This window comes from Anser anser (genome assembly GCF_964211835.1).
Source record: "Anser anser genome assembly, chromosome: 6".
In the NCBI taxonomy this organism is placed as follows: domain Eukaryota; kingdom Metazoa; phylum Chordata; class Aves; order Anseriformes; family Anatidae; genus Anser; species Anser anser.
In genome coordinates, this window is record NC_139726.1 from 27,161,207 (window position 1) to 27,275,035 (window position 113,829).

General features: G+C 51.4%; 1 protein-coding gene across 7 annotated transcripts; it reads left to right on the forward strand.

Moving 5' to 3' along the window:
• Positions 1–4,910: 4,910 nt before the first annotated feature.
• Positions 4,911–91,798, forward strand: NRP2 (neuropilin 2). 7 transcript variants are annotated; one of them, XR_014586384.1, is made up of 18 exons: positions 4,911–5,358; positions 16,737–16,914; positions 33,188–33,369; positions 37,573–37,803; positions 38,371–38,526; positions 40,351–40,520; positions 41,584–41,739; positions 50,110–50,254; positions 50,551–50,900; positions 52,008–52,152; positions 55,880–55,996; positions 58,560–58,712; positions 68,152–68,414; positions 70,219–70,315; positions 72,633–72,674; positions 87,586–87,654; positions 88,272–89,752; positions 89,850–91,798. XR_014586384.1 is itself a non-coding variant. In XM_083842805.1 (17 exons), exons 1-17 carry the CDS (start codon positions 5,286–5,288, stop codon positions 88,574–88,576), a joined length of 2,832 nt encoding a protein of 943 aa, XP_083698931.1. In that variant the 5' UTR covers positions 4,911–5,285; the 3' UTR covers positions 88,577–91,798. The 7 variants fall into 7 exon arrangements, 6 of the variants coding, with proteins under 6 accessions (XP_083698931.1, XP_083698933.1, XP_083698932.1 ...); XM_083842805.1 differs by having other exon boundaries at positions 88,272–91,798; XM_083842807.1 differs by having other exon boundaries at positions 88,323–91,798.
• The last annotated feature ends 22,031 nt before the right edge of the window (positions 91,799–113,829 follow it).

Consider the following 113,829-nt stretch of genomic DNA (forward strand, 5'->3'; position numbering starts at 1 on the left):
TAACCACACCCTACTGTGTCAGTGGGGTAAGAAAATCAAACCCAATGGAAAGTCCTCAATAGCAAAGCCAAGTGCTAGGGTCTGATGGAGGGGCAGAGGGCTCCATGGTCCCCTCTGCCAGTGAGGAGAAGCTGAGGGGGATTGGGCACCCCCCTTGCAAGCTGGGAGCCTGTGCCAGACTGGTGCTTCAGGAGCTTTAATGCAGACTCTTGTTTCCACAGCACATCGCCACATATAGCCCATGCTTGGACAGTATCAGATGCCTGTCTGTAAGGGAACTGCTGAGTCCGGAAAGAAAACCCACTAGCATCTGCAGAAAAGCTGTCCTTCATATGAGGAGCCCCTAGCGCTGGTGGCAGCATGGAGCAGGGAGATGTTGGAGCACAGAAGGAACCAGGTAGGTCATTTGTGGAGATGGAGACAGGAGGGATGGCTGTCTGCAGGCTTGGGGTTTCACTTCAGGGGTTTCTGCTGCTGTTACCAAAAGACTAGGCCTGTTGGTATGTTACAGTGGTCCCAGATCTGTCCTCTCCAGCCTGGGTCACGGTGTGACCCCTTCCCCTCTTCCACTTTCCCTCCCAGGTCCATTCACTGTACCAAACAACAGCATGCAATCATCTTGCGGGGCTTATTTCTGCCTAATGTACCCACCCAGTGGGATTTCAGTGAACATTAAAGCAGTAGATGGAGCCTTTAATGAAGTTAACCTGCTGAAACCAGGAGAGCGTTTGGTTGAAGTACACCTGAAAGCCCTGGATTACACAGCAGCTGCTTCAAAAGAAACCCATTCCCTCCTTTCATACCGCTGCCGTATTGAGAAATAATACAGCACCTTTATATTCAGTCTAATTTAGTCAGCCTGCCGAAATCTGAAAGCTTTTTTTTATTAACTCTGGAGATGCAGGGGCTTTCCTCCCCCCGCCGGCACCACTGCTCCCCCTCGAAGGCTGCAGGGAGCAGGCCCCCAGCAGCACACCCGAGCAGCTCCCCAGCCACGAGGGATCGCTCCCCACTAATCCAATGATGGATTTTAACTCCATTAGTTTTGCTTCCTCCATTCTCTTCCCTGTTTTCTTCCGTTTATTCATTTTCCCCCATCCCCTTGTTCTGTCTCTTTGTTTCTTTTGCCACCTCCCTTCTCTGTTCTTCTCTTCCTTTTCCTCATTTTTTGTGGCTTTTTTTTTTTTTGCTCCCCTCTTTTCATTTCCCCTTTCCAGGCTGCCTCAGCTCTCCCATTTCCCCTGCAGCGGTGCCTCTCTCTGGCTCTCCCCGTGGCTCTGCCACACACCGTGGCAGAGCATCACCGGCCCGGTGCCCACAGCAGTGCCTGTGCTTCGGGCCACACCACAGCCAGGCAGCGCGAGCACTGGGTGTCCTCTGCATGCCAGCGGTGCTCCCCGGGTGCAACATACCTGTGGGCACGAGAGGCAGCAGGAGGAAGCAGCTCCCTGCCGCCCTGCAGCTGCTGGCAGCTTGGAAAAATGTGGTGGTGGGGGGGTGAGTTAGGAGGAGGTGAGCAGTCTTGGGGCAGCTTCTGGGCTCGCCCTCTAGACAGGTTTCGACCACAGACTAGTAGCCGCGGTATCCCCATGAAAAATTAACTGGGAAACTTGCTAATTAAGCCACCTCTACACTGGAAGTTTATGGACTTGACTGCAACGTGCCAAACTGCTTTCTCCAAGTTGGGGGATTGGCCTGCTTTTTGAATATGGACCAATTCCCGAGTGAATAGTCTGGCTGAACACTAGGGCTAATGGGATGCTAAGGTAATTATTGGCTATTTGTGGCTATAAAATGAGACCTTGTAATCATGCACCTGATAGACTAATAAAAACATTTTATACGATGCACTTAGAGCTTTTTAGCTGAGGAGCTCAAAGCGTTGCACAGAGGAGGAGAGCTGCAGCCTGCCGAGCTCCTGCGAGGAGGCAGGGAGACAACCCGCGCCGTCTGCCCCCGTGCCCCACACTCCCACTTCCCGGGTATGCTGCCAAAAATGTCCGAGTCCCTGCTCTCCTGCTGACTGACAATACTTAAGGTTTTATCTAGGCTGGATATCATTTTTCCTCGCTGTCATTCCTAACCCAGTTTCTGTCCTGCCGTATTATTTTTTCTGGAAGGCTGTCAAGTTCTGCATTGGAAATAGTGTGTTTTGACATAAAACTGGGGGAGAGACCCTGTTTGTCCAGCTACTCTGGAGCCCAGAGGAGGGTACAGGAATACAAGACGCACTGGGTTTTTATTTTCTTTTAAATCAGGATTGAAAAAGGCTCTAAGGGAAAGCTGGGGGGTTTCCTGCTTTACAGACACCTCCTGATGGTCAGTTCACGGGGTGAGAAGGACTCATTTAGAAAGAGGAAGCTGTGATTGAAAATAAATGAGTCTGTATGATCAATGTTGAAAAGCAGCTGCAATTAGAGGGAAGAGAAGAGCAGAAGCATGCCAGGGAAAACCCTAGGTACGTGGGCCCTCGGGTCAGCAGCAGGGATACTAGGCAGTGTTTGAGGAGGCAAAGGCTTTCTGCTGGAGGGGAGGAGAGAGATGGGGGAAGTTTCGCTACATCACAGCTCTGACTAACGCTTGGGCTGCACAATTGCTTCCACCAAATTTAATGCAGATGGTACAATAAATATTAGAGTACCACTATATTATGTGTTGTCTCATTCTCAGTGAGGTTTTGTGGATGATTCTGACATACGGATATGGAAAAATGCGGCAGTTCCTGATGGGTTTGGTGACTTTTAAGTCCCCACGGGAGGACCAAATGGAGAGCCACAAGCAGGCAGAGCCACAAGCCCTTCGCAGAAGCGGGGCTTCACCGGCACAGAGAGCTGACGAGGTCCAGCCTTGCTTGGGGCAAGGAGCAATGCCCACAGCAGCAGCTGCCCTGGAAACAGGCAGAGGTAAGTTCAGGATGCATAGTTTCACCTTATGCTCGGTTCCTTCAAGACCGAGAGAGGATCTGTGTCTTAAATGCTCCCATCAGAAGTATTTTTTGGACTCTCTTGTAAACGAGCTGGACTAGCAGGTGTCACCAGCGTGGTTGTCATCCTGTCCTGAACACCTGCAGTGGTAAAAACTGCAGGAGCACTGCCTGGTATTTCAGTTGTGCCTTTCTTTCCCTGACAGCAGCACGTTGTGGAAAGGAGACTTAAGAACTGACACGAAACACATGGCTGGATTTGTGGAGAGCTATTGAGAAGCAGCTGAGAGAAACCTCTGTGAGCAGCAGGTAACTTCATTTCCCATCACCGTATTCTTTCCTAGAGTTATCTTCTCTTCTTCACTCAGTAGTGGATCAGAGCTGGTAACAGTTCAGGGCTGTGTTTGCACTCTTCTGTTCACCTTAACCAGGGGAAATGCCTGAATGTAATGCAAGGAAAACTGCCCCTGCGCTGTACGGTGTGTTAAATGGGGCCATCTCTGTCTAGGGCTTGGTAACCTCTTCTTTTCCATGCACATCTCAAGAGAGCAATGATTCATGCTGTGGATTTATATTGCGCTGCGGTATCTATGTTATGGTTCGCAAAGGCTATTTATACACACAAAAAAATCACACTTTGCTAGCTTGATAGTAGTCTAACTATAAGCAAGTAGTAAATAATAGTTGCATAATTGCACACCAAAATACAATAAATAAGGCAGCAGGCTCAGTTGCCACTGACTTCAACAAGTGTTGGAGCACGTTTGAGCCACAGAAGATGCAGGATAAGGTACTGAAACACACGGGAGGAGCAGGGACGCTGTGGCCCTCGGGGTAACGGCTGCAATATCAGACGTGTCTGCCAGGCCAAATCTGTTGCTGTCAATGAACTTCCACTGGCCTCAGAGGAACTGGGCGCACTCGTGGTGTGTGTGTGTGTGTGTGCTCGACAGGTTGGCATCGTGATTTCACTGACGTGAGCTGGTGATGGTACCCGCAACTGATAGACAGCAGAGTACAAAATAATTAGTCTCATCACCTTCAGTGAATACCAGTGAAATGTTCGTACTTTCCCTCTCACCCACACAACGATGTATTTTGCTTCTGCCACATGTCGGTATTTCTTCACTAATTACCAACTTTAAAGAAGCGAGGTAACGTGGTTTTAATCCCCTTGTCTACTGTAAATCTGGAAGTTACAGCCGACAAGCTAGGGACTGATTAACAAAGTAAATGGCACGGTTTTGCGCAGCTTTTCGGTTCGGGGTCCTAGGGCTCGTTTCACCGGTGTGAAGTCCCTTTCACCTTCGAAGTCCCGGGACGTCGAAGGGCCGGGGCGCGCGTTAGCCCCGCCGTGCCGGGTACTGGCTCTGTGCTGCCGCGCTGCGCGCCCCGAGGCGCCGGGCAGGCTGCCGGCCCAGGCGGGGGCCGCGCACCTGCCGGGCACGAAGGCGCACAAACTTTCCGAGCGCTCTCCGGGCTGCTGCGAGCGCTGCTCCGCGGCTCCGCGCTGGGAGAGCGCCGCGGCGGAGCCCGGCGGGGACCGCGCGAGCCGGCCGCGGGCCGAGCTCGGGGAGCGCCGCGCATCCCGCTCCGCTCCGCCGCATCCCGGAGCTGCTCCCCGGCCCCTCCGCCGCGCCGCAGCGGCGAGGCAGGGCGCTGCCGGTCCCCGAGGCGCTGAGCGGCGACAATCCTTGTCCTGACGCTCCCCCCTCCGACAGCTGCCGGCTGGCTGCGGCTCGCACCGCCCCGCTCCTCCGCCGGCCCGGCGGCTCCCGGCGGCGCGGCGCGGAGAGGGGCCCGGCGGGCGAGGCTCCCCCCGCCCGGAGCCGGCCGGGCCCCGCTCCCCGGCCCCGCGGGGGGCTCCGGGGGGCTCCGGGGGGCCCGGCGGGCGGCGCCGGGGCGGGCCGCGGGTGCGGGCGCCCCGAGGGGGCGGTGCGCGGGCGGGCCGGGGGGGGCCGGGGGGCGGCGCTGCCGCTCGGCGCTGCCAGCCACATGCCGCCCTGCCTGAAAAGGCTGCGAGGCGCCGGCGGGGAGCGAGAGGAGGCGCAGACGGCGCCCCAGCCCGCACCGACACCGACACCGCCACCAGCGCCGCCGCCGCGCCCCGGGGGATGCCGAGGCGCCGGCCCCGCGGGTCGCCCTAGGGGACAGGCGCTGCCCCGGCACCGCCCGCAGCCCGCAGCCCCGGCCGGGGGGAGCCGCCCCCGCCGAGCCCCGAGTGGGGCAGGGAGGCGAAGCCCGGCCCCGCACAGCCTCGGTGGCGTTGGTTTTCTTTTTTTGGTGGTGGTGCTTTGATTGTTTTTTTTTTCGTGTTTTTTTTTTTTTTTTCCCCGCTGTTGTTATTTATTTCTGGCGAAGGATGGATACGTTTCTTCTGGCGTGGGGATTTCTAGCGCTGTGCTTGCCCGGCTCCGGAGGCACGGCGGACACAGGTAAGGCGGGGATGCCCCCGGCCGCCCAACTTTCGGGTGCCCGTGCGCGGCCCCGGGAACCGCTCGGGGACCTGGGGGGATCCGCGCCCACGGCGTGTGGGGCCGGGCTCGGGGCGCATCGCCCGCAGCCGCCCGGCTCCCCTCGGCCCCGGGAAGTTGCGGTGCCGCTCCGTGCGGGGAGCCGCCGCATCCCGGGCACAGCACCCGGCTGCAACGCCGGGAAACTTTGGGTGAGCGGGGCGAGGCGTGTGGCGGAGCCGCGCTGGCAGCAGGGCAGGCTTGCGGAGGGGGCACCTGGCTGCCGGGCCCCTGCCCGCGGTGAGCACGGACCCGGGGCTATGGCACGACCGGCCCGGGACCTGGCGGGCTCCGATCCGGGCTGGGCTGTCAGCGGGCAGGGGGATGAAGCCTGCTCCTGGCGCTTGGGCTGCTCCGGCTGGGGGCCAGCCGAGGCAGGGCCCTCCGCTCCCCAGTCTCTGGCTTTGGGTCCAGCTACTGGGGACGGTGGAGTCCCCGCTGGAGCAGGCGCTGGAGGGGAGGGATGTGCTCACCCGGCCTCCCTCCTGGGGCTCTGTCTGCGGTCACCACCGCAGGAGCTGCCCGGCAGGACGGTGGTGCCAAGCCAGCAGCTGCCGCGCTGGGTTTCTCTGCCACTAGCCGGACCCACAGGACGTGCCCCAGCTGGCTGTGGGGCATGCAGGGTCCCTATCCATGGTGTGACCCAGGCAGTGTTAGGTGGCGAGGGTCTATCCATGCCTTCTCCCTGCCCCTCTGCTTTCCCCTTGCCCTAAGCCTCATGGCCACCACCTCCCCCTTGGAAAGGGAAGTGGGAGAGTCTGCCGCTGAGAACGTCCCTTTCTTGCAGCAGCAAGGCACAGACGTTCCCGGCACACGCTTCTTGTACATGGAGTTGCTGGTTGGCATCGCCTCCTTTCCTTATGGCTGTAAAGGAAAGAAGAAAAAAAAAATCCCATGTTTTGTTCATTTAGGAAAATAAATGAATAAGCACTCAATGGGGGTAAAGAGAAAGGGTAGAGTCCTGCGAGGCCCCTGCCGGGTGAACCAGCCTTTCCACATGGTCCCCGTTCCAGAGGCGCTGTCTGGTCCCCTGGAGTGGGTGCTGTGCTGAGGCGCTGACCTGGGGCTTGCTCCTGAGGATGCACTGGCCAGCCCCAGCTGCGATCCTTGCGGCTGCTGAGCCTGTGCATGCACGTGTGTGTCTGTGTGACCACCTCCTGCCATCCTCCTGTGGGCTCAGGAGCAGGACTTCTTGTCGGGAAGGGTTTTATGAGCCGACCGTGTCGCTGAGGCCACTCAGTCGCTGTAAGAAATGCTTATTTGAACGCGGGGTTTTCCCGGCTAAGCAGAGCATCACATGGTGTTTGAGCCAGCAAGGAAGTTGTCTCCCTGCGGCTGACACCAACAGCTTTTTGCCTAGACGCTGTTGTTGTGCTTCAAACCTGGTCAAATGACTTGATTGTGAGCCCAGTGAGCAAAGGTATGGGGTAACGGGACGCGCGCCTCCGTCGGGCTAAGCTCAGCTCCAGTAAATTAGCCAGCCTAGTAAGAAAAACATGCCCGAGGTAGATGGATTTATGTTTCAGTCTGGTGTATCTGAAAGCCTTCCCCCATTACGAAAGTCCGTCTTAAGGTTCCCCGAGGGAGGTTAAAAGAGAGGGGAGATGATTTTAATAGACAATAATATGATAATCCGCCTGGAAAAAAAACCTTGTGCAATATTTCTACAGCAAGAGATAAACAGTGCAGCTGCCAATTTGTATGTAGCCGAGCAAACCCTGAGATAACCACGGAGGGGAGTGGGTGGGAGACCCTGGAAGATAAATCTGGAGGCTGGATGGCTGTGTGTTTTTCGTCTTCCTTTAAAAAGCAATCAAGTAAGAAAGTAACAGGTTTGAGTGACCCGAGTACCGAGCTGTGCAGACGATGTTTATGCAGCTCTGAGCGAAGCTCACTCTTGAAGCCTTCCCAATAGTTTGCTTAAAAGCTGGTATTTTTAGTAATGGCTTAGGAGCTGTAGCGAGGTGGGGAGGGGGACCAAAACAAATTGCTGCCAAGCAGGCGCACAGCCGTGCACATACAAACATGCACACCCACCCACACAAGTGTAGCGTAACGCCTTTTGCCCGTTGTGCTGTTAACTCAGCTCTTACGGGGAACAAAAGCTTTTTTAGCCTAGGAATCAGACAGTTGTCAGGAACATCACTGAAACGCCTGATACAAGCTCCGTGGGGGGCTCTGACCCAGGTTAGGATGTTGGATTTTGTTTTCCTAACTTTCCTGCCACAGCAAAATCGCCGTGTGTGGTGCCTGGAGTGACAGGCAGACCCCGTGCACGTCCCAGGGGCTCTGCGGGGCACTCCCCATCTCCCTGCCATGCTCCTTCACCTCCCTGCTCACGCCGCCTTGGCATTTACCCCACGTTTGGTACCTCGGCGTGGCTCGGAGGTTAAAGTGGGAAGGCAGCCGGCTCTGCTGGGCCGGAGAAGGCAGCGCTCCCCATCCTAGCGGCGTGCTGGTCCCAGCGGCGTGCTGCTCCAGGCGGGCAGCTTGGTTTCCTAACAGAAAACTCCAGTGCCGCCGGGCTCCAGGACATGGTGGCCTTGTACCACAGATAGCCCGAGAGGAGAAAGCATCCTTCATGGGGTTTAGGAAGCTGTCAGGTTCAGATAAGGCTGGGATCCTATCCTGTGGGACCCCCAGTTGTATTAATAAGGAAAAATTAATTTTTAAGCACTGGGATGGCTGCCAAATTATATGACCTCTGACAGACCAGCTGTGCTAGGAAAATAAATCGTCTATATCTGAGACCTGTGATCCTATCTGAAATCGAAATAGAAGAAGTCGGCATCTAGCCATGGTGGTGGGGGCAGATTGCAGCAGCCTGAGGGCAGGCTGGAAGCTGCTAAACTTGCTCTCCATTGTGCAGTGAAGTCACCACCAGCGCGTCCCCGTGGGGTCTCGGGAATACAGTTGTCTAATCCGGGAAGTGTGGAAAGCCGATGTGCCTGCACACACCCAGGCTGGGGCTGACGGTGCCGGCACAGAGATGCGGGCAGAAGCGGGTGTGAACGTTTCCAGCTCTACCCTCGCTCTGTAGCAGCCCTTTGACACGTTTCTAATTATAATACACACACAGACAAAGAGGTAGCTGGGCTATTTTCGAAATCCCTGTCTACACCCTGGTGGAAACCGCAATACTAGCAACAACATAAATCAGGGCTGTGGCTAGCAGTGTTGCACACGGCTTCGCGCTACAGTAGCATGGTTTTAATCATACTCAGAATCAAAGGGTCAGCCTTCCCCTTGCCTGAGCCAAATCACAATCTCAGAAGGCTGGATCCCGAGCCAGGCTTGATGCCTGTGCAGCGAGAAGACGCGAGCACAGACATGGAGGGGAGGTTTGTCAGGACGAGGTCGGCAGGCGCAGGGCCAAGCGCTCGAAATGACAGCTCGGATCTGTGAGCTTTTCTGCGTGCCAGCAGTGCCCTTGGATGGCATGGGGGGTGCTAGGGTAACAGTGGGGGGCCAGCCCTCCAGCTGCAGCCTTGGTGGGGCTGCCCATTCCCAAACAGGGTTGGGAAAGGGGTACAAGCTGATGGGGAAGGCAGAAAGCCAGGCTGCAGTGAGTCGGCATGGAAAATAGCTGGAAGTATTACTAGCAGCGATGGATGGCTGCAGAGACTTTCTGTCTGAATGTTTCTCACCCTTTCTTCATACTTGATGAGTCAAAGAAAACGGGTCCTAGAGATGAGGTGCTGGGCTCAGGGTCTTTGAAACCAGCCCTGATTTCTGCCTGTGCGTTTGAGACAAAGGCGAGACATCTGCCCCAGCTGTTCTGCCCGGTCACCCCTGGCTGTGAAGTGCTGTTGGTGTGGGGTTTGAATGCCTGCCTCTCTGCATCTCCCTCCTAGGGAGATGGTGAAACCAAAAGGACGCTGTCCTTTCCTGCAGCTCGTGTTTTCTGAAAGGTGGAATTTTTAAGGGAATGCCTGTGGGGAGAGGGAGGGAAGAAGCTCCTGCCCCACTGTGCAAGTAGACGCAAATGCAAACAAACCCTTACTATCTCCCTCGCCCCTCCTCTCTCTCCACCAGCGTGTAAGTCTGTACCATTTCCCTCACATGCACAGCCCCGCTGGTCCCCCCCGCCTTGCTGCCTGCCACGCATGATCCTGCATCGTGCCCTTCCCCGTGCTTTCCCTTGTGCTCTCCCTCATGCACCCAGCCGCTCACCACAACTTTCTCCCTCGTGCATGTCCCCAGGCTCGCTCCCGCTTTCCTCTCTTTCTGTTTGACCGCTGAATATGTGCTCAGCAGGAAACAATGTGTTTGAGATGCTCGCCAGAATGTGTAATAACTTCGGTGCTAGTAGCAAGGCTTAGCAGTAGCTGGATTAGAGCAACTCGTCGTAAAGGCTGAAGCTGCTGCTGCTCAGCAGCGTGCACAGGGGGAGCTGCAGCGGGGCCTCTCGCCAGGTGGCTCCGGGGGAGCTGCTTCCCATCCCGTCCCGTCCCATCCCACCCCATCCCGTCCTGTCCCGTCCCATCCCATCCTGTCCCGTCACACCCGCCTGCCGCCGAGGCACTGGGTTGTGCTCTGCGGCTCTGACAGCACCCCTGGGAAGGAGGTGGTGAAGGATTCAAGAGAGGCTCTGCCAGCCACATCAGGAAGAGGCAGACATAAACCGGTGGGGAAAGCTTGGGATTTGAGTTTTTGTGAAGAACGAGCCCTGACAGATGGGCTCGAAAGGTGTGAGGGAGCTGGGAGAGCACAGGGGACTTTGAGAGATAAGATACGCTTTTTTGTTTCTTCTAGGAATTGTCATAATAACAATAGTAGTCAGTAATTCAGAGGCACTGAACACCTTCCATCAAGCCTGAAGCTCTTTTCAGAGGAATCCTAGGTGAATCTATGGCTCTTTCTTTGATGTGTGGAGTTGGAAATGTCTCTCATTTTCCTCCGTGGCCCTCAAACCACTCTAGTTTTGATAGTGTTCACACGGGTGTCTCAGCGAATTGTTTCATCCTCTTATCATTTCCCAGTGTAGCCTACAGGTAAGGTGGCAGGCTGCCATGCAAGAAGCCTCTGCTTTATTTCTGCCCCTTCTCTGAGCCTTCAAGCCTCCCCTAGTCTCCTGTTTCCCTACCTGCAGTACTGGCGAGGCTTCCTCAGACACTGCCCAATCTGCAGCATGAAGGTCTCCCAAAGCTGCCACCTACTCGTGGGAGATGGCAGTGTGTTTCCATGCGATTTCAAACCCCTGGGAGTCTAAAACAGAGGCAGGAGGAACAGGCAATGGTTCCTGAAAGTTCAATATGCAATTATCCCCTCCCTTGTGCACATACACACACGCTCACGCACCTCTTGGATGATTACCGCAGTAGCCAGGAGTTGTAATTCCAGACCCACCAATTACATTCGCGGGAAAGCCAGGAGAATTGTGTGCGCACATCTATATAAAGACTAACAACATTAAGCCGGTTGTTCTATTGGAATTGCATTAGCCTGTGATATAAGATGACAAATAACAAAGTTAGTGAAGGTGGCACCATGTAAAACCAGGATATGAAGCCTCATCAGAGATACAAATGTTTGGGGGAACAAAATCCAAAACCCCAAAATGACAACATTTGAAGGTCAAGGTTGCTTCTGACTCAAGTCACAAGTGGTACAAACTGATGCCTGCCCCTGGAAAGCAGATATCCAGAACTGCAGGGCTGGAAATCAGCTGAACTCCAGTGATTTGAAAGCAAATTACCTAGATTTGCCTGCAGGATTTGGCCCTCTAGTTTTCCACAACGGAGCTCGAGCAGGTCTCTATTTCAGGTTTCCATTTAATTCCCCTGTGGATTAACATGGCACAGAAAGTGCAGGTATGAGAAATCTCCGAATCTGTTCTCTCTCTTCCTCCCTCAAACGCTCCCTTCTTATTTAAAAATAATTTCAAACGATTTCTTTCTGCAAAGGCTCACAGCTAAAATGTTCCATTTGCTGAGCTTTCCGGAGTTCCCCTCTCATTGCTGTCCAGCACTATAAAGTGAATATATTGCATCCTTCCCCAGTTGCCTTAGGAAGTGGTCAAACGGCCGCATTCCTGAACTGATGGATTGGCGCGTTCCTTTCTTGCCTGAGCCCAGACAGTGTTTTTATGAGCCTGTCTCATGACAGGCTTGAGACGCTTTGATTCAAACAGAACCCTAGTTCAGATCACAAAAGCAGTCTTCACGTTCTGCTTTGCTGTGAGACTACGTTTAAGGGAAATTCTCGTTAAACTGGTGAAGACCCTGGGTGAAGCGTTCAGGGAACTTTCCCTGGTTGTGCGAAATCCCCAGGTGTGGGCGTGGGTGTCGCTTGGGGATGAGCTGTGCGTGTAAGTGCCTCGTGTTGTCTGGGTGTGTTTGTCCATTAATTTGTTCAGGAAGCCTTTGAAGCTTTATCTCGCAATCCAAAGCAAACATGCTCATGCTAATATGATCTATGCTACTGGGGATAAAAAAAAGAACTAATCTTATTAGCTTCCTCTGTGCTCCGTCTCTCTCCTTGGCCAATGGCGAAGCTGTACATGTAAATCCGAGAGCTCCCAGTTGTGTACCAGCCTCTTGTGGACGTCGTGCCTTAGGGTTTGAGGTTCGGCCCGCACCGCGCTGGGAGCCTGCAGCGTCAGCCCTGGGGCCGAAGCCCTGGCAATGAGGCAGGGTGGACATTAGCAGCAATGAACCCCCGCCAGCAGAGATCTGTTTCTTCCATCTGTGCCGGGGTTTGGCAAAGCACATGGATGCACGTGGACCTTGAAAAACTCAGCTTCTGGAAGAGCTGTTTGACTCGAGCAAAGTTTGCTGCGCAAGAGCCCGTGCCAAGTTCAGCAGTTTTGGGAGCACTCGGCCCTCCACGCCTGGCCCCGTATCTTGCAGCGGGGCAAATCTCCCCTGCCCAGCACTGAATCTCAGGATGTAGAAATCTTCCTTGGTGGGATGAGAGCATGGAGCTGGGTGCAGGGGCTTGCACGAGGCAGAGGAATCAGTGAGGAGGTCAGGAAGCGAGTCCTGGTGACTTGGGGCTCACGGGATCTCGCTCCCTTGGTGCCCTCGAGGCTGCTCCTTCTGAGCAGCACAGACACTGCTGCTGCTGCCTGCCTCTGGGGCAGCAGGAGCGCCTTGCGTTCTGCACACAGCCCTGAGTTATATCCCCAAAGTAAACTGAGCCCAGCGGATCAAAACGTGCGATGGTTCCCTGCCAGACGCTGCAGACTCCGAGAGGCTGTAGTATGTGTGTTTGTTGTGAAACGGGCCTCTCTGGTGATGATTATTTTTGTTACAGGCAGAGTTGGCTTTAGTTTCTGTGTTGCGGGTCCAACAATAACAGTGAGCCCTGCTCTCCTGGGGTGAGGAAAATCCAGTGGGGTTTAATCAGCAGGAAATTCAAGTAGGAGAACACGCTGCTCCCGTCCGAAGGTTTCAGCATACGCTGATGAGCTACAGAGCTGAAAACCCCGAGTGTGGGTGGAGGTTCCTGGGGCCGGGCTGCTATTTTTGGGTCCCCCTGACCGTTCGTTGCAGCCCTGGGGGAAGCTGGGGGAGGCTTTGTCCAGCAAAGGAGTGGGGGGGTCTTTGTGGGAGTCTGCTCCCATGAGCATCTCCCGGTCCTCCCTTTCTGTCCCTATGTCTTGGTGTAGGTTCCCTGTTGGGTTGCTGGGATAACCCAAGGCACTTGGTGGGCCATAATGAAAGAGGGCATCTGGGGATTGACCATCCCAATCCCTTCCCACTCCCGCACTGACAAGAAGTGTCAACCTCTGCAGCCTCCACACCGGGGAGCCTGGCTGCTGGCCGCGGCCTGGCCATGGGCGCAGCCTCCCTGGCCGTGCTGCCCCGCGGGCTGGCAGGGCCCCAGCGGTCGGCTTTCCAAGCCTGCGTTCACTGACTGAGAGGCGGGATGTCCCATGCACCTGGCAGCCTTGGCAAATACTTCAGAATTCAATTTTAATTTTATTAAGTGAATTCAGGGCTGGTGAAAGCTGCCAGAGTCCATTAGCCGCAGAGCACATCTCACTTCCAAAGCACACGGCCTGGGCAGTAGCCATGCCACTCGCCTTTTTTCTTTCTTTTTTATTTTATTTTATTTTTGCATGGATCCAATGCATCAGTTTTAAAGGACAGGTTTACATAGAACCTTGAACCTCTTCTGTGTGCAAAACAGGCCTGGTTTTGTATAGAAAGTCAGTGCTTGGCATGTCTGCCGAGACAAACCCTTTGTCTGTCAGTGGGCGCAGTGATGGATTTTTTTGTTGCAGGTGTTTGTCTGCTAGATACCAGTGAATCAATAGAAAAAAAGCCCAACAGAACAATTACAAAGATATTAAAGTCATTTTACCTCTTCAGATAAACTCTAAGAAGCCCCTGTTTCCCTGGTACGCTGTTGCCCACTGCATAGCCTGGTGCTGTGCGTGGACAAGATGGAGCTGTACGGAAGTAGCCCTCTTCATTAATGTGGAGTTTCTGGGGGGGGGGGGGGTGAATGAAAGGGCGAAGTCTGCTCCTCTCAGAGAGACACATAAGCTTTCCTGCAGGTGGAAGGCCTTCCCTGCCGCAGAAAGATGGTGACATTTTCCTGGAGGTATCTAAACACCTGAAGGATGTGGCAGGATCTCCTGGCTGCTCAGGGGGTTCACCTGCTTGTCCCATTTTACCCACGAGACCACAGATGCAGAGAGCTGGGCTCTGGTCCCTCTCACCCTGGCACCCAAGCACTGAGCTGACCTGAAATCAGGTCAAGCTTGGGGTCTTCCTTACCTTGGTCCCGCTGAGCTGTGATAGCTTCAGAGGGCAAGGGGAGAGTTTCTAACATCAGGGTAAATGAACATTACTGGTTTTCCGCTCTTGATTTCATCTGTCAGGGAGGAGCCAGAGCAAGCTGGAGCCTGGTACCCTTGTTCACATAGCAGTTCCCCTCCGACTGGCTGGATTGCAATGGCTCACGGAGTACTCATAGTACCCGGCACGAGTGAGGGGCTAGCAGCTTCTGAGCGGTGGGTGATGTTGGTGGTATCAGCCTAGCGGGTAGCATGTGTGTGAAAGCAGGAGAGACGGGGAGGGGATGACGAGGTGTGGAAGGATTGACTGTATTTTCATAGCTTCGAGACTTTGCCCTTTCCAAGAAAAATAATCTGCAGCTTGAATATTTCTCTTTGCTGGAGGGGGTGGACATGTGTGCAAACGAGGTGTGAATTTTTAGGAGAAGGTGTGAAAGTGCGTACATAAGTGAAGTGTGAATTACACGTCTATTTGTACGCTGATGTCAACAAGTCCCTGAGTTTCTTCCTTCCACGTGAATGTCTCTCTCTCCCCTCCCTCCCTCCCCCCAAACCCACAGAGACACGTGTGTGGGCAAATATGCCTTGCTGAGAAAAGAGGTTTGTGCAAAACTGTAGGTTTGTAAATGTTTGTGTGTTGAGCAAGCTCTCCTGTGGAACAAAACCAGATGTTTTTTGGTATTCTCGGCTCCTCCGTGGCAGCATTGCAATTTTTTCCCCTCATTTTTCAGGATTCTTACAGGATTATTTTAAGAAAAAGAGAAGGCTGCAGAGATGCCTTTGGGTGTGTGAGAAGAAAGTTATTTTAAAGAATGAATGTGTTAGGGGGCACCAAAAATATGGAGGAAACAGAGGCAGTGCTTTTTTGAGGCAAAGGAAGCCTGGCTCTTGGGGGGCAGCCAGACCCTAGCAGGACCTTCCTGCTGATGCTGCACTTTTTTCCAGGAAGCATCACCCATGAGGGTCCTGCCTTGCTCCTGCTCCTCGCTCTGGCAGGAGGACAGCTCGGACTCCGGTGAAGGGAGGAGGCACAGAGCCACAGGGCAGGGGCTGAGCCCACGCCAGGCTGTGCTGCTTTGCTTTGCCAGAGCTTTGTAGTGAGCATGGCTGCGGGAGGGATGGGGGCAGACCGTGGTGCCAGGAGCACTGTGGACCCCTTCGGGCCCCATTGCAAGTTGTACATGTCCAGGCTTCAGGAAAGGCCGCCTGCACCCTGCTGGTGTGGGGAGGCTACAGGGACACCCCGTGGTGGGGACAGCACTTCCCCTTTGCCCCTTCCTTTGTGGTGCCTGTTTCTGGCTTCTTCTCCGGTGCAGAGGCCCTGGAGGACGCTCAATGGTTTGTGTCCCACGTCTCACCCCGTTACTCAAGGGCAGGGAACAGGGAGCCCCTCTTGGCGCAGGATCAGGGTCAGCAGGGCAGCACTGGCCGCTCTGTGTTCCTGGCTGGCTGCTCTGCGGAGGGGCCACAGGCTCTGGCTGGTTTTTTTGCCAATTTTGCTGGGCAGGAGGAGGTAGTGGCATTGTCTGGAGGCAGCTGTGGGGCCATGATGCTGGGACAGGGCAGTGGCAAAGGAGAGGCACGCAATGGGGGCCCCATGGAGAAAGGGACTTTGTTGGGATTGGTAATGCGTTATCAATTGACCCTGTGATGCAGATTTTCCTCCCAGCAAGTAATGCAATAATAAATTTGATTTGCAGCGTTCATGAGATTAAATGTTTTTTTGAAGATGAAATCACCCTCCAGGGCCTGTTCTAACCCAAAGCTGGGAGTGCTTCCTCTGCTCACCATGTAATTGTTGCCAGCAATTTGTGGGCTAGCCCCACAAAACCACCACTGCTGATTACCGGAGTCTGCAATTCCAACTGCTCGGGTTGCCTGAAAGGTTTGGGGAGGAGGAGGAGGCCAGTCTGCCAAGATGGGGTCGTGCGGGCAGGCAGAGTTGTGGGGGGAGAGGGAAGCAAGCGCAGAAAGGCTGCTGCGCGGCTTTGTGCCAGGGCTGGGCAGGCTGGATGCCTTCCTTGCCTTTGCAGCCGGCCACGGGCTCGCTGCTCAGCCCTGCTGTGCCTCAGTTCCCTTCCCTGGGAGCAGCAAAGCTCCCTGCGCTCCTGCAGCTGTCCCGAGGGTTGCTCGTGTCCAAACTTGGTGTCTCTCGAGGCGGCTGTGGGAGACTGCCATGGAGCAGCTTGCAAAGGAGGCAAAGGAAGGGATAAAATGAGACAGCTCCAGATGATCTGATATCAATCTGTCTCTTACTTTATGGCTCTGTAATTGCCTAGGCAAGAGCATTTATTTCTCTTTTCTGGTCTGTGTGAAATGTGGTATGTAAGTGTGGCAGGAGATAGAAGGAGAAAGGAGTCAGTTTCTTGTGTAGAATAATTTCCCCTTGCCCAGAGATTGGTATTGAACTATTAGAGCACCAACCTGATGTCAGAGGCCTGGAGAGTGACCTCTATCAGCCCACTGCTAGAACTGGCCCGCAGGGACCCGCTGTACACAGCTGCTGCCCAAAACCTGTTTTAATGCCTTGTTCCCTTCCGTGTCTCTGCAGCTCAGCCATGCGGGGGCCGCCTGAACTCCAAGGACGCCGGGTACATCACCTCCCCGGGGTACCCCAATGACTACCCCTCCCACCAGAACTGCGAGTGGGTCATCTACGCCCCTGAGTCCAACCAGAAGATTATCCTCAACTTCAACCCTCACTTCGAAATCGAAAAGCATGACTGCAAGTAAGAGCCTTCCTTTTCTTCTCGAGTAAACAGTCATATCCTCCTGCTTTTGTGTGGCAGTATGGGCATGGTGCTCCCTTGCGTGTGAAAACAAGCATCAGTGCTTGCGTGTCATTGCCTTTCAGGGGCAGGTGTGCCTTTACCGGCCGGGCAGATGTAAGATGCTTCTTTGAACGCACAGGATGAGCACACACGGGACTGAACTTGTTGCATTAGCCTGAAATCACCTAAAAGCAAGAGCTAACTGGCTTTCAGCCTGAGTCTGACTTGAGTTAAAAGGCAGCTTGTTTTTTTCTGTGTTGTGGTGGCTTCTCTTTTAAACCATGCTGGGAGAGCAAAGCAATTTCCTGGTGTGTAACGAGGTGGAGGTATGGCATGGAGAGCCCTGGGGCTGGAGACCCAGGCTCGGGTCACGTGAGGCTGAGAGTTTGGGCTGAGGGTCCGAGCTGTTTGGCTGGATCTGATTCTCCACAGTGCTTGTTCTGCTGTGCTTAGTAAACTGGGGTATTGGTTTTGTTTGCTCTTCTTTTTCCCCTAAGAAGGGTCTCAGAAACTAGATGTCCAGGAAAAACAATTAGCAGCTAGTAAAGAATAATTAACAGCATCAAAGGGCACCATAAAAGGCTGAGTTAATAACACGGTCTCGGCAGGCGTATAAACCTGTGTGTTTCATCTGGAATCTGCAGCCAGCTGCAGGGATATCTGAGCTGGGAAGGAGCTCGGGGTCTCCTAAAGCAGGCCTGACACAGCGGTCTTGCCAGACACGCTGCTCCTGTTGATTAAAAGGAGGTTATATATGGAGAGGGGGACTCTGGTTGCAAAAAGGACAGAGGGACTGGGGAAGCATTTATGGGGCTGTAGGATCAGTCCTGTGGAGAACAAAGAATTCAGCATGGGTTTGATGATGTACTGAAGGTTATAAAGCATAGAGCTGGATCCTTAGCTACCATAAATCAGCATAACTCCTCTAACTGTAACGAAGGTGTGCTGATTGATGTCATTGGGGATCTGATCACCCCCTACAGATAAAGCCTGGGCTAATAAGGCTCTGAGCACCATGAACTCTCCATGAAGTCACTCTGTGCACAAGGAGTTTAGCACTTTGCAGGATCAGGCCTGCATTTAGAGAGGGGAGAAGGCAGAGAAAGGCTTAATGTGGGCATAAATGAACACAACAAGGCCTTGGCAGTGCTCGTGAGAATAATGGCTGCTATCAGATTTTATTATTGCTTGTACAGGCTGAGCTGTATAGCCTTCTCATAGCTAATGCAGTCGTCCCAAATTCATAGTAATAAAAGCTTTATAGGCCTACATTCTCAGTCCGCAGAGTATGCAGTACATATCGGGCAGGACAATTTGTGTAGAGCGGGGCTGAGCTGGGCAGGAGGGTCTCTGCTTCTCTGAGGTCTCGGGCAAGCAAAGCCAGGTCAGCCAGAGTGCCAGAAACCTCCACGGGCACCTGGCTTTTCCTCTACGTCTGTGAAGTTGTCGCTTACAGCTCTGAATACTTTGGACAACTTTTGCCACGTTTTGGTGCTTGTGAGAGAGCAGAGCCTGGTCCTGAGCTGCAGGTGCTGCATGCTGGGGGGGCTGCCCCGACTGCTGGAGCTGTTGTCCCTTTGCTGCTTCCTGCTTTGTCGTGGCAGATCATCTGTCGATACTATGCAGTCTGGCACTTTCCTTTTCTGTGTGGGTGCGCACAGGGCAGCCTTGCAGGAGGGTTTGTGTTGGAGGCTTTTGGTCCCCAGAGCTCTCCATGGGACGTGAATGGTGAGGAAAGTTTCTCAGGGGCTTGATTCAGCTGAGCAGTAGCATTGCTCTCTAGAAGCTAGGAATTAACATCAAGCCTCTCTTGAAAGTGAAGTTTGCCTGCGTCTCTGTTCCCTCAGCTGCTGTGTGTGTGCAGGTGAAACAGGGCTCATCCACAGCGCACCTGGGCTTTTGTTGACCCCCGATACGAGCTGGGAGCCCAGCAGTGAGCGGGTACCTGCCCCCCAGGGCAAGCACCGGGTTTGGTTTGAAAGAACTTGGTGGGAACCATAGCTAAATCAGTGAAAGCAATGCAAGATGAACACTGCCTAAAAGAAACAGATGGGAAGAAGACTTTCTGTTTTTATGTGACCTACCAGAGAGAGACAAATCTTAACACAGTGTAATTGCTCGGACATGAAGCAGTATTAACAGGTGACCGTCTAGTAATAAATACCATCCGAGTGTCAGAGGGTTTGTTATGAGGAAGCAAAGGTCTCGCTGCAGCTGCAAGTGGGAACCTCAGCAGGAGTGGGAGTTCAGCACAAAGGAAACATCATCTCAAGTCAGAGCCTTTCTTCTGCCATCTGAACATTAATATAACGCATGCTCACACAAGAATGACAGGCTGATGAACCTGGCTGGCACTCGGTCTCTGGGCAGACGAGGTTCCCCCTGGCCTGGTGTTGCTACCTGGCAGCTCTGAGCGGGAGCAGGGCCAGTCTGTGCTTCGTGCTCCAGCTGCCAGAGGTAAACACCATAACCACTTCCTTTGTTGCTTCTTCCTTCGACATTTATTTTTCCCTTATTAGGCTAAAGTTTCTTCCTCATCGAGCATAACATTTACATTCCAAAACCCCATCCTAAGGCCTACAAAAATATCTGCGAAAATCTCCTCAGTTTTAATGCGTCCCCTCTGGCCATCCTCCTATCGGCCTCAGGCTTCCCTTTGGGACAGGAGGCGTTTCCTCCTGTGCTCTGCACAGCGCCTGGCACCCTGGGGACCTGCAGGGAAAGGTCAGCGACTTCCCCTCGCCGGGCAGCTGGCCGGAAAGCGCCGCGGCTCTGCATCTGGCGCTGCCCGGGCGTCGGAGCCAGAGCTGCCTGCACCGAGCAGGCTGGGCCCGGGTGGGTGCCGAGGGGTGGCAGCGACAGGCGGCTCGCCGGGTGCTGATTATAGCTATTGTTTCTCCAGAGGTACATCTGGGCCTTTATTTTTCGGCCGTGTCCAGCTGCATTAAGTAACTGCACCCCCCCCCCCAGCCATCATCAAAGGAGTAATTGGGTATAATTGAAGCCCCAGAAGATGTTTCTCTATCTCTGTGCTTCATCTGTGCTCTGAGGAAGCGCCTTACTTTGGAAAACACTTCCAATAAAGAAAATTGGCTGCCTCCTGCAATTGCAGCCCTTGTGCTCCAGTCGTGGCGGGGCTCCCCTTGCAGGGGGGTGTGAGAGGGGCCTGGGACCCCAGCCGCTGCTCGCCCTGTCCTGCAGCCCCAGGGACACAGCGTGACGGCACAGTCAAAAAGGAAGCTTGATACTCCGATAAGACACTGCCAAACTATTCAGAAGTAATTGTAACAGCCTGTCCACTCACCCTTCTTCCTCTCTGCTCTGCAAGCACAGCTGTGACTCGGGCAGTGGGACCTGCACTCTCGGTATCTGCTCCCTGAACAGGGAGGTGGCATCCAGCGGGAAAGAGCATGCTACTGCTGCTGTGAAAGGTTTGGACTCTGCCTCAAGGCATGGCGTCGTGGTGGCTGGGTAGCCTTGTGCATGCCAGGGTTTATTTCTGATCCCAGGAGCGACCTGAACCATTTTTCCCAGTGTGCAATAGCGGGGCTGTGCCCCGGCTCCCCAGCTGCCCAGTCCTTTCCAGCTGCCACTTCTGTTCTGTCTGTGCTGCCTGCTTGGAAAATCCAAGTCAGAAACCTCAGCTCAGCGTGAATCACCACGTTTATAACCACCTTTTCCATTCCTGCGTCCTTCCCACTACTAGATTTCTCTCTGCACCGTTAAAAGCTCCCTCCAGAGACTGGCTGCTGGCTCTGCTGTCCCCAGCTGCACTCGCTGGCTCTGCCGGGGGACTGGGCTGGGCAGAGCCGCCCTGGGTGCCGGGACGTTTCTGCCTGCATGTGGCAGAGGCACGCTCTCCAGACCGCAGCGCGCAGGCTTACACTGCCTCTGCGAGCAGCAGACCTTTCGTCTGAGTCATAACATCTGCACCAGTGGGGTATTATTATTTAAAGCAAGCCCGACCTCCAGGCTGGCCACGCCATCAGGTTTTTCTGTCGCCCTTTCTGGCAGATACTTCCCAGCGAAGGATGCTAACTGGGGCCGCTGTTCCCTGCCTGGGCAGGATCTGGGGGACTGCAGCCGCGGTTCGCAGCCCCCTCTGGTGGCACTTGCCAAATGCTGGCGAAGGTCTCTGGAGACGGAGCTTGGGCTCCAAAAACAGGCAGGAGGCAGCAAATTGGAGGCAGCTCCGAGCTGCAAAGTCCGACTCTGCTTCCTGTCTTTGGGTCCCCGTGTCAGGCCCTGGGGGTTTCCAGAAAAAGGAACTGCGGCCACCATTAGGAGGAAATTTGTGTGGTTGTCATTTTGGCCTCATAAAAGTGTGCAATATGGTGATGCTAAGAGAGGAGAACCACGTTGAGCATCGTGGTGTGTACCGGAGACTGGGCAGACACAGCAGGAGATAGCCCTGCTCCCAGCTCATGGGGCAAAGGGGACCAGGGGGCGATGTCGGAAGGTGCCATGCACCCGGTGCCCATCTCGTGGAGTTCTCCCCCATGAGACACTGGCAGTAATGCACCAGTGCCTTGCAAAAGGTCAGACACACGGGCACAGCCAGCCAGCGGAGGCCCCCTGTGGCAGCATGCCATCGCCTGTGCTTCCAGGAACGGGGCGCTGGGACGCGACGCAGCTCTGTGTTCTTCCTGGAGAGCAGCGCAGACGCTGGCCCCAGTCCCGTGCTCGCAAGGCGGGGGAGCTGCCCCAACCCCAGTGCCACCAAGAGGAATGCAGCTGGTGGCTGCAGCATCCAGCCCCGCTCTCCTGGCCGCCTCCTTCAAACAAGCATAATATGCAAGAGGCCTTCCTTCCATCGGCCAAGGTTAAGGGTAGACAAGGCAGCAATTATGGACAGCTAATTAGTAAATGCTTTGAAAAGTTTGCATAATTAGCTCATTAGTAAACATTTTAGAAACAATGCAGTTCATGTCCAGAGTGGGGAAATGCTTAGGAAAGAGAAATTTGGCTCACTACAGACACCAGAGTTCAGGGGGATTCTTTACCAGGCTGCAGTGGGAAGCGACTGGGTCTCCTGCAAAGCTGTAACTTTGTGGAGGGAGGAAGTCAAAGATGAGATGTTAAGGAAAGCATTTGCTTGCTCATACATTTGTGGCATGGGTAGCCAGAAGCAACATTTCTAACGTACAGGAAATAATTCAGTCTGGGTAACATGACACTGCAGCTCAACTTGTCTTCAAATGAGCTTCTGCTGTTTTTTAACTCCATCCAGTATCCGCTGTATGGTTCATAATTCCTGTCAAGCCCCAGTCATTTTCCAAAACAAGACATCAAGAGTGGGCTAGCCTCAGTGACGTTTGACCAGCTCAGGGCGATTCACATCTCTGGACTCTGCTGCCCATCTGCGGAGCTGGGAGGGCTCAGCTCGCTCCGTGGCCGTGCCTGCCCATGCCCGGAGCCTCTCCCAGGGAGGTCAGGCTGTGTCCAGGCTGTGAGATGGGCGAGGGGCGAGGGCACGCTCCTGGGGTCCCCAACGTCACACCGCTCACCAGCATCTGGTGCGCAGGGGCGTCAGGTCTCGTTCTGCACCTCGTATCCTGTTGGTGTGATTACACATCGAGGGCCAGCTGGTGACGCTGGGAACAATAGTGTCAGACACCTCTCCTCTCCTTCCTGCTAGGCAAGAGGCAGCCTTTCACCTGCTGCTTCTGCGGGTGACACCTCTGGGCAGCGAGGGAAGGAGCAGGACCCCTGGGGAAGGGGCAAGCATGGGGCCGTCTGTGGTGGTGCCTCAGGGACGGAGTTCAGGATGCAGCTAAAAGCAGCGGTACGTGTGCCTTCTGTGAGCCTTCAGGGCCAGCCACGTTCCAGCTCTGAGCCCCCTGCATCTTTACTGCACAGCACAGATGCCGTAGGATGGGCTGGAACAATCCCCGTGCAGATGGCCCGATGGTAACCGCAGCACCATGATGCACCCCGTGCCCTCGGCTCTCTTTGCAGCATCCTCTGGGTTTGTAGCGGCTCATCCCAAACAGGTGGCCTCAGGAGCCTAAATGCCAGTAGGGATCTGAGCCTTCATCACTTTTTTGGCTTTGTACAGTGGGGTTAGCAGGGCACTTCTGTGTCATGGGTTTGCTGTCTGGATGCAGGAGTTAGAAGGTTTAGAGAATGTAAGGAGAGGCCAGAATGATATTTTTAAAAACATCCTTTTTGGATAAGAACCAGATGCAAAGCCTGGTAAAGGCAGCAGGAGGTTTTACCTTGATTTCCATAGGAACTGAATTAGGCTTTTAATGAGCAACTGTTTGCCTTAGCTGCACACAGCCTTTTTCATGGATATCATGCCTATTGTTAGGCTGTAGCAGAGGAGTGACAGACTCACCAGCAGTATCAGGGCTGGGAGTTGTGAGATTTGGGTCCTTCCCCTTCCCTGCTATTGATTCACTGTTCCTGCTTTCACAAATCATTTTAAATTCCTCACTCTATAAAGAAGAGATGCACACCTGGGCATCTGCAGGCACAAAAACCAGTCTAGATAGCAACAGTGCCTTACACATTCCCTGCCAAAGGCTGCCGCGTTGCAGCATCACTCAGGACCAGGTCAGAGCGCCACAAACGACAATTGGTTCCTTCCCAGCCTTCCTGGCTGGGTGTGAATTCTGCAATTAAATATGAATGCAAAATAAAAAAAGAACAGACTGCAAAGAGCAGACTGAAAACAGAAGAAATTGCTGGCTGCTTTTGGCTGGAGCTCAGCACAGAGCTTGTTTGAAAGACCTGGGAGAGGTTAGATTTAGTAGGAGACAAGTTCTCCGTTTTCTTTAAATCAAGCGGCTGCACATTACATTGAATGGCAATGTAATAATACGTTGCAAAGCACAGCCTGGTGATCCTGGAATTCCTTATAAGTTAATAGCAGTCATGGTCCACTAATCACAGCTAGGATGTTTTAAGCAACTGTCTTTGATATATCAGCTCAAACACTACGGCAAGGCCTCCTTATGCTGGCTTAGCACGTAGATCATTAGAAAGAGTGGATAACCTGTTTGTGTGTTTGTTTTTGCGTTGAATCCCAAGGGGTTCGTGGGACCTACGTACAGCATCGCTGAGCAATCCCAGTCCAGCAGGATAGTGGTGGTTTCAAGGTAGCTCCAGGACAGACGTGGAGATACTCATGTCTAACAAACTGCTATAGAGGCAGAGCCTGAAGCAGTGGGGTCAGACAGCAGAAATCCTATATGCCAAAGACTTGCTTAGCCCTGATACAAATGGCACAGAAAGCGGCAGGGTCTCACTCCCTTCAGAGGCACAGAAGACACCGAGGTCGGTGTGAGGAAGGGAGCGACCATGCTTCTTGAGGAAGGGACCCCTTTGCTGAGAGCCAGCACTCACCGTTGGTGTGGGAGAGCCCCACGCTCAGCCCATGCCTGCCGAGGCCGTGCCGCCTGCACAGTGCTTGCACGGGAAGCAATGTGTCAGAAACCCCCAGAGAGCCCGCAGAGCCGGGGGTTGTTGACGGATGTCCAGTGAGAAGGAGGACCCCCCCCGTCGCCTGCTGCCAGCAGGAGATTTTATGCATGTGTTCAGCTTCCTTCCTCTTCTGCGAGCGTTAGTGTGAGGCATTATTTATGTCGTTATTTTGCAGAGAAAAGGGAAGGTGTAACGCCTGGCTCTCACACGTTGTGCCTTTGGTAATGCTGATGTTTGGCTGATAACCGTGAGCAGGAACAAGGTCTGGGATCTCCATCAGCAGAGGGGACTGACTCACCATTGATCTCTGTTCACTGCACCTTGTTGAAGTTTTTTGACCCATTTGATTTCTTAGGTTTTCTTTTGTGAAAACCCTCTGATTTTTCTGCCGCTCAGGAGCAAAACATATCTCTGTGTCTTTAAATATGGCAGATGGGGATTTCTTCAGATGTCCAACAACTCAATTGATGGAGACCTCAGGAGACCTCTCCCCTTCCCTGTCCCCCTTCTCAGCCTGTCTTTTCATCTGCAATCTGGAGATGTAAGGGCTATAGTAATAGAGTGTCAGAGGAAGTAATTGATTCATCACACGCCGAGAGAGGAGTCTGTTGCCTTCAGTGTCAATGGAGCTGAACCGTAGCCTGGAAGGGTGAGGGCAGCTTGTAAACACTCCATGGCTGAGCTGGCAGGACAAAGCAGGCGCACCGCCGAGGCTGAGCGAGGGGATGATACAAAGGGTAGCTTCAAAGGAAATCTCCCCGAACAAAGCAGCGCCAGGCCCGTGTTTGTGGGAGAAACGGGGACACTCCCGTCAGCTTGCACCCTCATCCAGGCATTAAGTGCGCTCAGACCCTTGGCGAGGCTCAGTTCAGCTGCAAGTATTTTGGGGCTGAAGGGGGTAGGAGATGCCACGCTACCCACCCAGCATGCGAGGCGGGATCGGGCAGGATTGGTGCGCTGTTTGCCCCAGACTGCTCTCGCTCCGAGCTGGCTCCGTGAGGTTTCAGTGGAAGTGCCCGAACAGCAGCGGCTGCAGGCGGCAGGCTCTGCTTCCCAGCTTCCCAGCCCTGAGGCTGGGCTGCGAGCTGGCTGTGTCTGAGATGCCGTGGGGTCAGAAAGCAGCTCCGTGGCGGGCCGTTCGCGGGGAGACCCCTCGTCATTAAGGAGGGATGGAGGTGGCCAGCAGCGGGAAGGGGCTGGTCAGGGCTCTGTCTCTGCAACCTCGTTTATACGATCACAGCTTAATGATGTGTTTGTTTCGGTTCCGTGCTGAGAAAAGCCAGTGCAAATGAGTGATACGTGGAAAGCCGAGCTGCAAAGCTCCCATCTGATCCTGGCTATTACCAGCTCTTTCGTTCTTCACGGCGTGTTGTGTCTAAGGCCACGACTGAGACCGTGCCAGTGAGGCGCAATGGGATATCGCCCGCTACATCTCTGTGGAGGGTGTTGTCCTCGGGGTGGGGAGTGGCACAGCAGAGCATGTGGGCATCCCCTCCTCTTCCTCAGCAGCCACTAGCCAGCCCCAACCTTCATCCCCTGTGGCCAGCACAGCCCAGAGCTGGTCCCCATGTAGTGCCTGGGCTGTCAGGCACTGCTTGCTGGCATCAGGAGCTGGAGGCGGGAGCCTGCTCACCTGCTTCTCGCACTGCAAAGCGAATGTTTGCCCTCTCCCTTCTGCCTGGTCTGCTGCTGTTTGGCAGTAAATTTTCCTCTTGCGGTTGTTATCTTTTATTATTACATTTTTTTTCTTTCTGTTAGTGATCAAGTTGCCTGCGAGTGGTGACAGTAAGATGACACAGAAAGCAAAGTCTAATTTTTTCCACAGATGGATTGTAGCAGAAGGAGGAAAGTGCAAATGTAGTTTCTCAAGTGTCCTGCATTTTGGGGGTATGAAAGGGCTGTGAGTTGCTTCAGTTCCCTTGCAGCAGCAACAGAAGGCAGAACGCCATGGGAAGGGGGGCTATTCTTAACACACTTCATATATATTTTATTCGTGGTCTCACCATGATTCCCCCCCCCCCCCCCCCAAAGAAAGACTACCAAAGACATCTTGCAACGAACGACCCCTGTAGCTAAATATAGAAGGGTGAGGAATTTATAGAGATGGTTTTGGAGACAGAAATAAAATTAAACAGCCATGTGTAACTCCTGAACAACAGCCTGCAGAAAACCCCTAAAGTGCACATTAGCACATCTTGTTTTCTTATATAATGAACGGTTTTCCAGACATGCCCCAGATGAGAGCACTTCTCTACTCCAACGCGCCTTTCCGCAGCGATCTGGCAACACAGCTTGAAGAAGGCAGCCTGAGGATGAGCGGCAAAGCGTGGGGAGCCTTTGCTCCCCCACCTCGGGGGGGGCAGCAGCATGCAGCATGGTAGGAGCTGAAACTCCCTCCTGAATCAGAACTCGCCACAGGAGCAGTTTACAGATATGTTTTATTCTTTCCTTTGCAAGCTGTATTTTGGCTACCTTTTATTTTATTTTATTTTTTTTTTCCCCTGCATAACTTAACAGTTACTGCTGAGACTCTTCCTATCAGTGGTGCTTGTACGGGGGTGAAAACAGTCCAAGGAATAAAAATAGAGGCTATTTGTAGTTTCCATTTTTTGTCTTCAAGACATTTTTGAAGAAGTTTTCCAATCTGTTAGGGTTATTTTCTCTGTCTCTGTCTCTCTCTCTTTTTTTTTTTTTTGATTGGATGACTGGATTTTTCTCATTTCTCAGAAATTCTGGTTAGATTTTTGAGGAGATAAAAGAATCCAAAGCACAGTGGAATGATTACAAAACCCCACAATACTGCGGTTACACAAGACATAATTGGATGCAACAAATTCAAAACAAACTTCCGAGAAACCCTAAGCAATTATGCACCCCCCAGGCCTGCTTCTGCCTCTGCTGCCACCAGATTTTAAGTTTTAGTCTCTAAAATCCGGTGAAATCCCTTCAGATGCAGAGCAATGATAGCCTATTTGTGTCTGTTGTTGCCAGGGGTAGTTACTTATCAGGGCAAAAGCAGGGCAACCTCTGCAAGCTCTGGGCGCATCTTCTGCCTCGGCATGGGTACAAGCAAGCCCACAAGCTGCAGGCTGAGCCCAGATGAATCTCGTGCCTTCAGCCACCCAAAGGTCAGAGCAGGGGAACGATTAACCCTGTCCCAGGATGGGTGCAACGAGTGTTTCCACTGAGAGCACGGGACACACTTATTTAGTTGGCTAAAGCTGGATATGATACAAGCTTTTTAGGTCTGCAAATCCATATCAGGCTCCATGAGGACTGATTCTCTTCTCGCCCCAGGATAAATTAGGAGTGATTACCCTTAAAATGATGAGTTACACAGGTGTAAAACCAGTTCAAGTCAAAGGAGAATCCAATTCATCTGCTGTATTTATAATTAATTACTCTGATTAAGGGCTGGCAGCTAGGATCAAACTTCATTGCTCTTGTTTCATCAGACAGCAGAGGTGTTTGCATCTGCTATGAAAAAAAAATGCTATTTAAAAGTCCCCAGTAGTTTCTGCAGCAATTTAACCTTTGAAGGGTATGTCCTGCAGTTGCTCGAGGTTGTATAAACATCACAGAAAAGTTTTCTCGTCTTTCACAACGTAACCACCCATGAAATGAGGATTTGGTTTGAAGGTGGCATAAGAAAGAGCATGAAGATGGGTGGTGACACAGAAAAATTGACTAAGGCAGCTAGCATGTAATGGACATTAATTCTAGCTGGCTCTTGATTGCAAAACAAGCCCTGTGCTGCTGGTTCACCATTTCTTAACCATATATACCGCAGCTGCTATCTCATTGCTAAGAAGAAGCCTTTTCTTAGAGCATGTTTAAAAAACCTTACTCTTTTTATAAAATTTCTGAGAAACAAACCAGCCTTTCAAAGGGAACGATTGCATTTGCCAGCTGACATTGTGGCTAAGCAGGTTCCTGCCTTCCCCTAGCTATCCACGGAATATTAATGTCTGCTCAACTTCACTGGCGTTGCAGTTTCTCTTCATATCCTTAGCAGATGCATTCGAGATACTGCGACATATGGTTCAAGCAGACCAGAGGTCTCGAAGGCTCAAGTCAACACTGGGCATTCCCAAATTTGGGGCTGTTGGCATGCAGTCAGTACCTATTTGTCTCTCCGTCTATCTAGGCCAGACTCCTCTAATATAATATAATCTGTCTAATCAAGGCTGGCTTCTATTCTTGGCTGTGCTGTGAGCTTCCTCTGTGACCTTGGGCTAGCCACTGCTCCTTGCTGCCTCCCCACCTCTCAGGGTCTTGTGAGGACCCCTTCATTAATGTTTGCCAGGTGCAGTCATGAGCCCCATGGAAATGCCTATAAATAACAGCTCCAAATTAAACATTGGGGAAGTTCAGGTTAGAGCCTTGCAACTCTCTCCCACCCTGGCAAGCACTGGGAACTGGGCCTAGCTGTGTGTGAGCACTCACCTCCTCCAAATGATAGCTCTGAGAAAACTGCCAGCCAGGCCAGAGCTTGGTCTGGGAAGCCAGCCCTCCTTGGGCTTTGAAGCAAAGCTTGCACACATTTGTGTGTTGGGAGGACCGGTGCTATGCCTGTAAACATATAAATGATTTATCATCCCTATTTCTCTCCATCCTAAGCTAATGTCCCCGTAATGTCCTTGAAGCGTGTTTCAGTGAGGAAGGACTTGGCATCTCTTAGGATGTGGGGCTCAGGGGCAGTCGCTTTGTTGATTATGCGCGGAGCAGTCTGGGTCCCAGAACAGCGCTTTGTGCTGAACGGCGTTCCTCGGGAAAGGAGCACCCAGAGGAGCGGCGCAGGCTCTGGTGCTGCTCCCCAGGTGGGTCGCAGTGCTTCTGAGCTCAGCGGTACCTGGGTGGGCACCTGGGAGCTCTGTGCTGGCCTCGGGGAGCCGTGGAGCACGGCTGAACAGCCAGGGAGCACATCAGCCATTTCACAACAGAAAAGGACTAAAAAGGTGGAGGTCTCCTAATCATCGCAACTGGGGCTTGTTGGCCTTTATTGTGCCTCACAGCCTTTCTGCAGCAAAGTGACTTAGGGAAAATAGAGAGAAAGAAGAGACTGGGAAGCAGAGAGGGTTGACTGGGGGAAAAAGCAAGCAAGCATGAGTAATACACGCATTAGAAGTGCTTTATAATTAGTTTATAAAAGCTCTCTTAACATCAGCAAAGCACTTTCTACTAAAAACCTTTAATAAAAGCGCAGCAGTATTTGTAAGCATTGTATGTTTTCCGTTTAATTCTGTTAAACAGCTACAAAAAGAGCGTCTAAGCAATGCATTTTCCTCCTTTCTCAACCCCCCATTGTCTGGGAAGTTAAAAGCACTCCAGCTTTGCCTCCCTGCCTTAAAACTCCCCAGTGAAAAGTACTGTGTTGGAGGTGGTTTCAAACCAACTGGCTGCCCTTCCCACTCAAGCAGCAGCTGAAAATATCCCGCTGCCGGGGGAGCAGCCAGCTGCGGTCACCTTCTCTGCGAGAAGACTTGGTTAATCTACTGACCACAGCTGTGGGTTATGGATGCTGCACCCTACCCTCACATATTTACGGTCAGCTCGTGGGAGCAGTGCCTAGATGGGGAGAAGTGGCCATGAAATGTGACCTCGGAAATGGCAGCCTGCCCAGCAGAGGGGACAGAGGAGTCAGCTCACGAGGATGTTGGTGCACATTGACTGAAGCAAAGGATCTGGTTATATGAGTGAAATGCAAATTGCTGGGTGCTGGTCAAGGCAGTGTGGATGCCATCACTGCGTAAATGTGTCCCACCCAGCCGCGCACTAGTCTGTAATTATCTGGGAATTAAATGGTTAGAGCAAAAAGCATCCCCAGGGTGGGGTTTTCTTCCTTCCAATTTTTCTTCTTGTTTTTCACACGGGAAGAACGAAGCCTAGAAACGATGCTTATGCTTAACAGAAGCAAAGGTCTAGCCAAACTAGATTTTAACATGGCCAGTGACCCAACGTGAGGAGAATGGGGTTTATCAGCTTGTGTGATTGTGGGCCAAGGCACGACTGAAGCACGTGGTGCCAGAAGAGTCGGTGCTGGGGATTAGCTGGTATTCTCGCTGAAGTTTGCAAGTCTCGTGTTTTGGACCGGCTGTCTTTGGTGTTTCATTTTTAAAGCCTAAAGCTTAATTGCTATGTTGGAGAGAAAGGAGGTGCTCCCCCTCCTCTGGCCAGGAGTTATCTCCTGACTGTAATACTCTCCCAGCTCACGCTCTGTTTATGTGACCTGAAGAAAGAGAGTTTTGCCTTATGAGGAACAGAGGCTTGGGCCAAGTTTCTTTAGCTAGGAACAAAAACTCTTATGTGTTTATATTCATTTTATATTTGGCAAAAATGATTCCCTGACCTTCTCCTAGGGGCTTTTTTAGTTGTTTGTAACATTTGATTTATTAAGGATTAGCTCCACTAGGAGAAGGCTCAGTTAGATGCTTGGATGAAGCCAAACAGGGTTTAATTCAGAGAGAGGCAAATATTTCCTGATGGTTTACATACTAGATTCATTCTTTTAATTTTCCATTTGCGGATTGCCCAAGAGCAGATTGCAATATTCCCAAATTGTATGTATTATTGGAAGTTATTCACCCATTCAATAAGCAAATATTTCTTGGTCCAGAATTTGCTTCTGAAATTGCCAGGGCTCCTGCAGCACTGGGTGGTTTGAGAAGCCCTGTGAGGAGCCGTAGGGTGTTTGGTGTTGGCTCCAGCAGAAGCTGTGATCGTTGCAGGCAAGGAGCTGAGGCCGTGTCCAGTGTCGGCGAGTTATAACTCCACGAGGACACAAACAGATGTGTTTCCCTGGGATGCAGCTAACCTGTGCCTGTGCCATGCAAATGGCAGCTTTTCCAGTCCAGTACATTACCTGTGTTTTGCCAACATTCATGTTTTTGACAAATGTATTTTTGCCACATATTCACAATTTCACTAGTCGCCGGCAGTTCTGCAGCCCAGACGTGTGCTTCAGCTGTGGAAGGGCTGCACACACGGCGAGATCAAGTAGTTATTTAGAGAACAAAATGTCCCTGCTGTTTGTTCAGCACTACTTTAAACAAATAGACAAACAAGGAGGAAAAAAATCTACTTAGAAGAAGCACTAACACTGCCCTCTATGTTCTCCCCCCTGGGGAGAGGACGGGATCAAACCACAGATGATGGACATTACTGGGGTCACAGAGGGTGCCGCTGGATGGTGTTAGGGTAGTAAGGGGTCACGAGGTGGTGGGGAGCTGCCCGGGGTTAAGAGAGAGCAGGGGAGCAGACCATCATTTACATCCCCGCGCTTCCACCCGCCAGCTAAGCCAAACACTCTTCCTGTGCGAGTGCCTTATTTCAAGACTGCTTGGATTTCACCTCGGCCAAGCCAATTGCGTTTGTAACGAAGTTAAAGGCTGGGTGATTAGAGCTAACTCAGTGCTTGGTCCAGCGTAGACAGGATTTTATCTGCAGGCATTTTACTTTTGGCTTTCAGCCCAATTCAGTCCCAGAAAGGAGTGAAAGTGAAGCTGTCCGGGCCATCTTTCTTTGTGGAGGAGCACATTGAGTCCCTGTAAGTTTGTTTTGAGGTTGTTGCCCGCCAATGTGTGCTTTGCAGATCAGGAATGAGTCACATGAGGATCACTCTGTATCCAGCAAGCTACTTCTCCTTTCAACGCTTGATTCCTGAACGGGAGATCTTGTGACAAAGAAGAAAGGCGGATTTCTGGCAGTGAGGAAACGCTGCTTCCCTCCGCAGCCCCGTGAGAAGAGCTGCAGCGTTTTTGTTCAAACAGGTTGATACAAAGCGAATAAGCAGTAGAGGAGAGATGGGCAGTTTCTGTAAATAGCAGCGTGCTGGCCAGAGACAGGAGAAGAGGGGCGGGAGAGCGCGGCTGTTAGAAGACAGCTGAAGAACAAGATGTTCGCAGAAAAGCTGTTTGTTTCTTCGCAGCACGCAGAGCCTGATACTACCTTGCCGTTAGTCACGACCTAGATGAAAATACAAAGGGATCTGTGGGAGTTTCCCCTTCCAGCCAGACTTTGCACCAAGCTTTTGTCTCTGCAGCGGGAGGCAGTTCTTCCAAACCAGCCGACTCCTCCCTCGGAGCGGTGCCTGGCGGGCAGGAGGAGCATTGCCAGGTGGAGGTTGGCAAAGGCAGGCTGAGGTTGCAGGAGGTACGCCGGGTCAGGCAGTGGTCAATGTGGTTACCCCGCTCTTCACGCAGCAACTCTCACCCACAGACGACTTTGTTGGCACTTAATAGAAGAGGCTTACTGTCCAAGTGCTAAATAAATATGCTAGCCACACTTGTTAAGGAGCAATGTGGTGTCAGAGAGTGCACAAAATAGCTACCCGCTCACATTGATTGAACATCGACTATTTTTTAATGTCTGGTGCATGTTTGGCCAAATCCCACCTGGAGAGTGGAATAAACTGAGCTGTGCTAAGTGGCACAATGGCACTTAAAGAGAGAGATTAGGGAAGGAGAGCAGCCCAGGAGAGCTGTAGCTGAGATTCTCCCATACCAGAGACTTGTGACAGTACAGGCAAATTGTGTCCTAAATTTTGCAAGTTGTTTCTGAAGTGGATGTGGGCACAGTAAATTGATGATGTGAGGAGCAACAGGGAAAGGGACTTAAATGTAGTCAGCCAGACAAAAGGGAAAAATGTAAGTGTGCGCATATATGTGAGTGACAGGGTCCCAGGAACCTGTCTGGAAGATAGTTCTGTGAAATACGCAGATAAAGAAGTGTTTTGTTTTGTCCCCAGCATCCTGAAGCATCTCCCTGACAGATGGTTTTAATGCCTTTTCACCTGCCTCCACAGGTATGACTTCATCGAGATCCGAGACGGGGACAGCGAAGCAGCAGACCTGCTGGGCAAACACTGTGGGAACATAGCACCTCCTACCATCATCTCTTCTGGCTCCTCTCTCTATATCAAGTTCACCTCAGACTACGCGCGGCAAGGTGCCGGCTTCTCCCTGCGCTATGAGATCTACAAGACAGGTCAGTGTCCGAGTCAGTGCCTGTCTCCCAGGCCGTTTGTCACAGTCATCTTCACAAGGAGATGTTGGCCACCTTTTCAATATGATTTTTAGCATGTTCTCCACAGATGAAGGGCTTTTATTTTTTTCCTTTAATTTAAGCAAGTCTATTTCATCACAGTTCCAAGAAGGTGAAGATGTTAGTTGCACATGATAGTGCATTTTTGGATCGTAGTGTGGCATCAGAGGCAGGATGTGGTGGTTTTACCATGTTTTTCTTTGTTAAATGCTCTCTCGAATTCAAGGACTTAGAAACATATCTTTTCTTCGTGGCATGTGTAAAGCTTGTTAGGGCTAAGTGGGGATTGTCCCTCTGTTAGGAGCGTATGGAGCTCCCCCTCCTGTGGAGCTGCAATTCAGGACTGATTAATGACGCTGTGTTTTCTCTCCCTGGAAGCTGGGTTTGTAACTGGGGAGGTCTGGCGTTCAGGGGACTGCTGTCAGCCGTGCCGTAAAGGGGCTGAGACGGCGCCTTCCCAGGCGGATATGAGAGGAACTATTCATAATTCTGTTTAATACCAAACTGTTATTGAGGAAAGTAAAAGCTGCTCAAAGGCCTTTTAATAGTGTTTCTGTCTAAATATTTGTCAGGATTGTGTGTCTGGGAAGGAGGCTTGAGAACATAAAACCCGCTCTGTGTGTGCTGTGTGTGTGCGGGTAAGTGAGGTGTGCCTGATGCCGAGGGAACAAGAGCATGTTTCGCATGGAGATGCAGGTGCCCACTCTATGCCCACATTCCTGTGTTTTGTGTTGGAAGAAAACACACACAGCTTTCACGTCATCGCATCCAGCATGAAAAAAATACCCATGCCTGGTAAAGATTCACAAAAGAGCACCAGAGGGTGACTTACCCAGGCACCAGTGCCCAGGGTTCACGTGGAGGACAGAGGTTCACAGGCACCCCCCCAGCCTGGTCACAGGTGGGTGTGAATGTGGAGGCTTTGCTGCACAGGGACAGGAATGGGATTCCCCAAATTTATTGTGAAACAGTGAGGACAAGGGGTGTCTGGAGGTTCTCGTGAATTAGGAAAGTGCTGTTGGTGATAGCTGCCTGGGCTGCATAGCCAATCATTGAGCTGGTCTGGTGCGGCCAACTGAGGCCACTGCTGTTTGTTAGCAGTTAAGATGTGGACTGGTCCTGATGGAGTTTAATGGTTCAGCTGACTGTGGGGATTTGCTGAGGCCAGTTGCCAGCACAGAAGATGGCAAAGAGTGCCTGTGTTCAGGCGGGAAGACTCTCCTCAGCATCCGTTGCCGCTCCCTCCCTGTACACACACCCCCCCCCCCGAGCCCAAAGACTGCACTGCGTTGTGCTTGTCCCAGGCCAGGTCCATGCCCTGCCTCAGGGCACGGAGCAGGGTGGAGTGGTCAACCCGGCAGAGGTGGCCAGGTCAGGCAGAGCATGGCCAGCAGGAAGGGATGGGACAGCTGGCAGGAACGCTGCCTGTCCGAGTGGGAGCCAGGAAGCTGCCAAATTCATGGGAGAAGGAGATTTTGTTGCTGCTGGCAGGGAGGGAGGGAGGGGAAGCAAGAGCTGCTGTGGGAGATGGTGTTGGTTGGAGGCTGGAGATGAGCTTGTGTCCCTTGATGTAGATCCCCACAGAGCTGCCCCCACATGTTAAGTCATGCTGGCACATCCCCAGCCACCATTCCCCTGTTGCCAGCAGCCATCCCCTCCAGAGATAACCATTCTTCCAGCCACAGCCCGTGAAATGCAGCCCAGCAAGACAGGTTTCAGCACAGGGGCAGGGGTGAGCGTGTGATCGGGAGCACCGCAGCCCTCCTTGCCTGCCTGGCCCCTGGCCCCAACAGGGCTCCCAGGAGAGTGTGGCCGTGCTCGCTGCGGGGCCACTACATCCGAGCAAACCTTGCCTTTTGTTTTCAGACGCAGGCACGGGGAAGATTCAGTCTGAGCTGCCAGGGTAGCCAGCAAGGGTGTCATCAGCTTTAAAGGTCATTGGATTGTTATTGTCCAGATCAGTAAAGGCAGCGTTGCAGCAGCTTCTTTCTTCCTTACAGGTGACCTACAAAAACAACACATTTCAACTGAGCATTTATTTCCACACCTTGTCTAAATTTTCCTTATCGCCGTGTGAGAGAGGAGAGATCTGCATACAAACAGCTGCATACCAGTCTCCAAGTCCCCTGATGGGTATCAGTCAGCAGTCTGGGGGCTGACAGAGGAGCCGTCTGCCCTGGCTGGTTTAGGCTCCCTGCTGCTCGCTTTGTGAGTCAGCTTGGCAGAGCTGGCCTGAGCCCTCCATCGCTGGGCATCAAAGTCTCCTCTCAGGCTGGTCCGTGCTGCTGAAGCCAGCATGACTCCTGTTTATTATCCGCAACGTCCTTACGAAAAGCTGATCACTGTTTGCTGCTATCAGCCAAACTGTAGACAAAGATGCCAAATCTGATAAGAGCCCCACACAAGGAAACGTGTTATCGAACACAGTGACATAGTTATGTCTCTCTCCTGTCTCCAGAGGACAGTCCCTGACTCCAAACTCTGGGTTTACTCTTTGATTTTCTCCCCAGCTTGGAGCTTGCATTAGTTTCTGTTTATCTATTTGTCTTGTAGCTGTTCAGAATGAAGTACACCCTTATCCCCATTCACAGCATTATGCTGTGATTTGTGTTTGGCCTTATTTTTTGCCTCTGTGTTTTACCCCACAGGTTCACACCAGAAAAGCCGGTTGCTTCATTAGGCAGTCAATTAAGAGACCCTCCTGAGCAGCTCTCCAGCTAGGCGCTGCATAATGCGGGGCCAGGATCCTGCCATTACTGCAGGCTGCTGGCCTGACTCCTGTAGGTTAATGCTGAACTGAATAACAAGTCTCCCATTAGCCCTGGGAAGGCTCGTGCTGCCTGGAAGAGCTGGAGCAGAAGGGTTTGCAGAGGAGAAGGCGGGTGTCCCAGCTAAACCAAAGCAGAAACCTTTGTTAACGTCGGGTTGCAGCCGTGGCCGCAAGGCCCTGCAACATCTCCTTTCCCCTCCAATAGCTCCAGGCTGTAGATTTCTGTTGGCCATTGTCCTGCCTCCACAGAGCAGCAGTTTCAAAGTCACCGTGGTATGAATAAGTCACAAATTCCCCTTTCCCCAGCCACCCCGAGGCACCTTGGCTCTCTGAGAGGGGGCACCGAGCTGCGGCAGGGGCCAGTGCAGGGGTCAGTAATAAATAAGAGGCAACATTGTCTGCCCAACTCGCAATGCAAAGGTCTTCCTTAAGGATAGAAATAACTTGCATTTCTGATGCGGACGGCCGAGTCTGTGAGAAAGAGGGCTCTGTTCCCCCTCTCAGCAGAGCCCCCCGCCACGGCCCCCATTACCCCCGCATCGCCCCAGACGTATGCTGGAGCTGCCCCTCCACCCTTGCGGAGCTGCAGGGCTCAGGGCACCGCAGGCTGACCGCATGCCTCCCGAGGGTTTCCGAGGCTTCCAGCTGACAGTGGAGACATTGGCCCTCCCCAGCCCCTCCGGGTCCTTTTGCTGTCTAAATATTTGCACTTCCTGATTTTCTCAAGAGGAAACTGAGGCATAGATGTCCCTGCCAGAGGGAGAAAGGTTGCAGGAGACCAGCCCCCAGGGAGAGCTTTCTCCAGAGAGACCATGTTCCCATTACTCTTCTCTTGTCCCCTCCCAGGAGAGCCCCCTCCCTGGATGGGAGCTCCTCCATCTGGGCTTTGGGGTGGGGGACCCAGGTCTCCCAGCAGGTCACTGTTTGCAGGGGCTAGCAGGGGAAGCCCAGCCTGGCTCAGCGTGGCCTTCCAGGGCCACCCCCTGGGCATGGAGGATGCAGCAGGGGTTGGTTTGCCAGATCACAGCCCTGGCTTTGAGAGACTTTGGAGGGATCTCCCTCCTAGACCCATTTTTGGAGTAATTGGCAAGGGGATCAACAGAGGCATACGGGTTATGTTTCCAGAGCTGTCTTAGGTATTTAGACACGTACTGTCCACTCCAGTGAGTGCACAGACTTTGTTTCTCCACCCATGGAAAGCTTTGAAAATCACACTCTCCGTCCTTCCAGGCAATTCACACAGCTCTTGGGCCACAGAAAATGTCCAGAAGTGAATGCACAACCCATCAAAGATCAAAATGGGGGTTCCACAGCATGTCAAGCTGTCAGGATGACGCTGCATTGTTAAGACTGTGGTTTTTTTCCTGCCACTACAGGTTCCGAGGACTGTTCCAGGAACTTCACTGCCTCCAATGGCACTATTGAGTCTCCAGGTTTCCCTGACAAGTATCCACACAACCTGGACTGTGTCTTCACCATCATAGCCAAGCCAAAGACAGAAATCCTCCTCCACTTTCTGCTCTTTGACCTCGAGCATGATCCGCTGCAGGCAGGCGAGGGAGACTGCAAGTACGACTGGCTGGACATCTGGGATGGCATCCCTCAAGGTAAGCCTTGGGGTGCCATGCCAGCATCTTCAGCTTCTCTTAGTGTCTCACAAAGCTCCAAAACTCTGTGGTCTGTTTCTTAAGACCAAAGGTGCCTAACCTTAGACGTGGCTGCAGCATTGCCCCCCACTAGGGGCACTCCTTGGTTGGCCATGGGAATGGTGTGCTTGCAGAAAGCTGCATGCATTAATCCTGAAACTACTGCTCTGCTGTAACCACTGATCTGAAGAGTCCCATGGGACACTCCCAGGTGCCACTGGTCCTCGCTAAGAGAAGGGCAGAGAGTTCATGCGTGCTTATCTCCCTACGCTGTACCAACACTGTGAAATAGAGCAAATTGGAGCGTTTCCCAGCAATTGCAGAGCAATGTTTGCTGCAGTGGATATTTCTGCACAGCACGCCGCCTGGCACTGGGCCAGCAGATGTAAAAAATAGCACATCCCCAAAGCCTTTCTTTCATCCCAATCGGTCCTGCAAAGGCATCCCCGCTGAGAGATGCCAATCTGCTGCTGACCCAGGAAGCTGGTGGAAAGGCAGGCATTACCTTTGCTGCTCTTTCTTTTGCAGTTGGCCCCTTGATAGGCAGGTACTGTGGCACTAAGATGCCATCGGACATCCGCTCAACCACCGGCGTCCTCTCGCTCACCTTCCACACTGACCTAGCGGTGGCTAAAGATGGTTTCTCTGCTCAGTACTACTTGATCCAACAGGAAGTTCCTGAAAGTAAGTTGGGAATGTGGAAGTGTGTCTTGGGCAGTCGTGTTGCCTGTTTTACCCAAGTTCTTCCCTTGCAAGAGTGTGGCAGGCAGAAGCGTGTCCAAGGGCTCATTCCCCACTGGCAATAGTGACAGAGTTATGCTGTCTGCTGTTTCTCACAGAAATGAGATTTAAGGAAGAATCACGCTCTCAGACCTTTCCTAAACTTTTCACTTGCTCACAAAGTCTTCTCACTACTTTGGGATAGAATCCTTTGTGTATGTGCTCAGCCCAAAGGATTTAGGGTAAGACTTCAGCTCAGCGGGTTTGGCAGAATCATTAAAACATTAGGGAAAATCTCTACAGTTTTCCCAAAATTTGCAGCCCCGAAGTACAAATTGGAATTTCATGTCTAATTAAGAAATGCCTAAAGCTCCAAGTTCAAACCAAAATTTGTTTTTAATCCCTTATTAAGGGAGATTAATTGAACTGGTGTGAGGACAAAAAGTTGTGTGTTTTGAGAATGATCCTTCGTGGTAACACTTGCAGGCTAGGAAAGATTCAGTTGGTTTTCCCATCATATTTTTTCATCAGAGCTACAGTTCTCAACCTCTGTTAGCAGTGAACATGTGATACAACAGAAGCCTTCAGGACACCCTTCAGTCCCAGAGAAAGAGAGGAGGTCTCTGCCCCTAGGCTGAGTCCATGACAGAGAGCAGGGTAGAGAAGGGGTTGTGCAAGGCTGGGGGCAGCTGGGTTACAGCCTCTTGCTCCACAGCTGAGTTAAGGACGTCTCTGCTGAGACTCTGGGAGTTACAGACAAGCACGAGCTCTTCACCGTTACATATTTCCACACTCTGTTGATCTGTTCTTTAATCCCCTTTCTATTCTGTTCTTTAAAAAGTCTGGGAAATAAAACATTAATAAGACACAAAGCTTGAGAAATCAAGCACAAGAACCCTTAAAGGGTTAGGCCTGTTTTGATTCATGCTGGTGTAAACTGAAACTTTAATGATACCACTGAGATCTTAACTTGGTCCATCATTTCCACACGGGGTTGACTTGGCCACATTAAAAACAAACAGTTTGGTGGAGCCCCATTGGCTTACAGCAGCAGCGGGCTTTGTCCCACACGGTATTTCCTATCACTGTTTTCTTTGTTATTGCTTTTATAGGACAGCTGCCATAAAATATATGAGATGTGCAATAAGATTGGGCTAATTGTGACTTTCAAAAGCCTTAGAAGTGAGGAAACACAAATAAAAGCATGCCAGAGTCTTTCATGTCTGTGGCTGGTCAATGCGCATGAGCCTGACCTCCCATATAGCGCACGCACGCATCCACACACATCCAGGCTCTCACATGCACGCAAAACCATTAGACCTGCCTGCTCCAGGCCTTGACGTCCCTGTTGGCAGCACAGCAGTGAGCGCCCTCCTGTTGTGCCTGCCCACACTCCTTGCCTTGTCAGTGCTTAGTTTTCACCGTCAGCCTTCAAGAACTTCATGGCAAGGGGACTTGGGGCATCTTGATGGAGGTGGGGAGAGGGAAGGGGCAGAACATTGTGTCAAAACTGTGCAAAGGCAGACAAAATAGAGAAAAGGAGAAAGATCCGCACTGTATTAATTTTCCGAGGGCCAGGCAAACATAAAGCTGCCCTGTCTTTAATTTTGCAGTGCCATCTGTGAACATGCACAGCACACAAGATGGTACAGATCTGCTCATCTTTCCAGGCAGACAGCTTCGCTCGGGGTTAGCTGGGGAGGATAGTTCAGGGCTGCCTTCCACTTGGGAGTGAAATGCAGAGACTGTAAGCTGATCCGTGTATGTGTGTGTGTGTTCCCGCTCCAGACTTCCAGTGCAACGTGCCGCTGGGGATGGAGTCTGGCAGGATCTCCAACATGCAGATCAGTGCCTCTTCCACCTACTCAGATGGGCGATGGACACCCCAGCAGAGCCGGCTCAACAGCGATGACAATGGCTGGACCCCCAATGTAGACAGCAACAAAGAGTACCTCCAGGTTTGTGTGCTTTCCCCGCCCCTCACCTCGTCCCCCGCCAAATGGAGTGTCGTGCTGTTAAACTGACCCTTGACCACAAGGCTTGTTGAATTTTTTATTGCCTGTGTGGCTCACGGGGAGTGAACAGCAGGGGAGCTGCGGTGCCTCCATGAAACGAGATGGGCTGGCTCTCCCATTAGTCTGCACAAGGGCTGGCTCGACCCACTGTCCTTCTCCCACCCCCCCTCCTTCCTGCCCAGAACTTTGATGGACTTTCCAGTGTACTGACAGAAATTGAGAGACCTCGGCCACTTACAAGGGCCACTGACTGCCACTGGCCTGAGGACCAACGTCTCCAGGAGGCACGTGGAAAAACAGCTAAAATGATATTTATCTCATCAGCGATGTGAGGAGTGTGAGCGGGCTGAATGTCAGGCAGGGGGTTGTCAGAGCCAAGGCTTTCCCTAGGACCTGGTTAGATCCACAGTCTGTGTCCACATGAGGTTTCCGGCTGTGTCTCATTGCCGTGAGACGTTGCTTGCTGAAGGGCCCTAGGAACGGGAGGTGGTGAATGTCACCGCCTCAGGCAGACACCTCATTCTTCATTCATGGCAGTGCTACCAAGCCAGCTCTGGTGACCTTTCTTAACCCACACTGTAAAAAAAAAAAAAAAAAAAAGAAAAGCACGAAAGGGAAATCCAGGAACTGTAGCACTTGCTAATTGGGCATCATGCTTTTATTTTACATGGAAAAGTCAGCCCTTGTCCTGTTTCAACAGACATGAGCTTCCAGGTTCTGTGCAGATCCTGTTGCTTGGTCTGACTCAGGAAGAAAGCTTTGTGATGGTGCCGTATGGACAGACATCAAGACAAGTTACGCTTGTCCCATGGTCCTACCTGCAAGCATCCTGCTGAAGTCAGCCTGGGGCTTTTGTGCCTGTTGACATCAGTTCTTACATTCCCGTGTGCCTCCCCAAATGGAGGGAGCATTTGCATGTTTTCATGGGTCAGAAAAACTAGCCAGGAGCTAACTGGGCTCTCAAGTGCTCACCACTCTGTCTCTTGTCCCTTTTTCCCCTGGAAAGGTGGACCTCCACTTCCTGACTGTGCTCACAGCCATCGCCACACAGGGTGCCATCTCCAGGGAAACCCAGAACGGGTACTATGTCCGTACCTACAAGCTGGAGGTCAGCACCAATGGGGAGGACTGGATGATGTATCGCCATGGCAAAAACCACAAGGTAAAGGCCTTTTTGTCTCTTTTGTATGTGCCGTGGTGGGTCTTGCAGTCGATGGGAGGGAAGAGAATAATGATTTTACAGGACTGCAGGATTTAATCTGTGAGGGACCCTTTTACTGATGAGGGCTAAAAGACTGATGATGCTTTGAGCAGAAATAGTCCTTTCTCCTCTGCACAGCAATGAGGAAACACGATTCCTTGGAAAACCTGGCTGCTGTTGCATCTTTCGTGGTGGCGAGAGTATGTTCTTTGACTGCAAATGAAGGAGAAAATGCTTTCACAGCCTGTGTTTTGCCATACAAGATTCATTGAGCTTTTATGGCCGTAGCCCTGTCTGCATGCTGGGTTAACAATCACAAAACCACATGAAACTGTAGTTCAGGAGTTATTGAGGCCTGGAAATGAAAGGGCACAAATCCTAAGAGGGGATCACACCATCCCAGAGAACAAAATGAACAATAAATAACGAGGAGCAATTCAGGCTGCCAGAGCTCTGGGATCTGCACTAGCAGGCGCAGTCAGCAGTGGTGCATCGAGCCCTGGGAGCTGCTGTGTACTCTCACCATGCTCCTGGGAGGCTAACGGGGATGGGAGCGAGGGGGGAGAGGGTGTCTGGCCCTTCCAAGCCCTGCGTGGCCAGGCGAGCCTGCGGCAGTCTGCGCAGGAGCTTTGGTGTGTGGGGAGAGCCAGCCGTGGAGTTAGGGCAGCCATGGTGCTGGGCTGCTCCTGCTGTTTCACTCGCCTTGGTTGTGTGGTTGTCCCCTGGTTAAGGGCACCTTGGAAAAGCCTTTTCCTGCTCTCCTGTGGAGCCACCAGCGCTGCTGCTGCAGCTCAGGTCCTCCCCGCTCCTGTGCCCTGATCTCTCTGTATGAAACGGGTGGCCGGGGGCCCGCCTGCCTCCCCCCGCATGCACGTCCCAGCAGTTTCTGCTTCCTCAGCACTTCTGTTAAATTAACTGTCCCCTCCCTTTGCTGGCACAGGCGCTGCTGGCATGAACTGCAGTAGCCTGCCTTGTCCAGGATTCATCCAGACATTTCCTTCCCTTCCGGGCCATGCGATTTCCCCTTCCCCACAAGTGGTTCAAATTCACTCTGCATCCCAGAACGAGTCCCTGCCATGCTGAGGCCCCTAGCAAGGCTTCATACCTGCAATATTTGGAGCATTTCAGCTCTTCGCGTGCCAGGGAGGTGGTGTTAGTGCTATTTTCGAGGTAGGGAAACAGGCACACGGGACAGCAGAGCATCCCATAGGAGAGTCAGCCCCTGGCTCAGACTGGCTGCGCTGGCACTTGCTGCCAGATAAATTGCATCCATCGGGTCGTGACACACCAGCTCCCCTGGGACAAGCCCCAGGGCTGCGGCTCATGGCAGAGCTCCTGCCATGCTGTACGGCGGAGCCGCGCTCTCGTGCGGAGGCTCCATGGTCTCCCCGAGGCCGCTGGCTGCAGCAGGCCTTCCTGTGAGCCAGGGCCGTCTCTCCTCGCCCTGGGCAGGCCGCAGACACCAGTGAGTGTGAGGTCTCACTGCGGCCGTTGCTGCCAGCCGAGGCAGACAGGAGACTGGCAACGCGCCAGCTAGCAAGATGAGCTAAACAGTTCAGCCAGGCTGGCGTTTCCAATAGCCACGTGCAAGAAATTCACCTTTGGGAGTCTAACTGAGGTGGGAATCTGTCCTACAGAGTGATTTTGGTCACTTGTGCTAGTAGACTTCCCATCCTCGTGATCCCAGGCCCTTGGTCCTCAGCTGGGGTGGAGCAGGATGGCACACAGCTGGTTTCAGCACTGCCAGAGCAGTGTACATCGGTCCGCAGAGAGCAGGGCCCTACAGCCTGGCTGGTGCCGACCCAGAGCAGTCCCACAGCCACGTGCATTGCCACCATGCCTGGGTTTGGCCCTTGAGCCCCATCAGCTCTTTCCTGTCCTGCTTTCTGTCTTCACAGAAAGAAGAAAAAAAGGGGGGGGGGGGGGAAGGATAAAATAAAACCTCTCTTTTTTCACTCCTTTATTCCAGTCTCGCCTCTTTCCCACATTCTGGCCTCAATTTAGCAGGCACCTCCCCAGGCTGGAACACAAGTAATTGCTTTTTGGTGGTGTGCCTACCCCTCAGTCAGGGACTGCGCTCCCTCCCCGCTGAACGACCAGCCTCAGGCAGCCCAGGCACTGTGCCGTGGGGCCAGGGGAAAGCCCCTCGTTCACAGGCCTGGCCGGGGGGGGGCTCCGGCCCCCGTTAATCTCAGCCGTTCCTGCGCGAGGGAAGCTCCCGGCGTCTGCATTGAGCTTGCAGGTACCGCCCTGCGTCAGTGCGGTGCTCTGCACACTGCGGGCTGCAATGGTGGAGTGAGCCATGCCAAGGAGATTTGTCAAGTCTGCCGCAGCTTGATTTGGTGCCACAAGGAGCGGGGAGGGGAGGGGTGGGGTAGGCAGACAGGGACTCCAGTCCTCTGTACATGCATATACACACATACACACATACATACACACACATATAGATAAGTGTATATATGTATATGCAGATGCACGCACACACATAGGGGGTGTATCAAACACTGCTCTCAATTCCTGTTGCCTGTGTGGGCCAAAAGCAAAGCTTTGCTGTGCTGCGGGCAGGTCAGCTAACATTTACGTCTTCATCAGGGAACTAAAGCAAGAGAAAACCGGTGAGTGCAGGAGGGGTGGGCAGAGGACGACACAGAGGATGGGGAGCTCTGACCTCCCCTCCTTCTTCTCCCGCTTCCCCTCCCGGCTGTGTCTGGGAGGAGTGGGGCCAGGCTGTTTCCCTGCGAAACGTGATGGCTCACCTTTGAATCCGCAGCTGCTGGCACTCGTGGCGAGGGAAATGGGAAAGGCAGGATGGAGCGGCGGAAAACAAGATTAATATGCGCTCACGGCAGACGGGGCTGGCGGGACTGTTTCCTTGCCGAGCGCTGCCACGCTCTGGGCTGGGGAGGCAGCGGAGCTGCAGCCGGCAGGAGAGGCACGCCGAGCTCACACTGAGCTCACACCTTCCCTGGCCCCCCGCACCTCTGCTGGACTTCCCCGCCAGCCCAGCAGCCCACTCCCTGCAAAGCCCGGACAGCACTGCTGTCCCCCTGTCTGGGGGTGGTGCCCAGTCCTTGCCGGGACGTGGGACCAAAGGTGCGGAGCTGTCTTCCCATGTGTCCCCTGAGAGAGGAGATAGGCAGGAGAGCGGCCACCACCACGTATTGCCACCACACTTGCCCCTTACTGCCCACCAGAGCATCCCCTCGGGACAGGTCTAAGCAAATCCGACCCCAGAAAAGCCACACTGGCTCTTTCCTCCTTGCTGCATCCTGCAGTGAGCTGCATAGCCAGAAGCCCCAGTCCTCTTCGTGCCACCAACAGCGATGCTCCTGCTCTCATCTCCTTTTGGGGGTGTCTGCGCTTGCAGACGTGGCAGGGGGACGAAACCCCCTGCAAACGTGCCCAAGCTTGCAGGGGCCAGGGCTGTTGTCCCTGTGTGCAGGCAGCGGTGTCATCATGGGTCTCGCTGTGTCACCTGGGGCTCGATGGCCCCCAGAGGTTATCTTCCAGGCACTGACCCTGCAGTTTGTGCTGAGATCTTATCTGGCTCTTGAACCCTAGGAAGGAAAAGAGCACCTGGCAGGATTTGGCCTTTTGTTTCTGGCCATTTTCTTCAGGCAGATTCAACGGTGAGGACTTTATTGGAAAACAAAGTGCTCATCCGTTCTGATCCACTTCCTTCTTTGCAGGGTCTCGGGTTCCTGCTCCCATGTGGTCTGAGCTGCTCCACGTTTGTAACTGCGGAGTTCGTATTGCAGGGATCGTGTAGTGGGAGGGACGGGACAAGTGCTCTCGCTGTTTCTGTTTCTGGTGTAAAATGGGAAGAGTGCACCTGAAACTTTTGCTTTGAGAATCTAAGTCAATGGAGGAGAAATGGCAGAAAGATCCAGCTGATGCACATTTTCAATTTCTGATTCATTTTGGTAACTTTGTGCTTTTTATCAGCTAACCTTCCTGGGTAGTGTTTCAGGTGGATGCGAGGAGGCAGGTCGAGTTGCTGCAGAGCTGCAGCAATATCTCAGCTCTGCATGGAGCTGGGGACATCAAAGGTGTTCGGTGCTGGCAGAGGATGTTGAGGATGACTCTTTGGAGACCTTCATGCCTTCCCTTAGGAGCAGTCCTCTGTCTTTTTAGTTCTTAATGAGGTCTCCTGTGTTTATTCACCTGGGGAGAACGAGAAAAGCTTTCACTCCTGTGGCTTGTTTATCTGGAAAACTCAGGAAAAGCTCCCATGATCGGCCAGAAGGCCACGAGTGCTTCTGCACAGAGACATCACGGTGCAGAGTTTGCCCAGAAGCATCCCCTGGTCCCAGCCTGCTTCTGTTGCTTTCGCGGGCAGGACAAAGACATCAGGCTTTGGGAAAGGCAGCCCCGTGCGTTCACCCTTGGTGCAGTACCAGGGGAGAATTACAGCCCTGGCTCTTCCAGCACAGCTGCAGCTTTGTATTTCTGAGCCTGATATCTCCCGTGCAGGCTAGTAGAGTGCTGCTCATCGTGTCCCTGGTGGCTCCCGGATCTGAGTGGAGTCTCTCAGAGGCACCATGCTGGCAAACCCACCCCCGCACACTGTACCTTGCCCTGGCCGCTGTGCTTCACTGCCTATTGCCAAGTATCATTTTTCTTTTACCTCCTTGTTCCTGGATTTAATAAATCCCGGACTATCCACCCTCCACTTGAGCCAGAATCCTCCCACCATCAAACATGCCCCATTTTGTGCCTTCCCTATCTGAAGAAAAATAATCTTCCCTACTTTTCTCCTTCATGCTTCTCTGTCTAAATCCTGAAGCCCTAATCCTGTTAGCATGCTCTGTTCCAGGGCTCTGTCTCCACGGGAGTAACATAATCCTGCCATAAATCTAGTGGGTCCAGAGAGACACATACATACGGATGAAGGCAGAGCTGCTGCCATCCTTGGCCTTCTCCTCTGCCTCCCCAAGCCGCTTTCTTTAGCTCCACAAGAAATTGCGCAGTGGCCAAGCAGCACTACAAATGCAGTGGGGGAGAGGCTGCCTGCTGTCCCCTCCCTGATGCACTGCCTCTTTGACTTCATGGCTCTTTTTGTCTCCCACCCTGCTCCGCAGCTGGCACAGCTCCGTACCCGCTGGCACTAATGCAGCTTCAGCAGTGCCCCTGTCACCTCGGGTCAGTTGCAAAGTATCAGAAACACGACTCGTGAGTGCTGGTGGGGAGCGTGCGTGCGTGCATGGATAACCTGCCCGACCCTCCCCTTGCCTGGGCGTCTTCTGCTGCCACTTGCTTTCTGCAGCAAATTAATTAAGCTACATTGATTATCAATTTAATTGTACGTGTAGGCCTGCCGACTGGACTAGAAGGGAAGTAAACATAAAGTGTGTGGGGATGGGACTGGTGGCTTTTTGATGCGGCGGTGAAAATGAGTTCCCTTGGCTGCTTCTTGGAAGGTGCTTTTAATTTGTTAGTGGTTTTCCCATCCGTCTTCTGGCTCCGTCACCCGTCAGTGAGTGCGTGTGCATGCGCGTGCGTGCTCTCTGTTGAGTGTGTGTATACATATATCCCTAGATTGCAGCCAGATTTTTTTTTCTGCTGGTGTAAATTAGTGTGACTTCTTCAACTTCGATGGTGGTATGTTGATTTACACCATCCAAAGACTTGGCTCAAAATATGTGCTGAGTGGGAAGGAAAGCAGATAGGATGGGAAGAATAGCAATGTTCTATTTTGGTAAGGGGGAAGAAATCTTTGCTTTCTTGGCGCTCCCGATTTCACACATTTTCCTGCTAGTTCTTCCCATGCCGTGAGTGCTAATTTGAGGCAGGATGAAGAGCCTGTTCAAGTCAACGGGGCTCTCCGCAGTGCTCTTGGGCTCTGGGAGCGGCGTTTGTGATATGGTCAAACCATGGGCTGAGGACAAGGCTGTGGTCAGCAGCATGCGGAGCTGCGTGCTCATGGTGCCTTCTGCCTGGGGAAAGAGGTTTAAAGGCCAGGTGTGCAGGAGGACCCTGCTTTTCTAAGTGCTGAGCACCTGCCCTCTGGAAACTGGGCTCCTTTCTGTTGTGCTGAACTGGTTGGAAGCAGCGACTTGCTGTGACCAGCTGGGGCTTTTCAGAAACAAGGTATGTCGGGGCAGATGCTGCCAAGGCAGCTGATACCGGAGCTGGGAGTCAGGTGGCACTTCTGCCCTCGGGAAGTGGGAGTCTGCGGCCGTAAGGCCCCAGTTGGGATTTGTGTCGCTCGTGGAATGCGAGCCAGTCAGAGGAAATTACTGGGCCCCAAATCCAAAGCAGAATTGAGGTTGCTCTTCTTGGAAGCAGGTGGTTGGGACTGAGGTCACATAAGAGATGCTTTCAGCAACGCATGTGGTAGTGATAAAATTTTTGGGCTCAGTCCTGCTTCTGCTTTCTGTCAAGCTTGACTTTGCAGAAGTCAGCAACAAATTACATTGGTGTAAATTTGGATTCTGGCCCCTGATGCTCGTATGTGTGAATTGAGCTAAAAAAGAACAAAGCTGCAAATATGTTAAACCAAAAAGAGCAGCAAACCTCATCAGTGACTGTTAAACATGCTGGTCCATATGCAACCTTTGGCTCGTGGAGTCTTCAGACTGCTGCCTGCGGGAAGCAGGGGGAGGTTGCCAGGAGCAGGCTCCCTCCAGGCTGCTGCACCCGGGGGTCTGCTGGGGCCACCGACAGGAGCTGCTCTGGGACAGGGGCACCTTTGGGCTGACCTGAGGTGCCCCTCTCCGTGCTAAAATTGTGGCACAGGCTCAGACAAACATTTCCCGTCCTCCGGTGTTAGGTTCAGAGGTAAGGTGTTGTGTGTCAGCTTGTGTGTCAACACAAAGCTGGAGGCTGTGCTGTGGTGTGGAAATGTGTCCTTTCAGCCTGGGTGTGTGTGTGTTCCTACATGTGTACAAGGCACGCACACACACGCCTAAGGAGCATTTCACAGTAACCACTTCTCTTACAGCCCTCCTACTGGAAGGAAGGGTATTTGGTGTCTACTGAGCAAGGAAAGGGATGGGAAGTGGGGTCAGACAGGATAAAATAGGATATTAAAAACACATAAACCATGCTGTGTTGCTAAACAGTAGCAGCATGATGCATATTCTCCAGATTAGCATTTCTGCTCAAGTTCACATCGGCTCCAAATCCTAATTACCGGCCAGATTTGCAAGCGAAGCCCTCTGCGGGCAGCTCCCTGGCCCTGACAGGAACGCCGCCGTCCCAGGGCAGGACCGTGCTGTGCGGCGGCAGCCCCGTGCGGCCTGTGGGGCTGCGAGCACCACGTCCTTCTCTGCAGACACCCCAGCGTGCTGGATCCTCGGAGGAGAGCAGCAACATGTGCTGCCTGCAGACCTGGAACAGTGGGAGACCTATAAAATGCTTCTTAACTCCTCCTCAAGGCGAGAGGCCAGCATGCAGCCTCACCCCTTGTTCTGTCCCGACTCACAGGGATCTGCAGCTGGATTGTTTGACTCCTGCCTCTGACAGGAGATCAGTGCCAGACATTGCACTCTCTTGCTTCGCTCTGTGATAAACTTAGCGGAAGCTCCTGTGCTTAGCATGGCATATGCAGGGTAGGAGACTGCAGAAGAGCCCAGCCAACATCTCAGTGCGTCTGGTGCTCCTGGCTGAGATCAGAGGATGCTCTAGCCCTGTCCTGAAAGCCTGTGTGCTTTGAGGGAAAGAGGAATGCATGCAGCTTCAGTCTGGGAGTGTTAGTGCTTTATGCTGGGGGCAGAAAAAGGGTTGGAAATTACCCTCAGATTGGGTATCGCCTCTTTTCCCCTTTTTGTTCCCCCTCGTGGCACCACAGCCTGAAACAGAAGCACAGCTACCCAGTTCTTGTCCGGCCTATTAGAATAATGGGAGGGAGGGGTGGATCTAACATCCATCTGGTGGTTATTGATTATGGCCATCTGGTAAGACAGCAGCCTTTTCATATCATGTCAGATCATAAACTCTCCCAAAAAGCTGTCTCTGTGTGACGGGCTGCTTGTGCACTGGCGAGCAGGAGAAGGGCTGGGATGTAGCTCAGCGCCTGGGGCAGAGGCAGCACCCTCCCTGCTCCTGCGCCGCTCGCGCACAGTGCTCCCCGTGGAGCTCAGTGTGACAACATGTTGGTATGGGCGAGTCCCGCAGCCCATGTGCAGACCTGCCAGCAGCTCAGCTCGTGCTGTCTGCCCTGGGGCTTGCCCTGGCCAGGGGCTGGCCCTGCCCAGAAAGCCTCTCCCCATTTTTCCCTGCTGAGGTTGTTTCAGCTGCTGAGCTGGTTATTTGCTTTGACTGCTGAACTGGTTATTTCTTTCCTCCAGGTGAGGACATAATTGTATTCTTGTCCCCGCTCCCTTGCAGACGTTTCAGGCCAACGAGGATGCCACGGAGGTGGTTCTCAACAAGATCCACAGCCCAGTGCTCACGCGTTTTGTGCGCATCCGTCCCCAGAGCTGGCACAACGGCATTGCCCTGAGGCTGGAGCTGTACGGCTGCCGCATCACCGGTGAGGATCCCCCTTTTCCCCTCAGCCATCCTCTCCATCCTTCCAGCAGCCTGTCCCGGGGCACTCCCGACCCTCAGAGAGGCTGTCACGGCTGCTTGGGGCAGCAGCAGTGTCACTGCAAGTAGCACGGAGGCACCCGTCCCTCTGGTTGTGCTCAGGGGAACCAGGACCCAGCCCCTGGAGGTGAGGGTAAAGTGCCTGGTGCTGGCTTAGTGCCCAGAGCTTAAACCTGCAGGGAAAACCACATGTATTCCCCTCCTCTGCCCCAGCTGCTCATGCCCTCTCCTTCCCTGCAGATTCGCCCTGCTCCAACCTGCTGGGGATGCTCTCCGGCCTCATCCCTGACTCGCAGATCTCAGCCTCCTCAATCAGAGGCTACGACTGGTCTCCTAGCATGGCCCGCTTGGTGAGCAGCCGCTCAGGCTGGTTTCCACGTGTCCCACAAGCCCAGCCAGGGGAGGAGTGGCTGCAGGTGGACCTGGGTGTCCCAAAGAACATCAAGGGCGTCATTATCCAGGGGGCTCGCGGCGGGGACAGCGTGACCACCACCGAGTCCCGCTCCTTTGTGAAGAAGTTTAAGGTAGCCTACAGCATGAACGGAAAGGACTGGGACTTCATCCAGGACCCCAAAACAATGCAAGCCAAGGTAGGCACTGCTTGGAGCAGCTGCAAAATGAGATATGTTTCTGACTATCTTCAGTCTGATGGTGTCTTGGGAAATTAGCTTCCACTCCCTGCACAGTGATCGTGGAAGTTGGGGTTGTCACCATGAAACCCCACGTTGCATCTCCTGGTCCTGCTCCTAAGCTGAACTAGAGCATGTAGGTTCCACCTTGCCCCAGGGATGGCAATTCCCTTTCACTTCTTGCTGCAGACCAGGCATGGGGGTGTGCCTTCTGCTCTTTCCAGCTCCTGCAGGTCAGAGCCCACAAGATGGTGTGTCAAATTTTGTTTGCCACAAACTAATGGCATATTTTAAGGGAAAAGGTGTTACAGTTTTTTGTTGCATCTCTGGAACGGGAGGATGAATCACAATTTCTCTTTGGGAAATTTGCTATATATGAAGTCCCTTTTACCACACCAGTGTGACCCTGAAATTTCCTATATTTCTTCCAGATTATGGGCAACTCCAACAATATGTCTGCTTAGTACTGTGGGGGTGGCAGAGGGCTTGAGGAATAAATGAATTCTTTGCTACTGCCTGCTTTGTTTTTATGCAAACTCATCTGCTTCTGAAAATTTGGGTATGTTTTAATTTTTCCTGATCCTAAAAATGAGTCTTAGAAGGCCTGATGCTATCTATAGCCCTGTGTTTATTCGCTACAGACTTCAGTTCATGCACGCAAGCTGAAAAGTGGCAGTACTTAGACTGTGAGGAAAACTGAGTGTTTGCACTAGCCTAGAACATGCAGTAGCTTCTTTATTTGCCAAAGGACAAATCTGATTTTATTTATACATGAAGTTAGTGGATGTTCCACAAGCTTTCCCAATGTGGCTTGGATCAGAATCTGACCCCTGGATATAAAGCAGAGGCCAAGAGAGATTGTGCAAGTTTCTTAGAAACAGTCTCTCTGGTCCCCTTGAACCAAGGAGGATCAGCCCACTTGCTGCTCAGCTGAACTCAATGGCCTGGAGTCAGACAGCTAAACTATTTCAAACTGCGTTTGCATCCTGCCAGACCCAAACTATCAAGGCTGGTGAAGAACAGGTGGGATGCATGCATCACGTGCTTTTTCTCTCTCTCTCTCTGCAGCTTTTTGAAGGCAACATCCACTACGATATCCCTGAAGTCCGGAGGTTTGACCCCGTTCCTGCCCAGTATGTCCGAGTGCACCCGGAGAGGTGGTCCCCAGCAGGAATAGGAATGCGCCTGGAGGTGCTGGGATGCGACTGGACAGGTAGGACACCTGCTCCTCTGCCCACCGGCTGCATTGGGGCAGCATCAGGGGCTACACCAGCAAGGCATGAGAGTAAGGTTATTTCTCTCCCAGCTGTCCCACCTTGGGGCCATGCTGTGGCAGGGAGACTCCTGCAATGACCGCAGGACCTGCAGAGTGGCCTGAGCCCATCTTTTTTCCTCCATCTTAAAAGCAACTCAGGTCTGGGGCTGGCCTTGACTCCAGACATAGTGCAATGTTTGGATCCATGAGTGGCATTTGCCCTCACCTCCCTTCTACCCCTTTCAGATCTTTTATCTGGATGTTCTGCAGGCTTTCCCCCTCTCAATGTTAGTTAGATAATATTTGGGCTTTTCAACCCAAATGAATAAGACAAAGAAGTAGGAAGACAAGCAGAGAGACAGAAGGGGTTCAGTGACTACTACAGGTATCTCGAGCTGCCACAACAAGGCTTTGCCATGAAAACAACTCTAATTGAACCCCATGTGGAAATCCTATTGCAAGCAAGAATGGGGATTTAACTCTACAACATTCCTAAGAAGAAGGATATTTGTTCACTTTTGCCCACCTGTTTTTCACAAGTGAAACATCTTGCAGATGCCATTATTTTTAAAGCAGAGGTGAAAACTGTCTAACACTCACTGGGATAAATAGAGGCTGTGCTTCTGACCCTTCTGAGGCTCAGTGGTGATTGATTGCTCCATAGTTTCATCCCCAAAAGCCAAAAATGCACCCAACAGTTCATTGTTTCTGATGCTTGTCAGTGCCAGGGGCTAGTGGTCCTTTCCTTTTCTTTTTTTAAGTCTTTTAATAATCTGCTTAAATATAAATCTGGTGTCCAGATGTCAGCGATAAAGAGGTATGATTTCCATTTTATAAACACATCTGTAGAAGGCATTTTCTTATAAGAATTCCTGTTCTCAGAAGCTTAAAATACACAGAGCTTTTTTTCCAGCCTGTTGTGTAGTCTTTACTACCCTTTCCTCCTGTGCGGTTCTGTGAGATGCATAACAAACATTAACAGCAAATCACAGAACACACGTACACGCAATTAATAATGATAATTTGTCACCTTTGAAATCAATGGCAAATCTACCCCTGGACAGGGAAACCATTATAGGCAATCTAAACTTTAAATCAAGATAAAATCTTGTTTTAAACCTTACAGTATCATCTTTGGGAAGGCAAGCACCGTGGTTTCCATGCAAGCAACAGGAGCTGAGCTTCTGCACAGAAGTGCTCAGGCAACCCCCTCACTGCTGCTTCCTGCAGCTCCCAGGCATCTCCAGCTGCCAGATCTCCCTGGCCCATTGCTGACCAGCACATCAGAGCAGTGCAGCCGTGCTGCAAAGGGAGGCAGTTGCACAAGACCTCTGACCATGTCCATGTCAGTCCCTCTTGAGCACTCCCCCAGATTTAAAAAAAAAAAAAAAAAAAAAAAAAACAGAGGAATTTGGCTTCAATTTTTTGTCTTATTTTTAGTCCAAATTTTCTTTTATGGCTATGTCCATGTTCAGTTTCAATATCAGCAGCAACAGACGATGTTTTTTCCAGGCAGGGTGCTTTATGGTCATTTCCCAGTGTGGCTCTCTAATCATTTGCACGTTGTAATGTTTAAAACTCAACTGCCAAGTCATAAATATTCTTAGCTTTATTGATCTACAGGCATTCAGCTTTGTAATCAGAGCAGGGCTTGTAATCTTGTGGATTCACCATGTTATAAAGAGCATTTAGATCCCCGATGAAACCTGGGGAGCAGAGATAGCCATGGTTTTATCTGCATGCTAAATGCAGGCTGGCTGCATGCAGCAGCCCCTGACACAGCCAAGATATACAGCCTTCCTTTGCTGGGAGGACCCAGGCACGTTGCACAACTGGCTGTGAAGACTCAGGCAATTGTACTTGCTTGGAAACAAGATTAAGAGATGGATTAAAACAAGCTGATTTAAATTATTTTCAAGTGAGGGACAAAGCCAATGTGTACCCTGCCCAGCTGTTTTCGTTTCCTATCAGCAACAAGCATCTTAATTACTGAGTCAACCAGGTAACTTGGCAGCAACTGGGCTCACAAACTAGTTGGCTAGTAGCTCAAACATTGTGAAGCAATTGGCTTCTTTCAAAGACCTGCCAAATTTTTTCCTCTGAAGAGTGGAGATTGATGAATGTTCACTTGCAGCTGGCTTACTCTCCTTTGAAGTTCCAAACATCTGGTTTCAATTGTTCAGTGACTTTGCATTTTGATCATCCATTACCACCAGTTGCATAGACGCTTGCTGGGCCAGGGAAAGAGAAAGCAAGCAAGAGAGACCTCTGTTTTTCACTTTCCATTTCACACATCACGTTGTCCTCCCTGCTATTTTCATTATCTCGTGTAACCATCTTGTTGCAGCTCTGCCATGGTAACTGATTTTTCAAGATACATTTCTGCTGCTTGTCCAGGGCAATACAACACTGCTGATTTACATCCTCTCAGCATCTGTGTCCCGTATGGGACTTGGCTTTCAAGGTCCTTCCACATTGTCACATTTCAGCTATAAATCTCAATATACAAGAGCAACAACCTAAAAAATGTACCGGCTTTAAATAACATGCAGCTTTTGATATGTTGCCTTCACCTGCTTCTTCCCTACCCCCTTCTTTTTTATGACATTTTTCTGTGCCTGGCTGCTTGCAATTTGCTTCTTGGTTGTGTTTGGAGTTTTATGGGGCTGTAACAAATTTGAACTTACAAATTAAAAGACTTTGAGGTTATTTGGCATTTTACTCTGAACAAAAGACAGCCATTGGAAAAAAAAAAAAAGTGGAAAAAAAAAGTTTATGTGCAACATGTTTAATAACAGGAAAATAAAAGGGGAGAAAGGAGCCTATGGAAAATATTCAGCGTATTTAGCCATTTCCTCCTGCTTCTGGCTTTATTAAATGATATCCTGAAGGGTGCCGACAAAGAAACACAATCACACATAACTGAGCAAAGCAGCCTCTTTTTCAAAGTGGAAAGAATAAAGCCTGCTGTACTCCAGTTAACGCACCCGTAAAAGGAAAGACTGCTGGAACCTAATGTCGTTTACTGTTGATCTTAATATCCTTCTCTTTCTTGCTTAAATTTCCCCTGACACCTACTTTGAGGTTGTTTCACACGGGCCATGTTGGAGAGAGGGAAATTGGACAGAGACGCTTTAAAAGCGTAGTCAGAAGCCCGGAGTGTGAAACCAGATGCTTTCTGCAGTGAGCCAGAGCGTGCTAGGGGATTCTCTGGGTCCATTTGTGGTTACGTCATTTGTGGGTTTGAGTGACTTGTTTTATAAATTGGCACAATCGGTGGGAATGTTGTGTGTGTTTTTTTCATGTGTCATATGCCTTTATGAAAGGAAAAGATGTTCCGCCTGTGATCTCTGTTATCCAATAATGACAGCCAAAAGGATTGCCAACACCCATGTAGATTAAAAAATGTAGAAAAAAAAAGTAGCATGTATGTCTAGAGGAGAGCCTTGTCCAATGGGGACTCTAAATCAAAGGAACTCCCATATGGAAACAGCCAGTTCACACCAAGTTCAAACCATGCTAGCATTTGTAGCATGCGAAAATTTCATGGTATTCTTGTCCTATCTCTTCCTGCCATTATAAGAACACGAGAAAAAAAAAATGCTTTGTTTCCTCCTATCTGTTTTTGTTTGTTTGTTTTGTTTAGGGTCTATTCCAAACAGCATCTCTACTCCATTTTTTTCAGACGTGAAGCCCACTGCAGAGACGCTAGTGCCTACTTTGAAGAGTGAAGAGACCACCACCCCATACCCAACTGATGAGGAGGCAACTGAGTGTGGTGATAGCTGTGGAGAAGAGGAGGGTATGTATCAGAGCAGCACATCTTTATATCAATAAATGATGGGTTAAGAGCTAAGCAAACACTGTTATCTTCCCATTTGCTCCTATACATGGGGCCGATTCCTGGAAAGCTTTGAGTAATGTTATTAGCAATAGGTTGAGATCAAAAAAAAAAAACAATAAAAAACAGCCAAAATCTGATAAGTTATATCAAGGAAGGATGCAAGAGCAAGAAAGATAGCAGCTAATTCAGTCCCTAGGGTATGAGATTTGAAGAGCTGCTCTCCCAGCTTCCTTACGTGACCCGAAGCAGCTCACTTAGGGCCCTGTTTAGAGCCACCTCTATACTAGATCCCTTTGGTTGCATGTCATAAATTCAGAAAGTGATTCAGGGGAGAGGTTCAGACTGCCTATTATGCAGGGCTTCTTTTACAGAGGTCACAACTGTGCGAGTAAATCACACCACACAGAGAAGGCAGGTGTCCTGAAGACAACTTGTCCTACGAGGATCACCTTGCCTAATGCCAGCTGCTTAAAAACTAGGAGGACAGCCTGAGTTCCTTGTGCAGGCAGCAGAGAGAGGGAAGTACAAACTGTGAGCAGGAGTTTGCCCCTCCCAGTCTTAGATGGCTGTCAGATAGTTTGGTATCTGTGGCACTTGCCTGCCTCTTCTGACTGTAGAAGAGGCTGAATGTTAGTTTAGACCACATGCTATGCTTCTAGAGAGCTGATACAGCAGGGACACTAATCCTCTGTGCCTCAGATACCTTCCTGTAAAAACAGACATCATATTCTTCTGCTCCTTGCAAGGGTAGTGTGACCATCTAAGCTGGGAAACGTTCAGATTAAGGGGAGAGGGTATGGGAGAGCTGTGCAGGGTTAGATGTACAGTGCAGTGCACAGGAGATGCACACCCCTGGCCACAACAGCAGCTTGTGCCTCAGCACCGGGGCTTGGACATTTACACAAGGACTCCAAGGAAAAATCTCATGAGGAAATGTCCTTTGAGATAGCTCCTAGGACTTCTGTCAGTGCAGCTTCCAGTCCCAGAGAAAAAAAAAAAGAAAGAAAAAAAAAGGGTTTTAAAATGTATAAATTTAAAAAGACAATTAATTAATTGGCCTTTTCATACCTCCTAGCGGGATTCTCCTGTAGTTCAGTTCTGGAAACGCAAGTTGCAGAAGTAGCTCAAAGGGCCTGCTTCTCATTTCTGCCTCGATGATGAGCCTGTGCAACCCTGCTACCAGTGAGGCATTTGGGAAGCTGCCGAAAGGAAATTTAGACCAGCAATAGTCTATGCAGCAACACAGTTCCTGAACGCAATCCAGTGCAAGAGTGAGCAGAGTATGCTGTGGAGCATGGAACCAGCCTCCATGTCAGCTTCCCTCAGATTTAGCAACAATTTTCTTTCTCATACTCCATAAACAATGAGTGTGTTTCTCTGGACAATCAGATTTATGACAGCCAAACAGAAACAATGCTGCTCTCCAGGGTATGAGATTACATCGAAATAAAAGGATTCATGATCTGCATTGTTTTATTTCAAACTGGGAGCATGTAAAGAAAGCCCTGTGCCCCTTGCAGCAAAGTTCCCTAATGCCTATTGCTTGAGTCACTCACCTCCTTCTGGCTATCGCTTGCTTTGCGAGCACTGTGATTTAAAACTTCCTCTTTACCCAGGAAAAACCCCGTCTATAATTGGTCTCTGACGTGCATGTCCGCTGAGTGCTTGGGATGATCTCAGACCATCTCTCCAGCCTCCGTGCCTTATGGCTGCTTCCCCTGCTGAAGGAGCCAGCAGCTGCCTCGCTGCTACATGCAGCCCCTGGCATGTGCCCTCCTGCCCACGGACTTGTCTCTGCAGGAAGGCTCTCCAGAGCTTTTAAAGCTCTTGACACAGAGGGATTAGCTCTGCTCCTGTTTCACAGATAAAAAGTTAAATGACGCGCCCAAAGACCATGTGGTGAGTCCATAGCAGAGCTAGAAATAGAGGCTGTCTCCTTTCACTCAGAATCCAAAAGCCTGAGCTCATAGTGGCCCCACATTTCCCCTGGTAGCATTTCCACGACAAGGTAGGAAGCAGTGAGTGACAGCTCGCCACGTTGACAGACAGCTCCCGTCTGGTGCAAGTGGCTAGATCTGTCACTCAGGAGCTGGGTTTTTGGAGTACTTGAGATTCTCCTTTTGGGGCCAGAGCAGGAACTGATGAGCACAGGGGCACTCAGGAAGTACTCTTCCCTGACATTTAAGAAGGCATTTAATATTTGACCACTCTAGGGGATGAAGAGAAGGTGCTGATTAGAGTCTGGAAGCATTTGGTACTTGCTGTTATATTTGCTTAGTTTGGTGGATTAGCTGCGGGATGTGGTGTGAGCATTTTGATGATGCAGAACTTAAGGCTGATCCCTGGAGCTGACGAAATGTGAGATAGGTTAAAAGCATCAGCGTGAGTGAGATTTCATGCTTTCTTCAGTACTTACGGCTTGCTAGCTATTTTAGTTTGGGGCTGTTTTTAAATAGCAACCCTTCGTGGGTAGGTCATTTTTTTAATTCAAGTTTATTTCGCTTCTATTTCTCTTTGTAAGATTTCCATCTCCCTGCAAACTTCAATTGCAACTTTGATCTCCCTGAAGATCTATGTGGTTGGTCACACGACTTGGCAACGGGGTACACGTGGTCTTTTCAGCCTACAAGCACCTGGACTGGCAACTCTGAACCAAGTCCCGAGACTGTGCCTGGTAAGATGATTAATACCATACCAATGTAGGGAAGAGGGAGCTGATGGGCCTTTCTCCATGTGAACAGTATGGCTGATTATTGCACAGCTATTAAGAGTTGTGAAGGCTGTGCAGAGCTGAATGTTTTCTTTTGTGGAAGCTTTCAGATGCTTTGTTTTATGGGTTCATGACTTATTTATAGGACTGTGACTGCTGGCACTGAGCTGTACTAACTGTCCTCTTGAGATAGTCTTGAAGCAGACACTGGGCTTTGAATCCCCTGTGACTGTGTAGGCTAGTCCGTGCTTTGTTCCACATCCTGATCCAAATGTTCTCCATAGGACCCAAAGTTTTTTCCCCAGAATGCATTTCTGCTTTTGTTAGAGGTGCATTTCTTCCTCCCATATGTTGCTCAGATTGCATATAGACTTCAGCTATTCTGCTCTCAGGGCTTGCATAGGCTCCCCTAAGTGAAGGATGATGTAAGCCCTAAGAATGCAGAAATATGCCAGCTTCTTGCTGTTTGACTTTTGCTCTTTTTCTCTTCTGTGCTTTGAAAGCAGAAGATTTGCATGTGTGTGGCAGAACCTAATTTATGGAGGACCTCACTGAGATGTGCTGGCATGGAAAGGGGCCTGCCTCTGGCGGTGTGGTTGAGAGATCAAGTTCTTCAGCTTCTCATCTTGGAACTCGCTCTGGGACTAGTGCTCTTTCCTTACCTTCCTTGACTTTGTGGCATGGGTGGCATGAAGGACAGTTGCTGGTTTCCATATGACAGTAGCCTGTGTCACTGTACCATCTCTTCTCTGCACTTGTGTTCATTGCCTAGGCAGCCCAAGGCTCTCCCAGGGAGAGCTGGCTGACCGCACCTGCCTTGGCTCAGCCCTGCGCCCGGTGACTCCGGCGTCAGCACTCCGCGTGCCCAGGGAGCGGTGTGTGCCACGGGCTCCCCCCAGCTCTCCCCGCCCACCCCAGGAAGGTTGAGTCTCGAGATGCAAACATTCAGGCGAACCTGTTAGCCACCTGGCAGAGGCACTGGCCAGATTGGCAGTGCCGCCAGCCAGTTGGAAAGCCGTGCAGCCAACACCTGGTAGGCAGTGCTAAAGAGGAAAATATGTATTCCAGAAACATATGGGAAGAGGAGAATCTGCTACATCTCCACACACAAATCACCCCCACACAAATGCACACATCATTTTTCTCTTCAGCTCCTGAGGTGCCCAGCATTTTTCTAAGAGACACAGTAATGCCCTAAGTGCAGCCTATACGGACATCTGACAAATTCTTTGGCGTGACATAGGGTCACAGTGTCTGCTATGGAGAAAAACATTTTCATATTTCAAGTGTTTATCTCTTCAGCATTTGAGTGCTTTAGAAGATTAATATCTGGAGATCAGTGGAGCCTCAGGCAACAGGAGAGAACACTTACAGCCAGCCCCAGACTTAATAACCCTCCCCATCTCATTCGCTGTAATAATGTTTAATTAATATAAGCCTCCTGCAAGTAGGATAAAAATTACTTATTTTTATAACTCAGACTCAATTTTTCATTTCATTTCCTCTCCCCCGAGTCTCCCTACAATTAGTTGGCCGTAGTTTCTTAGAAGACTGTGTGTGTATGTGCATGCACAGCCCGGGAGAGCCTGATGCTTCCTCAGACATCTCAGCATGCAGTTCTGTTTTTTACCCTTCTTTCACCCTTTCTTCTCTTTCTTAGCTATGAATTTCAAGGCCACATCGCTGCAGCCAGGAGGACTTTATCCTGCTGAGTTCAGTGATCTGGTTGGGGGCCGTGTCCTGCAGCGGGAAGCTCCTTTGGGCGCATGCCCGGGAAGTCACGGTCCATATAGGCAGAGGAAGGGGAGGAGGTAGTGGCTCCAGGGGGCTGAAGTGATTTGCCTGTGGCCATTGAGGAAGACAGCAGCAGAGCAGGAACAAAACAATTTCTGAGCCTCCAGTCGGTCACCTCAGCTGGTGGGGAGGTATCCAGCTGCTCACGGCAACCCAGGGCCAGGCTCTGAAGCAGCACTGGCGTCCCTTGCTCTCATCCTGAGCAGCCGTGGCTGTGACGCCAGCCGCAGGCTGAGGGGTGGCTGTTGGCGCTGCCAGAGCCGTCGGCTGGGTGGGTGAGGGACGCAGCCCTGCTTCTGCCCTGCCCACACAACACAGGGCCGCAGAGGGACTTTGGTCCTGCTCGAAGAAGTTAAGAGGACAAGACACAAAGGGAAACAACTATTTGCTTTTTTCCTCCCTGCACAGCTTTTAAAAAAACCCTCGAGAAACATGAAAAAGAGGCAGCTCTAGCCCCTCGGCAGGGACAGAATCGAAGCATTGTTTGGTTCACACTCCCTCATTCTTCCCCTGGCTTTCCCTCACGCTCCCTCCAGCACTTTGTTTCTACTTACAAAATTCATCTGCAGACTCCAGGGAGCAAGGAATGAAAAGCCCTTGTTCGGGGTGGTCTTTTCTTGTGAATTCCCCACCCCAGGGTGAGCAGTTGGGTGAAGGAGAGCAGCTGTGCTTGGTTTAGAGGCAGGGCAGAAGCTAACAGGAACTCAAAGCCGCTGGAGCCCAATTTGCTTTCATTTAAAGGTGCTGGCCCTGGCTGGAGCCCGCGGCTGCTCCACAGTAGCAAGGAAATGTGCTGTGCCTTTAAGAGCCATGTGGGATGTGTTTCTGTTTCTTTTGAAAATGGCAAAACAAAAATTAAAATTAAATGGAAAAAATAATAATGAAAGGAGGAGCCCTGGCTCAGTCTGCATGAGAGAGAGGGGGAAGGAAATGACCGTGTTGAAATATCCTCTGTGAGGCACTTGATTAGAAAAATCTGCTGAGAGACAGGCCTGAATTCCTCAGATATCTCCTGATTTCATTTTATGCGCTGCTTGCAATTCCTCCTTGTCTTTGGCGCAGAGAACTTCTTGAGACTGACAAGACACCCACTGCTCTCATTCCACTATTTTTATTTCCAAGATACTCTTTCAGGCAGCTCTGCATTTCTTTTTTTAGTCCTGTGTTCCTTGGGCTCTTCGCACCATGGATTAGCTCCACGTCTTCTCGTACAGGCTCCCGTTACATGTCTGGGGACCCTGTTGGTGAACGTGGACCCAAAGTGCCCAACTCAGCAGAAACCTAGCATGGTTCCAGCTGTTACCCTGCCCTTTGCAAGCCTGAAAAATATTCTTGCTCCCTTTCCTATGCCCCCGTGAGAGATTGCCAGGATTTTTCCCTCTGCGGATTTTCAGATGCTTCCCATCTGTAAAAGGATTCCCGAGAGCTGCACCTAGCAAGCTTCAGGGAGCAACAAGTTCAGGTTTCAATGAAGGTTCTTCCCGTCTCCTGCTGCATGCAATGGCAATATGCCATTGGTGTCACGATAGAGGTCTTAAGGACCTGAAAATAAATCTGGGTTGGAAAGTTCGGCACCTTAACTCTTCACTGTTTTTGAATTTCACAAGGCTTGATCCTGAGGGCTGTACAGATCGTCAGTCACATCCTTAGCTGGCAGGTGCAGTTGCATTGCTCTCAGTGCTGCACTAATAAGCTACTACTGAAAAGCTGGATTAGGCGTGTTTTGCTTGTTTTTATCCCTCTCCTTTTCTTGCAGTCATTTTGTAAATACTTTGTGATCCTAGAAAAGCGCCGTGGCATCTGCACCTCTAGCACATGCTGCTTCACATCTGACCAGAGCCCACAGCCAAGCTGTGAACCCCGTGTTGTTCAGGCACTGGAGGCCGTGTGTGAGCGCAGAAAAAGAAGCAATTTTAACCTTGTAGCTCTCCTGACATGTAGGTCCCGGGATGGGCTGCAAAAACCCACTGAGAGCGTCTGTTGTGGGCCGTGGCCTCGCTGCCTTTGAGGGTGAGGAATGCCGCTCATTCGGGTTGCAGGCACTGCAGGGAAAGGTTTATTTGTTTCAAAGTGTTTCCAGCAGAGGAATGTTTGCAGTGCTCTGAAGTTTTGTAAGAGCTTATTTTATAAGGAAAACAAATGCTGAGCTGTTTTTAAGCTGACGGTGACCCTTTACCGTTCCTGTGTTTTTCTCATGGGATCTTTCAGGGGGAAGGTTTTATATTTTTCCTGCAATCTATGAGAACTTCTGCCTGAAGGCCTTGATCCTGCTCTGCCCAAACCAGCAGAAAGGTTCTTGTGGTGTTAATGGAGTGGGACTGGACTGGACTGGGTCTGCACTTACTCTCGTGGGGCTTACTCTCAGGGCTTGTGCCCTGGGGACACATTTTGAACTCTTGGGTTAATCTTGTCCCCTTTGAAACAGGAGGGAGTTTTACAGCATGGGGTGGTGTGAAGGTCGAGCACTTCTGTGCAGTGAGTGAGCAGCTGCATGCTGTGGGAAGGAGACCACATACCTGTCCGTGTTTCTCCCTGCTCGCCTCACGTGGGGTGCAGACTGCATCTCAGCAAAGCTTTGAAAGGCTCTTCTTCCCCTGGTTTGTGGAGTGAGGACAGCAAACCCTAAAAAGTCATTTGTGCCTTGGCTTTCCCTGCGGCGTGATGGAGCTGGGATGCCTTGGTCCCAGGTCATGGGAGGTTTGAAGAGCAGTGGCTGGGCTGTGCAAGTCCCCTGGGCTCAGACTAGGGCCAAGCTGTGGCCAGGCTTTGGTGTTCTTGTGCCCGTTCATGAGAGAAGGGGCATGGCCACCGTCTGTCCCTGAATTGAAGAAAACATTCCTCTTGAGCTTACCCATTTATTCTTTGCTCACCTTTCTGAGGCCTTAGTCACTTTTTGGACCCAAAAGCCAATGACACGTGCTGGCTATGAAACCAAACTGGAATACTCTGTGGAAAGCAGGAAGCAGTCTCTCAAATCTTAGTGTGTACATCTCTCTGGAGCTTCACAGCCATGACTTAGCAGCCAGTGAGTCACAGAGCCTGACTCCGAAAAGCATGCGTGAGCGAGCAAGCAGAAAAGCACGCGAGCAAGCTGTGCTGCATGGCGTACGCGGTGGAAGCACTCGCTCAGTGGGTTAATGCTTTTAATTGTGCATGCACAAAAGCCGGGCGCAGGTGGGTCCGCGTGCACCCTTTCATGTAGCCAGCACGCACGGTGCCTGCCGGGCTGGAGGTGGACGCCGCGTGGCGGTGAGCGGCACACTTAGCATAAATGTCAGGCTCTAATTGGCATTTGGTTCGTCAGGGACACTGTACCCTCCCTGCACTCTCCGAGGGAGGTCGTAGGACTTGCAATTGTGCCGCACTGTAGAGGACACGAGGCTTAATTAAGAGAGAGGATGTAATGGCCTATCCATTAGAAAGGCTCCGACGTGTAGGTTGAGGGCTTGGTTCTGGGCAGGTGTAGGGTTTTATGCCTTTTCCTGAACTGATTTAGAGACTGAAATGGCAAGGACTTGGCAGGCTAATTAACACATAATCAAAATTGAGGGGATTTTCCTGCAGATGCACTGATCTAGTTAATATAAATATTAGTTTTACGGAGGATTGATTTCCCGTCGTAAATGGAAGTCTGTCATTGAGGAGAGGCCTGTCACTGCAATTACAGTGGCAGCCTTTTGAGGTGAATTTGCATGATTTGCCAAAAAAATAAAAATATAATAACTACCCAATTTCAATCTGCATATTCATGTGGCTGTCATCCCCTGCTACGAGAGCACCCTGCAGCCACGGGGGGATCTGAGCTCTTCTGTTCCCCCAGGAAAGGCGAGGGCTGCTGCGGCCTACAGCTCACAGGCCTCACAAGGACGGCAGGATCAGGCCCCGCCGGGACGTTCCCCTGGTCCAGAGTGGCATTTGTGGCTGTGCAGGGAGTGGGCAGGGCTCAGAGCAAAGATGTAACACAGGGGATTTGGCAGACAGGAGGTGGCTACCGGTGGGCTGCCATGCTGTTTCTAAAACATGCCCTAAAACGAGTTCTGCAATAAAGAAGAGTGCAGTGACCTTTGGAGGGATGTAAGTGAAGGCAATTCAGCATGGGGCATCCATAGGAGCAGCAGCTGTAAGTCAGCAATATCCAGTGAGGGGGAAATGCTAGGGGAACCTGCAGTCTGGGTAATCGCTTGTGTACATCCTGCCCAACATGTTTTGCTGGAAAACCTCCAGATGTGCTGCCGAGACCGATGAGGGAAAGTGTATTTCTCGGGAGAGGGGCTGAGACGTGCAGGACCCAGCACACAGGCAGGCTGACCTTGGGGAGGGAGCGGCTGCCGTGGCTCGTGGCTGCAGCCTGACCTGAAGTGCAAGGCTTCATCCCCCGCTGCCCCTAATGGCCTCTCAGATGGCTTGCTAGCAGGAGGGCACAGGCACGCCAAGAGGAAACCGCGTTGGCCAGATGGTTTATTTGCAGGGCCCGGCTGGTGATTTATCTGGGATGCACTGCCATGCACGTACAAGTGCCTCCACCATCGGCTGGGTGGGGATGGTTGCACGTTCACGCTCCTCTGGCTCCTCTACGTCCAGATGAACCCATAAATCTTCCATGAGATTTGCGCAGTAGCCTCAGTTGCAGAAACAGCAGTAGGTTAAAATGCCTGAGCTTGTTTGTCCTGCCTTCCTCCGAGCCGGCATTTTGAACTGCCAGTGCCACTTGGGTGGGGGCCGCGATGGCCGTGTGAGATGGAGCACAGGCTGCACAGCAAAGTTCTGGGAAAGAGATTAAAATGCATTTCTGATCCTGGAAGAATTGATCAGCTAATCATTGCAAGACTCCCTTCAAGCGTTTTAGCAGGGGAAATCAGCCTTTCAGGTGCTTTCTGTGCCAAAGCCTTCCATTTACTGTATCAAACAGCAACTGCTGGAACCTCCAGGCTCCCACGTGCGGTTCCAACAATCAACTCCACAGAGCCCTTGTTCAGTCAGTCTCAGCAAATCTGTGGGGCTCTTCAGAGGGTCCAACTAGCCATTAGAGTGATCCAGCCATTTCATCTTCAAATGACACAGAAAGTCGTGTCTGCTTGTGCCCAGTTTTCTCCTCCAGAGGCTGTTATCAGGAGCAGGAGAGTGTGGTAACAAACACAAGTTCAGTTTCATCCCTGGCAGGAGAAATGTGACTCAGAGACACGCAGGCTCTCTTGCTAAAGCTCTTCTGCCAGCCGGGGTGTTGTGAGGCCAGGCCAAGGCAGCGATCACGAGGGGCTTCCAGCTGCACAGTCAACACAGTCCCCTGTGACCAGCTGAGGGCTTTGGGTGCATCCAAGGATGGCTCACGTCCCCTCACTCAAACAGGCTGCCTAGATCCTGCCACCAAAAAGGTCAGTCCTGAGCTCTGAGGATCTGGATTTGATCATTGTTGAGCCTGGCTGGTGCTTTTAGTAAGGACTTGCCTGTGAGACCCTTTCAGCTGTGAGATAATTGTGTAATCGTAGTCTGATTTGCTCTTCCACCTTGCTTGTTGCTGCTTTTTTCTTGTTGTTGCTTTTTTCTTTGAAGAGGCTTGTAGTGAATTACAGAAAGAGGATTTTAATTCAGGAGACCTTGATGACTTATTATGCCTTATCGCTGCTCAGGCATGGAGTACAGCTCGTTCTTTTTTTTTTCTTCCTCCACTTGTTTATCTCCCACATCTCCTCCTGCACCACCAGCACTCCGAGGTAAATCACAAGAACACTCCTCCATTAGAGAACGGCATGGTACTTTCTCAAGTGATTCACTCGAGCAGGAGTGGGCAAACATGCTTTCATCTTTCTTTCTGCTAATGTTTGTTGGCATAAAGTGCCAAGTGACCCAAGTGCATTTTGCAGGTGCTGGAAAACATTGCTGGAAAATGTTTCTCCTTTATGTGGCCGGTCAGAGACAGATTTGTCCTTCATGCAGCAAAATCCCTGAAAGTTCATATGGAGTGGATACGCTTTTGCGGTATTTTGGTCATACATCCCAGGAGCAGAGTGATGGCAAGTCTTTCTGCTCTCTTGCCCTACATTTATTTCAGAAAGCTGTGTAGCTCACGGTGCTTGTTCCAGCCCACCTCTCTGGCAGTGACAAGCGTGCAGCAGGCCGGTGGCTGTGCAGCCACCGACACAGGTCACTCAGGCTGGGACGTCACCCAACTGCTGCGGCACCAGTGAGGTCAGCTCCAGTTTTCTGGATGGGTTCTGTCTTTCAGTGTTCAGGAGCTGGGCTCTAAATTCAGGTCTCTCTCTGTTTTAAGTTTTGGAGGTGTTTTGGGTGCACTTCCAAACATTCTTAGTGCAGACACTGCTCTTCAGCCATTGCCGTGGGCGCTGAAGCAGCAGAGGGAGCAGGGCAAGCAAGAGGCAGGCTGCTGCTCAGAGCTTTGCCCATCAAATGCAGTGGGATAAGGTGTGGGGGAAGGAAGCGACAGACCCTTAGGCATGGCCTGCAGAAGGGGTAACCCTACACGTGCTAGCATTGAGCACCGGTTGCACCCGCCGCAGCAAGAGTAAGCGTGTTCATCTCTCTGTTGAATGAAATGCGAAGTGCAGCAACATCTGTCGTTGGCTTGTCTGCCTGACCTCGTGCTGCAGATGCTGCAGTCAGAGCAACCCAAGGGACCATGCCATGCCATTGATCATGATGGGGAGAGGTCAGGGAAGGATCAGATCAGCTACATGGTTGGCTTTCAGTCTGTACTGAGAGGCTTCAGGAGTCCAAGCTTCAAATGGGAAACTCCTGAGGGGGCTTCTCATCAGAGAGGTTTGGAAATCACTGATTCCAGACCAAACCAGCCATGCCAGGTATTTTTATCCATGGTCTTTTGCTGCTATCTGTATTCAGATCAAGCATCTCCCGAGATATCAAATGTACCAAATCTCCTCCCCAAGGACTGACAAAAAGCATGGCACAATTTTAAAAGTGACATTAAAGAAAGTGAATCTCCTGCAGTCTCTCAGCCACCTTCAAGTCTGCAGCTACCCAGATGTCACCTGTGCTTACTTCACTCACTGGGACTCTGGGCTACGCTTAAAGGCCTGTTTTGTTGCATTATGGAAAAACCAAGAGCCAGGCTTTCATTTTGTCATGGATATCCTCAAAACAAAATTGTCAGCAAGATCCTGACTGAGGAGTATTTACTGCTGGGGATGAAAAGAGGCAGGAAGGACATGTCATGAGACCCCATCCCAAGATGAGTTTTGAACACTTGTGGTTAGAAAAAACCCCACCTCAGGTGTGTTCACTGAGCAAATTCTCAGAATAAACGCAACTTCCCCTCCAATGTCATTATCTTGACTTTCGTTCTTCCGACTGTAACTACCCTTTAATTTCTCCCATGTCAGCCTTTGGCTTTCTGTGGCTGTGGGTCTCCCACCAGCCGGCAGAGGCGGGTGGGGAAGGCGTGCTTCTGGCTGCCCTGGCTGCACACACACAGCATGCCGGAGCAAGACCCCAGTCCTGCAGCGCCTTCCTGGTCACATATCAGGAGCAGGCACGTGAGCCTACCGAGCAGTGCCAAAGCCACCCAGCAGGAGGTGAGCCACTTGTTGCAAGTGACCGCATGAAATAATATAACCGTGTCTTCTTCCTTGAACAGATGGCAAGAATTACCTGCAGTTGCAGAGCAGCGGAAGGAGGGAAGGCCAGCGTGCCCGGCTCGTCAGCCCCACCATCTATCTGCCCCGGAGCGCCGTCTGCATGGTCTTCCACTACCAGGCATGGGGCAGCAATGGGGTGATGCTGCGGGTCTGGCGGGAGGCCAACCAGGAGCACAAGGCGCTGTGGGTCATCACGGAGGACCAAGGGGAGGAGTGGAGGGAAGGCCGCATCATCCTGCCGAGCTACGACATGGAGTACCGGGTAAGGTGGACATGGAGTACCGAGTAAGGTGCTCGGGGCAGGTGTGGAGCCAGACAGCATCTCCAGCATCCTTATTGTGGCGGTGCAGAGCCTCGGCCCATTCATCATTAGGGAATGTGGCTGAGTGGGGCTGTTTGCATTGTGTTTCATGGGTTACTATAGTAACTAAACGACACTGTTTGTTATTCAGAGAGTGCCCGTCTTCTGCACAGACTCGGGCCTTTGTTCAGCCTGTTGCCTTTTATATTCCTCAAATCTCCCACTTTGCAAATATTTTTCCTTCTTCTTTTTTTTCTTTTTTCTTTTATTTTGATTCCATTCTGTGCATTTCCCCCCTTTCCGATGGCAGTCAGACAGACAGAACAGAGGCAGGCATGCTGCAGAGGGAGCAAGTGCAGCAAGCAGCCCCTCTGCAGCCTTGGCGTGGGAGAAGGGAGGAGAAACGGGGGCTCACGTGTGACCCCCCTGCTCGGGTACCTCAGAGCAGCTCAGAGGGCTGGGTGCAGCACTGTGGGTCAGGATCAGGGCCCGATCCTGCAGTCGGGAGATCAGTGGGAGAGGATCACAGGCGGCACCCCATGGAGAGGCGGCATCCTGGGGTGCCTGTGGTGCAGCTGGACCCCTCCAGGCAGCGCCCGTCTGCCAGGGAGCCTGGGCTGCTGCTGTCGCTGATGAGTGAGCATCATCAGCACAGCATCAAGCTATGTCAAACATGGACAGAAGCACGGGCCTCGCGAGGGAGGCAGCACTTCCACAACCACCCCAGTGGGGAGCCTTGCTCTGGCCGGCTCCCAGCCCTGACCCAGGGAGGTGCAGCCCTCAGGCCACCCACCCCTCCAAAACGCTGCCTTCCACAGGGGTCAGTGGCCTGCGCTTGGGACCGGTGGCTCTGACAGTGTCCTATGCACAGACAGACACCTGACTTTTGGGGGAGGTCTTGTCACAGGCAGTCACAGGTCCGGGTGGGGAGAGATCTGTGACATACGTAGCCCCAGGAAATTATTTGCACCCTCAGCAGAAGGCAGGGAGATGTACAGCCAAAGATTTGCACTGGGGCTGCATGGCTAGTTTGCATGTGTTTGTCTGGCTTTTTAATAAAATACCAGTAAACACAATATGCCTACAGATAAGAATGATGGGCACTGGCTGACTACTTTGTGCATTAAACATGAATATACAGGCATTAGCTAAATAACGGCATCATTATGTAAATAATGCAAGTCTCTCCACTCAGCAGTTCTTAGAGCTAACGACTCTATTTATTTTTGTAAATATATTTTGCCTGTGATTAAGTAGGAATAAATTGACCCTTCTGTAACATTTCAATACTTCTTATGTAACGTTGATGGGAACAGCACTTTACAGTTAATGTAGCTGTGAGTTTCATGCCCTTTCCTAACTTTTTCTGATCGTGGCCCAGTTGTGGGGACTCTATTATAAACACCACAACACAAATCTGCTGCTGCTGTAAGTCAGCGCTGTGCCACTTGCATCATTTGTGCAAAAGGGGAGGAGGTGGCCTCCAGTGCTGAACATCAATTCTACGTGAGAGGCATTTAACTGAGCAAATTGCAAGCTGAGTGCTGCCAGGACAGGTAGCAATCTCCCTGCGATCCCACCCCTGCAGAGCAGCTTTCCCTGGGGACAGGAGTGGCAGAGGCAGAGGAAGGAAGCAGGACTGGCCTCAGTTCACCGCAGGTGTGCAGGGAAGGCCAGGAGCAATTTCCTGCCCCTTCCCTCGGGAGCAGGAGCCGCTCTCTGTGTCCCAGCTTGACACTGACATTTCTGTCTCGATTTCCCACAGATAGTGTTTGAGGGATTTATACGCAACGGCCACTCAGGAGAGCTCGCCCTCGATGACATCCGGCTGGGCACCGACATCCCACTGGAGAACTGCATGGGTACGTGCGGGGAGTGCGCGGGCAGCCGGGGTTGGGGAGCCTGTGCTGACAGGCAGCCACCGCTCCTCTGTGCCATTAGTTACCGGCAGTTTCTGCATCTCAGCTGGGGTTTTCCTTGCCCCTGGAAGAAATGAGGGGGAAATCAGTCCCTGGGGGACAGGGATCTCTGACTGTGTTGGTGTGACAGGCAGGAAGCACATCTCTGCTGTGCCAAGCTGAAAGAGCAGCTGAGGGTTACCAAAGACTGTTCCGTGTGATAAGGACATGCACCAAATTTAAAAGGAAAGTACTGGACAAAAGGAACCAGCTGTCAGTCAGTATTACATGCTTAGAGGAGCTGATGAGTTCAAAAGGAGTCTTCTCTAATAAGAAATAAAATAGCAGAGGGGTTTAACAGTGATGCTAACAGAATAACAAAAGACATTCTTGTCCTAGAATTCACCATTCCCCAAACCAGGCCAAAAGCCAAGTAGGTTCACTCAGTGTGAAAGACAGAGAGGACTTTGAGAGAGAGGGAGGGAGGTATTTTAGCAGTTTGGTGCTGGTGGAGCAGTTGCACTGCCCTGTTCCTCCAGCTGGCATATCCACGCACACACTCTGATGGCTCTGCTCACCATCTAGTTTGGGTGTGGACTTAGAGCCATCCCAGCTGAGGATGGGACCAGCTGTATTCGGTTGGTGGGATTCGTGCTGAAAGCTGCCCACAGGAGGGACACCCTGCTCTTCTGCGTACCCTGGGGGAGGCAGGCCTCACTATTAAACACCCACAAACTCCACTGAGGGAGGAGAGTGTCCTGGTGCCCCCTACCCTAAATGGGATGGACGCTCCCTTCCAAGGTGTGTGTCTCAGGGAAAGAGGCACAGGACGACTTGTACATGGGAAGGGCTGGTCACATAGCTTGCTGCCACGGGCAGGCAGGCGATGGTGAAGATGGTGCAGGAGCCAGCATTAATAATAGAACAGAGGAGCAGGACTGCCCCGGAGACGCTCTTGAGCACTGTAGGTCCCAGTTCCTTTGATGCTTTGAACTCTGCTGGTCTCCTATCTGCCAAAGGAGCTAATGCTCCATATGTCAAATTCCCTGTATTAAGGCTTGACAGCAGTGTTTTAATCCCTTGCCTTCTATGGCATTAAAGAGAAGCAAGACTGATGATTAACACAAAGAGCATTTCCTATCTAGCTTCTTTTGAGTGCAGCAATTCACCTAGCTCCAGTGTTATTGTATCTCGGGCCTCATGAACATAAAGCTTAATATTTCAAAACAAATGCATTAATAAATTATAAAGTTTCAAGCATTCCCTGTCCTAAAAATAACACCAAACTGCTACATTAAATTATTTCTCCCATTCTAGGAAGTTAAACGGGAATCTTAAAACCAATAAGGATAATTTGTTTCAGATCATTTCTAACAAAGAGCTTCCACTGCAAACTTTAACATAAATCATGGGTCATTTCCGACATCACCAAAATAATAATGAAGCAGTAGAGATACGTTGCTGCTCTCTCTGTCACAGCCATGAGAATAACTGACTCCAGCACAGGCTACTGTTTTTCAGATGTAACCCTGGGAAGTAATCTGATTCCTTTTTAGCGTGAAAGAACTTTAATAAGTCACAATAATTTTTTCCTTTGACAAAAGTGTCCTTCTCATTCTGAACTTGAGTGATGATTTCATAGCACTCAGCAGAGCCAGAGTCTGCTTATGTGACTCACAGGCATAATGCAGAAGTAATCTAAAAATAATCAGAGGTCTATTACTTCTGCGAGAAAGTAATCAGTAATAAGCACTGATTATTGCTTTTCAGATCCAGTAATTTGTAATAGATTACTTGTTCAAAGTATCTTGGAAAAAGAAGAAATCACTTCCTTTGTTTATTGGTACTGTGAGATGGAGAGGAACATGGCATAGGTACTCAGAAATGGCACAGTTCCCATGTGAATAATGATGCCAGAGTCGAGACAGAAACCAAACTGTTCTTGGAAATTTTAGGGGGATTCAGAGTTTCGTCATTGGGCCAGATTGTCTTCAGATGACTCAGGCGAACCAGCTGAATCCAAACGACCCTCAGCTTACCACACTTTTTTGTCTGAAGCCTGTGTCCAAGTCGAAGCTTTCTGCATCTAGTCAGTTCTTGACCAGGACAGGGTTTCTCCCCGTTGTGGTGGGGTTGGCTAACACCCCACACTTCTCCCAAGTCTGTGGGGCACAGCCACACACCAGCTTTTTTTGGATGCTGCAAATCAGTGGAGATGTGAACTGTGGCCTTGTCTGTAATATCCCCCTCTCTAATTATAAATTTTTGTTTTCCTCTGCAGAACCCATCACAGCTTTCCCAGGTGAGAACTTCTACTTTCCAGGTAAAATTGCACTTCTCTTTGTGGTTTCATTCTGCTGGCATGGGCTTTTAAATCAAAGGAAAGTTAAGTGCTTGCTTGTACAATAAGCAAATGTTCTAAGCAGTGAAATGGCAAGTGTGTGCTAAACCCCTTCTGGTGCTACAGCAGGGGGTGGCACCCTCTGGCTCTTGCTGGGTGACAGGGAGCAGGCAAACAGTCAAGTCCCACTGTCCTGGGGCTGAGCAATGCCAGGAAACCTGCCATCAGGGGTACCTGGCCTCCTGAAGAGCAGCAAAGCCTAAAATGTGAAGGCAGAGGAGTAAAGGAAAGTTACCAACTTAGTTAAACAAAAATAGTAACCAATTAAAAGTGGAATGAGGTGGCAATGACTTACGTATGTGTGGACGAAGGCTGTTCTCTAGTTCCTGGATGCTCTGGCAGTGGTGATGTTTGAGCTGCTGGTGAAGGATGGTGGGGTCGGTCTGCTTGGAAGGGGAAAGGAGTTGGGAGGTATAAGTGGGAGAGCAAATTGCTGTGAGGAGCTCTGAAGGTGACAGTCAATAAAAGGAAAACAAGGTGAAATGGTGCATTTAATAGCTTAATTCTAGCCTGAAGGATAGAAACTGGCATTTCTCTGATCCAGCCTACAGAGTAAGATAAAAGGTGGGTAATTCAGAACGCTTCACTATTTGAGCAGTGGGGATGCTGTTTGTCTTGCTCTGGGGTGGGAAAAGCTGTCTACTTTGAGGGAAAGATCAGTTTAGTCTCTTTCAGTTTAGTCTCTTTGGGTTTTTTTTCCCTGTTTTGCCTTCTGGATTTTGTTTTCCTTCCTGCCCCTTCACAAATGGATCCGGGGATGGGCTGTGATGAAGAGCAACCTTGGGGCTCCCCTTAACTCTGAAAGTTGCTTTGCCAGTTTGGTCAGCGTGCCCTTTGCTTTCAGTTGGTCATGGTGTCCTTATTCGTTCTGTCCCCTGCTCTACTGATGGTCTGCTCAATACGTCTGGGCTCTGCCCTACAAGCACCTGCATTTCCGTATGGGGGAAAGCTGCGTCGGGCAGGTGTGTGCGCTGGGAGCTGTGGCAGTAGCAGGAAAGTAGGCACCGAGACCGATGGCAAGGGAGCAGCTCCCTCCCCGGGGCCTCGTGGGGCAGGCGGCGGGGCACTGCCAGCGGGGGCACACACACGGGGCTGTGCTGGGCCTGCCTGGGATGGAGTTCACTTTCCCTGCAGCGGCCCACAGAGTGCTCTGCACTCGCAGCTACAACAGCCCTGGTATCACACCAGTGTTGTGCCTATTGCTGAGCAGCGCTGGCACAGCACCAAGACCCCCTCCAAAGCCCCAAAGCCAGCAGGCTGGGGGTGGGCAAGAGCTGGGGAGGGAACCTCACTGGGGCAGCTGACCTAAAGCAACCAAAGGGATATTCCGTACGGTGTGCTGTCACACTGAGCAATAAAAGGTGGGGAAGGGGAAAGAGAGGGGGGGACTCTCATTATGAAAACGTCTGTCCTCCCAAACAACCGCTCTGTGTATTCAGGTCCTGCTTCCCAGGACGTGGCTGAACATCTCTCGTTGATGGGAAGTAGAGAATTTCTTTTTTTCTCTCTCTGTGCTTCCGCATGGCCTTTGCTTGTTTTTTTCCCTCTTCCTTTTCTCTTTAATTAAATTATCCTTACCTCAACCCGTGAGCCTTTTTTCCTTCCAGCGTACTTTCTTCTCCCCTTCTTCTTCTGAGGAGGGGGAGTGAGAGCGTGGTTGTGGTGGAGTTTAGCTGCCCGGCAGGGTAAAAACACCACAGTCCTTTTACTCTGTGTGTTACACTCGTAATAACTAGGAATTCGGGCTTGCTCTTTGGTAGGCTGCTTATTTATCCTGCTGCTCAGGCTTGTGGTGTTACTGAAAAGCTGCTGCAATGTTCTCAGCTAGAAGCCAAAGCCTCACAACCATTCCACACTCAAACCACCTCTCCGTGTTCTCCTGGGCCTGGTCTGGGACCTGTTTTGCAGGCAGCATCCTCATCTTTTGGGGCTTGTAACGTGCATCATCTTCAGTTTGAACCTCCTTCTGCGTCCTGATGTAGAGTCTGCCCCAGAGTCCTGCTGACACGGCAGGAGTAGATGGGACAGAGGGATGGAATGACCAGGGAAAAAGAAAAATGCAGAGGGAAAGGATGAAGTATGAAAGATGAAGATTGGGGAAAGCATGATAGATACGAATGAGGTGAAGACAGAGATTCCCAACAGATGGAGAGGGAAAAAGGAGGGGAAGAAATCCCTGGGTGTAGGAAAAAAGGAGCTGAAGAGGAAAGCCTGCAAAGGAAGCATTGAGATGTTCTGTAGCCCCCACTCCTACAATTACATGTTAAGCTGAAAAAGTCAGATGCCATTAAAAATAACAAATCCTTGCTCTCATGGCTCAGGAGAAAAGCTGAAAATGCACCTTGCAGGCTCCGGGATCACAAAGCAAATAATAAGAGAATTGTGTGGGAGGAATACCTTCCAGCTAGTGGGTCGGGATCTTAGAAGACCAGTCAAGTGTGCTTAAACTGCACTCCATTTGAGAGTTGATGCATCTCACCCTGAAAGAAAAGGCATAACAAGTGGCTGGCAGCAAGGAGTTAGATAAATAGCAGGCTAAAAATGAGAGACATCTTCCAGGAAGCGTGGAGACAAACCGTGGGGAGAACGCACCTCTGGGACTGGTGATTCTCCCACACGGGGTGTCCCGGCGTCAAGGCAGGGATATCTCCCTGGAGAAATGGCAGGTAGCAGTTAAGGGGTTGGGGCCAACACCGGTTCTGTGGCACTTGCATTAGATGAGTTTAACACTTGCTTTCATCTGTGCTGTCTATACAAATCCCAGCTGTGTTGCTTGTCTGCAGTGGTTTATGTCAGTGATTTTGGAGAGGAACACGAGCTGTGACACGGCAGTGGCAGAGCAGGGCAGGCTGCTCTAGGAGGCTCTCTGGAGAGGAATTTCCCCTTGTTTCTCAGGGTGAATTTTGCTCCTTCTTGTTTTGGGTTTTAACATCTGTTGCACATCTCTGAAATCACCACCCGTAGTCCTCCGTGCCGGGAAGAGGAGGGGTGGCCCTGGCCAGGCTGGAGGTGTGAGCACAGCAGCACACCCACGTAAAACCCTCCAGACTGCAGGAATTCAGCTGGGTTTCCCCTGACCTGTGTCACAAGTCATGCCTTAATCAGAGCACCCACGAAGTGGACAGGAACAGAGAGAGGCATTGCTTTGTTAAGACAAGAGCCCCAGCGAGTGGATGAGGAAGGGCAAGTGTGTGTGTGGTGGAAGGCAAAGGGGAGTGGAAGAATTATTAAGTTACGAAGATTGATTTTTTTTTCCATCTCCCTGAGCAGAGAACTTTTCCACAGATATAAAAGAAAACTTCCAGCAAGCAGCAGAGCCAGTAAAAACAGAGCAGATAACATCAGCTCTGTGCTGAGTGGACTGGCAGCTATATTTAGTGGCTGACAGCGTAAAGAAGAACAATCGTTAATGTTGGGAATTGGCTTTGTTAAGAGCTGGAGACAAGCGAGTGTGATTCCTTAATGAGTGCAGTTGCTAAATGAACTCTCCAGACGCTGCTGTCTCCCCAGCAGGGCTGCGAGGTGCGGAAGCGGGGGCTGAGGCCAGGTCCAGCTGCCCCGGTGACTGCACCACCCCTTGGGCTTGCGCCCAGCTGCAGCACTGGGACATCAGGAGTGGGTCAGAGGGGACCAAAGGTCGTCCTGGGCTGGTGAAAGCCTCCAGAGCCCCCGGAGGATCCTTCCCACAAGTAGGATCGTCTGGGTGCACCACACTGCCTCGCACCAGTCAGGGATGTGCAGGGAAGGGTCGGGGGCACAGGCTGCGTACCACGGCACGTCTCCCCTCGTACTCCCACCCAGTGTGTACCAGGCCTGCGAGAGGTCATGGTCTGCAGATCTCTCACTGCAGGAAGGTGCTATGTAAGCGCAGGCTGTCACCAAGTGTAAACACAAGCGGCCCCTGCTCCGAGAGTGAGCCCACGGTGTTCCCCCCGCCCCGGCGCTGTCAGGCTCTGGCAAGGTGTCGCTGAGCCAGCAGGGATGGTGGTGAGACGTGCACCGACCCGGTGGGGCTGCGTCTGCAGCGGGACACAGCGGTGGGTTGGCAGTGAAACTCGGGCTGTCCCACATGCTTGTCCCGGCCCTGTCGGGGGCATCACACACAGCCAGCCCCCCCATGCAGTCGGGCAAGGATGTGGCAGGGTGTTGAGGGGCTGTGGGGACATGATGCCTTTGTGCCCCTGTGCCGGGGCAGCAGGCAGAGGGACAGGAGGAGGTGGGGGGCTGCTGCCTCCATCCATCAGCCCAGCGCCGGCACAGCCTGGCCCCCACCACGGGAGGGACAGGGGCGGCTGGGGTGAGATGGGGTAAGGGCGGCGCAGACTTCTCATGAGATCCAAATTTCTTGCTTGCAATGACAAATATGTGGGTGGTTCCCAGCCTCCTGCTTTGTAAAAGCAGGATTTGTCTTGTCCATGTGGTTTTTCTTTGTTTTAGTTAGGGGTTTTCTTTGGTGGTTTTGTTTATTGGGGGTTTTTTATTGGTGTTTTAGCTACGCATCTGGGTGCAGTTTTCGTTCTCATTTTCACCCCCTGTGCCCAGGTTTTGGGGAGATGGGGAGTGGAGGAAAGCCTTTTGACTAGCTGAGGGAGCATTATTTTGCCTGATCTCATCAGCTAGCGACAGCAGAAAAGCCATCATCATCCCGACAGTGCAGCCAGTGGCTGTGCTGGCAGGGCAGTGCAGGGGGGGCGGTCAGATGCCCTTGCTGCTTTCCAAGCCGGGTCCATCCTGCACTGTTTTGTTCTTTCCCTTTGGCATCTTCTGAGCCTGTTGAGGAAGCCTGTGCCCTGTGGCAGAGCAAGCCCAAGCCCCTCGGAAAGCTTCCCCAGGGACTCCATCCCCCATGAAGCAGCAGTAAATAAATGCGGTGCAGAGGTGCACCTCTCCCAAGGTCCTTACAGCTGGGAGGTCTGAGCCGTGCGTGCAGGAGGATTAGCACCCGGCCATTCTCCAGCCGTGGGCGTGAGCACAAACACCAGCGCTCCCCTCCCCGCGCCTGCCCGGGACATGCGTGCGGCTGCGGGCTGGCAGTGAGGCTCCACACGTCTGAGCACCAGATGTGCGCTGCCGGCCCGTCCCGGCATGACCCGGGCAGCAGCGGCGGCGTGCCCCGGCCTCCCAGCACGCTGCGGGTGCAGGAGGGGCTCACCCTGCCTGGGCTGAGCCCAGGCGCTGCTTCCCCCTGCGTCCCAGAGGCAGCTGCTTTCCCTGCCCTGGCCGGGTGGGTTTTGTTTGCCTGCGTGAATTCGGGGTCCTGGCTTGCTTGAGCTGCCAAGAACGTGAGCTTCTCATGTGGAATGTCGCAGCCCACACCGCTGCAGGAAGTCAGCATGCATCATCGTGCATCATCGTACCCATCCTTCCGTGCTTTAAAAAAGAGTAATTAAATGTGAGTCTGTGAATGGGGCACCTAGTGAGAAGTGAGAGCAGGTCTGTGTGCCGAGCACGTTCGAAAGAGATCTTCCTCCCTGTCTTTGCCATAAGAATAACAAATGTTTCTCCCTGTAATTTCTTTCCCAGTCTCCTGCAGTAACTTCCTTGGCCATCTGAGATTACACTCTTCCTCCAATTAGAAACGTGATGAGTTTTGTCACTGCTTGACAACATCTGCCATGCGGAGACAAAACCAGGCGGCTGATCTGGAGAAGGCTAAAAAAAAGAGGGAAAAAAACATTTGTTGATGCCAGAAATAACAGTAATAATAGCGTGCATATGGAATTTGCATTGTGAGCCAGGCAGGCTGATTAATTAAAAGGGAAGAAAAAGGCGCTTTGACACGCGGCTCGGCAAACACCAGGCTGCACGCCCCGCTGGAGCACGCCCCGTACCCGGAGGTGGCCCCGGGACCTGGTGTTGCTCGGCGCTGTACTCTTGCAAGCATGTGTGTTTCTGTTTGTGCGTCTGCATGCCTCCCACCTAGCAACCCTGTTCTGTGTCTCCTCCCCAGGGGCAACCCTCCTGCCAGGGACCGAGCCCACAGTGGACACGGTGTCAGTGCAGCCCATCCCAGCCTACTGGTATTACGTTATTGCCGCCGGAGGTGCTGTTGTGGTGCTGGTCTCCGTCGCGCTGGCCCTTGTGCTCCACTACCACCGGTTCCGCTATGCGGCCAAGAAGAGCGATCACTCCATCACCTACAAAACCTCCCACTATGCCAACGGGGCCCCCGTGGCCGTGGAGCCCACCCTAACCATAAAACTAGAGCAAGACCCCAGCTCACGCTGCTGAGAGCCGAACAGGAACGAGAGCGCAAACAAAACACAAAACAGACAGACAGACAGAAACTAAGACTTCAAATTTGTTGCCTCAGTTTTGCACTTTTTTCCTTACCTAGCATACGTGTGAACTCTTAGACATCTCTGTCCCTTCTCCGTCCCCCAGCCCTCCCTGAATCTTTTACAAACTTTAAACTAATGCTGCATCTTGGATCGCCAGAAGAGACACACCGCCCCTTCACTTCAGAAGTGAACGCTCCCTTTCGATTCCTTTTCGAGGACTGTTGGGGTGTCGGGTGGGGTTTTTTGTTTTGTTTTGTTTGTTTGGGGAGTATTTTTTTGTTGGTAGGCTTGTTTGGTTTGTTTTTTTCCTCCTCCCAGTAGGCAACCTGCAAGGAGACTTGATGGCGAGCCTGGAAGTGTGTGTGCGGCTCGTGCGCGCGTGTGCTCGGTCTGGGTGTGTGTAAGTGTGCATGGGAGTGCATGTGTCTGCCTGACTGACTGAATGTATATTTAGATACAGCCCCTTTTTAATTTGCTTGTTATTGCTTCTACTTGCACAGGGAATGCTTTTTTTTTTTTAAATTTTATTTTATTTTATATCCCCCCCTTCCCGCCTCCCCTTGGAAGGACTGGGACACATTTATGGTTAAAACCCTGATTTGTTTACTTGGGGAAGAGAACAATGCTTTTTTGTTGCCTTATGTAGCTTTGGCTGGGTTTCTTGTTTGATAGCGTTAATGTCTCGGGTGCAAAATAAGAAGAGAAGGCCAGGCTGGACAGTAGGAATGTCCACCTCAGATGGCTAGAAGAATCCAGAGAGGTTCATAGACGTCCGAACAGTAAGATCTCTCCATCTTATTCTTTCTGCAGCCAATGTGATAACACAGCCATTGTTGGGAAGCGGGGGATGACCCTCCTCTTCCCCCACCCACAAGTGAATCTATTTAAAGTTGCCTTATATCAGAGAAGCTCATATTGAATGTTTAGTTTGTATCTGTTAAAGCCAGCCTTAGGGTAACACATAGACTTCAGCAGGTCTAAGGTGGATGCTAAATACTGTAGTTTCTTGAGAGTTGGAGGCTTATTTATTTTGTAAGTATCCTCGCTCTGGGTGCTGATGGTTTTGCTTTTACACGGGGAAGGGGGAGAGGGCTCCTCCTTGTCTTTCTGCTAGAATCGTTGAAGGGACAAGTATAATTCGCCTTTCTGGGTTTTGGCTTTGTTTTTTTCCTCTGCCCGATTCATAGCTGCTGAATCATAAAAGCTGCCAGTTGACTTTCCAGAATGTCAATTAGTTTTGCATTTGCTAATGTTCTGCTTCTTAAAGCGTCGGTAACACCTAGCAAGCAAAGCCTGGCAGGCGCACCGGGGGGGCCGGCCATTGCCGCTGCCTCAGTGTGCCCCGACTGTTGAACTGCCCGGTGAACTGTCATGGAAATGCCTTATGTAAATTACTGAACGATGACATGCAAAAGTGGTTCAAATCGTTAACTAATCCGTTTGCAGGCAAAAAAATGTACTTCCAGTGAGCAAGGTTCTCCCTCTTGTTGGTGTTCCTTTGTGGTGAGCGATCACGTTTCCTCCCCCTCCTAAACTTGCCAGCGCTCCCCACACCTCCCCTGCCCTGATTATTGCATAAAGCGAATCCCGGCACACAGCTCCCTTACCGTCCCTGCCATCTTGAGCTTCCTGTTGGTCTGGGGAAGATGTGGAGACGCAAACACAGCTGCGTGTCTGTGGCATCGGCCCTCTTGTGGCGGAGCCCTGTCCCCAGGGGACCTCTGCCGAAGGGGCTGTCACACTCCCCTCTCACCCCACGCAGCCTGCGTGAGCCCCTCGTGCTGCTTACCAGGCGGGTTTCAGCAGGACCCCCCTCAGCTGCCTCTAACGCAGAGCAGCCCAGGGCCACTTGGGCCAGTGGGTGCTCCCCAAAGTGCGCAGGAGCCCTGCCGGGCGGCAGGGACACCATGCCTGTCCCCACGGAGCCTGGAGGGCCCCAGGGAGCACTGCTGCCCAGCTCCCCATGACGGGGTTCCCCGGGCCGGGCCCTTCCCCGTGAGTCCCATCTCCTTCGGCCAGACCGTCCCTCGCTCAGAGCAGGTCACCCCGTGGACTTTAGCAAGTGTGCCTCGGTGTGTCAGAGAGTGTGGCACCCTGTCTCTAAAACTGAAATCACCAAAGACAAAACAGGTCACTTCAAGGTTTTTACTCCCAGTTCTCCCCCTCTCCTAGAGCCGTGACATCCCCAGCGTTGCCCAGTTGCCTGTGTGTGAAAAATATCTTGTGGAAATTTGAAACTCTTTGAAGATGTATTGTGTGGAATGTAATAAAATGATGATATTTTTATACAAATATCTGGGGTTTTTCTTCCTTCTTTCTTTGCTAACGAGAATGCTGTTGGTCGAAACAAAACAGTGCTGCAGAAGTTGACATTTTCTGTCAGAGCATCGGGGCCGCTTCCTTTTGCCGAGTGATGCCCCCGTTGCTGCAGGGCACAGGCCCGTGGCTCCTGGCAGCGCAGCTGCTGCCTGCCCGCCAGCTCGCTGCACTCAGGATCGGGCCATTAACAGTGGCTTTTAGATCCATTACATTTGTAACAGTCCTTGGTGGGAGTTTTGGGCGGCTGGCCTGATGCTTAGGATCATCTGGGGATTTCGCTAGCGTTGCCTAAGTGCTAAATAGCTCGATGTGACTGTGCAGCTTCTCCCGGCCGGGGCCCCTGGGGACAGGACATCCTGGGGTGGCTGCGCTGCCGGCTCAGCCGAGCCCTGCGCTCAGCCCCCGAGCACCACAAATGATGGGTTAGCCATCACCAAAACTAATGGTGGTGATTGCAATGCGTTCCTCTTCTGTAAAACCCTTTCTGGGCCTCCGCGTGTTTGGTTGGCAGTGTCACGGTGCCCAGGTTTGGAAGGAAGAGTGCATCATCCCCTGCCTGCCCTCCACCCCCATCCGCAGCCCGTTACAGAAACCTCTGCTGCAGCATTGCTCCTTCCCATCTTGAGGAGCACCTTCTGCCCCTTCAGAGGAGGCAGCAGCATCACGTTTCACGTGAAATCTATTTTGCTGCCAGTTTGAGAGGTTATTCTTTCCCTCCTACATTTATTTTCCTTCTCTCCTACTCTTTACCCTGGCACTGAGCATAGCTGTGCAGTGAAACTTTGTGGCTTTACTTGGAATTCGGGCCATCAGCAAAAAAAAAAAATCAGCTGTGATCCCTCGCTTTGGCTGTTCAAACACAAAGCAAAGCTGAGGACCCATGCCATTGGGGTGGGGGGTGTAGAGGGACTAGGTTTGGAAGTTTTTTTTTGCTCTTAATTGTACAGCAAAGCCTGTGCACTTGTAATTTGCATTTCGTACACTTCAGTGACTGTCCAAGCAAAATTCAAAACAAATATGCACATGCGAAAAACAGGGAGGGAGAGAGTGGCTGATGGCTTCCCAACAAGGAGGAAAAAAAATCTGTTAAGTAAACAGACGAAAAGGGAGGAATCATTCAGGGTTTAATTATTCCTTCTGCGCACCACAGCCAGATTGACCGGGGAGCTGGGTGCTGCTCAGACTGCAGTACATCACGGAAAGAAAAGCAGCTAAAATTAGCATGTTTTGTTTAGAAAAATTAAATGCAACTTCATGTGGCTGGGATGCAAGCTCCTCTGCAGGCAGCTTCGGGCATGTAGGGGGTCTGGGCAGGCGTTGGCAAGGTGACACGTGGCACAGGGCTGCTTCCCCGGTCTGCAAGGGCACGGTTTGTTTTTTGTTGGGCAGGGGGCGGGTTGAAATCCCTGTGCTGGTGAAGGCAGGGGAAGGAGGTCGCAACCAGGCTGTGTGGGCTGCACTGGGATTTTCTCCCCTCTAGGAACCCTGTATTAACCCACTGCCTGTCGAGCGCAGTCCCGGCTCAGCCTGTGTTGTCTGAGGCTGGACAGCCGCTGGGCGCTGGGCCATGGCGCTTCCATCAGCAGCTCCGGCGGCCCATGGCAGCAATGCAGGCCTGACCGCCAGCCTGAGGGGTGGTGTTGGCCAGCACTGCCTGACACACAAACAGGAACAACGGGGAGGGTGACAACAGTGTCCAGACACAGGGGGGCATCTGGCTTTTGCCCAGCCGCCGGCCCCTGGGGGAGGCAGTGGCTGTGGTGAGCGTCAGGGAGGTGCCGGGGCCAGGTTAGGCCGCACCAGGACACCTGTCTTCACGCTCGTCGAGGGCAGGGTGCTATGCTTTGAAGGACAGCGCTGGGGCTGGAAATAGCAGCCTGCTGGTGTTGGCCACCATGGCAAGCACCCAGCCTGGCTTCACGTCACCAAAGTGCTTTCAGTGGGGGTCTTCATCTGCCCAGCCGTGCTTCCCCACCTTCTCTGGGCATGGGAAGCCTAAGGGCGGTGAGGGACATCTTGGTGCCCCCACAACGTAGATCTGAGGATAGGGGCCAGCATTTTTACTGCGCTGCAGAGGGCCATAGATTGAGGAGGAGAGGGTTCTTGTTTGCTTTCCTTAATGCTGAGCTCTAGCCAAAGCATGCTTTTAATTTTAAAATTGGCAGGGAGTTTTGCAAACCAAAAAACATTCTCTGTTTCTGGAGGGGTGGGTGAGGCAGATTTTCAGCTGGAGGTGGAGCGGATGGATCTGAAGAGCGGTTCCTGCCCGAGTGCCGGTGCTGCTGCAAGAAGCACGCTGCTGCCCTCCCAGCGCCGTGCTGAGAGGAGCCGTGTCACGGCAAGGCCCTGGTGGCTGCCCTGCTGGGTCAAAACAAAGTGATGTGTGTTGGAATCACACTGCTGCTGTGGGGAGAGAAGGGCTGGATTGAGCAGAGGGAGAAGAGCGAGGGTGAAGCTTAGGCTCTCTCCACCTGGACTGGTAGCAGTAGCTTCTGGCTGCATGGTGGTGGACAGGGCCCTGCCCTAGTGCAGGGACCCAGCAGGAGGCAGCACTTGGTGCCTGGCGTTAACCCAGGCAAAATTGGTCGAGAAAGAAACAGCAATTTTCTTTCTCAACGGTGGTCATTTGCCTTGGAGGAATGCATCTAAGCTCTTTAAAGTGGGACTTGGGTGTCCTTGCCAAAGCACCAACCCAAGTAGTTCCTGGTTTGGGTCAAGGGTTTCTGTCTGAGGCTGTGGGCACCACTGGTGCTGGCATCAGTAGGGACGTGCCAGGCCGTGTGATGCACCCACCTTGGCTTCGTAGAGGTGAGCTGGCACAGGCGGGTTTGGAGAGCGTGCCAGAGATGTGTGTGTGTTGGTGGGAGGCCACAGACCTCCTCCGCTGGTGTGCCTGCGGCCTGCCCTGGCGTCGTGCAGAGCACACAAGCCAGGCCCCTAGCCCACCTTGCCCCGTCCCCCCTGCCACTGCTGCTGTTTTCAAAGAGCTGTACATTAAAGCTCCCTAATCTCTGCAAATACTAATTCTCTCCTCTCTCCCCACGTGAGCTTATAGCACTGTGGTACTTAGGACGCTCTTTGTCTTTGATTAGAATCTCATCTTTCTTTTTTCAGGTCCCATAAATTAGCCTGTTAGCTGGCAGTGCTCTCAGATCCAATATATAACGGCCTTTTCTCAGCATCCGGCTGTTGCCAGCGACATCGCTAACATCATCTTTTCGGCATGAAGGGCTAGGTGCCCAGCCATCCTTCAGCATGTGCCTTTTGCTCAGGAGAAAGCTCTCCTCAAGTTTAAATACGGATCCCCTTAACTTTCTTGCCTTCCATTCTCCGGTGTATTTTTTATTTTCATTTTTATTTATTCCTCTACATTTAAAATGCAAAGTGAATTATGCCAGAAAGTTGCCCTATAAGAAGGACGCTCTCCACAGCCCAGGGAAATACTTTTCCCATTCAGCCCAGCAGTTTGCAGGGCTTTTCTAGGGACTGCTTTCGGGGGAGGCAGCTTTCATGGCCTGCTGCTTGTGACAATATTGCTGAGATTTGTCACAAAGGAGCCCAATTAATGACAAATACCAAGCTATTTGCTGTGACAGGATATCATCTCCACTAGGAACTGTGCTGCGACCACCGGCTTCAATTCCCACAGACAGCCACGCAGCCAGATCTGATTTTGTTAATGACTCAAGAAACCCCAGGATGGAAAAAGACCAGCCGAGTTATTTTTTTTGCAAGGGCAGTGCAGAGCCCTGCGTGACACAACACACAACCCAATAGCAATAACGTGGCATGCAGCAAATGGAAGAATAAGGGTCTACCAACAGCCTGAGGAGAAAGGAGAAACAGCGAGGGGGAAGATATCTTTTAAGCAGAAATTGGAGTCATATTAGCATAGGGAATTGAGAAAATTGCTAGGAGAGCAAATAGATTTGGGGCTGGGTTTTTTGTGTAAGCATTCTCTTTTTTCAAGTTTTCCCAGTGCTCCTTTCTTTCAGGCTTGAAGAATTGGTGTTCTTTCCTTGATTAACTGATACTTTGTTTTTTCTGGCCTTTCCCTCAACACTACCCTGGGAAATAAAAAAGCACCAAATTGCTAGAGTGTTCTCAGACAAAATTTAGAGGAGCTAGAATATGGAAAGGCAAAACACTTCCCACTGCTGCTCCCCTGTACGTGGGCTCCCCTGGCAGACAGCAGTCCAATTTCTGCCTCTGCTGATGTTGACAGGGCCGTGCGGGTGACGCAGTGGGATGGCAAAATGTCACGGCTTGTCCTCCGGCTGAGGACCAGCGAGGCAGACAGCTTTGTCTGTGAACTGCTTTGCAAGTTATTTTCCACATGTTCGGCTCTAAATGTTTGCAAGAGGCCCTCAGGCAGTTCTCCCAGCCCTAAGATGTTGCCATCTGGGCCTGTCAGTTCTGGAAGTGTTGAGAAATCACGTGAAATGGCTGCTAAAGTGAGGGCTTGTTGTACACCTATGTTTCTTCAACAAACTACCTGCAGCGTAGTCACTTAATTCCCTGACTCACCAGATGCAAAGCTCAACATCAGGTGGGGCAGGTGCTGTGTTTTGTCTGTTCATGTTGCCAGGTTCACTTGAAAATTCAAAGAAATCCCTTAATCCTTTGAGTGAGGAGGGCAAAGGACACTTCTGCAAGAATGGGTATTTGGGAAGCTACCAGTGCAGGGGATTATTGCTGTCAATCTCTGGTGGGGAGTCCCCAGTGAACCAAGGCTGACATGCCCTGGGTTGCTGCTGCTTGCCACAGCTTCCAGGACAGTACCAATACAAGTTAAGCTTTAGACTTGCAGCTTTAGACTTCCTGGGTAGGGAGCTGGTCAGGGATGGGTGAAATACTAGGTGGTTCAGTGAATGCAATGCATGTTTTCCCCTTCAGCACGAGATGCTGCCATGCTGAATCGGAGGTGGGGTGGCCACAAGGGTTCCAGAGAGTAAGGTGGCATTTGGGCAGCATGGCACTCAGCAGAGCTGCCCTGCTCTCAGAGCGAACCTCGAAATGTCACTGATAGGGATTGGCCCATACCGTTGCCCATGACAGCAAAAAAAATGCATTTGATGATTCAGGAGGCCTTTCCCAGCCCTAAAGCTTTGTGCAAATACATGCAAGTATTCTTTTATATGGTTTCAAATAATTTCTTCACATATGGCTTTTTAGGAACAAGTTATGTTCTTTGGGTTTAGTTGTTTTTAAGTAATCTCATAAAACTCTTCTTGCTGTTTCTGTACAAGACACAAAATAGCCCTGGTTTTCAACCACAACTATTTCAAGGATGTGACTTCTACTGCTTTCTAGCAGTCCCTGATTTTCTGCATTCCTGATCTGTTGAAGGTGCCTTCTCAGCCGAGGACCCTGAGTTACAGTCGGCTTTGAAAAATCTAAGCAGATCGAAATGAAAGGGCATTTTCTTTTAGAAAACTGAAAGGAAATGTGGTTGCTATACATAGAGATAATGCTAGGAAGACTACACAAAAAAATTGCTTTTTCTCAGATTACAGCATGTGCATTTGGTTACTAGTGCTTGATCTGTGCTGAACAATAAAAAGAAATGTCATCACTAAAAGGAATTTGATCAGAGAGATGTTAACATAAATGCCTAGATGTGGATACCCATATGCCACTCTCCCCATTTCAACCAGCTTTTGCATTAAAACATGTAATGATGATACATGGCTTCCTCAAATTATTATGAATTTATCTGAAACCCAAAGAGAAACTGGGTCATTGGAGCTCTGTGTCCAGTAAGATGTATGGAGAAAGATGAAAAGTAGAGAGTGCTAAATGGATCTAGCATTAGTGGCAAGTAATGATAGGCACTAAGATCCTATTCAAAGTTATAAGGATAATACCCTTGAGCATGTTAATAGTGAATTATAGCCATTATGTAGGCACCAATGACAATATTTTAGTGCTATTCAGGTTATCTGGTTTCTTTTACTTCATTCTCTTTTTTTTTTCATCTTAAAAGCTGGTCATTTGGCAGTTGTGAAATGTGATGTAGCAGGAAGGTCCTATTCTCTTGAGTGCACAAACATACTCATTGACTTTGGTCAATGAAGGAAAAGGAAGAGCTCTCCCTCCTTCTGTGAGGAAGAGCCTTGCAGTAGTTTAACTATTATTTTCTTCTGGCCAGCCTCATAGTCCAATGACCGGTGACGATAATGCCCCCAAAAGGCCTCTTTAAACAAACATTGCTTCCCGTTTTGTTGTTCTAGTGAACTTCCCAAGAATGGAGGATGACTTTCCGATCCCTGAGCAAGACTTTGAAGACAACGACGATACCGGTTGGTACTGAAAAGCCACGTGGGCTATTTATCTGGGGGAACTTGTGTTTCAGTATTAGATGCTACAGTTACTCACAAACCTCAGCATTAATGAGGTTTAGGAGCTAGACCATGCTTGAGAACATGCACTGAACCGGTGGCTTAATGTCTGGACAAAGACATTAGTTTTCTTTTCTTGTTTTCCTTTTTCAACAGCAAGCAACCTTGCAAAGTCAATATATTGTATTTGTGTTAGGACAAGTGGAACTGATCTTTCAAGCATTAATTGCTGCGTGTGTGGCATTTTGACTTGTAAATGGAGAAAATTAAGTCTGGGATCTGTGACAGGTTGTTGCCATAGTTTTGAACCCATTGTCACTTGAGGGGCCAGAGTTTCAGTGGGTGTAAAATGCTAGCATGCCATTAACATAGCCTGAGGTGTAAAACGGAATTAGGGAGCTTAACTTTCTTGGCATTTAGTTGCTTCATAGTAATTCTGGACCTGGGTTAGAGAGCCCTGCCAAGACATAGCTGTGGGGGAGCATATGATCTTGTGAGGCCTTCACAGCTCCAAGTGAGAAATGCTTCAAGGTGAAAAAAAAATGATCCCTGGATAATAAGTGCCCATTCCACTGCAGATTACTTTGGATCGGATAGGAACGACACACTGTTCTCTACTAACTCTCCAGGAACCCCGAAGCTGGAGAAAGAAAAAAGCTGGCTCTACACCCTGGATCCGATCCTGGTGACCATCATAGCGATGAGCTCCCTCGGCGTCCTCCTTGGGGCCATCTGTGCTGGTCTGCTGCTCTACTGCACGTGCTCGTACGCAGGGCTGTCCTCGCGGAGCTCCACCACACTGGAGAACTACAACTTTGAGCTGTACGATGGCATCAAGCACAAGGTCAAGATGAACCACCAGAAGTGCTGCTCGGAGGCCTGACGGGTGCCCTGGGGATCACCCTTGGCGTTGCGCCTGGTGAGGTGGGCTGACAGGGGGTTACTTTTTTTGCTGTTTTCTATGGGAACTGAATGCCATAATGGGAAACAAGCGGCGTGGGAGGTGCAAGGGGAAGCACTGCTCCCACCGCCAGGTCCCGTCAGCGGGTCGCACTCCACCAGGACCGAGCGGGCGTCCCAGCGAACCGGACTGTGCCGGGCGAGGGGACACCAAGACCCTTGTTTGTTGGTTCATCTTCATTTTCTGCTGATGTGAGTGGCTGAAACGTGGTGAGGGAGGCTGGTTTACCTTTCGGATGTGAGAAACTAGTTGTCAATCGTTATTTTCCACTTCCTTTCTCTGATGAGTTGCTGAGAAGGCTGAGGGCTTTCTTCAGCCGCCCTGTCTTTAGAAATGACATACACGCGCACACGGAGACCCTGTCCATTTTAGACCCTGTCCAGATACTGGTTTGGCCATAGGATTTGTGCATTTCATACAAAACCCAGGAAGCTGCAGTTTCCAGTCCTGCATGTAAAAGCCTGTTGTTACCTTTCACTTTCTTTCTCCTGGCAGGGGGGAGAGATAGGATGCTGGGTTTGGTGTCAATGGTAACAACAGCGCTTTCTAAGTCATTAAGAAATAAAATAGAAAGGAACCCTATGTGTAGAAGCACCTCTTTGAGAGAAGCTGAAGAGCCTTAAAGTGATTTGTGAATAAGAGCCATTTATTAAATCCAAATCTTGGATTGAAACAGCCGAGGCCTTCATGAGGAAGGCCTTTCTTTGAATCTCCCACCCTTCTTGATCCTGCCCTTTTTCCTTTCCTTTTTTCTTTTCCTTTTTTTTTTCTTTTATTATTTTATTTTTTTATTTTTGTTATAATGAGAAAATTGCAGCAAACAAAAGACAGTGTCTGCCAGGTTCCCTGCGCTCAGGCATTCAGAAGGGAGCTTCACTGGGGCTTGGACTCGAGGCACGGCGCCAAGGCCTCCCATCGGTGCCAGCGAGGGAAGACGAAGGGTAACAGAGGCCGGAGCTGTGCCTGCTGCCCCAGGGAGCCCCGCCATGTGCCCCCTGCTCCCCGGGGCTGCCAGGCACAAGCTGGCACCGCCAGCACCTATGGACCAAATTGCTGCCATCTTCTCATCCCCTTCAGAGTAGACCGGCACCGCTCCTGGTCAGTAGCAAAAACGTGGTTTTATTTCTGAGCTGTGTTTTGTCTTAGTTTAAACAAGTGCCTTAGAAGAAGTATTTTTCCTCCATCTGATGACCAGTGCTGTATCGAACAACAAGTGAGGTCTTCATCCTTCCCCGGCAAGATGCTGTTCTTCATGGCTCGATGCTGGGCGCAGCCCGGCCGAGGAGCCTGGTCCTTCTACTTTCAAGTGGTCTGGCTACATCGTCCACAGCTGACACCTCCCCACCCAGCTGTGCTGTGGAGAGGAGTGCTTGGAAAACAAGCTAATGGAGAAAAAGAGTTCAAATGCTGGGCCCTAAACCAATGCCTCCATTTCCAGGTTAGTACAGATGGATTGCCCGTATCAGCTTGCACATACATAAGGAAGAAACTTTTCCAGCACGCTGGATTTGTTTTTTCAGGAGCTCTTCAGAAATACCTGTAACGTCCTGGTTTTACATTTTGGCTAGCATAATATTATGGGTTGGGGATGGATTTTTTTTCTCCTTACTAACTGCGGAGCACTGTAGGTGTGATGTGCTGCAAAGCTTGGTTTACACAGTCCTTGCAAACACATCCTGCAGCAGGCCAGGTGTTCAGGAAGATGAGCAACATCTGGAGAGGAGATGAGCACGGACAGTGCCACAGATGCTCCGTGCTGCTGTGGGAATAGAAACATTTGTCTAGTGTTTCATGAAAAGCTCCATCAGACAGTAAGTTTTTAGGCGGAAAAAAAGACTTACCCACTCTAAGAAGTATGCATGTTTTACTGGTGAAGCAGATGCTAGCAGCTGTGTCAGCCAGACATCCACATTTCATACACACACACACAGACTCAGACACACACACACAGTCCTTTATTTTTTTAATTCATTCTGTGTGCCCGACAGGAACGGCAGTAAGCCTATCTCAGATTCTCCTCTCGAGTCACCTTATTTCTTCTGGCATTCTTCATGTACAAATTCCACATGGGTGTTTTCCTATACGGAAGGAATGTGGGCAGTAAGAGGAAATGTACCAGACCATTTCAAAGCTGGATTGCTGCTGCTCGATGGTTTTATCCCTTTCAAATCACAGGAAAGGGGAAGGATGAATGGAAAAGGACCATACAGTAGAAAAGTCAAATTAGGCAAACAATAGGTGAAAATATATAATTAAAAAGGTAACGTTATGGTGTCTAGTAGGCGTACAGAGAGAAGAGTTCGTATATACATATATTCAGAAATAGTGTGTTTGCACACGCACGTGGATTCTCTGTATGTATCGTGTACGTGACTTATTCCGTGGGACTGACTCGTGTTGCTGTATCTCTTGATCCGGGGCAGGAGAGCACGGCTGGTCCTGGCGCTACCTTGGCATGGGCCTGGGGAAGCTGCGCACGGGGCTGGAAGCGGCCGCCCCGCAGGTACCGCTGGCCCCTGGCAGGTGGTGCAGGGACCACGCGTGCACTTGCTGGGCAGGAGCAGGCCGATAATGCTGCAAAGCCGATACCTCACTTACCTCTGCTGGGTGCTTTACTGTTCTACTACAGAAAACTGTGTTTGATTGTAACTTCAACAGGGAAAAAAAAAAAAAGGTCATCAGTGCATTCAACTCATTGCATCCTCCTCTGCAAATATATTAGGTTTGCTGATCTCAATTCCCTTTGTGAAATTCAGAAGAATAAAAAAAGAAATCAGTGTTAATGCCTTTCCTGAAATGGGCCATTGCCTCCACACCCTTCTAATGGTGAGGACGTGTGGCCAGCAGGCGGGCTGCAACGCGGAGTGATTTCATTTTGTGGGAAGGTGCTGGGGCTGAGCATGGGAATTAAACCATTAAGAAATTATATGCAGAAATGGAACTTCTCCAAGGTTTGCAGTTCAAGGTGTTTGACCGTTCACTGGCTGAGCCAGGACTTATGGACTTAAAGAGCTTTTACTGTGATTCTTCGGTGTAAAAAAAAAAAAAAAAAAAAAAAAAAAAAGAAAAAATCAAACTGTGTTTATATGATTTGTACAAAAACCTTTTAAAATTACTATTTAATAAACATTATGGTAGAGATTATGTCTCAGTGGCTTTTTTTTGTTTATGGAAGAAGAACAACAAGAAAACGAAACCAAGAACTTTGGGCAGCCCAAAACCCCTGGGAAACCGCAGCACGGCTGGAGGTGCATGGCCCTGGGCTGCCTGTCACCCCACGGCCACACACATCCTCCCCATGACACGGCCTCTCTTCCCCGGAGCCAGGGAGGGCACAGAGGCTGTTGTTTCTGTAGGAAACACCACACTAGATGTAGTGTGGGCTGCATGCGGGGCTGGGGAGGCTCAAAGCACGGCAGCATGGGTGAGGCGCCTGCTCTGTCCCTGTCTCCTTCCTGCCAGCCTCGAGGCACCCAGGAGGCCGGGGCCTCCCAGCTTGGGCACCTGGGGGGGCTGGCGCTGGAGCCTGCGAGCCCCCAGCCCATCACGGGGCGTCAGGAGGGGTCTCCTGCAGCTGGGATCCTGGCACCGGTGGGCGCAGGGCTGCAGGGCCTGGGCTGGAGGCGTGGTGGGGCCAAACACATCTCAGAAAGGCTTTTTGTGTTTGCTTATGGGTGCCCTGGCAGACAGAAGGTGATCTGTTGAGCTCCAGCACCTCCAGAGCAAGTGAAATCTTGCAGCCATCGCCCTTCTTTCAAAGCGGTGGCTCCCAAAGTGCACGCTAAAGTGCACGCTAAAGAGTCTCCTTAAGCGACAAAGGGCAGCTGGCAGCTTCGATGGAGGTGGCGGTGTAGCTGCAGCCCTGACAGCTCTTCCTTGCCCAGAATAAAGTGCTGGTGTGTGGATCGGTACCTGGGGGAGCGGCTGTCAGGGATGTCAGTGGGATGCAGCAGCAGATAAGTGACTCAATCAGTGTCAGACCTGTCCTGCCCTAACGCCGCCTGTAAATCTCCCCGGCAAGAGACGTGCCTCCGCCAACGCGAGGAGCAGGAGAGCAGGCAGCGGGGAGCTGGGTGGCGCGCGGCTGGAGCTGAAGCAGGAGAGCGGGGCCGCAGCTGCTGCCCAGCACCAGGGGCAGGCATGGAGCCACTCTGCACCTATGACATCTCCAGGGGGTTCAGCAGGAGCTGGGATCCTGCGTGGGGCCCCGGCTCGCAGGGTGAGGAAGGGCCAGGGGACGTTTTCCACCCACCACGCTTCCAGCACAGGTGGGGGTGGCAGGAGGCCGGGGCACTTCTCATGGCACAAGAGCGATCAGCGGCACAGCAGGCCGAGGACTGTCCCACTACAGGCTCTGGTGATGCAGCCTCACCTTGAGCGCTATGTGCAGTTTTGGGCACCACAGTATAAAAAGGACATAAAGTATATAAGGACATAGTATAAAAAGGAGTGTCCAAGGGTGAAAGAAGATGGTGATAGTTCCAGAGGGAAAGACCTATGAGAAGCAGCTGAGGTCCCTTGGTGTGATCAGCCCAGAGCTGAGGAAACTGAGGGGAGGCCTCATGGCAGCCTGCAGCTCCCTCACGAGGGGAGCGGAGGGGAAAGCACTGATCTCTTCTCTCTAGTGACCTGCAATAGGACTTGAAGGAATGGCATGATGTTATGACCGGGAAGGTTCAGGTTGGATGTTTGGAAAAGGTTCTGCACCCAGAGGGTGGCGAGCACTGGAACAGGCTCCCATTTCACCGTTCTCGGCCTGCTCCAAGAGGGGTCCAGCTGCTGCCACGCGTTCTCCAGCACTGATTGCAGCCTTGTGCACACCCTCACCCCTGCTCTCCCCCTTCTTTTAGCTGTGCCTTTGCTCTCTGTTTTAGCAGAAAGTCTTTTCAAATAATGGCTTGCTGTCTGGACAGCTGGGGGCTTGGCAGTGAGGGGGAGCCATGGGGCTGCACTAATGAGTAGATTCTTAATTAATTAATTGCAGGCAGGTGCAAACAGAGCCTCCTGTCGCCTCGCTCTGCTCTGTCACTCTGAAGAGCTCCTCTGCCTCTCCAAATCTGCCGCTGGGTGTCCAAGGGCACTGAGCAGTACCAGAGGCTGGCTGGGCACTGCCCCCCCCAGGTACACAGGACCAAGGCTGGAGCTCCCCTCCCCCCCCGCTGCAGCTTCTGGCCTCTGTCCCCCGTTCCTGCCAGGCTCCCAGAATGGCACCAGGCAGCCCCCTGGGCAGGGCTCATTGCACCACGACGTGTGCCTGTGCTGCACAAGCGGCCACCTCACACGTGAGTGCAGCCAGGGCGGCGGCGAAGGGCCAGCACTGCTCCCTGGCAGCCACCACGCGAGGTCCGCTGCCAGCACCCGCCACACAGCAACGCGTTCAAGGCAGCAAGCTCGCCATGACTAAAGCAGCTTAATAGGGAAATAACTAATCCTTAATGTGTTGAGAGGGAATGACTCCTCTCGAGGCTCCCGTATCATAACTCGGCTGCACCACTCATATCCGAGATGGAAAGAGCCAAATTAAACACTTGGCCCGGGTGCCAAAAAACAGGGGAAGAAATATTGCCCCGCTGCCTTGCGCTGCTGCAGTGGGTGGAGGACAGCACAACACGCCAGCTCCACGCTCGGGCCTGTTTGCTGCAAAAGGCTTTGCGCACATTTCCTTGGTTCACAAAACCAGAGGAAATGGTTCTCCCAGATGCTGCTGGTAATTTCCTATCGGCTTCCTCCTGGCTGGTGGCGCGGGGCTGCTTTGTCACCCCCGCAAATGAGCTGCTCGCCTTGTGCTTAATGACGGCGCTGACTGACTCCTGTACAGAGGCTGTCAAGACTTTCAGTGCTGTTTCTGCCCTCCTGCTCCCTGGGGCTTATCCAGAGAGCAGCCCTGCCCTGGCTTCCAGGCCAGCTCTCTCGGCAGCCCTGGCGGCACGTTCCTGGGCAGAGCAGGACCCCTGGGCACAGCGATCCAGAGGCAGCCTGCCTGCCACAGCCCCCAGGGTGGTCACTGCACCCTCACATTTTCAAGGCGACCTGAAACGTGCTGAAGGTGCCCGGGTGCCCAGGACACTGCAGCAGTGGAAGTCCAGCTCTGCCACAGCCTCACGGCCTTCCCTGCTGGCTGAGGGGCTTTGCTGACTTGGGGTGAAAAAAGTTTCTGAGAGCCAAAGCCTCTCTACCTCAGAGAGAAATAAGGATGATTTAAGTAGTCTGCTTGTGTCTGTGGTGGAGAGTGAGTCCCCAGCTGACACATCAGAGGGAAAAGCTGTAAGCCATGGCTGCGTTTATTACAGAAGGAAGTTGGGATCTGCAAAGCCAGCCTCTTTAAGCACTCTGCGATAGCATTTTAATAAAAAGCACAACAAGTCCACAACAAATCACAGCTTTGAAGAAAAAAAGCGTCAATTCCTGTCAAGTTTTGAAGAATTGTCTGAGCTTGTAGAAAAGTGAATTCATGCTACGTTTCCCTCACACTTTGCACTGAGCAAATCCACAGCACAGCCGGGCATGTGGCAAAGCTGCAAACCGTGCCGGGGGCGGGGGGCGCAGCCGCCGATCCAGCCTCTGCAAGTCCTCTGGAAGGACTGAGGCTTAAAGAAAATGAAATTTATGGTCCGAGCATTAAAATATTAAAGGACCTTAGGAACAGCCATGAATCTGATCTGGGGGGGAAAGGCAAGTCTGTCATCAGGCAGAGACAAACGGCTCCGGGACTTGACAACTCACATAAATCTGGCAGAGGAGAAGAAATAAAGCCCAATCAGACTCAAAGAGAGAAAAAAAAAAAAAAAAGGTGATGAAAAGATTTTAGGGCCTAAAGAGTGAGAACCAGAGGGAAAGCTAAAGAAGATAAGGACTTGAAAGCAGAGAAGCCATTACAAAAATAGCAGCAGCAGTAGGGCTGGAGGTAGAGGAGGGAAATGATTAAAAATTGCCAAAAGCGCACAGGTCGCAGGGGTATTTTTGATGATCTCCCCCAGGAGAGTGCAGCATGTGTCTTAGTGCAGAGCATGCCTGAGCGAGGGGACAGATGGACAGACAGACAGACAGATGTTGGGGCGGGTGCCAGCCCATCTCTGTCTCCCCGTGGCCCCAAGCCGGTGCGGCTGGGCAGGACTAGGGCTGCACTGAGCAGAGCCCGCAGCTGGGAGCCGGGAAAGGGTGCGAGGAGTGCCGGCGCTAGAGAACACCGCCCGCGAGCCAGACCTCCAAACGCTGAACAAAAACCAACCTTCAGCTACATTTTGGAGGAAAACAAGAAGCATCTGGTTCCCTTCGCTGGTGTACATAGCGAGAGAAAAGTTGGCAGTACATTTGATTACCATAAAAGAGAGAGCTATGCAGAAAAAGCCACATTAGAGTAACGTCGCACAAAACAAAGTTAAATGTCTGCCTTGTTTTGGACGTGCTCATGGTAGAAATGTGAACAAAGGTCAGCCCCAATTAACGAGAGCTGCAAATGAATTGGCCAGGCTGGGCCTGGCACCCTGCCGCGACGTCTCACCCAGCAATTTTTATTTATCGAGTTATTTATTTCCTTGGACGAGGAGGCATCCTGCAAACATGGAGGAAGCCAGGCCTGGTGCTTCCAAGGGCCGCCTGCCCTCTCCCTGTCCCACGCCCACCTGGCTGCCCGCCGGCAGGGCAGCTCTTTTGGGGCAAGCAGAGGGTGCTTCCCTGTGGGTTTGTGGCACAAAGGGGTTTGTTGCATCCCTTTCTGACACACTGGCAGCGATTTACTGCAGAAGTAGCTAAAAACAGGGTTTGGTTTGGTTTGGTTTGGGGAGGGAGGAGCAGGAAGAGGAGCCCAGCCCTGGCTCAGTGAGGCTCCTGGAAAGGAGAAGCCGTGCTGGCAGCCCTCACATTTCTGAACTCGAGCAGGACACGGCTGCTGGCCCTGCTCCTGCAGCAACGTGCCCTGAGCGGCCGGGGGCTCAGGGGAAGGATGGAGCAGCCATAGGCAGAGGCAGCAGCACCAAGCCCTTCCTGCAGCGTGCCCTCATTGTGCCCTGGGGCACATCTGGCCCCAGCCCTGCAGGCCAGGCATGGGACATGCCAACGAGGAGCATCCTCACCTGGCCCCGAGCATGATGAGTGAGTGATGGGCCCCACTTGGGCGGTGTTTCAAAAATAACTTTGTTGTTTTCAAAGAAAGAAGTTATCGCCACCGACATTGGGATTAGAAATAGTCAGCTGGGTTCAGCGGGTGGTTCTGGAGGATGGGAAGGGCTGCGGTACCCTGTATTTCTGATACCAGCAGTGTGACAAGCAGGACACTGCTCAGTGACTTAAAAAATGAACACCTCTGCCTGAGGTTATCGGCCTCAGGATAATGACAAGGTGGTGAAGGCAGCAATGCTGCTCAAATTGAAGAGATTCAGGAGCCTGGCCGGGGAATAAGTTGCGATGATTCCCCCAGATACTCGAGCTGAAGTACAGATAACGCCGATAAACCGCACGGCATGGAGCGAGCCAAGCAGTGACAGTGCCTCATCACAGCTGCCTGGGCAATTTGGCAGGCTAGAAAAACATTTTTGCAAATTTGGCCAATTCCCATCCATGTTTTCCTGCAGCACCTGAGGGATGCCCAGAGGAACTGAGGCTGGATGAGGGCGCAGCCGCTGTGCCCAGCCAGGAAGCCGCCCAATGGCCAGGAATGCCTCTTCCAACACCCCAGTTTCTGCCAGGCTGAGGTCACCAGCTCTTTTTCCAAAATCAGTGTAACCCTGCAGTCAGACCCAACCATAATTCTGTCCCTGGAAAAAACAAACGTGTCTCTTTTAAACGAGGAGGCTGATTATAAACCACCGCCTCCTGGCTCCCCCATCCAGCCCAGACAGGGTTCATGCCATTTCAGTTGGCAACAGGGACAGCACGGCAAGCCTGAGGCTCGTCCCCCCGAGCCTCCTCCCTGTGCACGTACCATCAGGGGCTTTGGCCCACTGCAGGAGCAAAGCCTCCACAAGGGCTCCTTTATAGTGCCCCTGTGTTGCATCACTTTACGGTGGAAATTAATTTAGAAAAAAGCCTTATTAAAAAAAAAAAAAAAAAAAAAACGAAGTCACACCTCTTTCTCCTCCACCACCCTCCCCAGGCAGTGACGGGGGATAATGAACTGCTGGGACTGTCATCCAAAGAGCTCTTAATGACAGTATTCGCCATGTGTGTGTGTAGCATCGGCTGTTCTCAAAGCTCTCATTATGAATAGTTTTCAAGCTGTTTTGACTATTATCTCCTACAAAGAGAAACTCGCTGCTAGCTGTTTGTTTCCCTCGCTGAAGCTGCCCAATGTGAGCTGCGTGGAGCAGCAACACTGCTCCCCTTCCTCGCCCCCACCCACGTGGCACCAAAGAGATGGACAAACGCAAAGGGGACAGACGCACTCCCTTCCCCATCCTTCGCCCCCTTCTCACTGCCAGGCTCCTTTTTCAGGCTTGAGCTCCCCATCCCTGCAGGCGGCCCAGCCCAGCCACCGAGGTGCAGAGGCTCCTCCAGGAAGCTCAGGAGTGCCAGCCCCAGAGTGACAAGGCTCTGGGCAAATCCCTGGGGCATCCAGAGCCCACCACTATGGCAGCTCTGTTTTGGGGACTGTCCACTTTGCAGGCTGAAAGTCCCCACCACAGGCTCGGCAAGTGAAGGGGGACCCAGCCCAGGCTTCATCTGCGCTACAGAGATGCCACAGAGATGCCACAAAGATGCACTAACCCATCTGTTCTCCCATCTTTCCCTGGACCCTTTGCCATGAGATGCAGTACTTTGGAGGGGCAGCTGGAATTTTTCTGGCATTAATTTAGTTTCGGTCTGCTCACTGTTAACTTTGGGCTTGCTGTGTTCTTTGTGGCTTCTTTTCTTATAGAAAGCTTATTTTCTCTTAAAGCAGAGAGAGAAGCAGCTTGGCACCAGACACTTTAAAGATGTTTGAACATTTGCAAGAGGAACCAAACACATTTTCTGAATGCTATGAAAACCACCTTGACCACTGATGTCTCTGCAAGAGCCCTCCGCAGACACACATCTCCGACTCAAGGTCACAAAGTGCTTCCGTGGTGTCAAGCGACCAGTGCTCCAGCTCCATAACACCACCCGAGGCCATGCAGGGACGTGGGACGGCTGGCAGATGCCAGCACCCACCACCACTGACCCCGTCCCTGGCAGGGGTCCGGACGCACTGGTCCCAGCAGTGGGTGGCTGTGCGTCCCCGCGGGCACCAGCCGAGTTTACCTGCTGAAGCACGCTGAGATGTGTGCTGCTCTGCTCCATGACAAGCAGCTGAAACAAACCTGCGGGAGGCCAAGTCTGTCCGAGAGGCTTTTATTACATCAGCCCTGCCCGTCTCCACACCGGTAACAGCTACCTTGGCAGAAAATTGCAAGCTGTTCCTCTGCGTGGGGCCAAGCCCGAGACGAGTTTCCCAGCCACACTTTGGGACTGTGCTCAGATATTAAGGGGACCAGAGAGTGTCATTACTGCCAGGTGATAAAAACAGCCACTATTTGTGAAGACTGATGGCCTTTGTAAGAGCTCCCAACAGAAGCTCTGCTCTGCACAGTGGATAATAACAGCCATCGTGGGCTGACATCCCAAAGCAGCTGCATTTTCCAAGGCTACAGAAGTGACTTCAGGATTCCTGGCGCCACGTTTCTCAAGCATCATTTTTTGGCAGTTGCAAAGCCAGGATCAGTTAATATTCTTAGACGATCACAGCTTTAGGATGTCGCCTGCTTTCCCCCCACTCACAGCTCTGCTTTCTGGATTTCCTCCCTGGCCCAGCAAGGCTGAGGTCTCACCATGAGCAGCGACTGCTCTGCGTGGGAGTCCGTCCAGCAGCCAGCAAGCAGCGCTCCCTCTCTACCTTCCCCTGTGACACGCAGAGGAAGGTTTAAGCCTCCTTCTCTGACAGTAACATAACTACCAGATCACACTATGAAGTCATAAAGGCATCGCAGCATCACGCTGCAAAAGTCACCCTGCAGCAGTGACGCCTGCGCTCCCAGAGCAGGCTGCACCTTCACTGCCCTCCCAGCCCCTTTTCACCACCTCCGGACACTGCAGTGCCCCGGCCGCATGGGGACCATCCCCGGTCGTGTCACCCTCAGCCACCACACACCTCCCCAGCCCCGGGCACACCCAGCAGGGACAGAGCCCAGCCAGCTCAGGAGGTGAGGGCTGTGCACAGCACCACACAGAGCCCCACGCACCAGGTCCTGCCCACGCCAGGGACGGCTTCAGCTCACGCTCACCACAGGCACCCCGCTGCCGGCATCCAGCCCTGACACCTTTTCATCCAGCTCAAGCGCTTTCTTCTGCGCGGGTTTCCTTGGCTGAGATGAAGACTTTGTGAAGACTGCTGGTTCCTTTCTAACCTTTCAAGGTTCCTTTCGGTATGAAGTTCTCTTCACATCATCCCCAGCAGATGCAGGTAATAAAATCACAGCAGATTTATGACTTTGAGAATCTCATTATGTCTATCTATCCATCAGGAAAAGGAGCTGGTTTTGAAAGAGGCAGGAGATGGATTTTGCTGTTATTATTTATTGTTTAAAAAGAAAAAAAAAAGAGAGAGAGAAAAAAAAACTTAAATCCTTCCCAGCCCCAATTGTAGAAAAGCATTTTCTTAACTTACCAAGAGCAGCTCCTGCTCGTGCTGATGCAGGACATGGCACCTTGACTCTTCGGCGAGACAGGAGTCCCACGTCTGTGCTCCTTGGCTGAAGTGTCTCCCAGGACCAGCTTGAGCCCCAGCAATGGTGTTGCCGTGGATGGCAGTCAGTCCAGGAGGGTTGTGCTGCTGGAGATCCACTAGAGACAAGCCAGGACTGCTTGAGGAAGGACCATGCAGGCCAGTCACTGCTGCTGCCTGCCTGTGAAGGTGAATGTGCTCACATCACAGTGGGGTGGGCAGAGAGAGCCTCATGTGTTGCCTTTGTCCTTGAGGAACCCCATGGCCACTTTGGCATGCCCAGGTTTTGGCTGTGGGGCTCAGGTAGGACCTCATCCCATGTCCCTCCATGCCAGCACAGACACCATGGCACAACCCCCCCCACCCCGGGAAGTGCTTTGCCACAAGGGGCCAAAGGCTGCAAATGGAGGATTGGGTGGCAGGAAAAGACCAGGAGGGACCACGAGCCTTCAGAAGCTGTCACACACCAGGGATGAGGTGACACCCCCAGCAGCACTGGTGCCACTGTCCTGGCCAGCGGGCGCAGCCTCGCACCGAGCAGCCGCCCTCGGCTCTCTGCGGGACGGCGCAGGAGGCTCCTTGCCCTGTTCCCATGCTCTCCACTGCTGCTTTCCCAGCTCTCCTCCAGGCATATCCCATCTGCCCCTGCCCATAGGGATTTGGGATTTTGCGCCACAATGCTGGCTGCCTCGCTGCTCAGCAGCAGAAGCTTCTGGGTGGTGTCAGAGAGGGTTAAATAAGTATTTTAGAAGGATCCAGGCCGATGGAGCATGGTAACGGGTCATGTGTTTGCCATGTCCTCTGACCACATCAATAAGGGATTCATCACTACTAAAGTCCCCACTTGGGAAATACATTTTCCAAGTGTCGTTCCAGCCAAAAGAAGGCTTTGCAGACCTATTGTCAACATGATTTGGCAGCTTGCTTGCAAATGCTTGAAGACAAGCAAAGCCCATTCCCAAAGCCCTCAGCAGCCCCTGGTTTCCCAGCCGAGGGGAACAGGAGCACAAAGGGCCCAGTACAGCTCTGGGTTATATAGACCTGGACAGATCAGGGACAGGGACTGGGTGGGACTGGGACATGATAGACACCTGGCACAAAATTGTGGTCTTTGCAAAGTCAACAGGAATTTGGTCATCAGATTGCTGCCTTGCTTTCAGCTCCAAAATAATACTGGGGACTAGGGCCTTCAGTCACTCCCTGCTCTGTTTTGTGATGCAGAGCCCCTTTCTCTGAAAACAAAACAAATCAGTTTTGATCTTTCCAATCAGCCACTTTTGCAAACACACGCCCTGCTCGACGTCTCTGTTCATACATCAAAACACTTGGCGAAACAAAGCAGAAACCTGCTCTTCCTGTCAACTAAAAAATTAATTAAGAAAGAGCCCTGATTCTGTGGAAAATAAAATAAAAAATAAAAAATAAAAAAATCTCCCTTAGCTCTTTAAGCAAAAAAGGCCATGCAAAGATTAACCGCTGTTGAACACCCATGGCCATTTTATTTGAAAGGTGACGTGTCTGTAGCTAAAGTTTGAGAGCCTGCTTTGAGAACCCTTTCTGTTTCTTACAAAAAAAAAAAAAAATCTCTGATTGTTAGGTCTGATTCAGAAATGAGGGAAAAAATAATCCAAGAGAAAGAGATAGCAGCTTTGGACAAGACACCATGGGCTCCATTAAACAAAAACAACCTGTCATTTGCATTCACTTGGCAAGTGACTAGACCTGAAATTGGCTGCACACTTGGTGCCCCACCATCACTTTCCAGGGAGAAGGCTGAAATATTCTTATCCCTATTCATTAGGCCAAAGCAATTCTCTTAATGCTACTGAACCAGTTGGGGACCAGATCCCACACGTAGTGTCATTGGCAGTGTCACTACATGGACTCCCCCTGCAAGCAGCCAGGAGAATTGATCCTTGTTGCACCCTGTCCTTCCACAGCCCCCTCCCACGCCACCCCACTCCCGTGTAGCACACAGCCCGGCCGGCTCCTTCGGCCTCAGCCGCATGAGGGACAAGGATGTCCGGGTGCAGAGCGGAGCTGAACTCCCTGCCATGGCCTAGCAGAATGAAGGGTGGGCTCTGTACCACACAGCAAAGAAGAATCATGGCTTTTTCCAGTAATTGGAAATATGATGAACCCTTCATTAAATTATTCGCCAGAAACTCGACTTCTGTTAGGCGAGGCTGCCACTCTGCGGCAAGCACTCGAGGCCGTCGGCCAGCACAGCACCCTGAGCTCCTTGCGCATCAGCTGAGTAAGTCTTTACTGCTTCCCAGACTGTGCTTTGGGCCACATTAAGCAGCAATATCGCAGCACTCAGTGTCGCCCGATAGCACGGCAAATCATTAGCAGAGGGTGAATCATTGTAAAAAGGCTGGCAGCTCCCTCATGCCCTGTGTGAATGCGCTGCTACTGCTGCAGCTGCTGGCGGCTTGGGGCCAGGCTGCATGTCCCTGCCCGTGGCCAGTGGTGTGTGGCCACAGCAGGGTGGCAGGAGGAGGGTGGCCCCAGGCAGACAGCGAGGTGTGCCCAAGCTGCACACCCATCCCAAACACCACAGCCAGCAGCCCTGCATCCCACCCATGCAGGGAGCAGAGGAAGGAGCCCCTTCCAGCTCCCCCATGCATTTCCCTTTAGTGTTCTGGCCGGCCATGAAGAGAGATATTTCTTCATATATTTTCTTCAGTATTACCAAGTCCAAATCCTTGTGTTTGTCTTCTGCTGGCACAATAACTTAGAAATGTGTTGCTGCAGAGAGCCTCGCCTGCCTGCCAGCAGCTCCCGCAGCGGCGTGCCAGCAGCAGGCAGGACTCCTCACAGATCCTTCGCAAGCTGCTGGACCTCACCGAGCTTTCCTAGAGACACAGAGGGGACAGAGCCCCAGCTGAAGTAAACTGCTGTAATCGCATTGCTATTCCTTTGTTGTTGTGTTTTGTTTTTTTTTATACTGGCTACCGATTTAGCCTGCTCATTCAGCAGCAATGCACAGCCGGTGGCTCCACTGTGTGGAAAAGCTGCCGCTTTCTCCCACCAAGGCAGAAATTGGTGTTACCTCCTCTGTCAGCAGGGACGGGAGGCGGTGGCAGACTGACCCTGCAGCCTGGGAGGGACTGATAGAAAAAGAGAAGTGTGTGAGCAAAAACCCTTCACTGACACAACAGATCTCCTTACTGGGTCAGCCGGATGCTGCATCAGCATGGTCAGATGGTGTGTATAAAGAGATCCCACAGCTGGTTTGGGGTAACAGCCTCACCAGGCGGGTTTCAGGCTGCTCTTCTCACCCAGCTGCAGAAGGCCAGCACCAGACATGTCAGCGAGCACCGCAGGCAGGGCTGCGCTTCCCACCACCAGAAGACTCCCATTTCAGAAAGCACCTCATGGCCTCCACGCTCATTTTCCCTGCTGCCAGAGATAAAGGCTGTCCCAGATGTGCTTACAACTTTGATATTTTTTTTTCAAATCATTTGAGAAAGCATCTTGCCAGTTGGAAATGATTGTCCTAAGCACAGTTGGCTCAGGTGGCAGTCTTAAAAATACAGCCATTGTACCAAGAGTTTAACATGGAAAAGTTAATGGTCTGGCAGTGAGGCAGTAGAGGGAAAGCTGATGCTGTCCTGGGGTCTTGCGGTTTGAGTTAACCCCACTCACCACAGGACGAGGGCACGGCGCCCACCTCCACACTGCCAGCCAGCACCACCCCACTGCTTCCCCCTGCTGACCCCAGCCCCTTCAATGAGCACCAGGACACCAGCACCTCTCCCACATGGAGCAGGAGAACATCCCTGTCAGAGGACTGGGGGTCTCCAGCCATGCTGCAGAAGCTGGATCCCAACTCTGCTATTTCTCGGCTGTACCCCAACTCCATTATTTTGTGTGTGCGTGCTGTGCTGGCTGCAGGCATGGGGAGCCAAGCGGTGGGGCAGTGGCCGGGGGCAGCCCACAGGGGACAGCTTCTTCCCTTCCTTCAGTTCCTCACAGAGAGACAGGAAGTCGAGTGCAATCAGTTTGGCGCATATCTATTTACTATGAGCACATATGAAAGACTCACAACAGATCTCCTCCCCCACCTTTGGCAGGCAGCCTACGTGTTGGCAAGCAAAAGATGTTATCTTAAGGATACGCTGTAATACCCTGAGTCATGCTGGAAGCCTGAATCCGTGAGGAAGCCTGCTGAAGCCAAGGGCCTAGTGCAGGGACGCCATCTTCTTACCTGCTGCTGGTGGGGCACACACCGTGCCAGAGCACCACGGGGCTGACAGACAGCAACACCTCAACACCAGCGGCTGGGAGATACGAGACCTGGGCCCGAGGTCAAGATGACAATAGCATAGCTCCACTGGAGCCCTTTCGCTGACATCCCTGGCTAAACCGTACCGTCCCGGCAGGGCCGCAGTCATGTGAGGCAGCTGCGGGGTCAGCCTCAGGCGCTGGGTCTGTGGGCCGGGCCCCTCACAGAGGAGCGAGGCAGCAGAGCTCAGCCGAAGTACATCAGTCAGGGAACTACCACGTGGTTGGGCAACAGAGCATAGCAATCCAACTGAGGAATATCAAATGCAAAGCCCGGCATTAGCACAGCACTCAGCTTAGCAACTACAGGACTCCAAGGAGAGGGAATTCAAGCCCTGAAGCAGCCTTAAATGAGGAGAACTTGGCAGCCAAGAGCTTTAGGGGCATGCCCCCATCAGGCAAATTTGGACATGACCATCAGAAACCTGAATATTTCCTGGGGGCAAGAGAGGACTCCCTCTCCTGGACTGTAAAGTTTTCTAGACAAGCAGGTATTGGCTCCTACTGTTTCAGTGACGGTCACATTTAGTAGTAGCCAGAGAACAGCACACGCAGAGCCTCTGCGGGTGATGCTGCATACTGCAAGAGTCCTCAGCAAGCAGCAGAGCCCAGACCACAGAACATGCTTTCATCAAATAGTGCAGCAGCAAGTCCTCATGCATCCCTGGGCAGACAACTGGAGAAATGGTGCACCACTGAAATGCGTTGAGGGGAAAAGGGGGGGCTTTAGGGGCACCCTGATGTGTGCAATGATAAAGCAGTCCCAATGGGGCAGCATTTTGGGGTGAGATGGACACAAAATATATCATATTACTGCCATCTACAAACTACCAGATGGAATTAACAGGTTTGTGGCAGCTGCTAGCTACTGCACGTAGATGTATAGATCTTCAGGCCAAAGGATCAAATAAAATCATTTAATATGAACTCCTGCAAGAACCAGGCCACAGAATCATGAGTCCATAATTTCTGCCTGATGCTGGGCATGTCTTTTAGGAAGATCTTGAATCTGGATGTAAAGATATTGAAGGATGCAGACTCTACAGTCTCTGAATACATTAGCAGATAACCTTAAGCAGTAACAAGGGAGATGTCACTTTTTTGCCTGTCTTCAGCTTTCAGGCATTGTGTGTTGTTATGCCTTTGTCCTCCAAATTAAACAGCCCTCCGCCCCCATAAATCTCATTCCTAAATAAGTATTTCGAGATGATGATCAAGCTGCCTCCTAACCTTTCCTTTGTTACACTAAATTAGTTTAAACTTCCTTCACGACTCCCTCCAGGGACAGTTTTCCAGGCTCTGAACCTTCTGCTCCCTGCAGCGGCCTCCCCTTGGCTGCCTCCCCTCGCTGCCTCTGCGGCAGGGCAGCCAGCGGCACAGTGATGAGGCAGGAAGCTGGGGCTGATGAAGTAAATCACACTGCTGGGTCAGGAAGCGACTCCTGGTCATATCACTGGTGTTCAGAGGTCTCCAGAAACCACCTTGGCCCAGCACAGACAGGCTAATACCCGGCCTCCGCTCCTCCGGCCCTGGCCTCTGCCCCTTGCCGCCGCCGTTACCCCCACGCCAGCCGGCACCAGGCAGCGCTGTGTGCAACCGAGTCTGCAAAGCAAATAATTAACAGCAGTAATTAACCTCTCTGCTTGCTTTTATGCAGTCCCATCAAAACTCTGGGGTGCTTTTGTTTACTTGCTGTGTGACAACAGCTTGATGGATTTATATGAAGAAAATTAATAAATAGGCAGTACCCGCGGCAAGAAATAATTGGGAGGACTTAATGCCACTGATTAAATTACCCATTCAGAAAGCAAGAGCTCTAGCTAAGCTCCCCTCCTTTCCCCTGCCTTTTCTCCTACACCTCTGCACCAGGAGCCCTCAAAGCAGCCCTGCTCGCCCCTCAGCTCAGCACAGCCCTCTCCCTGACCCCCATCTCTGTGTGCCCCATCTCTGTGTGCCCCCATTTCCCTGTCCCCCCAGCTCTGTCCCCCATCTCCGTGTCCCCCAGCCCCGTCCCCCCGCTCCATGCCCCCACGCTCGGTGCCGCTCCCGTGAGCCCCGAGCTCCCCCTAGCGGGGCCGGCCCCGCCGCTGAACCCCCCGGGTGCCCCGGCCGGGCTGCGGTCCCCGGGCACCCCCGGGCAGCTCCTCCCGGCACCGCCACAGGTTGCTCGGAACCTGCCGGCTGTGCGGGTGTGGTTCCCGCAACTTGTCTGTGTTTTGTTTTCTCTGTATGCCTGGAAAAGGGAAGCACACGGATTCAAGGCGCAGGTGATGTTTTCAGGCACTGTTCTGAAACGGCAAGGTTTGAGCTTTGCACCCCACTGCCCACGGAGAATTAACACGTCCCTCCCTTCAGAAAAGGAAGGCTAGTTACTTCTGCCAGCACTCCATCCCAAGGGCCACAATATTTGCTGTTCCTATGGGGTCCTGAGTGCACACTTTGCATTTACCCCAAAGGGCAGGAGGAGCTGCCTGGGCACTGCTCCAAGCCCATGTTCCAGGTGGCTGCTGACAGGGGTGGGTCCGGTCTCCTTCCCCCACCATCTGATCCACGGTCTGGCTCCTTCCTCCATCCAGAGCTTCAAGAAAACAAGGTTCTGACTTAGAACATGATGAGATTGGTACTAAAAGTTAAAGCAATGAGACTTGGGTTTACTTACCCTAAGCCTATGGGGCAAGAGTTTTGTTTTTTCTCTCCCGACACAAGATCAGCCCCTTCTTTCCTCCCTATGAGAGAGCAGAATTTCTCTCTGGGACCTCAGTGAAGGTCCAGCTGCTGGAAGGACTGACAGCAGAGAAGCCCTCCTCGCTGTATGATGGAGAAGAAATGCAACCAGCCTCTGTGCTTCTCCAGTTTTGTGTTGACATTTCTATTCCGCGTTGCTCCTTATCAGCTCAGGGCCAGCCTGGCCCACAGGCAGCTGATGACATTTTCAGTCATCGGCATTTTTCCAGTTGAGCTGAGATTAAGCCAGAGTCTTCTCATATGGTGGATGGCTGAAAAAGCGCTAACAAGGGCCTCGTCCACAGCTGAGACTGTGCCGTGGTCTCGCAGTGCTCTCGCTGCCACACGTGTCGCATTACAGAGCCGCAGCCACACACAGCACCTGCACCTGGGAAGGGCACAGGGGTCTGGTGGCTGTGCTAGCGGGGGCAGCACCAGCACACAGACCTCCAGCAAGGCAGAGACCTCAGCATGCTGCTTCCATTGGTGAGTCAGCTGGATCCAGGCGTGCCCAGGATGTGGCTGTGGTCGCTGCCGATCTCTGAGGGACGCGTGGGGATCCTCCAGGTCCTCAGCAAGAAGGGAAGCACAGAGAGCTGTTCCCAAAGCCACTGGAGGGCAGGGTGAGAGCAAGAGCTGCTTTTTCGGCAGGGACCACAACACCGGGTGTTTGCATGGTGTGCCTGATGTCCACGGCCAGCACGTCTGCTGAGCGGCTTGCAGCTACTGGTGTGCTTACGATACGCACATGCATGAGGGCACAGGCCTGCGATCCCCAAATACCCGATTGTACTTGCAAATGGAGCCGCACGGTGTGTAAGTGCACGTAATTTGCAGGTGCCATTAATTTTCTCCGCAGTCTGGTTTTAACTGCAGGCAAAAGAGTTGTCAACAGGAGAGCGCACCTGCGGGTTTGGAGGCTGGCTGAAAAAGCAGCAACAAAGCAGCAAAAAAAGCCAGGACCAAGCAAGGCAGCCTGACAGAGCACATGGGAGAGCTGCATCAGCAGGACAGAGCTGATGCTGCTGGCAGAGCCGGACAGGCACAGTGCCTTGTCCCCAGAACAACCATGGGAGCTGCTTACTTGACAGCCTAATGACACTGGAAGTGCTGCTGGGGGGGTTGTCTTCTCACCTGAAGGAAAGCCAAGGTGACAAACACCAAACAGGAGCTTTTTCGTCACAAAGGAGGAAAAGAAATCTATCAGAAAGCAGCACACTCATCCAGCAAAGCCTCACTCCCATCAGATTGTCATGGGGAAGTGCCAAGATATGTACAAAGTGGAAAATGAGACAAGAAGCAGCTTGGAGAGGTTTGTGGCGCCTGAAAATGAGCTGCACACTCAGAACAGCGGCTGGGAAGGGAGGAGAACCCAGTGCCACCAGTGGGACCGGCTAAAAAAGGAAAGCTGAAACTTTGTCCCAAGTTCTTGGAGCGTGAAGGAAGGGGAGTAGCTGGGGTACCTGTTTCAAACTCATCTTCTAGAGCTGACTGAAAACAAGGAGAAGGCTTCCTCTACTTGCAGATGGGATTTTGGCAACCACAGACAATTGCCTGCATCAGGGCAGCCACTGGGAAAGGTAAGGATCTGCAGCCATGCTTCACAGGCTTGTGGAGTGAAACAGTTCTGAAGGAAAAACGGGCGGTGGGGGAACCTTGGACTGCAAAGGCCACGTCAGCTCCCTGGGTCTCAGGGTGTTGGGAGGGGACCCCGTCTTTCCCTACACACTATAATATTGCAGAGGAGGGAGGAGAGCAACATGCAGACCTTGGATTTTTGGACTGTAAATGAAAGCCCTTGTAAGAGTGCTCTGCAAGATAATCCATGGGCTGTCCTCCAGGCAGGTTAGGTGGTTCTTGGATTAGGCAGTCCTGAGGAGGGTTCCCCTGCAGTTCACTTTTGATAATGCTCTTTTTAAGATCCTGTTCTTTTCATAAAACTTGGCCATAAAAGTAACCTTAGTGTAGGAATGGGCAATACAAGTCCACCCGTGGAGATCTCTTTCAGCCTGAGAACCAAGACTGCACCTTCCTGCAGAGGAGAGACAATGAAATAGCTTTTTGCAAGTATTCAGAATCAGCATCGTAAATCATGTCCTGACACCAAATCTCCATTGGCAGAGGTAAGAAACAGCCCAAATAAGAGGTTCTCTCTGGGCAGGACATGATGGATGACAGACAGGGAAGTCTCAAGGAAAAAAATGTGTTTGTGGGGACAGCAGGAGCCTTACCCAGTGAGTCTGGAGCTGTCAAAACCCAGGTTGTCAGGATAATTGAAGAAAAGCAATTTCCTAAAGCGTAACGAGCTAGAGCGAAGGAAATGTATTTCCTCAGCACTGGAAACAGGATATACTGAATTATCACATAGTGGAAGAACCTAGTGAGACATTTTGACACACGTCACTCAGGCATTATAGAGCCGCAGCCTCTTTAGGAAATTAAGTAATGAGGGTGAATAGGAATAAAGGAAAGTGCCTGTTTGGAGAGGATGAAAGGCATCCAGATGTGCATGCGGCCGTGGCTGCTTCATATTGTTTGAGACTTTCAGCCCCAGAAACAAAAGAGACAATCCTGATGAAATATGTAAGCCTTCACTTGAATGCTATCAAGACAGAATCAAACCTAATGTTAAAGCACAAATACAAAAAGGAAACGCAAGAGGAAATGAAAAGTGAAAGAGAATCTCCCCTTGAAAAAAATAATAAAGATATTCCACTTCCCTGCGCTTCCCGTTATCTGCTCTTGCTTGGGGAGCATCAGTTCTGCATGCGGCAGCCTCCGCACAGACCACAGGGAATTTTGTGGGGTGCAGTCTCTGGGTGCAGGAAGAACAGCCAGCTCTGGCACCCCGTCCTGCCCCTTAGCAGCCCCGTCCTGCCCCTCAGCAGCCCTGCTGTGCCCAGGCTCTGCAGGGCGCACACCGGCAGCCCCAGCACAGCCACTCCGGAGCAAACTCAGAGCAGGTCAGAAATGGCTTTGCCTTGGTTATTAAAAACTCAGGCAGTATATAATTGTATCTTAAAGGGTATTCTAGAAATATATTCTTTGAAATGGGGCTCTGCTGAGCGCCTGACTGCTGCCCTCATCTAACTGGTGCCTCCCTCTGCTGCCACTCCAGAGCAGTGTTTCCCTCAAGCATGGACCATGACAGTAAGGTTACTATAAGTGGAGTCCAGTACATCAATGGATAGGAACAATCCCTAGATAAATCATTAGCGAATTACCTGCTTGAAAATAGAAGTAGAAAAATTAATTCTATATTGTTAGCAGCGTGACATCCTTCACACAAAAATAACAGCCGCAAACTGATTTTACAACGCAGGCCTTGTACAATAATACTTTCCTTTGCCAAGCCATTTTCCCAGAGTAAACAAAAACCTCTGTGAATGCTTATCTTGGTATAAAACCTTGCAAGAAAAATAAACAGAATGATGTCCAAAATGAAAAATAAAACAGGACGTGTTGGTTTTATCTTGCTAGAAAACCCATAAAACTTAATAGTCCGAGTGTGAGAGGTTGATGCCGTTTGCTCTGATCAGTGTATCCCTTCCATCAAACAGCACCTTCCACAGCAAGTCAGGTCCCAAACAGCTGCAGGAAAAACAGAGAAAACGAGGCTGAATTATGAGTGATATGAACAAGTAGATTTATTTTCATGGCATTCATGACCAAAGTAAAAATATATTTTTTTCTATTGTTTTGACGTATTTAAGAATTACACACCACAGGTACAAATCTCAGCCACCGAGTAACATGGAGGGGAGCTAATTAAAAATGCACCTGTTCTCCTGCCAGGGGGTCTCACAGCCTGCTGGCTGCCTATACAGGACAGGGTGGGCAAGGTGGGATGGGAGGACTGATAAGGCAGCAAGAGGGTCAAAAATTCTGTCTGTGCTAGCTCCAGAGACTGCAAAGCGAAGCTTTGGACATGAGGCCAAAGCAAGCAGAGAGCACTGTTAGCAAGAGCCAGGCTGCAATGAAGCAGGCTCAGGGGAGCAGTGCAAAACCTGCAGGGTGCCCATGCCAGGGGCAGCCGGTGGGCGAGGAGGAGGATGGCAAGTACAGTCACTATGAAAGGTGCTGCTCGCTGCAGCACGACGCCTGCGTGAATGCAGCAAGGCATGGATTGATGCTAGCAGGACTGCTAGCTTTAAAAGTATTTGTAATGGGAAACAGCGTCTGATAAAGGCATCATCATTTCTGGCATGTCATGACAGGAAATTTGCTACAGGCAGCCAGCTTTGCAAGGCATGCAAAATATCACAGAGGCTTGGGTTAATTTTTCTAAAAGTGCGGGAAAGATGACTTGTCAAGATCCTCATCTCCATCGTCATTGAAGGGGTCTAGTCAGACGACATACTTATGTACTAGACTGTGACTGATTCTGATTTCATAATTACGGGTACTAAGAGTAGCTGTGCCAGGCATGGCCATGTACCTGGGCAGCACTGACAGAAACAACAGAGCTGCATGAGGAGGATAAGGTCTGGCAAGGAACAGCTCTGAGCTCTAAGAATCTAATTTTACTCACCAGAATCTCCACAGCAGCAATTTTAGTTGTAATCTGAGGGAATGGAGGAAACAAAACAAAAACATTATATTGAACGGGCAAAACATTGGGAAAAAAAAGAAGGAAAAAAATCAAAAGCTATATTAAACAGCAGGACCCAAGGGAGAGCAGAAGAATGAGATTAATAACAAAGGTAGCTGGCTGGCTCCACTGAGCAAATGCTGGTTAACAGAAAAATAATTTCTGCAGGATTAAACAAGGCATTAAACTGGTTGGGGCAGAAAAAAAAAAAAAAAAAGAAAAAAAAAGCCAAGTGCTCTCAGATATAAGTCAAGTGGCTTTACTGACTTCGAACACTCAGCTGGACTGAAAAAGCTCTTTACTAAAGCAGCCGTAGCAAATGCATGCAAATTGCTAAGAGTAAAAATTATAGAAGCCTACACACTTGGGGAAACAGCCTCTGCTGATGCTAATACATGTTGCTCTGGATTCAGGCAGCAAGTTCAAACATCTGCACCAACAGGCAGCAGGAATGTGCACAGAGGAACCCAGGTGCCTCACGTACCCCATATTTAATCTGTTTGCATGCATCTAGAAAGCAGCACCCCTCAAACCTTTCTCCCCATCCCACTTCAGTTCTTCCTAATATGGTGGTGGCAAAGAATATTTTTTATTAGCAAACGGAAAGTAAAATCTGGCAAAGGCATGATTTTGAAGACCTATTCAAAACTGGTTGGAAGACCTTCAAGGCCCCCAGCCTCAGCCAGGTCTCCCAGCAAAGGGAAGGACCAGCACCACCATCCTGGCCATGGAGAGATAATGGGGAGTTGTCACTGGATACCACAGGCTCGGTATAGAAATGATGACAATATTTGCTTTGCAAAATACTCATGAAGACTTCCAGCATCCTTCTCTTCACAAATTCCACTTTCACGGCTGTGGACCAACTCTGCTGATGTGGCAGTATTGTAATTGAGACCCACAGTTCAAAATCAAACTTTGGCAGAGTACTGGCCCATATCTGACATAAATAAGTATCTGTGTTGTTGTTGATGCTTTAGCAGCAGCTGAGGGAAGCAGGGTTGCTCCTACTCCTTCAGCTGGAGTTTGGGCCCAGTACATCTCCTAATGAGCACTGCCACTCAGTGCATGCAAAGCCACAGCACAAGAAAGGCACAGCTTGGAAAGAAATGCTCCAACACTTCAAGGTACGAAGAAATGCTGGAAAAATAGTCTTTATGAAGAGTAGAAGAGCTTTGTAAAGCTACAGGGAAATGGTCATGGTGCTTTAGACAACTTCCTGCTTGGCGCCATTTTACCTGGTATAAGGTCACTGCCAGGAGTAAGACAACAAAGTGTGTGGGCTCTGAAACCAAGGTTTTTGTGCAGCCATGAAGCCCTTTATGGCATGAGCAGTACAACAGGTAACTTTAACAGAGAAATGCTGGGATGCGTTGACGAGGGATTATAGTTCTGAAACAGAGAAGGGAGAGTGCCTCAGACAGAGGTTAGCTCTGCCCCCCCAAGGGCTTTCTCTCTGGTGTGGAAGGCCTCTGCATGCAAAGGAGGTGCAAAAGGTGAGTGGAAATGGAGTTGCTAAGACCATTACACCCTCACAGGAAACACAAGGGAGCTATGAGAAAATACTGGTCAACATGACAGCATTTTTGCCTGTATCAGCAGCCTAACCCCTGTCCGTGTCCTAGGAGGTGTCACAGTACAGAAAGCCCCGAAGATCAGATTTGCAAGAGGCCCTGGGACAGCCGCCTGTATGGGGGTGTGTGATGGGGTGTATGTATTCTTCCACCAAGTGTTGCACAGCTTTAAGTTGTACGTTTGAACAAGCAAGGACCTGAAGCCGGTGTACAAGCTGAGCACAAGCAGGTAGCAGAGCCAGACTAAGCTCGGGTGACAGGACTCCCCCCCACCAGTGGCTGTCAGCCTCCGCAAGTGAGATGTGAGGGGCGAAAAGGA

Coding starts and splice junctions, on each gene's coding strand:
- NRP2 (XM_083842805.1), top strand. CDS start 5,286: ATGGATACGTTTCTTCTGGCGTGGGGATTTCTAGCGCTGTGCTTGCCC. Junction 50,255..50,550: donor GTACGGCTGCCGCATCACCG/GTGAGGATCCCC, acceptor CCTTCCCTGCAG/ATTCGCCCTGCTCCAACCTG. Junction 87,655..88,271: donor TGAAGACAACGACGATACCG/GTTGGTACTGAA, acceptor ATTCCACTGCAG/ATTACTTTGGATCGGATAGG.